Genomic DNA, 103710 nt, shown 5'->3' with positions numbered 1-103710 from the left:
TGGGTGATGGGGACGCATTATTGCTTCATTTAAGTCTCTTGGGTCAATGCATACCCGGATCTTGTCAGTGTCTTTTTTGTGTGTGGCGACCATTGAGGACACCCATTCTGTGGGCTCAGAGATGGGTGTGATGACTCCTTGTTTTACCATGGTTTGTAACTCCGCCTTTACCTTGTCCATCATGGCTACTGGGATGCGGCGAGGCGGCCGGACGACAGGTGTGACACTCGGGTCCAGCTTCACGTGGTAGGTGACTGGGAGTGACCCCAGTTCATCACTGAACAAGTCAGCATAGTCCTCAAACCAGTTGTGCAGTGGGCTTTGTCCCTCTTTCAGATCCACATGAAAGACCTCATCCTTCAGAGTCATCAGATTCATTCTTAAGCAGTCCGGCAGCCCTAGAAGTGGTTGGACGTTCCTTTTGACCACGTGGAATTGTAGGCTGTAGACTCTGTTATTGCTCAATTGACATTTTAGCAGCACAGTCCCTTCAGTGTTAATCACAGTACCTCCATATGCTACCAGCTTCACCCTCCTGCTGCTATTCGTTTTTTCGCCATTTCTCACCTGCTCTAGAACATCCAAAGGGATGACATTACACTTTGCACCCGTATCAACTTTAAGTTTGAGTGTCTTCCTGTTGACAGTAACACAGCAGTTCAGTTCTTCTTTGATATTCTTGTCATTCAATGCACATATTTCACTGCTATCTAGTGACAGCCCATCTATGTCAAATGACTCAGAATCCTCACTGTTGCTGTCAGAGTTGGTCTGGGCTATCTGATGTACAGACTTGTGCTGTTTACCCCTAGCACTGAGTGCAGCTCGACAGTGATTTCGGAAATGGTTTGGTTTGTTGCAGTAATGGCATTGCTTACCATATGCGAGGCACAGTTCTTTTTTCGCTGGATGCTCATTACCACAGTTCCTGCAGTTGATTATGTTTTCAGCGGCACCTGGATATTTCTGTTGCTTATGAGGAGGCTTGTATCTTCTCCTGTCCTGGTGTATAGCATCCACGCTCATTGAAGAGCTGCGCGGGGTAGCAGCTAACATTTTGGTGCGTTGCTCAGTTAGCTCGTTAATCTGGCATATTTGAATGGCTTTTGCTAACGTTAGCTCACAGTCTCTTAGGAGTATCTTTCGCACGCTATCGGAGCTGATGCCACATACTAGCCTATCTTTGATAAAGTCATCTAGCAGGGCTCCAAAATCACATGTCCTCGCTTTATTTCTTAGCGCACTTAAATATGACTCAATTGTCTCACCAGGTTTTTGGTTCCTTGTGTTGAACAAATGTCTCTCCATTGTAATGTTCGTCTGTGGGTTGCAAAGCTCTCTGAATTTGCGCATCAAACACTCGGGATCCTCCCGTAATTCCGCTGGACGAACCACATCGCCATTCTCGGCTAGTTGGGCTGGAGCATAGGTGAAAGTACGTTCTCTCTCGATAGCCTCACTTCCCGCTAGATTGAGGAGTATGTAGGCTTTTGTTCGGTCTGGTTTATCGCTGTGGGCTGCAGCTATGAAGATGTTGTACTCTTGCTCGAATACTCGCCAGTTTTCCGCAATTCTGTCGTCGAACACCAGCGGGTCTGGACGACGAAATCCGTCCGCCATGTTTTAACGGTCGTGCTCACCGAACACCGGTCGACAAACATGAAATGTTGACGCTCTAACTACGGAACACGTTTTGCTAACTATGTACAGTACGATATAATGTTTCACTTCTGACACCATGTAGCAAGTATCAAACAGAGGCTCTATTTATGTACTTTTATTAACCAGCATGTGCTACTCAGTTAAACCATCTACCATGCTATTCCGTAATCCCACAATCCACCGGGGGGCATCACGTTCACGTAGTACCAGCTCATTAACATAACATGTAACATTCTACACTCTTGCAATAAATATTTTAGACTTCAAAAGTAGTCAGATTGACATTTTAAATTGAGGTAAGGACTGAAATGTCATACTCACCTTGTTATTCCTGAAAAAGAAGAACAAAAGGGGGGGGGGGGGGGGGGACATCTCTGAAGTGTAAGGTGAGTGGGGGAAAAGAGAGTAAACCAAACATCAGAGACTTCTTTTCATGTCATGATTGGGATTCAGATCTGAGATTTCATTTCATTATTTGTTTTTTTCAGCTATCAACTAGGTCCAAAGGGAGTGTGTCCCTTGGCTGCTTTCCTGTATGACTGTGCAGCATCATGAAATACATTTGTTGTCATACTATCTATCTTATGACACTATTGAAGACCCCTTCAAATCATGTAGGGACAGGACAAAAATATTGTGAAATATGCCTGTTAAATACACCAAATGCCAATTTCAATCTTATCACAAAAACAATTGAACTTGTTCATGCTGATTAAACAAATAATATCTTTGGTTACAGTTTAAATACTCCACAGCACTCCTGACCTGCGCCACTGGTGTGAAATTGATAAAACCTCTCTCTCTCTCATGGGCTGTGTTGCATAATGCATTTGCAAGTTTCCTTTGAAAGAATATCATGTCATCCATGGGGGTGAATATGTTTGTGTTCACAGTAATTACTATGCTAATGGTTTAATTTCAGAAAGACAAAGCTAAGTATGCTACCGGGAAATGGCTTTGTTGTTTGTGTCTTTGGAGCACATTGAAACGGTTTATTCAGTCAATATCTTTAACAATCTTTCCAATTACATCCATTTCGCACTTTGCAAGACAAATGTAAGATTTCGAGCCACTATATGAAATCTAAGGTCCATCAGCGCACATAAGAAGCCTGTTGGATTTAATGTCTTCTGGCTTCTGTGTTGATTTAATGCCTGGGAGGCTCAACACATAGATAATGCAGTGTTGAGAGCTTTTCCATGTAATCATTACTCAAGTTATCAAACTCATGGCGTGCATGCTTGCAGGACTGCACTTCAGAGGAATAGAGGAATACCATTTTCCTAACATTAATCTCTGCCAGTAAGGCAATAACTGACATAAAATAGAAAAATATAATGTGTGGGTTCTGCAAGATGAAAGTCTCATTTGCATAGAGTTATGAATACCACAGATCATGAGCAATCACTTCTGCATGGAGCAGGGGTGCTCACTCTGCAGACATAGATCTGGGTGAACCCTGAGACTAGAGTATCTTACCAATTGGCTGTTTTTTACTATGTTAGGTACCTAGAATGGCTGGTTACATTGTGGGAACGTCTAGTTAAAAGCATCAAATATTAAGTACGATATTAGTAAGATGGTCTTTGATTGCGTTTTTGGTGAGTAACAGAGCTTACATTAATATCAACACTAACAACATGGCCAGAATTCTGCATGTTTGACTCCTGGTGGATGCATGGTGAAGTGTGCCCTTTTGGTGACGAACTTCAGCCACACTCATGCTGGTTTTCATTTTCGCTTGAAAGCGTGGGTTCATTTGTAGACACTCTGTGTAGGGTCGGGAGAGTCTTGTTATGAAAGACGCAAAGAAATTCAGAATGGAAAGAATGCCGGGCAAAATGCCAGACATGGATCTGCTCGTATGAAGGAACCAGTGCCAGCAGATGTTCCTTTAATTGTCTTTTTAAGTTGTCTTTAGTGTAGTCACCAGTGCTAGACCAGGCGATTCTTTTGACAGCTGGTATAGGGGGAACTGTGCTTCATCATCAAGATGTCAGGCTTAGTACATCCCATAAAGGATGAGAATGTGCAGCACTGGAAGCTAAGACAGCCAGAAGGTGTTCATAATCTTGCTTGAGTCTGTTGTTTCTTCTAATATGAACTCTTGCCCCATCTTTGCTTTTTTTTTTATCAATTAATGATTCAATTACTTAGACTTTTTGCAAATAAGAAAGAGATCATTTAAACACCCTCCCCCAAACCCCCCCTCTGTATGTGTGTGTGTGTGTGTGTGTGTGTGTGTGTGTGTGTGTGTGTGTGTGTTTGGTTTGAGAGTAATTCATGCCTAACAGCTGGATCCTGAAAAACTGTTAATAGATGTAATTTATCAGCTAATCATAATTCAACACATAGAGGTCCAAATGAAGCAATCACATTCTGCCTTTTCGATTATCTTGATATTTAAATGACATTCAAATACATAATTAACCCTGAATAATTTGGTTATATACCAAAAAGACCCAGTGGCTGTAAGACAATAAACCTTTACATGATCAGTGTGGTAAGCTATTCATTACATGTCACCATACGGCTGTTAATTGAGTTCTGCAGATTATGGGAGCAAAAATGAAAATGTCATAACCACATGGTTGACAGGGAGACGAGGGAAAATAAATGCGGCCCTGAAGAGAGAGCAGCATGTTGGTATCACTCGGCAGCAGATGAGCCATCTCAGGAGAGAGGGCAGCAGAACTGTGTGAAGAGACATACATCAGTTGTTTGTTTCCCTTGCTTCACTCAGCATCCACTTTAGCCTCAAGTGGTGGGCTCCTGCCATTAAGACACTGTGCAGGCTCACCTGCTATTCAGTGCCAGCAATTGTTTTGACCCTTTTCCTTTATTGAAGAAATGCAAATGCTGAGAGGTTGGGGAAGGAATAGGTACCGGAAGGGTTTTGTTATTTGCAAATACTCATGTAAAAGTGATTAACTGGCTGAGCACTGGCTGAGATACAGTATATATGTGTGTGTGTGTGTGCTTAGTGTGTGCTTAGTGTGTGTGTGTGCTTAGTGTGTGTGTGTGTCTGTGTGTGTGTGTGTGTGTGTGTGTGTGTGTGTGTGTGTGTGTGTGTGTGTGTGTGTGTGTGTCTGTGTCTGTGTGTGTGTGTGTGTGTGTGTGTGTGTGTGTGTTTGTGTGTGTGTGTGTGTGTGTGTGTGTGTGTGTGTCTGTGTGTGTGTGTGTGTGTGTGTGTGTGTGTGTGTGTGTGACACATTTTGCCTGATTTGATGTCTGTGAGATGTAGACATTTTAAATGCAGTGTCTTAATAAACCATGTAACACAGCCATCAACAGTATTAATGCTGAAACATTTCTTGGGGTAAGATTTAGGACTTAGATTAAAAACTTCTTCACTGAGTACGTACTCCATGGTTGTATCACAAATATCAGTCATAAGATTGAATTGGATTTAACATTTATATGACTGTCTACTGCATGACAACCATATTTAGATTTCCATCAGGATTTCCCTTGTGTGTGAGAGAGAGAGAGAGAGAGAGAGAGAGAGAGAGAGAGAGAGAGAGAGAGAGAAAGAATCGTATTTAAGATTCACCCAGGCAAGATTTGGATTTTTAAAAAATAAGAAAAAGATGATAATCTTATAAACGTATCTTGTGTTTCACAGACAAAACAAATCTACTATCACTCACGCAAGGCTAAATATGGAATTAGGGTGATTTTAGAGAAATGTCTTCTAAATATGGAATTAGGGTGATTTTAGGGTAATGTCTTCTATTCACTCTACTGTTTAATGTTTGACTGTCAGAAGTGTAGATAAGATCAGAAATTATGTTGAACTTTGATGTCAGAGCCAGGTCCATGATAAATGATAAACAGCAATTATCATCATGCAAAGTGTTTAATCCTATTCTCATCAAATCATCCCTACATGCGTTACATTTTGTCAAAGCATTTCAATCACTTCCATGCTGTTTCATCAAGCAGACCTAATGACCCTAGCCTTTTGCCATGCTAACATCCGCTCGCCTTAAACCACTCAGAGGCCACCCTTGGCTGATTTTAATTCCAGGGTCTCTGTCTTAAATGCTACCCTTCTCCTTCTTGAGTCGAGACGATGTGGTACACTTACTCTCAGAAACAAAATCTGCCCTTCATTAACAAAGCAGTTGTCAGTCTGAAATAAAATGTACATTCATAACTGCAGACTGCCATGGTAAGCAGATTGTCAGCGGTGTCTATAAGTCACATTTCAGCCGACACCTCTTAATCAAAGATGTAGTCCTGGTTGTGACAAGTGCATTTATATAGGGTTATGTGTCTTAACTGAGCTAACCCAAACTGAAAACAAATGTAAAATATCTTTGAATAAAATATTTTACTTTAAGATGTTGTTGGATCATGATCTCGCAGTCACTTTAGAGTCCCTAAATTAAGATAAGAGATTATTCTCTGAAGTTTTTTCTGGGCAACAGTAAGTCAGGAGTAGAGGTGTTGTTCAGTCTGCTACAAAGATCCTTCTTTTTCTCCCTCTTTTTATTTCTATTTTCAAGTGTCCCTGGATGTCCATAAAAATTATATCACAACAAAGGTGTAAATCAGACAGAGAAACAGATACACAAAGCAGCATAAATCCGGGAAACAACCATATTAGGACAGGAACCACACAACCTTATATATGGATAGTAAATGTTCTAGTCTCACAAAGCTGGCAACTAACCCAGACCAAACAAAGGCTCCAGTGCTTTCGACAGGATGGATTCCACATACCAAGAAGAACAAGCCCCTCAGCATGGCCTTGTGCCCTCCGTACCAATAACTCTCACATGTGTTCAACACATTTAGTCTTATAATAACATTGATGGTCACACTGGCCTAGCAGCACATTCATTATGATACATTATTTCCATGCCCCACACAGTAATTCCCTGAAGGAAAACACACTCACATAACAATTTATGATAGACTTCCTTGAAGTGAAATGCCAAAATAAAAATAAAACTGCAACATACATAGCAAAGAGAGGCCTTACAGGAAGGACATATACGGGACGGGGGAGGTCGGGCCATCACCTGATTGCAAGCTTAGGTGCAAATTGTTTGATTAGTTTGGCACAGAGCAGCAACCAGAGAAGACAAAAGGGTTTAAAAAGTCAGTGGGGAAGCAGGGCTGAGAGGGAGAGGTTCCTGTAACTCTATGTGCAAGCCTGTGGGCCTATGGCTTTTCTGTTAAGTTTGACTACCTGAGTTTGTCAGCTTAAGAGTTAATAAATGGACCTGGATTGCCGAAACACCCTCATCCTGTCTTTTGGAACGCTGGGAGTTCACAACAACTTCAGTACATCAGCGGAATCGTTGAATGCTAAGGGTGATGTACTGTAAGTGAGATGATTGCATCAGTCTAGCATGGACATTTTGCCACTAATGGCTGCAAACTCAGGAAAAGGTGTTGACGTTATGCATCATGCCAGTGAGTCAGGGATTAGAGGTGGTCTTGAGCTTGTCAGTAGGCTAGGCCAGGGCCTTATTCGGCGTAGCTCGCTAAGCGGTTTAGCGAGCTAGATTCCAGGCTAAAAAAAAAAAGCCCCTCTTTTTGGTTAGGCGAAGCAACTTCCGATAAATTACCATAGTAACATATCACTTAGCACTAACCTGCTCCAGGGCAGGCTAACCTAAGTTTAGCTGGATAAGCTTGCCACACCCCCAGCAAAAGAGGGATCCCATTGACCAAGGAGTCATATTAGATAGTTTGATTAGCGTAGGCAGAGAGTTCTTTGCAATGGTTTTGGTGATCGACCTTTCCTGCCTTTAGCTGATCAGTTTAGCCTGGTGGACATTTACACGATTAGGATGTCGATCAGCCGTCGACGAGCCGATATATCCTGTTCTCATTTAGCCCGATTAACCTAACGTGCTAAAATGACAATTGATTAACTTAGCTTCAGTTCTACGCCGAACAGACCCAGGGCGCTTGTTAGATTTAGGTGTTTTGTAAGTTAAGTTCATAACTTTACATAAAATCACATTCTTCCATCAACCCCCATAAGTCAGTTTGCATAGCACAGAGTGGTAGCCTACATTTTTGTACTGTCGGTGATGCGGAAAACAAAGCACTCATAATTATATGACAGTGTTATTAGTACACCATAGCATATCATTATTGTAGAAAATTATTAAGGTGGAATCATGAAAATAAGAGAGAAGAATCGAACTAGCAATTTCTAACCAGCAGCGTTATTCTCTTTTATCACTCTATCACACACCGCTTCTTGTCTTGCTCTCACAGCGGTTCCGGTGTTGAATTTTGCCATGGTTATGGTCTTGTATTCTTCATAAGCGTTCACATTCATCTCCTACTCGCCAGCGGAGAAAAAAATAGCCCTTTTCTTTGAGTCTAGTACCATTATACCGTTACAAAATCATGGTTTTGGTGATCGACCTTTCCTGCCTTTTGAAGTAGGACGTGCTCGTGCAATTGCCCTAAAAAGTTTAGCCTGGTTGACATTAACCACATGATTTGGATGCGGATCAGCCGTTGACGAGCCAATATAACCTGTTCTCAATCAGCTCGCTAATCTTAACGGGTTTAAAGACAATTGATTAACTTAGCTTCAGCCTTACGACGAACGGGGCCCTGGTTCCTGGCTTTTGTGCGTACAGCCACGACAAGATGGCTGATGCAAGGACATTAGCATCCATATGGCCCTACCTGGCCATTGGTTTGTTAGACATCCCCTTTTGACCTCCAGACACACCTATTCCCTCCCCTACACATATATTAATGCTACAGTATAAATGTATGTACATCTCTGTAATGTTTGAGAAGAAGAAGACCAACTTGTTAGCAGCAGTTGTGCCTAGCGCATGCTCGGGTTGTGTCGAGCTGACCGTGGCTGGCGGCTGAATAAACACATTCTTTCGCTAAGCTGTCTTCTTCAAGCTAACTTGAACCAAGCGTGGGCCTTCAATGAATTCACCGGAGAACAGCACATGTTTTCACGCTGTAAAGATGATGTGAGCATGGATGGCCTGGAGCTTTGTCAGCAACAAATGAGGAGAGTGAGCTATTTTTTTTTACTGAAAAGTCTTCTAATGTAAGGGCTGGAGTCTTCAGAATTCATCTCAAAAGAAAGCTTGAGTTTAATACAATAATGGTTTATTTGCCAGCAGCAATAACACCAACAGCAAAACCAGAGTGATATCCCAAAAGAATCAATGGATGACCCTGAGCCTGATCTCACTCTTCTCTGTCTGATGGGCCTGTCTGTGCACTGCTCCTGTCTACAGAGTGTATTTCCAAGCCTGTCTCAGAGTGCATTTAAAAAAAAAAAACATATTACATTTCACACAAATATTTAACAAAAGTACACACTCTCCAAGCTACTTCCGTGCTGGGTTATCATAGTGGTTGCATTTTTAGATACATAGATACTTCAGTGCTTTGTAAGACTACTATAATAGCATTAAAGATACATATATACTTCAATGCTTAGTTAAACTACCATAAAGCCACTTATTTTATATCCCTTCTTGCTTGTTATCATTCATTCAATCACTCTCCCACTACAAGCAAAGACCTGTTTAAAGACAACAATTAAGTAAAAAGCATTAGAAAGACTTGGGTGTGATGAATTGGACTCCAACCCGCAATTTCAGACGCAAATGATGGGCGTGCTAAAACCCATGGATAATAGCACGTCTGAGGGGGGGGGAGGTGTTCACTCTGTACCCGCTGTTCACGATTAAACCTAAATGAATGTTCAAAGTCAAACTTGTCAAAGCGCCGCCATCCTCAAGACAGTACCGCTGACCTATTGGACCATTTTATGACAGGCAGGTGGACTGTCACAGGAGTGATAACCATGATTGCATGGTATCTCAAAAGAGGTACAATTGTTGAGAAAAACAAGAGGGGTGGATTTCTATTACGTGGAAAACCTCCCCCTCCCTCCCTCCCTCCCCAGATCAGAGAAAAGTGTGGAAGAACATGATTTTGACTCAAAGACCAATTGGTGTGGTTGTGTTCTCTGGAATGACCCAGGCCTCAGTACTGTAAGTGCTGGTGTCTGAGTAGATGACTGAATAGTGCAATCTGGGCTAAGGTTAGCTCTCTTGTCCACAGATAAGTGGCACCAAAGCAAGAACAAAACAGGGGGACCGTGACTAGGAGCTAGGAGGGACTAGCAAAGAGAATGGTTGCAAAAGAAGGCACATACTTCTCTAAATGGAACAGTTGCTGCACTAGAATTGAACGGCAGAGTTGTGTTGGTACCACATAATAACCCAAAAAGAAGAAGAGTTAACAGTTAGAAGGCTGGTTAAAGAAAGATATTTTAAAGTGGAGACAGACTTTACACCATCTTCTGATCACAATTAGATTGGCTTACATGATATAAATGTTCCTCTGCACACATGTACAAAAGTAAGCAGCTGTTTACCCATGTGTCTGATATGTAATATGACGTTTGGCTTTTGAGTTATATTCTGAACATATGTTTATGTTTATCCTGCTGGTCCCAAAATGGTTTTAGGCTTTTTTACTTAAATGCATTTCTCACCAAATGCTGGAAAAGGGCATTTGAACATTGTGCTAAGTGAAAGTTGCTATGTGTTGTTTGGCGAAAAGTGAAGCTCTGGTATCTCTGTATTTATTTTTCATTTTCTCTTGGTGGTTTGTTTTGGTCTTTCTAATAACAGCTCAATGTTTCAGTTAAATTAATTATTTATATTTTAATGTCCACCACTGATAAGAACCCTGTGTTTTTTGTGGTGTTAGCTGTCTATCACACAATGAATAACAATTTTTGGTATTGCTGTAATGGTTCCGACTGATTGTCACAAATCACTGCTCATTACAGTCATAGAGCATTGAAATTCAAATGTCAAGATCCAGTGGTCTGCTATTTTTTAAACTCCTTTAAAGTCCTTTTTGAAAGTCCTTTTGCCTCCAGATTTATTGACAGCCAAAAACATCTATCATCATAGCCAGAATTACATAACAATGGAGATAATTCCAGAAAACTTTTCAATAAAGGTATCATTACACTTTAGAGGCACATTTAGAATATCCTGATTTTTTTTTTGTTAGTGTAGTTGCTGTGTCTGTTGAAAATAATTCTAAGAGCAACAAGTTAATCCATGTTAACTGTAAAAATTATTTGTGTATTCCCACAAGACATAATGTTGATGTTAATACACCGTACTGGTGTCATGTGGGAATGGCAGCCAGTGTTGTTACAGTAATTACCGCTGTTGTGCTTTTGCATGCCAATTCGTCATTCTACCACCTGGGGAAGGTTAACAGAAGCATCTTGAGACATCTTTGTATGTGAAAGTGTGCTATACAAATAAAATGCATTATTATTATTATTATTATTATTATTATTATGCCCACCCCCATTGATAAGGTGAGGGAGGTTTCTTGCCCCATTAGGGCTGAGAAGGGGAGGGTGTGGGATACCTTATACATGTGGCTCGGTGGGGGCAATAAATAATATATTTATTTTAACCAAACTGTCCTGTTTTCTGTGTGGAGTAGGGTGTGGAGCGGTTTTTATATCCACCTGTGTCGGGTGGAGTTAAGGGTCCCAGTTTAATCTGTGACAGATACATAAAGACACAAACACATCACTAACATATGCATGTATGATTTAAGATAGCAACCTTCAATTTTCTAATAAGCAGTACCAACTCAATTGTAAGTGTTTCCTCCTGGCTCTGCTTAGAATGCAGGCATCATTTAACTCCATCTGAGCAGTGCATTTTTTGCAAACATCACTGAGTACCATGTTGAACAGTTCTTAGATGCAATCTTGTTTTTTAAATAGCCTAATTGCTTGAATTTGGACACCACACAAACTGATTTGCAATTAATCTATAGCATAGCACACTCCTGTGTCAATGCTATTGATTTCCCTGTAATGTAAAAGCAGATGAAATGTTCATTACCTTGACATATGATGAAATGGGAGAGTGCTAATTAAGCACTGTGGCCCCATCATTCACTCTGCTCTGATAAAAGATGCCTATGCGCTGCATTCCTTGTCCCGTCTGCAGTGGCCTGTGGTAGCTCCCTTTAATCATGTCTTTCTATTGTAATGAAATATGTCTTCTTGAAAAATAGCCTAGAACCGCTCATACACAAGAGCACATTTTTGCACGTCAATCTATTTGCATCTGTGTTCATGCGTGTTTGGTAAAAAGTGTATTTTCCATTTTTTATATCTGCTAGACTACTACATTTACCAGAGGAAATGCATACTCCTGACAAAAACAAATTTGGTTGTAAAAGCCAAACCTATTTTGAAGCACTTTAAGTTACACTATGTAACAATTAACTTTTTGAGTTATGGTTTTATATGCAGCTAGTTTTGGTACCATCCTCAAATTAATTTTGATAGCACGGTCATGTGAACGACAGATATACACCTGTGTCTTCCCCACTAGCCATCCAGTATATGCCCTATGTTGTTCTGCGTAATGGGCTGGTAAACGCTCACCTTCAGCTCAATCTTTCCAAACTGAAATCATGGTATTCCAAGCCAATCTAAATATCCCACAAAATATTACCACATCCAACTTGGTTCATCTTCTGACCCCAACTAAAACTGCACGAATCTGCACTTGGGGGTTATGACTTTCTCTGAGCATGTCTTAAGATCGTGGCAGTTCACAGGCTATAATATTCGGAAGATTAGATCCTATTTCACACAATATGCTACATAATTTTTCTCTCACTCTTGCCTAGGACAGCCACTGGATCAGCATCAGCCTATTTAAATGCTGTGATTCAGCTCTATTCCCCCGCTTGACCACTGTCCTCTGATGAGCATCTGTTATCATTGGATTTTCTGGGCAGCAAGGGATCGCAGTCAAGGCACTTTTTGTTTGTGGTGCGTGTTACATGAGGGATGATGGAGTTTCAACACAATGACGCGCGCATGAACCTGGCCATCGCCCTCAGCGCAGCCCGACACGGAGCAACCGTCGCCAACTACACGAGGTGCTGGAGCTCCTCAAAAGCACAGACCCCCAGACCGGCACAGAGAAAGTGTGTGGAGCTCGCTGCAGAGACGTCGTCACAGGCATATGAATATGCACACTCAAAAAGTTTTTAAAAACTGCTAATTTGTTTGACCCATTCTTTAAAGATATAATCATAGTTTTGGTATTATTGTTATTATTATCATAAGAAGTATATTAATAATTGATGGTTATACTTTTAAATGATCAAACACTGTTTCTAATGTTTTGTAAGTCACATAGGAAAAAAGGGTCTGCTTAATACCTCAACTTTAATTTTAAGTGGAGTAAAACAAAAAGGTTCAAATCAAATCAGATCAAACTTTATTTGTACGGCGCATTTCATACACAAAGGTAACACAATGCGCCTCACAGTAGGAAAGAAGGGAAATAAAGGGGGGGGGTTACAAATACTAGTAAAGAGACATAGATAGATAAATAAGTAAACGTTCCATAAATGTAAAATAGATACATTTTACATGATAACAGGGCATCACATGACAACAGGGCATCACATAACGCATGTCAACAGGGCATCACATGTCAACAGGGCATCACATGACAACAGAGCATCACATGACAACAGGGCATCACATGACAACAGGGCATTTTGTTTTCTGTTGTGTTCTGTTAGCCGGGGCCGTACATGCATCCACTCGGCAAACAGGAAACACATTTTATGTAGCGTTCAACCTCTCATCTGTTCAATCTGCTTTATTGATTTGTATAAGTAACCAACCAACACCAAATCCATAGAAAAGGCTGAGCAGCAGCAACGGGTGGAATCAAACAGGTAGCCTATAGTTTAGTTTATTTTTATTTTTATTTATTGGTTTAATTGATAGGGAACAGGCATATTCATGAACATTGTATATAAAACACCATGTAAATATGCCAGAGTTAGTAAAAATAACTACTTTCCATCTGCAGTCCCTAGGCAGGTGACATAGGACAAACAAAGAGACAGACAGCAGTCAGAAAGCACTCATACACTAAACACTTAAACACATAATGGTGGCGTACATATAAACAACAGATAAACAGAACAAAAATACATGATGACAAGGACATGATCAACAAAAAACAGAACAGAAAAACATGATGACAAGGACATCATTCATCCGCCTCTATACTGTTTTGAATTTTGGGGATAGAATATGGGTGATGAATTGTGTCAGTTTAGAGGTGAGTGCATCTCTGATTGTCTAGGAGCCACTGTTTTAAGTGAGTTTTGAAGGTGTTAAATGAAGGGCACTCTCTTATTGGGAGGGGCAAGCTATTCCAAATTTTACCTCCTAGTTAAACCCCAGTATAGCCCAATTCATTCTGTAGACTGTGCTAAAGATCTTGTTGATCATTGTTGATATTTGAGCTCATTAGTAAGTCAAATTAAACCCATATCTTCTTCACTGTAGCAGAGAAATGTCAGCGCTTGCACCTCCCTTCTGTTCTCCTGAAGCAACATATTGATTATGATGGCTCAGTCTTAACCGCTACGATTCCCATTTACAGAGCCAAGACTGTATGAACATTGGATAACATTTTTTTTTTTTTTAAACATAGAATGAACACACAGCTAGGACCATGATTTTGACAAAAAGTGTTTAGATTAGTGGACTTTACCTTTACCACTAACAGTTATTTAAATGGAGCTTGTGTGAACATGACTATAATCAGACAAAAACATACTCTAAGCAATAATCCTTGTGCCAGAGAATTTTGGTGGGGTCTACGTTAATGGTGATATATATGGTTTAATATTTGTTGCTTTCACGTGATGAGCTGCTTTACTTCCGTTTATGAAAGTGAGAGAACTTTGCTTAGCTATCCAATAGAATCGTGAGAAATGCACAACGTGATGTTCCTCCCCTCGTGTATCATCTGACGTAGAAAGTGTCCGGGGTACTGAAAAGTCGATAAAGTGAGTAATCTCATATTCCCAACAATTGATTATGTTTTGGGGGAGACTTAATTGATTGTAGATACAGTTTTCATATTCTGAACAATTTATTTAGTTGCCTGTTTCACGTGTTTTTCTTGTGTTTTCTTTGGTAACGTGGTGTAGGCCTACAGTGGACTATTCGTGTGCCGGCGTAAAGTGAATAGGCTGCTATAGTCTGTGTGATATTTCAAGGAGTTGCATTGTTGCAGAGATTAGCCTAGATTTCGCAAAATTCCGATTAATCCTGGTAAAGTGAACTTTGTCGCAAACTAGTGTTGTTCATGGGGATACAATTTTTTTGACTGAACATTACATGCAGCATAATCACAGTAAACAAGATATTTTGGTGTCTTGATGTTTTAGTGTAGGTGCAAGGTTCAATAAATGGCATACATTTGTATTAAGCGATATTATCTTAAATGTGGTAAACATAGGCCTACATGAAAGGTGAAATAACCGTAATCTTTTTTCTCCCCTGAAAATGCTTAAAATGAAGAAAAGGGGATTAGTCATGGGACGCCTGGATGGAAAAGTGATCGTTCTGTCTGCTGCAGCGCAGGGGATTGGCAGGGCCTCAGCCATAGTAAGCTTCCTTTTACGACTAACACACTGCAGGTGTAAAAACATTTCCTAAGCAAAGGTCAGTCATGCAGCAGAAACTTCTGAACCGGTGTTCTCTATGTGAGCATGTTAATTGCAAACTGTAGGCTAGAAGTGTTTGTTTCCCTCATTGTCAGCATTGTAGGCTCTTGCTAAGGAGCTTGATCGTGTGGATGTGCTGTTCAATGTTGCTGGGTAACTTAACTTGGTTACCTTTAGTCCTGCCAAGAGGAACATTGTTATCCATACAAATGACTAACAAAAACAGATAAATGATATGACATCTTAGTCTGTCAAAATAAACTCTGCAGGGTTATACAATTATGAGTTGGTTTATATTGGAAATACCTGCCCAGTTTTTTGCAATCACAATTTTAACCTGTACCACTCTATTTCAGTGTCAGCTCTGTAGAATAACATATTTAAGACACATTTAAAGCCAGGGTATTATAACTAGTAATCATGCCCTCAGAATAACATAATTTTATGTTTAAATACAAACTATGTTTCCTCTCTGAATTCCGCTTTTGATCTACTTGTGTGGTTCATCCAAGTGTGGTTCCCCACAATACAAACAAACTACCTTTAACACCAACAGTTGTTTCTGTGGCATATGTGTGAACATGGCGGCTTGTCTGTTGCAAAGGACATTCCTTTTGAAGGCATACTGTGAATATGGGTCTTTCAACTGAAATTGGGCAGGGTACGGTCAGTTCTTTTCAACCATTATTTTATCTTAGAACAGGTTAGATCAGTGTGCAAAGGAGACCCAAAGAGACGAAAAAAGCAATGAATGGTATTGTTTCCATAACTGATCAATTCATTAAAAGGCTGACTATGGTGTATTACAGATTTTACAGCATTATTTGGCTGACCTTACTTGTATTTAGAAAAGAGAAAAAGAGTATCAGGAAAATACATTTCTATAGAAGTAATCAAAACTGACATGCGATTCCAGGCCTTTGCTAAGGAGGGAGCACAAGTAGTTGCTACTGATATCAACGAAGAAAAGCTGAAAGAACTAAATGGTGTTCCAGGTATGGTCCCTTTCATTGTGGTTTGCTGCTGCCATCTAATGGACAACAATCAAATATTTATGGACAAGCTCTATATATTGTTCAAATTGTTGTACTCTCTTCATGGTACATGGTACCTGTACAATAGAAGAATATCAGTAACAGTAATAGCAGTAATAGCTTTTTGATGGGACAGTAATGAAATACAGAATTAACACAGTGTTAAATATATTTTCTTGATACTTCATTTGTGAGTTAGATAGTTTGAATTCAAAAGACAGTATATGAAGTGACATAACCCTACTGACAATGACAGAGCTAGGCCTAATTTTGTTTCTCTTAATGTAAAGTGATTGTTATAGAATTCAGTATTGCTTAAGTATCTACATTTACAGTCCTTGACTTGTATTGTGTCATTGATATATTCCTTCTTATCAACAGTCTACCTTTTGTAAGTAAACACGTGTGTGTGTGTGTGTGTGTGTGTGTGTGTGTGTGTGTGTGTGTGTACACGCGTCTTTTACTACTCAGATGCTAATCTTATTAATGAAGATTCAAATCTTTGCACAACCCACCCTGTACACAAAAGTGATCAGCTTTTAAGGATTCTCTGCACTTTCCTCAATCTCATGTGATTTTAATTATTGTTCTTTAATTCATTCATACAATTTCTGTTTCATTAAGGAATTAAGACCAAGGTTGTTGATGTAACCAGGAGAGACCAAGTTGAGGCTCTTGCTAAGGAGCTTGATCGTGTGGATGTGCTGTTCAATGTTGCTGGGTAACTAAACTTGGTTACCTTTAGTCCTGCCAAGAGGAACATTGTTATCCATACAAATGACTTAACAAAGACAGATAAATGATATGACATCTTAGTCTGTCAAAATAAACTCTGCAGGGTTATACAATTATGAGTTGGTTTATATTGGAAATACCTGCCGAGTTTTTTGCAATCACAATTTTAACCTGTACCACTCTATTTCAGTGTATGTTATTTGTATGTCCAAACCTATTATTTATCATCTGTTGAACCCTACCATTGTTCTCTGTGGGCCTACAGGTCTCCATAACATTCAGTGTGTCTCTTAGATAAAGTTTATAATTACCACAGTTCCTTTCTCTTGTTTCAAACTAACCATTTACTTATCTGTCCATTCAGCTTTGTCCATCATGGCTCTATTCTGGACACCGAGGAGAAAGATTGGGACTTTACAATGAATGTGAACCTCCGCAGTATGTTCCTGATGATTAAGGCCTTCCTGCCCAAGGTGACCTTGACCTGCAAGTATCCCTCCTTCAGAGGATTATCAGAGAACACATGCTGCCCTATTTCTCTCCACTCTTATGTTCAGTGGTTTTAAAAATAAGAGCAACATTGGACTGGTAATGAACAGACATGCCCCCATCCGGATTCATGGATTAAGTACTGCGATGAGCCTTGACATATAGGGGTTAACACCTAATCCCTCTAGACCATAACACTGACCAAATTGCCTCAAGACTGTTGTTGTTCTAAGTACTCCTTAAATGTTTCTGTAAGAGTTGGTAAATGTTATGGTTAATGAAAATGGTAAACTAATAAACTGCTCACTGAAGGCTCACTTTTTAAATAGTTTAATTCAGATGTTCAAGTGAAAAATTCTTATTGGACATCAATTTTCTATTTGAATGCAGATGCTTGCCCAGAAATCAGGAAATATTATTAACATGTCATCGGTTGCCTCCAGTATCAAAGGTATTCAATTTGTGACAGTAAATGTTACATTCTGAAAAAAGATATATGATATTTTACAATATATGTTTGTACTTTCATACTATCACAAATTTAGATGCACTCAACCTAATCCTTCATTTGGTCACACGTATCATGATGTGTATGTAAAAATGTCTTCATTTTCTTGCTCAACACTTTAATGCCTAACATTCAGGTGTAGTGGACAGATGCGTCTACAGCACCTCTAAGGCGGCAGTCATTGGACTTACCAAATCTGTGGCTGCAGACTTTATTGACAAAGGCATTCGCTGCAACTGTGTCTGCCCTGGTACGTATCTTATCAATATTATTATTAGTAGTAGTAGTAGAAGTAGTAGCAGTGTTACTACATTTACCAATTCAGTTAGTTGTGTTGACTTATTGATTATAGTGTAATCTTTAAATTCTCTTCCTATAACGTGTTTTTGTAAACCTGCCAACCTTCGTGTTAACCTGAGATGGATGAAAACAAACTAATGACAAACATGACCTTATGCATATAGAGTTCAGTTTAGCCATTTTGTATCTTTTGTGGTCATAGGAACTGTGGACACACCATCGTTGAGGGACAGAATCCAAGCCAGACCCGATCCAGAACAGGTATTTCCCTCTGCCATGGGTCTATGTCATTACTAAGGTTAACGTTCCCTTTCAGAACTGTCACACAGAGGTACCCTGATAGTCAGACAGTCAGACAACAGAGTATAAACATCATGACATCTTTGTGATCAGATTCCTCCAGTAAGCATGCGTCTTACTTTGGTTTTTGCCCTTGCTGCTGTAAAAGATGCAGTCTGCGATTTGGTTTCGGTTGGTGAAAGGTTGTTGATATTTTTGCTCAACAGCCTGTCAAATTACTACCTTCCCAGCCATGCTCCTGAAGCATGTGTGTTGATTGGCTGGGATTGTTTATGGCTCCGTCCGAGACACTGTGTTGTGTTCCAATTTACAGAGCAAGGGCTGTGTACACTGAACGGACAGCTAGAGCACCATGCAATTAGCTGATTTTGACAAAAGGTATAGGGGATTAGAATCGCAGACTGCATCTTTAAATCGTGAGAGCAAAAAAACATGTTAGATCTTGGCAGATAGTTTTATGGCTTTTCTGGATTTTAGGCCATTCTAGGTCTTAATAGCCTACCTTAAAATTCTTCAGTTGTTGAAGAGCAGCATCTGAAAATGAAATATATTTACAATGAATTATTGTCCTACAGGCCCTGAAGGACTTCCTTGCCAGACAGAAGACTGGCAGAATGTGCACTGCTGAGGAAGTGGCCCATCTGTGTGTATACTTGGCCTCAGATGAGGTATGTTGTTCTCCTTTAGTATAACAATAATTTGAAACATTTTATTGCCTGTGCTTAAAGAGGTCAATTAAAATGTATACTCTCATTTCACAGTCAGCCTATGTGACAGGAACTGAACACATCATTGATGGCGGATGGAGACTTTGAAGAAGGCTGTTTTGCAATTCATTTTGTGTACCCTAACTCTTAAAGTGTAATCACTGTCATGTGATATGTGGTCTTGTTTGAAAATAAAATGTGATCAGACAAAGCTGGGTTTAATTATTTAAAATATTATTCTGCACAGCGAAATTACCTCTGAATGTAAAAGGGGATGTTTTCAAACTCCGTGCTATATTTCAGTCGGACACTTTTAATCCTCTCCTGCTTCTGTGGGACGTCCTCCTGTGATCTTGAACGATCCCCCATGCATCCACATTAGCGACATTTTGCCGGTGTGGCATGAGGTGGGTGATCGATTTAGTTTTTAATGGACGTGCCTAGAAATGTTTGTAGAACCGTATAGTGTAACTTTCTTGTATGAACTCTTCTTTATCGCCGAACTGCGTTAAGCGTGGGAAATCAGACGTTTTCAACATTAACTAGCACGTGAGGTAGTATCATAATAAAACGCGCGGCGAATTTTTTGGGGCTGTAACCAGGGCGGAGTGGAGGTGATTCCCTACTTAACATAAGTGACGTCAAGATATATGCAGTCCTAGGTGATGGTTAGCTAGCAAGTTGGCTAGTAAGCTAAGAGTCTTACCCCAGACCATATGCCACTGTTCTCTGTGCTAATGTGCCATATGTTCGCGCATCAAGACGAACGTTGATTAGTATGGAAATGGGATTAACTAACGGTTGCCTGCTTAACTATCTTCGTTAGCTAGCTTTGTGTTTATTATGCTCTCCGACTCATAAGAGATTGCCAGCGTTGGACTGTCATTTGACTTCAATTAAAGTCTGAAACGTCACAACTCATCACTAGGTAATGTAACCAAAATGAGTTTGCTTGTGCGATTTTGTTGGATGAACAGGTGAAGTTCTTCGCTATAAAATACCCACGTCGTACCCATGTTCTCTCCCATTCCTGTTATAATCTAGCTAACATATTCCACCTGTCAAAGGAACAACCAGTGGTACTTGTTCAATGTGTTCTTAGCTACGACCATTTTTATGATTTATTCTTGATTTATTCTTGATTTGTAAATGCCTCTACTCAGATTTTGTAGAAATCTGTCAAATGCAGGCTACAGTTTGCCAAATCATTCTAAATTATTTCCGCACGCTTTCGTATTATTTCATGGGGAGAGTATGAATTAAAAGCAGTTGGCAATAACCGTATTCAACTTTATGGAGCAGCAGTTGTTCATCTCCTTGTATCAATGTAAACACTTCCTCACGTTAGGTGACGCCTTGATGGAAGTAAGCCAGATTCTGGTGTACATCTGGAGTGGAGTTCACCCATGGTCAGTCACATTGAGAACACAGTAAAGCTGCTATGCGATGGAAGGTACCTTGTCAAGACCACACTCTTCAGTATCCCAGGGGACCGATGAAGAAGTTAGCCCCATATGCAACAATGCACAGGTACGAAATGCTATAGGTTCGAGGACATAGGGCGACTAGACGAACAGATTATGTTCGTAGATTTTAATTTGAGATAAGTCGTGTGCTGTTATATTGAATAGTGACTTGAGAGCCATGTCATAACTCATTTTGTGATGTAGTGACTATAATTGAATAATGTCACTAAATCCTTTCTTTCTCCTGCTAAAATACACACAGTTCTTTGAAACAATCTGCGCTATTTCCGGTACGGTTATAGTAATGTTGAAAGCTGTATGACTCATCAGAGAGTGTGACCTTAACACATGTACGCATAGACATCCTATTACGTAGACCAGGGGTGGGCAAACTTTTTGACTCGCGGGCCACAATGGGTTCTAAAATTTGACAGAGGGGCCGGGCCAGGAACAGATGGATAGAGTGTTTGTGTGAACTAATCAGTGGTGTAGTCCAGGCTATACGCAGGTATACGGAGGAGTATACCCACTTATTTTTCAGTCAGCATAGCGTATACCCACTTCTCAAAACAGAATATAGGAATTGCAAAATATTGCTTCTTTACCTAATAATAATTGACCATCACTGAGGCAAATGGAACAGAATCTGCAAATAGCCTGGCAAACGAATCAAACTACTGACAGAGAAGACAAATATAACAATTGCTTTCTATATTTTTATAGCAGTGAAATATTCTACATGTGAACAATTTGAAAATATGCATGACAAAGATCAAGCACCATTTTCTTTACCCTCCGTTCTCCTCCGTTCTCCTACCTTCATGTAGCCTGGATACCAGCCTGAACTCCGCCCACAAAATTTTTGGTCTGGAGATTCAGTCTGGAGTCGAGTTAGTTGGGAGGGTTTAAACGGCCCCGAAAAGTGATCTGACCATTCAAATTGTAAGGGCGGGCTTTATACGTTGATGGACAGATATAGATAGAATACCGGTATACATCGAACAAAGATGGCGCCGTCTCGGAAGCTTAGTGGGACATATTTTATATGATTTAAGCTATCTACACGACTTTTATATGTCTACATTGACTCGGTTAGTTGTGTATACGCAAAACGAGTGTTGCCCAGGATTATGGGTCTTAACTGAAGCACTCTAGAGCATTATTGATAGGTTATGCTAACGCGTAGAAAAAAAAAACATTCAAACGAATGGTAGCTTCTAGCCTTGAGTGCTAATTAAGTAACATCAACAGATATGACAGCGCATTCATTTTGAAAGAGGAACAGAGAAACGCGATCAAGGCATTTGTCGATTGAAAAGATGTTTTTGCCGTCCTTCCTACGGGATCAGGTAAAAGTTTAATCTATCAGATGGAAATACTACGTTGCTCTGATTGGTTCTAGGTATCCAATTCAGCGAAGAGGAATTTTCTTTCCTGGTTCGTTGAAACACGCCCCATAATCACAGCCCAATAGTCCGGTCTCAGACTCATATTCTGACTAGAATTATGAGTATGACATCGTCAGGCTAACCTTCATGTGCTGCATAACAGAAATTGCTGACAGAAAAGCAAATTATTCTGAGATGGCTCATGTTACCATGGAAACAATAAACAAAGCTAGCTTTGACCCACACATGCATTGCAAGATCATGCGCCATCTAGCGGGGAAATGGGGGCATTACAGGAGAAAGGTACAATTTAATTTAATAATATTTGGAGAAGTTCGGTGGGCCGGATTAAAAAGCTCAACGGGCCGTATACGGCCCGCGGGCCGTAGTTTGCCCATGCCTGACGTAACGCAGCATCGAACGTAACTGCCGACAGGCGAGACGAGACACAGGGCCGCCATCTTGGAATGGTGATACGTTATAGGATGTCTATGCATGTACCACTGATCTCAAAAAGAGATCAGTGGCATGTACGCGTTAGAATGCGTTGATGCGTAAGGGTTAACGGATCCCCATTCACTTTGAATGGGGTGACGTCATCCTTTGCCGAACTAAACCGAGCCGGATCCCCAAGTGAATGGTACTTGTGAACGGTGATTAAAGAATGAAGCAGTAGCCTACAGCCCATTTAATAGGGTTTACTTACACTATGATAAGCACACACCTCTTACAGTCTGTGTTGTGGCACTGTTTTTTTTCTTCCTTCCCCCCCCCCCCCCCCCCCTTTATCCACAAACATCCACTCCCTTCAATGCTGCTTACTGAACCGATGCCGATTGTCTGAATTACTGTTTAAACTGTTATGTTATTGTGTGCCATATCCAGTCACACCTCAACACAGACCAAGCGCTGCAGGTGGTGCCAAAGCGATCTGAGAGCCCTAGTATGACTGAGGAGACCGTCTTCATTCCACATTCTGTGACCTCGGTGGACGCCGGTACCAACACCGACCCACCAGACAAATGTTGCGAAAGACTGCAGATGATATGCCCCCCCAGGGGCATCATCGCTGCCCTCATAACCAAAGGTCGGTTGATAGGGTATGGTGATTAAGATAAAGGCAGTATTTATAATAGCAGCATTTTTTTTTGTTTGTTTTTTAGCAGAAGTTTACATTCAGCCTATGGATTGGTTATGCGTATGAATAAAAACATTTTAAGTGCTTTTTATTTTGGAATTTGTTTTCTCCTCAGTTAGGTCTTGTTAGCTGTTGTTGACTTGGAATGGAATCTGCTACTAACTGAAACTTCATGTGCTTGAAGCTAATACTACTTGTTTCACTGCCCACAGTGACCATGGCTGCTGTGCTTTTTGGGGTGGTTTGGTCCATCACCGTGGAGGAGTGTGAGCCAGGGGGCAACCTGTTTGGCATTGTTGTGCTCTTCATCTGCGCAGTCATAGCTGGCAGAGTTGTTGGGCTCATCCGCCTCCCAAAACTACCTCCCTTGCCACCTCTATTAGGTAGGTTCCATATCACTAAATAAACATTTCCTTTTCACCAGCTACAGTAAACAAAGGTCACAATGACCTTATCAGAGGAGCAATGGGCAGAAGGAATTAGTTTCTAGAACAGGACTCATTTTAGCCTTGTGTGTATGGTTGTTTACTGTACACTCCACTGTATCTGTTCGTACCAGCATGTACAAGTGTGTGTGTGTGTGTGTTCTGCCTTTATCTGAGTGAGGGTGAAACTTAACTTATCTTTTTGGTCTGTTTACTTTTCAAATAACATCTTTAATTTTCACTCTCACATGATGTGTTCCTTCTTTTAGACCAGATAGGCCCTGCTGTTTACTTGGCTTGATGGGTTGTGGTGCATTTACCACACAATATATACTTGTTGAATAGGTATTATCAGTATCGGTATAAGTCAGTCATTTCCTTAGTGCTTGGCCAAAGGAGCTGTGCTATGTTTCCCCTAGGCTCAACAATATGCATAGCAGTCAGTTAAGATCTTCAGTGATGTTAAAAAAAGCTGATGTGGGATAGTGAAGCTCTTCCAATAATCTGTCTGATGTGTTCTCATCTGATATTTAAGAAGTGTTCTCATTTAACATTCCAAAGGGCCACTTTTGATTTGATGTCTTTGGGGCTTAGTTGCCCAGGGTTACTGCAGTAAAGGAAGGCAAAGCTGGCAGGAATTTTTCATTGGCCATTTCATTCCTGACAGAGCTAAGTTTTGAGAAAGTTCAGAGTTCCCAGACATTCTGCATTATACGTATATTCTTTGTAGCTTTTTATGAGTCACTCTTATATTCCTGTGAACAGATATTGTTACACTTTATCCTTTCACAAAGTCATCAGTGCCATCAAACTGTGCTTTCACTACAAACACCTCCTGCAGATTTTATATGCTTTCTTTGGATTTTTGTGTCTGTGGGGTGATATCTGAGTAGGACTTCATAGTGTTGTGGGAATATTCTGAAATACTACGACTTGCTGTTTTCTCACCAGCCAGCTGCTCACTTTCTCTCTCCCTCTTTCTCTATGCTCTCTAGGCATGCTGCTAGCAGGCATCCTCCTCAGGAACATCCCTAAGGTCACTGATGCTGTCAAAATCGACAAAGAATGGTCATCCTCGCTGAGGACAATCGCCCTCGCTGTCATTCTGGCCAGAGCTGGGCTCGGCCTGGATGGATCAGTATGTCCATGTTGACCCTCCTCTCTCGCTTCTTACTTTTATAAGAAGTGTTCCTCCTTCGTTTAAGGGCTGCACTACTACATCAGACTTAGTTGTTTGTTGTTGTATCCATACAGTTTTGTCTGTATGGATTTTTTGTCTGACACAGATGCATGTATAGTCATGGGGAATTCAAGCTTCTGTGCTGCTGAAATAGTGGTATTTTGGTCTTAAATGGTGTTTGGTCCATGAAGGGTTCTGAACCTGCTGTTATGTTCTGTTCTGGTTTTCGTTTCATCAGGCTCTTAAGAAGTTGAAGGGTGTGTGTGTGCGGGTGGCCATGGGACCCTGCCTGATCGAGGCTGGCACTGTAGCTTTGGCCTCACACTTCATCATGGGACTTCCATGGGTCTGGGGCTTCATACTAGGGTACAGTAAATTACTTTAAAAAATTATAATAATAATAAAACTTCTTGAAATATTTTTTAGTCTTAACACATTTTGTTGACGTGAGATCTCTGATTGAGTGTGTGTTTTGTTAAAGTAACACTATTCAACAATTTGACACTTTTTGAGGTATGGGTTTATAGGCAACTAGTTTTGGTACCATCCTCAAATTCATTTTGATAGCATATGGCCATGTGAAGGACAGATAAACAACTGTGTCTTTACCATTAGCCATCCAGGATATGCACTATGTAGTTCTGTGTTTCCTGGCTGGAACACTTTGCAAAAATGGAAGAAAAGCTTTAACAGCATGTCATTGCAAGCTATACTGCCAAAAGACACCAGTTAGTGTTGGCAGGCTTCTGTCAGTGTCAACAGGGCTGTTGGTGGTGTTTGCAAGGTTTTTGTTTTTTTGTTTTTTTAGTTAGCATGCTAGTTTTGGAACAGATCTCCTTATTTCTGCTTTAGTATTCTGTGTATGTATGTGGGGGAAAAACCCTGCATGTACCGCAAGGGTTCTTAATGTGAAGCGAGTTGCTGATCCAGCACTATTGTCCTGTTGCGTGGCAGGTTTGTTTTGGGAGCCGTGTCTCCTGCGGTGGTGGTGCCTTCCATGCTGGTACTGGCAAAAGAAGGCTATGGCGTGGAGCAGGGGGTGCCCACCCTTCTCATGGCAGCAGGCAGTTTCGACGACATCCTGGCCATCACTGGCTTCACCACCTGCCTGGGCGTGGCCTCTGCCACAGGTACAATGATCGCCATGACTGGGACAAACCCTTCCCTATCAGTGAGGCCCACATGACTGGAACTGTACTAGCTACCAGCCTTTAATATGTCAGCTGAGGGTTGTGTATTCACTCAGTAAGTGTATCTTTACCAGGGTAGGTCAGCTGAAGTCCACATACTTAGTTTTTTTTGCAGTATTGCTGTGAATGCACACTAACAAATCACAATGGGAATCATAGAGCAGTCTGATCATAGTGCCATATTTAACTTAAACTATTTTTCTTAAACATTTTTCTCCAGGAATGATTCAAATTGTTATTTGGCATTACAGTAATTGTCATCCCACGTGTGTTTTGTTAAAGGGGCCGCCTGGTTTAACATACTGCGGGGCGTATTGGAGGTATTCGGGGGTATGGTGGCTGGAATTTTGCTGGGCTTCTTCCTGCAGTACTTTCCCAGCAAAGACCAGGTAAGGAATTTAGCGACGCTGATGATGACTGAGAACCTCTTCAATCTTGGCATTAAGACGCATGTAGTATAGTCATATGTTACATTAATGTGTGTGTTTTGTGTGACTGACGGAGATCCATTTGCAGTTTACCGTGCGAAAAGAGTCAGCATGCACATCACCATTTACCTCTTCATAGTTGGATTTCCGCCATCAAATATTTGCAAAAGCCCTTTGAATTGACAAATAGTGAGCCAATTTTCAGCAGTAGTGGTGAGGCTACTTTAGTTTTAATGGGGGTGAATGCAGGTGAATTGTCTTATCTTAAGCACAAGGTGGATGTGTGCCTTATTTCAAAGAGGAATGTCTGTTATCTGAATGTCATGTTTACTGGCATTAAACGTACATCTTAGTTGTATGCAGGTTTGCTGACCAAATACGGTTCAAGCGATCTCATCACAAAGCATCAAAGATGTGTTCACATGTTTTTGAATGCAGAGTTTGATGTGGATTGCAGCTTCTGGATAAAGTTATATAAAAAATGTATATAGATAAATATATTATTGAGTGTCATATACAGTCCTAGGTATCATTTTGTGTTGTATCCAATCCTCTTTTTCTTGCTTTCTCTGATGTAGAAACATGTGGTGATGAAGCGCTCCTTCTTTGTGCTGGGCCTCTCTGTGTTTGCTGTCTTTGGCAGTAACGTGGCCGGCTTCCCTGGGTCCGGAGGCCTCTGTACACTGGTGCTGGCCTTCGTGGCAGGAGTGGGCTGGGGGGATACAAAGGTCAGGTTTGCTCCACTCTTCCCCTACTGTGTGTGTGAGTGTAAGTTAGCGCCTCACTGACAGCACCCAGCTGGGGGGGAAAAAACATTAGACAGCTATACAGATGCACACTCAGTTAAGTCTTCTCTTTCTTTCCTGCTTTCTCTCTTTTTCTAAATATCTCTCTTTCTGTTCTAACTGTTCCACATTAACTTAAAAAAAACCTCACCACAACCAAATGGCTTTTTCAGTAAGTGTTGTCTGCCAGCAAGGTTCACTGCTAAGAGTTACCACCCATCTGCTTGCTGCTGTTTAATTTGTCTTCTAAATAGGTGTTCTGACCCCAAATTATATTTTTTTGCACTGTATTTCATTAACGGTCTTCTCTTCCATTTATATCCGAACAACCCAGTGTAACACGGACACTGTGACAATGCTTGTATGTTGTGTAGCAGTGAACTGAGCGAACTTCCAGTAATTGGATAAGAACATAGATTTTTTTAGTTACCGGTAGTCAGCAATACACAGTTACCCTGGTATCGGTGTTATTTATGAGGTCAATTCAGTTGTTAGTCTGCCAGGTTTATTTAGTGCTGTTGTATGTGCTTGTGTGATCTCACTAAGATTTACATTCTGTGCCACTCTTTTTCTAGGCTCCTGTTGAGGAGATAGTGGGCAGGGCTTGGGACATCTTCCAGCCTCTACTCTTTGGTCTCATAGGTACCGAGATCACCTTCTCAACTCTAGATGGCCACCGTGTGGGTAAGCACCCATAACTCGTACAGTGCCACTTTAAAGTATGTGAACCCCTTGAGCACTTAAGAGTTTTCTGTTGTTTTACCATTATTTTTCATTTTTTTCATCACCAATTTTCCATAGATGAAATGTCAGGTTTATGTTTATCATTTGCATGTAGTTGTTTGGAGGGAATTGTTTGAGTAGCCAAAAAACTACATGAAACATGGAATTAGTCTATTTCAAAAGTAAGTGAACCCCCAGCTGAATTGGTAAAGTCAAGCAGGTAACAGATTCGGTGAAACATATTTGGGTGCTTAATTAGTCAATTAAGCAAACCGATCAACTGAGACATCCTTAGGGAAAGGTTTGGGCAACACAGATTAAAAGAGAGAGGAAACCAACCAAACTACTGTAGTGCCAAGGTGTACCCACACAGATCAACAATGCCGAGAGGAAATGAGATATCCGAGAACATCAGGAAGAAGGTACTGACAGCCCATCAGTCTTGGGAAAGCTATAAGACCATCTCCAAAAGATTCCAGCTCCATCCATCCATCCAAGACAAATAATTTAGAAATGGAGGGCATTCAACCTGACCGCATCTCTGCCTAGAAGTGGACGCCCATCAAGACCATCACCAAGAAGCACCAGAAGAAGAATAAATCAGGTAAAAGTCAACCCACACATCACCTCTAAAGAGTTTCGGACCTCTCTGGCAGCATCTGGGGTAAATGTACATGGGTCTACAATCAGACGGAAATTGAATAGACATGACATTCATGATCGGGTTGCTAGAAGGAAGCCTCTGCTCTCAAGAAAGAACAAAACTGCCCGTTTCAACTTTGCCAGAGTGCTCTTGGATAAAACAAAGGCCTTCTGGAAGTCCCTTCTTTGGGCAGATGAGTCCGAGATAGAATTATTTGGTCACGATCAAAACCAACAATTTTCGTCCGATTGTAGACCCATGTACATTTACCCCAGATGCTGCCAGAGAGGCCCGAAACTCTTTAGAGGTGATGTGTGGGTTGACTTTTACCTGATTTATTCTTCTTCTGGTGCTTCTTGGTGATGGTCTTGATCGGCGTCCACCTCAAGGCAGAGATGAGGTCATTTTGGATGCCCTCCATTTCTAAATTATTTGTCTTGGATGGATGGATGGAGCTGGAATCTTTTGGAGATGGTCTTATAGCTTTCCCAAGACTGATGGGCTGTCAGTACCTTCTTCCTGATGTTCTTGGATATCTCGTTTCCTCTCGGCATTGTTGATCTGTGTGGGTACACCTTGGCACTACAGTAGTTTGGTTGGTTTCCTCTCTCTTTTAATCTGTGTTGCCCAAACCTTTCCCTAAGGATGTCTCAGTTGATCGGTTTGCTTAATTTACTTATTAAGCACCCAAATATGTTTCACCTAATCTGTTACCTGCTTGACTTTACCAATTCAGCTGGGGGTTCACTTACTTTTGAAATGGACTAATTCCATGTTTCATCTGCATTCATTTCATGGCTTCTCAAACAATTCTCTCCAAACAAGTACATGCAAATGATAAACATTAACCTAACATTTCATCTATGGAAAATTGGTGATGAAAAAAATGAAAAATCATGGTAAAACAACAGAAAACTCTTAGTGCTCAAGGGGTTCACATACTTTCGAGTGGCACTGTATGTTTAGGCTGTGAAGTTTGCTTGATGCTTCAAAGGTTAGGGTCTAAGCAAACTGATTGATCAACCACGACTGTAACAGAGGTTGTCCTGTCTGTCTGTCTGTCTGTCTGTCTCTCTCTCCCTCCCTCCACAGGTTTAGGTATTGCAGCTCTTATGATTGCACTGGCTGTTCGTCTTCTCTTCACGTTTATGATGGTGATGTGTGCAGGCTTCAATTTCAAAGAGAAGATATTTATAGCAATAGCCTGGATGCCAAAAGCCACAGTTCAGGTACAAATGGGATGTTTGGGACTATGCCAACTCCACCATACCCTTGATTGCATTTAAGTTAAAGAGCAAGACCGTCATAACATCATGCCATGAAGACAACATAGGGAGTCCAGTGGCACAGTATCACATAGATCAGACTCCCTAATCTGTGGAGACATGTACATGTTTTATATAATGCGAAGATGAACTTAATTCAGCAAGTGAGTGTGTGTGGTTAAGGCAGATTTGCTACTGTGCCTGCAGGCAGCAATTGGGTCCACGGCACTGGACATGGCTCGCAAAAAGCAGGATACCGAGCTAGAGAGCTACGGGATGGACGTGCTGACGGTGGCCGTGCTCTCAATCCTCCTCACAGCACCCATCGGAGCCCTCCTGATTGGCCTCTGCGGACCATTCCTCCTTCAGAAACCCAAGAACCCCTCTGCCTGGGGTAAACACCATTCCTCCCGCCCATCTATTTGTGTGGAGCTTATATAGGGCCTTTTTGCCTAACATGTGTCAATTGTGTTTGAAAGATTTGTTTTTACTATTATTAATAATAATTCATTAATTCAATAATTTTCTTTTGTAGTTAGGGCATTCCCATTTAACAGCTAACATTACATTACGTCTTAAATAATTAGGTAAATTCACATCACAAGAGAAAACTATTTGATATTATTTAACCTGCTTATTGCATTGTTCTAAAGAGGACACCAGGAGGCCCACTGTTACTACCATGCCACACATTAGGAGGGAATGTCGCAAAACTGATTCTGATTACACCTGCGTATTTTGCAGTCTTGACTGATCTGTTTTGTGCTCCAGGTCTGGGGGGCAGACAGTCGACAGACACCCCAGTCACTTATGAGAGTGCCATCTGATGTGCTCTCCACTGCCATGGAGTGGCTGGGGAAGGGGAGGTATGGCATTTGAATAAGTGACCTATAACACCAGAGGAAGAAGGAAGTGCAGGTTCCGGCAAACCAGTCCTTTGCCCAGGGGTTTGATTGGGCCTTTTGCTGACATGCTGCTGGTACGGGTGAATCATTGTGTATTTATAGTCCTGTAAATTCCAGCTTACAGGCTTCATAAAAGGCTTAGACACTGACCCTCATCTCATGGATCCACTATACACCATCCCTGCACCTGGCCAGTAACACAAGACTAATTAGTCGATATTCCCATACTGGGGGGAGATGGGGGGCATCTGATTTATTTTTCATTGACAAAGGGGGTAACAATTTTAAAATATCACCTTAAAAATCATTTTGGTGGTACACTGACTTGTAATACGGAGAATGGCGTCTGTGCCACTGCCACAGAATGCCTGGTATTGCACTATGTAACTCTAGGGTAGAGGGCGTGAAACCTCTCGCAATAACTACAAAATGTTTTAAGGCACCACATCTCTATGAAAAGTTTGGGAACCACTGCACTTACCTTATTTATGCAAGTGGATGCTTTGGAGATACACTGAGAGTGCAATATCAACAAAAAAACAATCAACCCAATACCAAACATTTTTTATTATTGTAAGTTTAGGTTTTAGTGTTGAATTGAAAGTGATTTCTAATGAAGTTTAGAATTATATTGCAAACTACTTCTGATATTGGTGAAAATTGGTTGTCGGAACAGTAGTGAATAAATTACATTTTAAAGGCTGATTATTTATCATAATATTATGGAGAATAGCCATTTTTGTCAAATTTAAGCTTTGTTTCCAACATTTTCTTTTGTTGAAAAGAAAGCAGAACTGGGTCATGACAGAGTTAAATTGCGGCCTTAATGTGTAACTGTTGTGGTTCAGGTGAGCCTTTATTTAAGATGCTTATCTTCCTTTACATTTCTCCATTGAGGTCAGGTTTTAAAAATATGATTCATTATTATTTGCTCTTTCATTGTCTTGACTAAATGTTTATGGTTTTGTTTGATTGGTGTGGTGATGATAGCTTTAATATGTTTTGTATAGTGAAAGTTGTAAAACCTCTATAGGGCTTACTGTGTTTACATGTGTATGCAAACTTAACATTTAAGACAATTATATTTTGTTCTATCGTGTGTTTTTTTTTTAAGTCGGAAAGATGGTAGTGAGAGGTACGTAGTCATTATTTTCCCAGATTGCATAACATCATCCAGATCATTAATTCATCCCATAAAATGGCATTCATGTACAGTTTGCAGTAATACAATAAAAAATAAAACAGACTAGAGAGAGAGAAATTGTCTGTCACTGTGTCCAATTCATTTTCAATGGCAACTGTGCTTGGATGGACACAATGGCAAGTAATGCACGTTGAATTTAGTTTGCCAACATATTTTGCATGGACAGAGAAGAGCGCCACGTCCACAGGATACTAAAGGTTATTTCCCTCCATTCCTCCTTCTTTGAAAGTGCATTTGCAAGGTCAGATTTGCAAATGATATGTAAACAAGATAACCTTGCTCAGAGGATGACATTGTTGGTAGTACTGTTGTATCATTTAAGATGCAGAGAACATATTTGCCTGCTCTTCTCAGAAAGAATAGGTCATTGCATCATAGATGTATTTGTGATCGGTGATGGAACTTGCACATGTTATACATTAATGAACATAGTCTGAAATCTGAATTAAAAAAGCAAATATTTATATAGCCTTTGATTTTTACAAAAGTATTAGAGCACATCTGATCTACATAGTAACCTGGCCATTGGAAATGCCTTAGCATAATTGATTCCCATAGATCATGTCAAAAATATTTAAGTTGGTGTCCTACAAACCAGTAGTTACTGAAGAAATAGATGCTTGCAATAGCAGTTGAATCCAGACTCTCAACACACTAAATGGCAAATGGAAAGTAGTAGAAAAGATGGCACAAAGTGTAATGTGATTTGAGGTTTGTCTGTGGTACACTCCTTGGTTATAGTTTAACAATTTCTTTGAATGCACAATATTGACAAATGATTTTCTGACCATTTAAGCAATACCTATAACAACATTAAGTAAGACTTGATTTCCAATGTAAAAAGTAATCATACACAGTTCACAATAACTTAAACATGCTGTGAGTTGAAAACAAAATAAAAATTAGATGCACAAATTTGAAAACTCAAACCTCATGCATGAACTGGGTTAATGTGTCAGTGACCTGTATCGTTTTAGATACCCAGTTATCAAAAACTGATTGAGTTGCAACTGATGGAGCTTGGTAAACCAGGAACTGAAGTCATCACACTCACAAACACACTCATTTGTAAATTCAAGTAGGACTGACTCTTACAGTATCCAGTCAGTAGGTGCTCCATTAAATGCTATTTTAAACTGTCTTGATTTAGTCATTGAATTTACTTCACGTTGATGGTGAATTTATGCTCATCATTTTTTCCCCCCGTCAAATAATATTGCACATTAAAACATTGAAACTTAAGGCATTAATAGAATGTCATACTTTCACAGAAATGGGTAAAAAATAAAAATAAAAAAAGCAGATGAAACTCAAACATCTAGGATCTTAAAAATCTATTTGTCCCAGATATCTATACTTTACCTAATTGAGAATAAGACAAAATGTCCCTTAACATTTAAACCCTTACAAAACATAATTGCCACAATATTATGAAAAACAGACCATATCTTTCACTAAATAAAGGCGATATAAACCTTTGAAGAAAGGCTCATCTCTCTCATGCGTACTGTAGGTCTATCCTCCCTTGCAGCAAAGCCAGGGATTATAGAATCTTCTTCTTCAGTACCAGGGGTCCAACATTGTCGCCAGTCAGCTCATTGTGCTTTATGTGGGATCTGTCGCAAACAGGAAACTAAAACAGGAACAAGGACAGCCTATTAAATGCTGATAAGACTGCCATACACAAAACAGGCTGCACTACCATAAGCCCTCGGGCCATGTCTCTCAGTCATCTTGCTCCCTAAATATCAAAGAACTTCGATAGATTGGATAGATGTCAAGGTCAGGTTCCCACACATTTTCACATTTAAAAACTTTGAAAAACCTATAGACCTATATGAGAAAATCAAATGTCATGACTTTTCCAAAACTTTCATTGAATTTGCTGAATTTCATTACTATTCCAGGCCTGGAAAATGGGATTTTAAAACTCCAGGATTTCCAAGACCATGAGAACCCTGTAAAAAAAGTATCTCTCTCACCGTCTTAGACCGCCAACACCTGCAGTAAGATTTTGTGCTACTCAAGTCCTCGATGTCGATCTCGTTGACCACTCGGGGGTTCTCCTTTTGGATTTTTGGGTTGATGATGCTGTCTTTCTGCTTCTTCTTCTTGGGAAGGAAGGGGCGGATGGTGAGGTAGCCCAGAAGGGCCAGAATGCCCAATAGAGGCAGCAGCCGCAACCACTCCGAGACTGGAGTAATGGAGAGAGTGTATTTAGGCAAGTCATATGTAAAAACATATGCTTTGATGTGGATTCAGACCAACACAATGCTACCCCAGAAGGTAGGCCCTGTGGTGATGGGAAAAACTAATATCTAGACTGCCAGTGTGAACCAGTTTTCCTCACAGCATCCTAGATCAAAGTTTGGCCTCAAAGCTATCTGACTTGTCTCTGTTTGAATATGTATAATCACTAAAGGTACATTTTTTTTAAATTACATGGTGGGCCAAAATGTTCCATGTTTATTGATGTGAAAAGGTTTATTGGTCAAGGCCTATTACAGATCCAGAGCTCAAACTCTGCATACAGTAGACAAAAGCTGAAATTACACATTCTAGTTCACTAAAAGCATTAAAAGCACCATATCTAAATCCAATAGAGAAGTGTTTTCTCCCTCAGTCAACACTTTCAAACTACAGAACCTCATCCATGCAAAACACTCCCAAAGCTCTTCCAGGCATTGCACTAATTGGTGCAGAAGCATGAAGCTTCTTGAGATTTCCTCCAGACATCCCAGCACGCTACAGTATAGCCTGCGTGTTTAATATCACCTCAGGGAGGGGTGTAAGGAGTTTTCTTTAAACCACATCATCATGTAGTATGTTAGTAAAGTAGGTCCTGCTCCAACTTGTGATTTGCTCTATTCGACCATATTAACTAGGTTTTTGTTTCTCATACTATAGGCCTACTTAACTAAATAGTGTTGAAAGCAGATGTGGTCAGTGAGTGCGAGCTTTTTTTTCAGACTCCACCAACAATGCAATACTGAAGACTAGAATACCTGCATTGACATGCAGCTATATTCCCAATCCAGGTCAGCAAACTCCATGGAGTGATGCCGTCAAACGTATGAGATGTAGGCTGTTAACCTTGCAAAAAGTCAAACGTACTGTCCTTGTCCCCGAGACAGCTGAAAGCATCAGACGTGGGTAGTTTATTTATTTTCTTACCTCGGAGACCTTTGTTTTAGATTTGCGTAAATCGAAATCAATTATTTTTACGCAGAATTTGATGATTTTCTTTACTTCCCTTAACTTTAACGTCACAGCATTTCAACCACATAGCCTACTATATGAACTCATTAGCTGCTAGCTACAATCTGTTAAAGCAGGCATGGGGGAATAGAAACAGCTGTGTGCAAGATATCGCAGGTTGAATGCATTAAGAAAGTATTCACATAACCTATATGATTCCAAAATGTAGGCATTATGAAGTATCAGAACAAGCAGACAAGTAGAGTATCTAGGAGTTGTGTTTGTCCGTGCCAAGCAAACTCTTTGCTTACCTGTTAATCTCGCAAAACCTCCTATTGTCTCTGGTAGGGGTAATTTTTTGAGGTAGGCTGGAAGCTGGATTTTGATTATCCTAGATATGGTTTCTAAAACCATCTTGAATGAAGAGGTTGTAGTAACACGAAGTTGGCTATTTCCTGGGGTACAACGTCAGTACGTCGTTTACCGAGAACGAACACTAGCCTATGAGCTTTGTAACTTCACTGGAGGTTTAGGTGGACGTACTTGTTACAGTGAATATGAAAGTCTTACGTACCGGTACGCAGGGAAATTGAACCAATAAGAGAATACAGAGTTGGGGCGATATGATTGGCTATTGTTAAGGAGAAGTTGTCTTCACGTGTAAGAAAGTTTTAAACCATTGTCATGGCACAAATAACATCGATGGCTCTCTACGGTAAAGAAAAAAAAAACTGTTGTGTATACCCAAGGTAAAATATATTTATTTAGCAGAGGCAGTTATCTAAAGTGACTTACACAAAATAGGAAATATGAATACTTCTCGCAAAACTACCAATGGTAACGACATTATGAAAAATGATAATAATACAAAATAATGATGAATATAATAATAATGGCATTGTTGCTTTGTTGGCAGCAGCCATTTATTATAGCAGACACATATTTACAACATATCAATGTCATATGTAATACTGCTGGGTCTCTTTATTCTTATGGGTTTATAGGCTGTTAGTCAGTCTCTGACTTCACAAGTTGTATTAAATACCCCCTACTGTGAAAATCTACTTTTTGTCTATATGGTGTTTATATCACACACAACATATCATGGGCGAATTAAGCAGTCAATGCCATGAGTATTACCACCTTGGAATTGCATACCAACGACAGTCACACAAACATGGAATCAGACCACCTGGGTTTCATATGTCATAAACCTATTGAACTAATCCTGTCAACTTGCCTGTCAGGAGGGAGGCTGGGAGGATGTAATGTCAGTATACATATATTACCATATTTCTTATGATGAATATATATATAGATATAATATATTTTATTCGTGGACAGCTGTCGCAAGATGGATATTTATTCACCTGTACAAGCACACCAACATAACATAGTTTGGTCTCCAGCTTCCTAGCTTTACTTAACATGCTCATTCCAGCATAGATCAAACAGGCAAGAGAAAACAGACATGTAATATATACATTAAAAATAATAAGTTAAAACCGTATCACACCTTTACAAAGCACACCAACAGAACATAGTTTGGTCTCCAGCTTCCTAGCTTCACTTAACATGCTAGCCCCCACATGTAAGGAAAATCATATAAACAATATGTCAGCAGGATATTTCTTATAAATAGTTCAGATATATTATACATATAATAATAATACATTTTAAGAGGATATATCATAACATAGATGCCTATTTTTAAAGGCAATATTTATTAGATTCATCTATCCCATTGAAACTCCACCATATACCTCATTCCAGCATACATCAAACAGGAAAGAGGAAGGGGGAGAGAGGAACCATACAAGGGGAGGCAGGGGGGGGCTAACAGAGACCCCCAATATCAGTGTGCTTGTGATATCAAAATAAAAGATAAAAAAGAAACTGAAATACAGGTTATTTGTGCAATTATTTAAACTCCCTTTCTAACCTGTCACATTTATTGAGTTCACCACCATTTCTTGAGTACTAAAACACCAATTACAATAAAACTCTTGAAACACTTTTAAGTAGGTTAGCACATATACTTATTTAGTTGATTAATTAATATACACAATGGCGCCATTGTATGAACTATGGCGTACACTAAACAATCTAGACAGATAACATGTAGGTGTTAATATTTATTTCACGCCATCTAGAAGGGGGGGATCACACTGTTGTTCAAACAGATGGGTAGAGAGAGGCACAGATGCAACAAGGGGACAGTTTAACATGCTTAATTTCTTAACTTGTGTCTTACCTCAAGAGGTACTGCACACAAATGTGTTTTGAGCTGTAAACTAAATTAGATGCCTGTACTGTGATGAAACAAATCAATGCTTTCTTTAATATTGAAAAAAATACAATTTGGATCAAATCTGCATTTGATGGGATTGGAATGATTCAACACGCCATCTACTGTTTAAAATCATCCAATGCCAATGCTGATGTTGAGATACCTTTTGGTACAACTCTAATATTAGACTCTCAGCCCCATGCCCAGTCTTTTTTTAAACAAAGTGGCTATTGGTATCCATTCCTTTGTGATAAGTGTTGTCGCCTAGTTCTGTGAATTTTGAAACTATTCTCACTTCATAGTCCACATGCTGCAAATGTATCATATGCAACACATTGCGGCTATCAGATCCTTAGGAGATCAATGTGTTTACTTAAGTTAACTTTTTATAACTAGGTTCCTAAGGCATCAAGAAATAGCCTACTGTCGATTCTCTCCTCATGATATATCAATGACTACAAAAATGTGTACAAGGTAAGCCTACAAGTACCAGAATGCCGTGGGTCATATGTGGCCAGTGCTTAAATCAGTTTTGTGTCGCGTTTAATTATTTTATAATGGTGAATGTACACATTAATTGTACATATGAATAATGAGGTGAAATATTTCAAGACAAGCATCCAAATGTATGCTGTATAAAATCAGGCATCTTGGAAGGCAGCCATTCTGTAGACGGTTAGGTCCATCTCCGTCCTGTGTCATTGGCGAATGACCGAAGATGTCTCACAGCAGGTTGTTTGCCAGGCTGCTCTGTAAGTTTATCAAATTCAGTCGTAAATAATTCAGTCGGGTTATACCGCTTGAATCAGTTATTGGTGTTAACAACAATTTGTAAGGCGTTTTATTGGCTTGTTTCGTTGAAAGACATAGCGTACAGCTGCTGCAGCTAGCTGGATAGCTAGCTTGTCAGCAAGTAGCCTGCATTGCTTTTAGCCTGGTTAGCAAGCTACTTCGAGCTGACCTGTCTTTTTAGAGGCCACCAATAATTGAACTTTGACCCACTCGCTTCAAAATCGCTGTCATGTTGGATATGTTTTAACCACTAATTCCGATATTGAATGTTGTTTTGTGGTTGGTTAGTGCATTGAACATTTAGCTGGGTCGTTAACTACGAATGGCGAGCTAGTAGAAACACTAGCAACATTGACAAATTATGCAGTCAGCTAGCGATATAACATTATACATTGTGTCATGTCAGATTGTCAGATGTTGGCAAGTTATGTGGCTGACGTAATGAGTAATTCACATATACTTTCATAGGTAGGGAACGTTAACTAACTCTGCGACGTCAACGTTATTCAGTCCATGCTTTTCTTCACACTGGACTGTTGTAGTGTACCTGCTTATTTTTCTTGTTCTGTTCTCCATATCTATGGTTTCATATACCTGCTTATTTTTCTCATCCATTCTCTTTGTACTACTATTATTCCTTTGCTCTTAATTCTTACTGCTTTTACTTTATATGTTCGTTTGAGCTTTTGCTCATTTACCCTGTCTTTTGTTATTTGGTCTTTCAGAGTAGGGAATAGTTCTAAAAACTATATTTATTATTATAGTTTATTTTTGCCCAATGTATTTGAAGATCATTAGGAAACAACAATGTTGTCAGTAACTTCATTTCACATTTCTTCTCTGTTTTATTTCCCCCACTGAAAAAACTCTGTCATGAGACGTTCACAACCTCATTCTATCTTACTGCACTATTGAAAACTCACTGTTATTTGTTGTCATTCTTTTGTGCCCTCTCTCCAAGAGAATAATATTACACCAGAAGTGCTCAAGCCAAGTTTGGAAAATAAATTGTGTGATTTTGCTTTAGTAGTTTTTAAAGTTGACATGTAAATAGTGGTTTTGTTTAGAAATGTGAAAAATAGAGCTCTACATGTTTACTCCAGTGCAGAACATCAACAGACACTGATAGTGTAATTCCATGTAGTTCCAGAAGTAGACTAGTATGTATAAAGAGTAACTAAGCCCTTCATGGCAAGAAATCTTTTTGGTGGCCAGAGTCCGTGCACATGCAACACTGACCTGTATTTTGAACTGCTAGATCTGTGATCTCCATTTTGGGAGAAGTGCTTTATCAGACCTGGGTGCAGGATAAACTAATGATTGTCACTCTACTCTGACTGCCACACTAGAATACACTCTAGTCTTAAGGCATTTATAATAACCACAACACAAAACGACACATTTCATTTGTTGAGGTATGTTTTATATGCAACTAGTTTTGGTATCCTCTTTAAATTAATTTTGATGATGTATGGCCATGTGAAGGACGGATACGGCGATAGTAGTTTTATTTTCCAGGCTGTAACACCCCAAGAAAAGCCTTCACAGCATGACCTTGCCAGCAATATTATATCACCAAAAGACACCAGTTACCATGCTTTTATGAGTGTCAGTTGGGCTTTTGGTTTCTCGTTCAAGGATTTTGCATGCCTTGTAGTTAGTTGGCTTTTTCATTTTAGACCAAAACTCCTTACTTCTGCTTTAAACATATGTGTAGCAGAACAAATGCTCCTAACATGCTGAGATGTGGCTCATCCCTGGAGCTTGATAGCAAAGGAGTCGCACACTGTTTGGCTCAACAAACGTTTAGTACACAAAGGTAATCTCAGTGGGTGGTTCATCCCCGAAGCCTAACAGAGGCACACAATATGAATCCCTTATGGATGCACAGTTGGCTAAGATTAAACATCTCTCTAATGACCTTGGGGCAGTCTCGTTTCTCTGCACTCAAGGGCAGTAAATCTTCTGGTCTTTAATTCCATTTCTAACATTTTCTTCTGCTTCTGTTCACAGGGCAGCAAACAGGAGTCAGGCACTGTTATACTGCTTCCAGGAAGCATCTGTACATTGACCAAAACACCAAGGTCATTTGCCAAGGCTTCACTGGGAAGCAGGTATGTATTTGTTCATTTATGTTTAGTCCTGGCCTTGTAGCTAAATGTTGAAGCTGTTTGAGCATGCTCATCATTGGCTACATCTGTTAATGCACCAATTGTCATGTTTCATAGTCATATCATTTGGCAAATAGCCTGTGCAGTGCTTAGCACTGACCCTATTGACCTTGAGCTAATCGTAATCTAAGAGACATTTATTACGAGTGTCATCTCAAAAAGGAGTACTTGGATCACTAAATAAAAAACATTGTAAGGAATAAGCAACAGTGAAAGTGTCACTGACACCAATTTACTTTTCTCACTGGCTTGTGAAGGAACATATCCTTAAACTTGAGTGTCCTAATATAATATGTTTGTGGTGTGAGGAGAAAAGCTTAATTAGCAGAGTGCTTTGCAGATGTGTTTTGACTGAGGAGAAGTTTAAAGTGTTCATGGGAAAGTTGACTAAAGAAAATTGAGTAGAAATGTGCTGGATGATTGGCGTCTCTCTTGCCCTGGCTTTTAATTGTTGTTGTGACATGTTGTTCATTGACCCCTCCTGGTTATCAGTGGTGTTTCAAAACTCTAACGTAGTCAATTAAGAACAAAGGACGAAGTGGGTTAAACATTGACTTTCAGGCTTTATCAGGTCTAATTGAATAGATTGTGTCTTTTGCCTGGTAGGAAAGTTCACTATGTGAAAGTGTGATGTTTTGTAATTTCTATTCCCACACCTATTAATGCTCAAGTCCTGGTTAAAGTACAGTAAACTGGCACATTGCCAACGTCACACAAACATATACACAACAGTTGTATGTAAGTGGTTGGCCATAGGCAAGTTTGTAAACATTCTTTTCATAATTTACATGCAATGTAACGTCTATGATGAAAAGTACACACTACAAGAACATGGCTGTTTAACAAGACATGATACAGAACATCTCAAAAACCAATTAGAATGTAGTTGTGATGGTTGTTTTTATAATCAGAGGATTGACACTAAAGTTATACAGAAATAATTTACCACCATTATATTGTGCACCTGCAGTGTGTGTTTTTCAAAGCTCCAGGCAAAATGAGGAAATTGTCATGTTTTAGTATGTGTTTTTGTGAGTCTTCTTTATGACATCACTCCCACTTTTCCTTTTCTCTCTTGCTACTGTATGCTCAATTATCCCTTTCATAGTCACACTCACCAGAATATTGTTCTCTTTCTTTCTTTCTTTCTTTCTTTCTTTCTTTCTGTCACTATCTCTCTTTCCGTCACTATCTCTCACTGCCTTTTATCTTCTCTCTCTTTCTGGCTGTCTCTTTCTGTCCTCTGTTTGTCTAGGGCACCTTCCACAGCCAGCAGGCCATAGACTATGGATCACAGTTAGTAGGAGGAGTATCCCCAGGCAAGGGGGGCAAGACCCACCTGGGCCAGCCTGTCTTCAACTCAGTGAAGGAGGTAAGGGCTAGCTTGGCCTCCTTGAAGTTCTTGAAGTAGCCTCCTTTTATGTAGGCTACTTTTAAAAGTCTATTATCAGGCAGCTGTCCTGCCTGTCTCACGTTAAAGGTCACACAAGGAAAGTCTCTGACAGCCCGCTATTTAGGGATTTGGGGTAAGGGGTCTTTTGCTGGACAGCTGAGCTGGGATATTGTGTTTACTGAAAGCTTATTGAAATATGTTGCAGTCACAAATTACTATTCATTTATAAATGAAGTCATGCATGTGATATTTGCACGCCTGGGTTTCAAACTTCATTGAACTTGATTTTTAAACAAATCAAAGGGATTCAGTACCTTTTTTGATAGATTTAAATGAAAATGGAAGTTTCAGATGTCATTTGTTTGAAATGTGTTCATAGAAAGTCTGTATATATGCATATATATACACTGCTCAAACATTTTTTTAACAGGGTATGTCATGAATTCAATTGCACTTTTTTGATAATTAGCCTATCTGGTCAGTTAAGTAGCAGAGGGGGTTGTTAATCAGTTTCAACTGCATTGGTGTTGATGGAATTAACAACAGGTGCACTAGAGGGGCAACAATGAGACGACCCCCAAAATAGGGGTGGTTTTGCATGTGGAGGCCATTTCAAGTTTCTCTCTCTTGATCATTTCGACTGGTTTTCCATTAGTGTTGGCTTTAGCTAGAGTCATTATCTCTACTGGGAGCCTGAGGCGATTTCTTAACCCTACAGAAGTTGCACAGATTGTCCAACTCCTCCAGGATGGCACATCCACGCGTGCTGTTGCAAGGAGATTTGATGTGTCTCCCAGCATAATCTCCACAACATGGAGGAGATTCCAGGAGACAGGCAATTACTCTAGGAGAGCTGGACATGGCCGTAGAAGGTCCTAAACCCATCAGCAGGACCGATATCTGCTGCTTTGTGCAAGGAGGAACAGGTGAAGCACTGCCCGAGCCCTACAGAATGACCTCCAGCAGGCCACTGGTGTGAATGTCTCTGCCCAAACAGTCAGAAACAGACTCCATGAGGGTGGCCTCAGGGAGCGACGTCCTGTAGTATGCCCTGTGCTCACTGCACAGCACCCTGGAGCTCGATTGGCATTTGCTATAGAACACCAGAATTGGCATGTCCGCCACTGGCGCCCTGTGCTTTTCACAGATGAGAGCAGGTTCATCCTGAGCACCTGTGATAGACGTGAAAGGGTCTGGAGAAGCCAAGGAGAACACTATGCTGCCTACAACATCGTTCAGCATGACTGGTTTGGTGGTGGGTCAGTGATGGTCTGGGGTGGCATATCCATGGAGGGACGCACAGACCTCTACAGGCTAGAGAACCGCAGGCTTACTGACATTAGGTATCGGGATGAAATCCTTGAACCCATGGTCAGACCCTACGCTGGTGCAGTGGGTACTGGTTCCTCCTGATGCACGACAATGACTGGCTTTGTGTGGCAAGAGTATGCAGGCAGTACCTGGAGGATGAAGGAATTGATGCAATTGAATGGCCCTCACGATCACCTGACCTAAACCTGATAGAACACCTCTGGGACATAATGTTTCGGTCCATCAGACGCCGTCAGGTTGCTCCTCAGACTTTGCAGGAGCTCACTGATGCCCTTAGACAGATCCGGGAGGACATCCCACAAGACACCATCCGTTGCCTCATTAGGAGCATGCTGCGACGTTGTCAAGCATGCATACAAGCACGTGGGGGCCACACAAGATATTGAGAAGCATTTTGAGTTGCAGAAATTGAATTTTGGCAAAATGGACTAGCCTGCCACATAACCTTTTCACTATGATTTTTGAGATGTCTTTAAAATTGAGTCCTCTGTAGGCTGAAAACTTTTATTTCCATCAAAGATGTGGCATCCTTTTGTTCCTAAGACATTAAACTGTCCATATCAGTATAGATATCCAACTTAATTTTTTTTCACAATGAGATATGATGTGTTTTCAAAGTGTTCCTTTAATTTTTTTGAGCAGTGTATATATACCTTATATTTGTGCATGCAAAAGTTACACATTATATTATTTCTGATGTGATCAATTGTTTGACCACTGATATACAAGTTAATTGACCCCTTTATTTGTCTCCATCTTTTCCCTTCTTTCTCATATCTGTCAGGCAAGGGAGGCTACTGGAGCCCATGCAACAGTGATCTACGTCCCTCCGCCCTTTGCGGGGGCAGCCATCATCGAGGCAATCGATGCTGGGATGCCTCTGGTCGTGTGCATCACAGAGGGGATCCCACAGCAGGACATGGTGAAGGTGAAACACAGGCTGCTGCGCCAGAGCACCACCCGCCTCATCGGCCCCAACTGCCCCGGGGTCATCAACGTAAGCACTGCACCCCTGCACTCCACCATTCAGGACGTCTGTGAGCGTCTCGGCCCTTCGTGTTTGCTGTGTGTCCCGCACCATTGGCACTAGTCGGGCCCCTGTTGGCAGCTTTTCGGGCGATTGAGCATGTTGATGAGAGAGAGATCACACTGATTGGCAATTCAACGAGTGCAGTGAAGAAATGTTGTGTCGTATTATATCCCTCAGACAAGAAGTACACTGTACAAGAACATGACTGGTTAACAAGACATGATACAGAACAAAAACATATCTCAAAAACAAATACGTGCTGTGTCAGTTTAGTGTTCATGATCCTGTGAATGCAAATGCTTAAAGTCTGTTGAACCCCAGTGTATCCAAGGAGTGAAATAACTCTCCTTTACACTTAAATACAGCTGTGAATTACTATAGCAGAATATACATGCTAGTTGGCCATTTGCTGTCGTCTTTACTGTATGTTGTGACTGTGTGACTGAATGAAATGTGACTGTTTGGCGACGCAACACTAAGCCTTGATCGCCGTTCGTTCTTTCATGTTTGTCATCCTTTTGACACTGGAAACATGAGGCGACGCAGTCAGCCTGTGTTGCGCTAGTTCTATGATATCGGTTTGATGTGTCTAGCTTTAGGCTCACATAGTGCTACTCTGGTTACTGGGGCAAAATCGTCGTTGACCCACGGTAACAGAGGGGTTTAAATGTGTGTTGCGTTCACAATACGTTTCTTCAAAAGTAATTTCCATGTCCTTTCTGTATTTGTCCCTTCACCTTGACAGCCTGGAGAATGCAAGATTGGAATCATGCCAGGCCACATTCACAAGAAAGGAAGGATTGGTAAGCAAGGTTATTTGTTTGTTCTGGCAGTTTTTGAATAAAGGGTCCGAGCTCTGACATGTTTGAAACAGTTTCTGAAATCTATCTATACTTGAACTGTTGACTCATTTAACTTTGAGGAACAGGGGCGCGTGTTTGACAGTGACTGATCTTTAGGAGATGAATGTAGGTAATAGGCTTGTAGTGGCATGAATATGTGAAAATTCTTTGGCTTTATTCATTCCAACCCTTCAAAGAACCAACAAACAAAATGATTGCTGCCATGAATGTATGTTACCATTTTTACACCAGCTTGAATGTGTGACTCAGCATCAGGGAGAGAGTGGCACTTTTCTACTTGAGTGCTCTAGCTACTGTTTGATAAGCTAGGCCTATGCCCTGTGGGGAAGGGCGAGCCATGGACAAAGCACTCAGATAGGAATACAAATGCTTTGATGTCCTTTGAGGAAAGGCAAGGCAACTGGGCGTTTAGAGCAGCACTGATTTTATGCATGAAAAGCGACAGCAACTGATGAAAAACAGCAGGGCATGGTTTGCAGAAATCTCCTTATGTGTCAGCTTTTTGTGTCTCATCGTAGGGAAATATTGTACTGCCTAATGTATCCTTGTTGCATGAGTGTATGTTTCTGTCAATGTGCAAATGTTGATGTTTTTTGTCCTCTGCAGGCATTGTCTCCAGGTCTGGCACCCTCACATATGAAGCCGTGCATCAGACTACGCAAGTCGGCCTGGGGCAGTCTCTCTGTATTGGTATGGAAGCATGTTGTCAAAGTTAGTCTGGTGTAGCGTGATGTGTTTATGCATCACACAAGGAAGGTGGATAGTATGAAAGTAGTATACAGTCTCTTGTCTGACTGACCAATCTTTCTCTCTGTCTCTCTCTCTCTCTCTCTCTCTCTCTCTCTCTCTCTGATGTCAGGTATCGGAGGCGATCCTTTCAACGGCACAGACTTCATTGACTGCTTGGAGGTGTTCTTGAACGACCCAAAGACTGAGGGGATCATCCTGATTGGAGAGATTGGTGGGAATGCAGAGGAGAAGGCCTCTGAGTACCTGAAACAGCATAACTCTGTAAGTCCCTCCCAGCCTAGTATTAGAGCATACCTCTGTAAGAGTCTCTCCTTGCCCAGTCTTAGAGCATAACTCTGTAAGAGTCTCTCCCAGCCCAGTCTTAGAGCATAACCCTGTAAGAGTCCCTCCCAGCCTAGTATTAGAGCATACCTCTGTAAGAGTCTCTCCTTGCCCAGTCTTAGAGCATAACTCTGTAAGAGTCTCTCCCAGCCCAGTCTTAGAGCATAACCCTGTAAGAGTCTCTCCCAGCCCAGTGTTAGAGCATAACTCTGTAAGAGTCTCTCCCAGCCCAGTGTTAGAGCATAACTCTGTAAGAGTCTCTCCTTGCCCAGTGTTAGAGCATAACTCTGTAAGAGTCTCTCCTTGCCCAGTGTTAGAGCATAACTCTGTAAGAGTCTTCCCTTGCCCAGTCTTAGAGCATAACCCTGTAAGAGTATCTCCCAGCCCAGTGTTAGAGCATAACTCTGTAAGTCTTACTGGCTGGACGTGGATTCAGATAATCCAGGTTAAGTGTGGACGTGGTTTTAGAGCATAACTCTGTAAGAGTCTCTCCCAGCCCAGTCTAAGAGCATAACTGCTGAAAATGCCTGCTTTCTTTTCTGATCAAAATGAGATGGCAATGCTAATTAACACCTCTCCAGATCTATGTGCTGATGGTTTACAGTCTCACCAGATTGCTTGCATTCAGTCTCCTCAGAAGGCGCTAGTCTCAGCTATAATCAAACTAATATGGTAATTTGGTTTCACTGGCCCTTCTGTGTGTTTTTGTTTTGTTTCCCCATCATTTTTACCCAGTCTGTAAGACTCCCTCAGGTCTCACTTTTTTGATCCCTGGCCTTTTCTGACCTCTGAACAGAAGCAGGCTATCATAACTCATCAGCCTTTGCTAGCGCAGGGCCTTCGCAGCGGCAGGGTCAAGTTGTGCTCCGCGGGGTTAGCAGGCTACATGGAGGTAGAGCCATATTTGGCTGGGGGGGGGGGTTCTGTAGTGCTCCATGGGAACGGCAGGAAATATTTAAAGATTAAGATGATAAAGAGAAGTAACATCTCTTATTATTTTGTGCTGACTGCCTGTTCTCATGGGGTGTACTGAAGTATCAGAAGCCCTTTGTTCTGTTGTCTTTGAATATCCAGCACTGCTCCTTTAATTGTATGATACATGGACTTAGTGCAAAACAAGCAGGATTGACCACAGTGTAACTACCCTTGTATGTTCATAAACAGGGTCTCTGTGATTTCATTTGTGCTGTGCTAGTGGCGTGGGATGATTCAGATCTAACAGGTGGGAGTAGGGCTGGGCGGTATGACTGTTGTATTTACCGTGCAACGGTAGAAATGTGTCTACTGGGAGAGATTTGGCTATACCGTTTCAACCGCGGTATACTCTTATTTTGAAATCCAATTGTTTTATTTTTAGATAATGACCTCAAAGCTATACCATATATATCATCTGGCTTATTATACAGTTACTCGCCAACATGATAGAAGATATTCCTCCAAAGTACCTCTTAAACGATTTTGTTGCCGTTTTGTGATTTCCGCTTAGAAATAAATTGTTTCTTCAGACAAATAGAACTATAAAGTTTCAGATGTTGCGTAGCAACCCATTACTTGCTAACGTTAAATGACCGGACTACTTACGGAATAAAGCACCAATCCCCTCCAACCCCACACCAACCCAGACACACACACACACACACACACACACACACACACACACACTTAAAGCAACAGTATGCAACAATTATACTTCAGGATTAGGGTTAGGATAAGCAGTTTTACTTCAAATTAACAGCTTGAAAAAAATTGGGGCGCTACAATGACTTTAAATATGGAGAATCGCCTCCGTGCCATTGCCATACCAGGGTCCATTGGCATATTTTAATAATAATTTGTCACGCCATAATAGTGGGTCGTCACTGATCACTGTATCACAACCATTGTTGTTACTTGTCTTGTTTCGTACTGTATGTACAAAATCAGGAGCACACCGACGTGCTATAAACGGTATTTTATTAATACAGATGCGGGAGTAACATAATGTGTGACCTAGCTGTGTCACGTCTCACTCTGAACATACACTGAGGATGCGCAGTAGGAATGAAACGTATAAATCATGAAGCACCCTGATTGGCCAACAGGAACATATCAAATAATATTCTGTGTGAATATTACATTATTCACATTGTTGACATCACTGTTCTCGTTATCATCCAGCTGTGCTTGAGCAGTGATGATGACCATGGCAGGATCATGTGCCTCAGTGCAAGTGTCGCTGTCCCGGATATGGGCAGCTGTGGTAGATTATGGCTCACTGTTTGTATTGTATTACAGCTAATTGTGCTGTATTAGCTGTTGTCTTCTGCTGCTAGCGTTAGCTAAACTTGGCTCAACAGCACTTGAAACATTATTAGAAATTTCTTTCACTGCCATGGACAAATTTCTGATTGGAAATATTGTTTTACCTTGGGTCATTTCTCCCTGAATTTCTCATCCTCCCTTTTCCTCTTTTTTTTCTCACTGCCACTTAGAAATCGTTTCATGCTTAACTTTGCAACCACACACGTCACCACACAAAAATTGTCTGTGACATAAATGTCACGTGACCTGGACTAATTTGTTCCATGATGGATTTAAGATACATTTTAGGCTGATAATTAAAATAAAATAATCGTGTTCTCATGCTTATTATGAATTGTCATTCGTTTGCCAGGACAAGTGATTTATTTTAATTATATAAAAAAAAAGAACGTAAAAACTACTAGGCCCCCTGGTGGCCGAGGCCCTGGGCAACTGCCCGACTTGCCCAATGGGATGCACTGCCCCTGTATATACCGTAACCGCGATATAAAATGTCCAATACCTTGAAGATTTTGGCCAAATCACACACCCCTAGGTGGAAGCGAACCTTTAAAGCACTGACGGCAGCAGAAGGAAGAGAAATAGTGAGCTAATTTTCTCAACAGCAGACAGGGAAAAAAAAATATTATATCTGGAAGTAAAGAATAGTCAGTGTTACACTGGCCTGTTCACTTGACAAAAACATTGGCTTACCGTCTGTTTAGATGGGGTTAACTACACTAGGCCATACAGGTCAGAGACCAGCATCAAGAACTGTGCATGTCACTTTCCCTTTTATAATGAATCTGTGCACCACTTTGTTAGCGACAAAACATGGATCTGATTAGGATGTACTTTGGTTTGGGGAAGACCTACAAAACCAAATATTGGCAATGCTAGCAACTCATGATATTGCTATATGTTTAAGAACTATGGGAAGAATGTTGCACAAAACGTCAATGCTTACAGATTCCCCATGAACCTAGTAGCCCACACCATAGATATACAGCCGCGGAAAAAATTAAGAGACCACTTCAAAATTATCAGTTTCTCTGGTTCTACTATTTATTGGTATGTGTTAAAGTAAAATATACATTTTTGTTTTTTTCTATAACCTACTGGCAACATTCCTACCAAATTTCAAATAAAAATATTGTCATTTAGATCTTTTATTTGCAGAAAAATGACAATTGGTCAAAATAGCAAAAAAGATGCAGTGTCTTCAGATCTCGAATAATGCAAAGAAAACAAGCTCATATTCATTTTTAAACTACACAATACTAATGCTTTAACTTAGGAAGAGTTCAGAAATCAATATTTGGTGGAATAACCTTGATTTAAAATCACAACTTTCATGTGTCTTGGCATGCTCTCCACCAGTCTTTCACATTGCCGTTGGGTGACTTTATGCTACTCCTGGCGCAAGAATTCAAGCAGCTCGGCTTCTTTTCATGGCTTGTGACCATCCATCTTCCTCTTGATCACATTTCAGAGTTTTTTTTTATGGGATTCAGGTCTCGAAATTGGGCTGGCCATGACAGGGTCCTAAGGAAGCAAGTTTTTCTTCCGGGACAACGTTGTACTTTGCCTGGCTGAGGTTTGTAAAAGACCATAAGGATTGAACCAAAGCGGACTGGAGGGTCTCCTAGTTCGTCTTCTCTGATGAGTCCAATTTTCAGCTTTGCCCAACACATGGTCGTCTGATGGTTAGACGGAGACCTGGAGAGGCCTACAAGCCACAGAGTCTTGCACCTACTGTGAAATTGGTCTTTTACAAACCTCAGCCAGGCAAAGTACAACGTTGTCCCGGAAGAAAAACTTGCTTCCTTTTGCTCTGACAATGTTCCCCAACTCTGAGAAGTGTTTTTTGCCACACAGCCAGGCCAGTAAAGGTGTGGATGGAGTATCACCAGATCAGGACCCTGTCATGGCCAGCCCAATTTCGAGACCTGAATCCCATAAAAAAAAACTCTGAAATGTGATCAAGAGGAAGATGGATGGTCACAAGCCATGAAAAGAAGCCGAGCTGCTTGAATTCTTGCGCCAGGAGTAGCATAAAGTCACCCAACGGCAATGTGAAAGACTGGTGGAGAGCATGCCAAGACACATGAAAGTTGTGATTTTAAATCAAGGTTATTCCACCAAATATTGATTTCTGAACTCTTCCTAAGTTAAAGCATTAGTATTGTGTAGTTTAAAAATGAATATGAGCTTGTTTTCTTTGCATTATTCGAGATCTGAAGACACTGCATCTTTTTTGCTATTTTGACCAATTGTCATTTTTCTGCAAATAAATGATCTAAATGACAATATTTTTATTTGAAATTTGGTAGGAATGTTGCCAGTAGGTTATAGAATAAAACAAAAATGTACATTTTACTTTAACACATACCAATAAATAGTAAAACCAGAGAAACTGATCATTTTGAAGTGGTCTCTTAATTTTTTCCGCGGCTGTATATATATATAAAGGCTTGTATATGGCCCACACTACCACCAACCCACATGCTAAACACCCACATGCTAAACACCCACACCCAGGCTAAACCAACCTAGCCTACTCCTCTGTGGCTGCTTTATGGGAAGGGAAGGGACTGGCTATCAACCCCAACCAGGGGCTATCTCAACCTAATCTACTCCTCTGTGGCTGCTTTATGGGAAGGGAAGGGACTGGCTGTTAACCTAATCTAACCAGTCTGGCTGATGCTTGAAATGTCCAGGCCAAAATGGTGTACTCAGTGTGGCTAGTCCTGTAAATATCCAGGCAAAAGTAGCAAACCACACACTGACTCGCTCAAAAATTGGGATCAGGTTCTCAGTTTTCCACAGAACAGAAACTGACCGTGAATTATCGACAGTTCCAAGGCGCTTGTTCCTCTCCCGCTCTCTGCCCTTGTGATCCTGTCCTTCTCACCCCACCAGCAAGTAAACATAGAGCCCATTTGAATTCAATAAGCCACAGGTGTGCCCCCAGCCTGCGTCATGCAGCAATTTAACAGCGGTCACTACACAATCATGATTAAGGGTGTGTAATTAACTTCATTTTGAATAGAAATGTAGAAAAATGACAACACAGGAGCACACAAAACACACTTTGAGGGCTCAATTTAACACTCTCGGCGGCACAATCAAGGAAAATGTGCACAAATTTTAGCAGCTAGAAAAAATGTAGCTTACAGTGGCTTCTCATAGGTTCTGTAATTCTGGATGGTCACTGGATGCTTAAATTCTGATTGGCTTTCAGGCTCGTCTCTGAAGCTAATGTGTGCTGTCAGCTGATGAGACCATGTTAAAGTGTGTAGTGAGACACTTTGTGGTTTGAGAGAGGGAGTTGGAGAGGTTTGTGAGTTTTCTGGTCTGGGATGCTCCACACTGTTTGCATTATCAGTTGTGACAAGCCAGCCAGAAACAGTGCCTTTCTTAAAGTGAAATGTCAGCGGTTATACAGACTTGCACTATTTTTTGCTTTTTCTGAAATATACAGCTGCATCGAGACTTTGTTACTGTTGCCGAACACCGGAAGTAACATTGAGCAGTGTGTGTAGTTCTGTTAATGCAGGTCTGCATTTAGAGGCTTTTACATATTTAAAACTAGAAGCTTATACCCCCACAATTTCTTAGGTCTTAACTCCAGACTGCTTTCCTTAGAATGCTACAGATTAGTGAAAAACTCTTAACTGCATTACAAAAACAAATGTATGGCACAATGAGTAGTGGTCTCCCTAAAGGATACAGTTTGTGCCTGTGTAGCTGACGTTTACTTGTTGGTCTTTTCAGTGTAAACATCTCAAGGTGTCTGAAGTGCATTAGCGACAGGGTCTTTTAGCTTTGAGACTAGAGCACCTGGCTCCAATGCTCAAGCTGGTAAAGACAACCACTGCATGATTTTAAGTGTTTCCACTGAACCTTATCTTTATTTGCACGGGTGACCTTAAGTCTTTGCGCCTCCAGCAGCATGGGCAGCATTACCGAGCTGTGCCTTCTCCTCACTGTTCGTGGGGCTCCACTGCTGTTGAGTGTGTGGGGCTCAGGGGTGTCAAGAGTCTAATCTTTGGACCATTTGCTTAATGGGTGATGTCACCTCAATTACTTGTCATTACATGCACACCCTCATTAACATGGAGGAGGTGAAGAGAAATTGATGATGGTTTCAGAGTTTTGGGCACAGTGTGTGAAAGTCATCAGAGAACCTATTTTTCAGGATGACTTATTAGCCCCAGTCTGGCAAAATGAGATTGACTTGTTGGGGTCTGATTGGCGACATTTTTAAATCCCAGACTGTTCCGTCAGCACATTATGGCAGACACCTCTCGTTAAGATAATGAAAACGTTCCCCACGGAGGGTTTTTAGAGTGATTTTTCGTAGCAATATGAGGCGAGACTGGATCAATGAACGGTCATGCCACATTACATGTATTGAATTTTGCTTAGAAAGATTTATCTCTTGCCAGTTACATTTTCTTGTCCACAGCAGTATTGACGTGCAGAGGCGGACAGGGGTTGGACAGAGGCAATCTAGTGACGGGCAGGGTTAAGTGCTCTTTGCAGGAGGAGTAAGAGGCAGGTCATAAGGCACTTTGGAGCTAACCATGCTAATGAGCGAAGTAAACATGCTAATTGCTGACAAGGTCTACAAACACCCTGGCTGGTGAGGACTTGAGCGAATATCACAGGCGGCGTTAAGTGAGTTCAGAGGTCAGATTTGTCTGTAATGTGTGATCTTTCGCAATGGTCAGCATTCTTCCCTTTCTTCCCTGCCCCACCTCATCCCTTCGTCTCTCTCTATCTTTTTCTCCCTGACAGTGAGTCAGCCACCATGTGAACCATTTGCCGTGACCTGCTTACCACCCCACTCTAATCCCCTCAGCTCTTAGCGTTCACAGGTTCACTTGTTCTTTCTCAGACGCAGTCGATCGCGATCCACACTTAACGTTGCGATGCACACTCAGACCTAAGACCTTCCACTGCGTGTTTGCAGCATAATCAGCAAGGTGAAGGGCTTGCTGCCTAAACCGGCATGAAAACACTGGGTCCCCACTTAATCCTCCAGGTTTACCGTGTCTGCCCCCTTCTCTCGACACTCTCTCTCAGGTGCTCCACAGTCGTTGCATTAAACCCTTTTAATTCATTTAGCTTAAGTCCCATGCCATGCTGTCGAGCGCAGTGATTTTTTTTTTTTCATTTTTCTTATTTCGGGGGTTGCGTAATTCAGGAGGGGAAAAAAAACAAGAAAGAACAAACTAAGAAGAAAAGGAGTGAAGCTCTGATGCTGCACAGATCTGCAGCCAGGGGCTTGTAATTGTCTCACCGGTTGGTCTCTTAATCGTACAAGATTAACGCTCCGCCCGCCCGCCCGCCCGCCCGCCCGCCAACCGCAGCCCCCTCCCACCCCCTCCAGTCCTGTACTCCACTGGGTAAAGGTGTGGGCACAGCCGCCTGCTCCGTGTTCGTAATTAAAGTCACACAGCCCCGCCACTGACAATAAGAACAAAGAAAGGAATTATAAAGCTAATTTAACTCCTTTTATGTACGAGGGGTGAACCTCTGTGGGGAATGAAAATTAATTGCCTAATTATGCTCCAACCTGTTTAGGTAGATTTAAGCGTTGGCTTCGCAGTGGGGCGGTTCATTCATCAAAGCACCAGTAAGCTGGAATACGGCGCTGGCTCCCACCACGTTGTGTCCCCTCAGAGAAAAGGGTTTAAGTGGTAGAATGATCCAGGTGCAGGTGTATTTACAGATTCGTTTTTTGCAAAGCTGGTTTAAAAAGATGTCTTCGGAAAGTTGTTGGTCATTCTGTCTCTCTTGTGTGTTGTTTTTTTTACTATAGGCTACATACTCTCTCTCCCTCTACATAAAACATTAAAAAGTTTTGCGGTGAGCATTAAGGCCCCTCCTGTTTCAGCCTCTTGTGTGAAAGCCTGGACCAAACTGCACCTCACGCTGAGTCTGATTATGTTGATGATATTCCTAGGGATGAAATATTGGCTTTCACACAACAGGATCCACACTTCCATCCATCAATGTGCTGTAGAAACATCCAGGCACCTAATCACCTCAGACATGACTAATTACCGCCACAGTGAGATTGTATTAAAACACTGTCCTGAGCTACCCTCAGTTCTCTCCCACTCCATTCAGAGGTGTGTGTGTGTGTGTGTGTGAGTGTGTAAGGGATAATGCATTGTCCGGAGGTCATTATCCAAAAATAAATCCCGACGGGGCGAACAACACCCCGACACGCAGACGGATTATTATCCCGCTTATTATATGGTTACTTGCCAAAAACGATAGAAGACATTCCTCCAACATACCTCTTTTTAATGATTAAGTTTCATGAGTCCCGTTTAGAAATACATAGTTCTTCAAGCAAATTAATAGAACTTTGAAGTTTCAGGTGTTGCCTAGCAACCCATTACTTGCTGACTTCAAATTACCATGAGTCTGTTACGTTAAAATGACCGAACTTCTTGCGGAATGATATGAAAGAGGTCAATTAGAAGCACAAAACCCGTTGCCAAGGACAGCGGTCATTATCTTTTTGCAGCGGCCTGTTGGCAGGAAATAATGTAGGGTAGAACGTTGGGATGGCCCATTCAAATCAACGGTACTTTTTGGAACATTCTGAAGAGCCGTATAATAAATATATATATACATAATCAATGAATTACAAGCACACTAGACGGTGTTATCTTTCTGGTGTCTATGCACCCCTTTGTAATTGGCTTCAGTTGTTTCTTCTGAGTGTCAATCTTTTTACATGGAGGTGTGAAGAGCTGCTGCTGGCTATTAGGTGACCTCGTTTGACCCAGTGCCTTTTATGTCTTTTAACTTTTTCTCTCGTATTCATGCACCTTTTCCTGTCTCGTGCCACAGGGTCCTAATGCCAAGCCGGTGGTGTCTTTTATTGCTGGGCTCACCGCCCCGCCTGGCAGGAGGATGGGTCATGCCGGCGCCATCATCGCAGGGGGTAAGGGTGGAGCCAAAGAGAAGATCGCAGCGCTGCAGGCAGCCGGAGTGGTGGTGAGCATGTCACCCGCTCAGCTGGGAAGCACTATTTTTAAGGTACAAAAACGCTGTCTTCTCTTAATTTCATCCTGTACTCCCACCTGCCCCACACACACTCACACACACTAATTTCCGCCATATCTCTCTCTCCCTCTCCTCCTGTTCCCCTGGTGTCTAGCCAGACACCCATTCCCACAGGGTTAGCACTGGCTCTCACTTCTCTGCCCATTCCCACAGGGTTAGCACTGGCTCTCACTTATCTGCCCATGTAGCTAACATGGCAGAGAAGTGAGAGATCTAGATCTTTGTCAAACCCAGAACCCTCATCCCATTCCCAGGAACACCTGTTTTTTTCTCGCTAACCCTTCCTTCCTTCCTTGAGTTGAAATATGGAAGATCATGTCTGAAATAACAATAGAAGTAAAAGTAGTAGTTATTATAGTAACAATACTATTATAAGACAGGAGCCCTAGTAATGAACAGAGTTTTTCAGTAAGCAGTAATGCCAGCAGGTAAAAATGAAGACACCAGAGATGCTCTCTGTGTCGTCATAGCCCAAGGTTTTTTTAACAAGATAAAAGAAGATAAAAATTGAAAGGGCGCATTACGCCCATTCATCACTGCGTTCATTATAGGCAGGAGCAAGCGCGCCCCTCTTTCCGTCAACCACGCAGCTTTTTTTTCCTCCAGCCCCCCACCCCCCCTCGTAATCATTGCCAGTAATGATGAAAAATGCTCTTCCTCCTGGTTAATTTTGCAGCCCATTGTGTTCATACATCTCTGTTAAACACACTGGCCGATTGAATCAGCCCGCCGTAATGTGTGAGCGTGGAAACAGTGGTTCATTGGCTCTTATTGGTTTTTGCTGGTTCTCACAGTGTCATTTCTTCTCATGGCTCATCCTCACTCTTGGTTGCCAGTGGACAGTAGTGGTGTACACACGGTTAGGTCCTGACAATACATGTGTTCATTCTGCCTACCATTGATCTCCGATGCTACTTCCAAAGAGGTTTAAGAATTTATAGTTCCAGACTTGGGCACAAAGAAGCATACAGCCTTATCCTAACACGCAGTCTTGCATAAGCCCACACACACGCAGGGAACAGAAAACTGAAAATGGGCACACTGTAGGCCTCATTTACTTTGTGGTACTGAGGGGCATCTCAAGTGCTTTCGGAACACCGATTCAGACATATCAAACATCTTTAGAATTGCGGTTGAGTTCTGCCTGCGTCAGTGAAATAGTTCTGCCTCTGCGTCAGTGAAATAGTTCTAATCATGCCCACTAGGTGGCACCCCAGAATCAGCAATAGAGCTGCAGAAATGGCTGCTCCTCAGTTTGAGCCTCTTCCCTGTGCCTTGATGCATGGCATTTGCTGTGATTGTGTATTTTCAGGGAAAGAATTAATTATGCTGTATTCAAATGTGGGGATTTTTTTTTTCACTCCTTACCACACATTTGATTGCAGCGCTTAGATTTTGTGAATTGATTGTTCAGATGGCTGGCTGCCATTACCACTCTATTTCAACCTCACGCTGTTCTGAAGAACTGTTGGCTATATGTTTAAATGTCACATCAGTTCCAAGCAATTTTATGCTCACTTGCATAGAAGTTGTAGTACGTTTCCTTGTTTTCCTTGTATGTCTTGGGTTCTTGTGGTAGTGCAAGACAAGACAGAGAGATTTGGTTTGCACCTGTTTGATTGGAACCATTTGAAAGGTTGTGTTAGGAAACTCTCCAACACACTAATAGCAGTACTGTCTCCGCTGAGCCCATTATCCACTCACAGTGTGAATAGTTGTGGCAGTTGCTATTGTGTGAGATGATGAATATAGCAACCCTGTACGACCAAATTATGGCAGAATATCATGACTACTTTGGTTAGTGGTGGTGAACTAGCACATGTGCTTTCTGAGCAGCATGTGACCTGATGGAGTTGAGTTACTGCCCAAACAGCTACTGATAACTGAAAGTAGTTTAACGATTAGAGTATTTCAACAACAACAACAACGAGGGAGCAGGGGGTTGAAATAGTTTAGAACAGTAGCATTTTCAACTCGGCAGACTTGTATGTAACCTGTCTGTGGTGGCTGTTCTGAATGTTACTGATGCCTTTCTCTGCTCCGTCTCCATGCAGGAGTTTGAGAAGAGGAAGATGCTTTAAGACGTCTAATGACATCTGAGTAAAAGGCTCTCTGAAGAAGACGACATGACTACCCTCTGCCATTCTGAAGACGTGCCCTTACAAAATATACTACACCAAGCCTCCGATACAATCCACATTTTCAGTATATAAAATATGTTCTTGAGTTCATTTGTAAGTCTCGTATTAACCCAGAGGAAATAAATATAAAACCACAATAGTTTGATTGTTTTCATTAAACTATGACCAGCACCTGTACAGCACAGTAAATATATATGTAGACCATTTTATCCACAACATTAATGTGAACTATGCAGTGCTTTCTAAAATATGGAGTCAGACTGCTGACCAGCTGCACTGTATTGTTTCCATCTACTGTCACTGGTCCACCGTCATGAACTGTGATTGTCCTGAAATACAGATTCTTTTGTTCCAAGCTCTTGTTGTAGCATTTTTCATCTCGGTACACGCTCGCCCTGTCCACCTTGGCAGAGCTCTGCTCACCAGAGCCCTGAGGCAGCCCACACATTCAAGATCAGGCTTAGATAAACCAGCTACACGCACACACACTCCTTTAGAGGCCAGAGAAATACATCAAACTACATGGAAGTCAAAGGATTGGTATAATTTCCCTGCCTTCAGAATGGTCAAGTCTGTGTTCAAGTTCTAGCACTAGTATTTTAAAGCAGCACTAAAAGGCCTTGCTGGTACTCTCAAAAGCTTGTCAATTGGAGACATTTGGTTACCATAGTTGTGCACTGGAACATTTTATTTTTATATTCACAAAGAGTTCTGTCCCGGAACACATAACTACTGTTCACAGCGCATATCTTGGCTGGCTTGTGGGAACGACTCTGTCCTTCACATGTCTGTGTAAATGGAAAATAGTGGCATAGTGTTGCTACAGGGCTGCATTTAGGCTGTAAGGTGATTGTGTCGGTCTTTACTTAGGTCTGAACTGAAGTACACTTTGCACTTGATTTTTTGTCTTGTAAGAAACCCTGGTGGGCTGTCCTTTTTATTTTTATTTCTTGAGATGACACGAGGACCTTAATGCCTCAGTGGGCTTCCTGGGATGTCAAGTGTGTTTATGCCAGTTAACCTGAGGCACCTACAGACTGAGATTTCAGCAATCTTAGAAGTATATAGCAAGCCACACTGCGAAATGGATCTAATGAACTGGGTTTAATGAATCAAGTTTCGATGTAAGTAGACTACGATAATAACATCTACTGAATTGTGGGTTCGTCGTTAAATGTGGCGTTTATCAGTGTGTGTGTGTGCTGCATACTGGTTGATTATGCACTGTCAAGTTTTGTCCCAGGCTATGACTACAGCTATCTTTGAACCTCTCAGAGAACGTCATTGGACCACCGTTTTTGAGCAATGACGAAGAGATCACAACGTTTCTTTCTCATTGGTCATTTTGTTGCCTAGGCTGACAAAATCGTATCGTATGCCGAGCTTTTAGAGTGGTTGCAAAGAAAACAACCTCACTGCATGCCTCCTGATTCCTCCCCATGGGTACTTTCAGCACCAGCTCGGTTCTTCAGCAGAAGTAGAATGTCAGCTACTGTGGCTCACGTGACTGCAGTTGGAAGCTGGGAGAGTGAGCCAGGGCCAGTGTGCGCAGCGTGCAACTGCTGTTGTTTAAAGCTGCACGCTTCAAGTAATTGCTCATGCTATAATATATCCGCGGGGAAAAAGCCTTAACGGTATACACCTCAGTTTTTTCAGAAATAATAGCCTACTATAAGAGAAGTTACCACGACTGAGAATAATGTAGAGTGAAAAAAAAAGAACAGCAGATTCTGCATAATGAAATACAGAGAAGCGAAAAAAAGATATAATCCCAAAGGTGTGGTGTGAAGCATAAAAATGTAAGGTCCCTGAAAATAATAATGTTCCAGATAAATGTTGTACTATTCTATGCAGAAATGTAAAAGGTCAAAGGTTATTTAACGTCATCTTGTGTGGAGTTTGCATGTCACCCACTGTGGGCTTTTAGGGTGATGCATTTTCAGTTGTACTTTTTATTAATAATTGCACTTATTTAAAAACGAGATGTGAGAGAATAATTTCCTCCACAGTGTAATTTTTGAACACCACCATCTCGACCTACCCTCTAATAGTGTTTGAACAATGAATATAAATGCTAATGTCTTCTTATTACAACCTTAGTGCCACAGCTAATAATGTGCAGTTTCTGATTCCATGTTCTAGTGATATGACCGTCATTCCTAGTGTACAAAAAGCCTTTCAACTGACTTGTCTGAAGCACTGTTGTAGAGTTGGACAAAATCCATCCACCCAACAATTTACAGTTTTATGCAAAAGTTTGGGCACCCCTCTGAGGTTGCATGATAATTTGCTCTGTCTTTATAAGAAAACATCATAGCAATATGTCATTCATTTTCTAAAGAAAGCTGGATAATGGGAGGTTTTTCAGACAAATATTCTTAATGTAGCAGTATTGAGTTGTATGAAATAAAATGTAATGTGAATAATAGGCTGTGCAAAAAGGTGGGCACCCTTTTAAGTGTGTTGATTTGAATACCTTTAGTCACTTAATGCTGATTGATTGAAACACAAAATTCTTTTGATTAGTTGATTTAACCTTAAACTTCAAACAAAGTTTCAAACAAAGTTGCAACCAATCACGAAAAAGCTAATTTAGCATAGTATAGCTAATTGCCAGGTGTACTTCTCCTTCAATTTTATGTTATAAAGTAGGTAACATGGGATTTATGTTATAAAGTAGTAACATGGGAACCTCAAAATAACTCTAATGGGATATAAAAAGTTATCAAAAAGGTTTGAGGTGTCTGTCTCCACGTTCAGAAATTTAGCAAGAAAATGGAAAGGCACAGGAACAGTCCTTGTGGAGTAAAGAAAGTGAAAAATATCGGAAAGCTTGAGACGAAAAATGGTAGTCACAGAAAAACCACAGACCACCTTTAAAGAGCTCCAAGAACATCTTGATGCTGATGGTGTCATTGTACATCCTTCCACAGTCCAGCACACTTTGCACAAGGACAGCTCCATGGTAAATGCATAGAAATACTTTTCTACAAAATCACCACAAACAGAGTCGCTTGAGGTATGCAAAGGCTTATCTAGACAAGCCAGAATAATTTTGGAATGAAGTGCTGTGGTCAGATGAAACTAAAATAGTTATTTGGTCACAACCATAAGCGGGCTGTCCATGCACGGCAGCCATCAAACCTGACTCAACTGGAGACTGCAGCCAGATTTCCTGGAGTTATCAGTGGCTATAAGAAGTGTCTATTTCAGCAAAGGAGGAGGCTCTACCAAATATTGATGTGATTATTCCAATGGGGTGCCCACATTTTTGCACATATCTGTTATTGCTATGAAGCACACATTGTTTCTGTCGATTCAATAATATTACAGTTCTGAAATGTTACTTATCCCATGAGGTTTACATTATGTCTAAATTAAGTTGCTGCTTTGAAAGCAGATTATTATCTGAAATAATGATAAATTAGCCGGGATACCAGACCGAATTTAGCCCCGCCCACAACATTTCAGGTATGGAAGTTCGGTCTGGCATTACTCCGTTGGGGAGAAATTAAACCCGACCAAAGACTGTAAAGCCAATCAAATTGTCAAGGCAGGCTTTAGATGATGGACAGATGATCAACAGTAACGTAATCAACCACGTCACCAAGGAGCCCTTGGGTTGAACATGGCTGCCGCTGGAGACCTGAAATGTGAAAATATTGCCATCGAGTCTGTTATCGACAGCGTATTAATTTTTGAAAGAGCAACAGAGAAACGCGGAGAAAGGCATTTCTCGATCAAAAAGATGTAATTCCTACGGGATTCGGTAAAAGTTTAATTAATCAGCCATGTTATATTCAGACTACGTTGCTCTGATTGGTGGTAGGTCAATCAAATTGAGCGAAGAGGCTTGTTTTTTTCCTGGTTCGGTTAAAACACGCCCCATAATCACAGCCCAATGGAGCAGTATCAGACTCATATTCTGACTAGAATTATGAGTATGACAACGTCAGGCTAATGATAAATATCAGGGATGCCCAAACTTTTGCACAAAACTGTATTTACCCATTCCTTGTCACACACACACACACACACACATACACACACACAAATACTATACTAAAACAAATTAGTAATACAAATTAGCCTGTAAATAAGAATACTATCTAATGAGATATGGCCTTATATATATATCATATATTAGTTACTTCATAAATGCTGGCTTCTCAGTGAATATTTCTGATTTCTTTGTTTGCTTGTTTATTTGTGGCACATTTGGCATTATGAGGTTGGCTTTTTAATCCTTCCATGCTCTGGATAGCCGTGTTCAGAGTACAAAGTCAAGCCCAGTATTACATATGGATACAGTCTTTGAAAATATGCTATACTTTATAAACCCAAGGATTAAAGGGGGGTAATGAAGTGTAAAAATGCTCTCCTCTGCCGGACATCTCTGTAGCCTACTCTTATCACTTAACAGCAGTCAGCCCAGACAGATTGTTCTATGTACAAACTGTTAGCAATTACTTTCTAATCTGCGTTAGAGCATTACCATAATAAAGATTGCCAGTGGAATTTGAGGCTTTATTTGTTTGGGGGCTCTGGGTTCCCACTCTCCCGTTGTGTTACAGTGGCCAGGCACAGGCGAGAGCCTCTCGTTATCTCTGCACATAGCTAATGAGGTGGTGTTGTGGGACGTGCTGTGTGCTCACTCATCCTCGACTGAGTTTCGATCCAGCAGTTAGAAGGTGAGAGAATGTCGCTGCTCGAGTAACGACAGATGACACAGTTTTTAAAGGTATATTTCTCTGCTTATTTCTTTGCCCTGAATTATCAGCCTAGAGCTATTGCCATCACTGACACAGAAGAACTCAAAGTCAAAGTCAGTCAAAGCACTGGTCTTAACCTCTGGGAGTGGCCTAATTTAGAGTTTAGAGACCTACATCCAATACCAACTTTCATAATTCAAAATCTGTATCCTTTTGAGTTATAACAGAAATTAAAGCACAAGGAAATAAAGGAATTGCTTTTTCAAAGACTTTTAGATTTTGCCTCATGTTGGGAATACAAACAACATACAACATATGTACAAACAGACATAATACAAAAAAAATATCAACCTGACAAATCCATCGGCAAGTGGTAGCAATGGGTATACATTTATTTGTGACGTATGCAAACTTACAATCCAATTTATAATTCACATTTATGAGAATTTAAAAGAGCTCAATGTAATAGTCAGTCTCAGTTCAATTTGAATTTGTGCACCATGGGCTGTATACTATGTTGGTGAAAAGGCCAGCTGGTATATCATTTCATTCTGTCTGTCTCAAACTGAAGGGATATGATGAGAGCAAATGTGTTAAAAAAAAAAAAAACAATTGTTCAGTAATGACAATGTGCAATATAACTGCATTTGGGACGATTTATTCTGTCTACCATTTGTATTACTTTCCTTGAAAGAAAGAAAGAAAATGTTCAGAAATTATCAAGGGCATATTCAATAAGGTCTACATTTTAATAACCCCCTGGCCAACAATTTGGACTTAGTTTTACTTGTTTGCAAATACCAATTTGTTTTGAAATAATGTTTACAAACCTTGATTTTTCACTGACTTTCAATCAGAATAAAACAACCATACATTAGCATGTCATAATGGAAATTAAAAAGAAACAGATTATTTAAAGATTATTACATATAGTTTTGGAACTAGTTAACAGCAAACAGACTATCCTTGCTAAAACAAACAACAATGGAGTTGGCACTGACAAAAGCTGATGTAGTTTGGCGACATATTGAGCTGCCGTGCTTTCACTGCTCTTTTTTTAACAAAAATATAATACAAAGGGTGAAAAGTACTAGCTTAAAGGTTGTTATTGTGTATATTTTGATATACTTTTTTATATACTGTTCAACCGTCGGCATCCTGTTGAGCACACATGCTCCAAGAGAGATAAAGCCGTAGGTGACCGTGTCACCTTGGCATCTAGGGTTTGGATACTTGCCAATGAATGAGCCTTATCAAGACGTGGAGCCAGCGTTATGAATACAGCCATGAGCACCTTTATGGCTGCAGCCCATTCACAACCCATCGGTAAAGTCCTCATTTCCTGGTGGGTGCACTTTGAAGGAGGCATGACAGTATTTAGCCAAGCCAAGAATCCCTCAAGCAGACAGAATTATGTCAGTGTCTTCACAAGTGCTCTGCATGTGAAGTGTAGCAGCTAACGGGCCGTTCTCGGGCCGTAGTTATTATAAAGTACTACGTAGCATTGAAAAACACAAAGCTCTAATTTTATGGGGGCAAAGAGGACCGCGAACAGGCTTCGTTAAGCATGAGTAGACTGGCTATTGACTGGGTGACTCAGTTACAGTAGGCTACTTGCTAAATGTAATCACGCCATTCTTTGCAGGTTCATCAGCTCATTACCCCGAACAAGCCCTCAATGTAGTCTAGCCTACTGTAATGTGTCAAGTTATATAACATAATATATCACATAATATTTCTTATTTCAGCTGCTACAAGCACTCAGTCCATTGGGCCTCATTCTCGAACGCAGTTGAGAAGAATTTAAGAAGGACTTTCTTCTGAACTCCACTTCGGTGACAATATTTGCCATTCTCCAACATTTTCTCATCTGGGATTTCTTCTGAACTTCAGAAGACTTTCAGAACGCGAAACAGCAGTCCTAAGTTTGCTGGAGTCTTCTCAAATGCGATTCCTCAATGCGATCATCTTGTGGTTATTTGAGGAATCGCATTTGAAAAAACTGTCTGTGTTTAAAGGGTTAACAGCTGAATTTGTGAGAAATCGTTGGTGATATAGACATCCTCGGATTTAAATAATTATAATAGTAATACATACGAAAATATTTGTATCATTAACAATTACGTTTCACATTTATAATCATGATTCTACGAGGCAATGTGCTGTCATAAAATAAATAAAAGGACTACACCAGGATGCTAAACCAGACTATTCTCATTTGTAGATCCACATTGGTGGAATGTTCTTCAGAGAGCACCTCCCTTCCTAACTGACTAACTAGTGCTTGACTTGCATTCCTGCACTTTTTTTTTCTTTTCTACCTTGTTTTTTAATTTCTTATGTAAAGTTGTATTTATTGTTACACTAATTCTCTATTGCTCGTATCTTGACTGTTCTCGCCCTTGTACGGCGCTTTGGACAAAGGCGTCTGCTAAATGACTAAATGTGAATGTACACGAACACTGCAAATGTAAGTAAATGAATAAATAAGCACTAAACTCAATCGCGTTAAAATAGCCATAGTGGAATAGAAGTAGAACACATCTACATCCTGCAGTACCTCCACGTCTGCACCGGTTAAGTTAGATCTGCGTTTTGTGCTTGCTTTCTGCTTAGACATGACTCGCCTTACGAGGTGCTTTTGTGTGGATTCGGGAGATTCCAACAGCACACGTCTCTACGGTTGTGTGCCCTAATAAGGAGCTGGCGGGGCGTGTATGTATGCAAATCTACTTTCAGGAGATTGCGCATCATTTTAAGAAACTATTTCGGGAGAGCTAAGCTGAGAAGACTTCGGCTGCTTATGAACGCATTTTCAAGTGTGCAGGAATGGGCGGAGGTGTTTCCCTTACGTTGTTTTTACGAAGTCCGTAAGAAACATTTCAGAAGAATTTCAGAAAATTATCGAGAATGAGGCCCTATGTTATTACACACCATCATCCCCAAAGCAATATAAAACAAGTAAAATAGTCTGTTTGCAAAAAAACAATAGCTTTCTTTGTATTCCTTTCTTGTGAAACAAGCCAGCATTCACAGCATCTGGTATAGTGAAGGGCATGCTGCTCTTAAGCACAGTGTGAAGGCAATGATTCACCCCTTATTGTGTGAAGAGTATAGAACGGAACGGTTGTTGTGACAGATCCGTTTTACCACCTAATTCTGCTGAGGTCGCTTCTTCAAGAACCTTTCCCAGGGTGCATCTGTGCCAAACATGCAATAACAAAAGAAACCCCTTTGTGTCTGTCAGACTTTAGTGTTGTTTTTTTGGCGTGCATGTAGCAGTGATTCTTTAGGAATCTTCTCAGCTGAATGCACATGCATAAAACATTCCTCATTAAACACGTTTAAAAATAATAATATGGCTTTCTAAAATGTTTTCTCTTTTGCAGTTGTCCTTTAATAACTGTCAAATTAGCCTAATAAATATTCTGTCTGCCACCCATGGCTCAAAGCTTTTGTGGATAATCTAACCTCTGACTGGGGAGTGTTGGGTATGATGTGAGCCATTAACCATGGAACTTTTCCTTCTCTGCCCCTCTCTCCTTTGCGTGGGTTGGCAGGACCTGTCAAATATTTCAATGGAAGGTGATCCACACTGTTTTTGTATCACTTAATACCTTACAATTACTTCCACAGTTGAAGGCCCCTGGGTGCTCTCCCCAACTGACCTGGCTGTGGAGAGCTTTACAGCGCTACTCCAGCAGAGAAGACCAGAGCCATGCAATCCAATAAGGGCACTGTAGGCACTTCTGGGCCAAATTGATCCAACCTGCTCTTGCTGTTCCTCTGAGCTGTGTTCACCTTCACTCAGCTGGAGAGAAGAGAGAGAGAGAGAGAAAGAAAGAAAGAAAAAAAGAGAGAACTGAAGAAATGCGATTTTGTTCCCTTGGCTAAACAATAGTTTCACAGCTCTTTCAGGCAGCTGCCACACCAGGCAGTGGCAGTGAAAATAGCCTTCTGGCAACATTTCTCAAACTGCCAATAGAACATTTACCCCACCAGTGTTATTGCACCATAAAATAGTTTGGTGAATGGTAAGGCTACTTAAGATATGTTTTCTGTCCATGGTGTGTGTTTGAACATGTGATTAGGTGATAACGGGTGTAATGGTGAGGAGCTCTGCTTTCCACCAAAATCTCCTGAGTCCTTTAGGGTTTGTGTGTGGATTTCAAAAAAAGCCATTCTGTCCTATACAATGACATGCAAATGCAATCTACCCCCACTGCACATTCGGTTGATTTCATCCAGCAGCAAACTGCCTGGGTAGTAACTTAATACAGCGTACAGGGAAATCATGCTGATATTTCATAAGTGGTACCGCTCAGGAGAGCACAGCACCAACCCTCAACGTGCCTCAAGGATACAATTCATCTTTATTCCTCAGCTCCCCACGCCCACCCCCTTGTCTGATGCGCTAATAAAATCCAGAGTTTGGAGCACAGTTGTTGATTAAGGCAACTCCATTCATCATCACAACAGAGGAGGCTGGTGAGTGCTTTTCTGTGCGGGTGAGGCAAGAGGAAGGGGGATGGAAGAGGACTGTCTTGCCACCTCCCAGCTTTTTCATTATAAACTGTTTACTCATCATCTGTGATCCATCCACATCATGAGCCCATCAGTCACACTCTGCTCAGGAATCTCTACATTGTGGCAGACATGAAATTGGGATGAAGCCTGATTGCGACCCCCCGATTCTTTTTTTTAAATGGATGAGGAAACAATCAAGTGTTGCTGTTGAAGGAAATCCTATTTTCACTGCTATTAGCCAGTCCAAGTAAGGACAGACCTCAGGTGCATCTTCCTTTTGTAAGACTGGCCTTATAGGAAACTGATCAAAACACGTATGACATCATACACTGGGTCCTGTATTGCAAAAGACAAGACTTTTATGGTCATCATTTGGGAAGTTGGAAGAGAGACTTTTTTATTAATTTATCTGAGATTAAAGTCTTTAAAGGGAGATAGTCTGCAACATTACATTTTTTTTTTCATGTTCTCAATCCCGACAGCTATATCACTGTGGTGCCCTTACTTTCACCCTTAAACTTTTACTTCTCTGTGTATCAGCAGCTGCTATATCATTTTTTATGTAAATGTAAAAGCTGTTTAAATAATTATGTATCCCTCAGTAATGTAATAAACCGCTTGGTTATATCACTGTACCCTCATAAGACTGCTGTCACTATTTCGGTACATCTTTAAAAGTGGAATTCTGTATTCAAGATGCAGACATGAGATGAGATTTAAATGTATTCCCCTTCCTTGACTTGGCTTGACTTTTTTGGGGGGTCCTGGTGGGATTTAAATTCATTATTCTGACTTTTAGAGCTGTGGTTTTAAAAAAAGTGGTATGTGCTGTTCTGAATGCCCAAAACCAGCCTTAGGCCCAATATCAATACTTCCCCTTACCCCTTATCTTTCCCCTTACCCTAGAAGTTGCACGTTCATGTGAGAGCTAGTGGTGTCTCAATACCCAATTTGATCAAGATTAAGGGGTAAGATTAAGTGGTGTATGGCCCTCGTTTTTAAGCTGATCGGAGAGCTACCTTGCTCCTCCAAGGGCTATCCCAGAGCACACAGCGAAACCAGCTCGGGATTTTTTTTTAAAAAATGGCTGCTTGAAGCGAGGAATATTTTACATGAATAAAGCTATCTACACAACTTTTTATATGTTTATAATGACTCGGTTTGATCTGAAATGTGCTACACAAACTATGCATAGTATTATCGGTCTTAACTGAAGCTTTCAAACTGTAGTTTTAGGATACAATTAGCGCATATACCACCACTCCATTGGCTATATGGTAGCTTGCCAGCTATCATGCTACATACACTACATGTAAGTATTTTTGGCTTATAATTAATTTAAAAATGACAACAGTCTTGTTTCGTGCTCTACACAGTTGTATACATATATATTTGCAACCATGTTCTTCATTAGACTTTTTTTTAAATCGCTAGTTTCATAGCTCATACAGTCACGCATGACGTACCCGAAACCGAGTGGCGTCTCATTTCATAGGGGAAAGTTTTCAGCCCTTGGCCCTTACACTTGCAAGTGCTAGGGTTAAGACAAGACAAAGACAAAGCAAAAGGGGCAAGGGGAAGAATCGAGATTCGGCCTTAGTGTTCTCAAATGAATGAGACATGGATATTCACAGAGCACAGAGGACAGCCTCTACAAAAAACATCAGGTATTGGTATTAAAGCTCTTTTCGCCAGTGAGGCTTTGAGTCGGCATGATGGGCCTTATATAAATCAAGTGAAAAGCGACAGCAGCTATACTTAGGCCGAATCTCGATTCTTCCCCTTGCCCCTTTTGCTTTGTCTTGTCTTTGTCTTTACCCTAGCACTTGCAAGTGTAAGGGCTGAAAACTTTCCCCTATGAAATGAGACGCCACTCGGTTTCGGGTACGTCACTTGGCGTCGCTGGATAATACAGGATGGTACATGTAAAGCACAGGTCGATGTCTTCAAACAAGTGCTGTCATTCACAGATATCAAACGGAGTTCGCGGATAAGTTATCTGTAGACATGCGTGACTGTATGAGCTATGAAACTAGCGATTTAAAAAAAGTTTCAATTATGGTTGCAAATATATATACGACTGTATAGAGCACAAAACTAGACTGTCGTAATTGTTTTGTGGACGGTACATGTAAAGCACGGATCGATGTCTCCAAAGCAAGTGCTGTAATTCACAGATATCAAACGTAATTCGTGGATAATAAAGTTATCTGTACACATGCATGGAGTCAGGCTAGTCCTAGCAAGCTACCATATAATCCAATGAAGTGGTGGCATACGCTCTAATTGTAACCTAAAACTACTGTTTGAAAGCTTCAGTTAAGACCTACAATACTATGCATAGTTCGTGTAGCACATTTCAGATCAAACCGAGTCATTATAAACATATAAAAAGTTGTGTAGATAGCTTTATTCATGTAAAATATTCCTCGCTTCAAGCAGCCATTTTTTTTTTTTAATTCCCGAGCTGGTTTCGCTGTGTGCTCTGGGATAGCCCTTGGAGGAGCAAGGTAGCTCTCCGATCAGCTTAAAAACGAGGGCCATACACCACTTAATCTTACCCCTTAATCTTGATCAAATTGGGTATTGAGACACCACTAGCTCTCACATGAACGCGCAACTTCAAGGGTAAGGGGAAAGATAAGGGGTAAGGGGAAGTATTGAGATTGGGCCTTAATCCTCCACGGTGTGGACTGACTCCTGCAAACGGTGTGTTCAAAGGTCAGAGGAAGTAGGCAGAGTTGACCCTCTGCTTTGTCGGGCTGGCTGGCACAGCCACGGTAACAACACTTGCTCTGAATTTCAATCCTGCTGCCTCTTTCTTCCCCAAAGAACTTGTTTTCTGCTTCAATTGCTTTTTTGCATATTATCTCCACAATGCATTATTATGCATGAGAAAATATCCCTCTCATTGGTTTATTTGTTGAGTAATTAATTACTTTTTATGTTGCATTAATCCCCATCTTTTGGGTTTCAAATTAATTTCTCCCCTCTGTGTGCTTTCTAAATGCATATAAACTGGTAAACCTTTTTATTTTTTGACAAATCTTTCTGACACTTTTCTAATTATGCCAGTCTCATGAGATGTGCAATTTGCAGCCTGCAGATTTTAAAAACATGTGGCCACTGTGACTTTTTCGTTTACCCTGAACTGTACTTCCGAGACCCGCTCATTACAGCCTTACTCAGCAGGCCATCCTGTCAGCCCAGCAGTCAATGCTGTGCAACTTAGTATTTACCACTCTAAGATGCTTGTTTTGTCCCTGAAGTCAAATTTAAAAGCTGTTTTTATCCAAGCATTGTCCGTGTGGGAGGCTTACATTTAAAAATATAACTTCATAGGAAAGAGGACTGAACAATTTACCCTCGGTTTGACTGTTTGATTTGTTTTGCAGGGGAGAGTATGACCTTTCCTCAAGGCCAGTTGGTATATCCATGAGGAAGGCCTCCAGCAACGTGAAGTATGATGATAAATACAAATATATTTTTATTTATAATAACTCAAACTTAAATTACAAAAAAAACCATAGGAACATTCAAAAACCTTACCTTCTTTCTTTTGAACGAGTAATCCTATCTTATCTAAATCCTAACTAAATCTAAACTGTAAATTGGCTGACTCAACAGAAACATATTGAATACTTATACAGCCTTTTCTGATTTTTTTATGTCACAGTGAAATAGATGTTCTCTGGTGATGAAGACGAAGTAGGGATTCTGGAGAGACCAGATTGGCATATGGCAACTTATCTCCAGTTTCCCCCAAATTGTTGGGCTGCGCCGGGGAAATAAAACACTTTAAAATGAGCCTATTCAATTGTTGCATGTTTTTAACAGTCGCTATCAGGGTTCTTTATGTACTTATGTTCAAGATACTCCTTTGATCTCTGTAGAAATACACTGGCCGTGTAAACCAGTGCACTGGGCCATCATTCCATTAATACTGTACATGATTATGGCTGGCCTTCCCAGAGTATGTATATGCTATCCTGATTTTCCTAATGAGTGTATTATGGCTGACACTTGGAGCAGGATTCTGGACCATATTGAGTTGCAGTATGAGGCTTTGAGTGGGTGCATAAATATTTTGACAAATGCCTTTGCTGACACTTTTAAACTGAGAATGCTGAATTTATATCAGTTAATGGGCCGTGTACCTACTCTTGAGCAATCAGAGAAGCAAATGCAGTTCAAGGCACAGAGTTAGTGGATGTCTCTGGAAAACAGCACTCTTCCCACAAGTCCTGCCCCTGGAGTTGCTAAGTGTTGCTGGAGAAGTGCCTAGACTTAAATCATTACACTGTGTTTTGCAGATCAATGCTTCACAACTTCAGGCCTGTGAATGTTCCCTGCCAGACAAATGGTTCCCTGGGTGAGACTCTTAGTACATACAAGCACATAGATCTCCTGTTTAAATGTGTCCCCATGGCAGTGCAGCCCCAGCAGATTTGTGAGCCAGACGGGTCGTATGGATATATTTTGTAAATAGATGTCGAAACAGAGCCACGCATGCCTTCATCACACTGCTGAAGTGAGGAGGGTGCGCTCAACTTCAGCATTAATGAGGGATTAATGGGATTGCCCTTCCTGTTTGTTTTTTCTTCTTCTCTCTTTTTTGTAAACACGGACTGTTCATGCTTGATTTTCTGATTTAGAGCTCTAGCACTAGATTTCTGGTCAGGGTAGGACAGAGGGACCTCTTAAAAAGTAGCACTAACTTGGAGGTTTGGGAGAGGTATATATATATATATGTATATAGATAAATATAAAGTATTATTTTTTCTGTCTGTAATATCAATGTTAATTTCATGTGGGTACAAGTCTATGTAGGTCTACACAGAGACATTTAGATTTCCTGTTCCATTCATTCCTTATTCTTGTATGACCGATTTGGCATTACAAATGCATTATTTATCATGCAAATAAAGCACTTTGAATCGAATTGAACTGAATTGCATTGAGAGGGAGCGAGAGAGAGAGAGAGAGAGAGAGAGAGAGAGAGAGAGAGCAAGAATAATGATTCTAGTGAAATGGGCATTTTTGGGGCTCTTTCAAGGCAGATGGTATCATGTCCTCGGTAGTCTCTTTGGGCTGGCAGTTTTTCACTGCCATCCAGATTGTCCCTGCTTTGTTGTCATTTGGAAGACAATTAATCAGCGTGACTCAGAAAAAATATAAACAGACTTTATGGATAAATGAGCAATAAGACGTTCATATTCTCACTTGTTTTATAGCTCCCCTGGCTGTGTCTGGGTCACCTCCTGCCAAAAAAGGTTATGCAGTCTGCCTTAAATGACACTGGCACCGGTTTCAGAGGAATATTAAAAAGCGTCTTTTAATCAATTGGACGGAAAAATGTGGGGTTGGTGGTGTGTGTGTGTGTGTGTGTGTGTGTGTGTGTGTGTGTGTGTGTGTGTGTGTGTGTGTGTGTGTGTGTGTGTGCCTATAAATCATTTGAGATGTTGCAGGAAGGGTGGTGTGGAGTTCAGTGTTTTTGGCTCGGATCCGTCCCTGTCAAACTAATGGTCATCCGTTAGTCTGCACGATCCCTTTGACAAGGACGCATCACCCTGATTTTCCCAGACTATAATCACTCAGGCTATGACAGGCATTAAAGCGTTTTCTTTCTTTGTATTTGTCTGGGTCTGTGCAACATGATTTTAATTGTGTGCAGCTCACAGTGTATCAACCATCCGAGCAGCATTATCACAGTTATTTACAAAATGACACTGTGTGTGTCCTTTCAATACCATTTAATAATCTAAATGACCTTGCAGTTTTTATTCCTTAGTTTGCCCAAAAACCTTAGTTTATACCTCAAAAGTCAGTCGAAGACAGTCAAAGACTTGCCTATGTTGTCAATGTAACAGTGAAGTTTCCTTTGTCTGTCTTTCACTTACTACGATTGATCATTACAACTTGTATCCACCTCACTGAATACTACGTTGTGTAGGTTGAATGTTATCTATTTGATTGTATAGTGTAGGAATGTAGTAGAAGGATGTAGAATATTACCAGAAAGAACAAAATAATGACCACAAAACCATTTCCAGATAGTATTTGTTTGGCAAAAGTTTTAATTGAGCCAAATGACTACATAAAGTTATTAGGCATGCTGGTCCTTACAAAATCTTTAACAGTCCAAGGGATGAGATGACTCCCAGGAGGGTAAGATGAGGTTTTGTGTGCTAATAAGCCCAATTGTGAAAAAATGACTGGACATCTTGTTTTCTGACAGTGGCACATACTGTTACTGAGTATTTCCAGTCATACCAAGGTTCCAAAGTTAAGTCAGTAGTCAAAGTAGAAAACAGTAAAGCTAAAGTTTCACTGAGACAGATGAATTGTATGGTTGACAAAATAAAATAAATTGTTTACTGTAACACACGCAAATTCAGATTTTAGAGGATTTCAGAGCAGCGAGTTAAAGCTTTAGTCATATGTTGAAAAAAATCACTTAAAGGTGCCTTTTGGTATCGCTGCAAGTTGTTTTGGCATTACATTTCATGGTTTGTTATATGGTCTGGGGATTTCTGACAGCCACTTATCTGTACAAAAATAACCTTATTTTTGTTACAATCCCACACCAATCCCCCCCCCCCCCCCCCTTTTCCTTTTTGATCCACTCCGTAGTATGCCTTGTATTGATCTCCAGCAAACTAATGAGAACCCTCCCGGACTCCTAAATGAGCGTGCCAGGCACTGCATTATGCTGGCCCCAGTCTCATTTGTATTAAAACTCAAGCAGATGTTTGTGTATAAAATGCACGCTTCGGGGCTCTCCAGCGCAGAGGGCCCTCACTCAAACCCCTTTTGTAAATGGCTGCCAAATTAGGAAGCTCATCATTTATGCCTGTGAAGCTGCAGATCTGTGGCCCATAGGAAGAGGGTGGGCTGGGCAACTGGCTAGCCACAGCAGATATATACTGAGGGAAGACAATGTTCTAGTGTTCCTCTGCTCTTTACAAACTTAATGTTTCACTTTGATAATGTTCCACAAATATCCAGCACGTGCAGGTAGCTTTTTTGTGTGTGTTCAAGGCCCACCCGGAGCACATTTCTAAGATAATGAAGAATCTAAAGGGTCAGAGAGTTACTGAAGGCTCGCTAATGCATCTTTATTTCTCTCTCTCTCTCTTCCTATGTGTCTTACCATGCAACCTTCAGGGTGCCCTTGTCTGCTGGGAACATTGAAAATAGCAGCTCTCTCCGGAGAAGATTGCAGTGAGTTTTATTTAGTCGAGAGATTGATCCACGTGAACTTTTGGCTGACATTAATGATGGCTGCTCTCCCTCTCGGTGGCCTGCTCCATCTTAGACCCTATCTGAAATCGATAGGGGCCTCCTCCACTGCCTTAATATTGGGTTTTGTATGCCTTCTATGGAGGCTGGCTGCTCTGCTGGGGGCGATCTCTCTCTCTCTTCCTCTCCCTCTCTACATCTCTGAGGCAGCCCTGCAGTGATGCTACAAGCCTTCAGATCACCCTCACTCAATAGCCACCAGCTAGACAAAAGCCTCACAGTTGTTTTTTTTTCACTTATCCCTTGTACCTTTCCTTTTCTCTCGCTTTCATTTTTCTCTCTCTCTCTTTCTTTCTTACTTTTCCCTTCTGTGACTTTCTCAGTCTCTAAGTTTTTGTTTCACTTTTCTCCACCGCCCACCTCTGTCTCTATGTATAATTTTTCCATCACCATAGCCTGGCATTATCATCTTACACTTTTCCGATGCCTTCCTTGTGGAACAGAAACAAAAAGATTCATTGGGGATGGGGCAATGCTTTTGGGCACAGACAAAAATGACTTTGAAATGCCTTGGTTTAGCTTGTGGGGATGTTCCAGGTTCTTGAATAGAGTTTTAATGGTAGGGTTTGCTATACTGGAGAAGACATGTTGAAAGTTGAACTTAACAGCCAAACTAAACACCCCTCCCTCCAGTGCTCCTTCAAAAACTCCACTCCACAAGTTAATGGAAGCGCATTGCCAAGTCAGCGGCACTAACAACTGGGCTAGCTGACCAAATTAGCGAAAGCCAGAAAGTCTGAGGGAGGATGTGGTCTAGTCTCCGACCAGCCTTATACGCCGAGATTGTGGATGTCTATTTTTCATAGTAAAAGCAAAAAAAACCATCAACAACAGAATCAATTCTAGCAAGAAAAGTTGTTGAGATTGTTTTGACAAAACTTCTGTGACCAAAGAGAGAGCACAGTAGTTTGGATCAGCTAAGACAGTGTTTCCCCAACTTTTTATAGTTCCGTACCTCTTCAGACATTCAATCTCCAGCTACGTTGTGTGCATTGTAAGTTATTGTTATATAACCTAAACTTTTTTATAACTTCTACCATTTTTTCATTCACTGGACTTGAACTGCTTTTATATTTCAATATAATTCTAAATAAAGGGGTGTTCTTAAACCCTGGACTGGTAGTGTACTGACACCTCAACTATGCTTTTGCTGAGGTGTATGCTGAAATATGTTGTGAAATGATTTCACTGAATTGCAAGTCTAATATAAAATGTTTGCTCCCCAATACATGGATGTTTGCTTCAGTAGATCAATATGTATGTATATGTCCTACTAGAGTATGTTCAACAGCATGCATGTTCTTACCTATTACAAAGCACTTTTGCAAATAAATGTATAAAGAGCTTTAATTTAAAAAAGAAAATTTCTCTTTTTAGTAATCCTCTCCTTCATGCAAGTACACTGTCAATACACTTAACCTCTTGAGTTGAATGGAGACAGAGGACAGACAGCATGATCAATGAAAAAAGGCTTACAAACTGGATTGTGAATTTAAAAAAAGATTTTGATTCGATACACTACAGTTAACTAGCCTGACGATGTCATACTCATAATTCTAGTCAGAATATGAGTCTGATACTGCTCGATTGAGCTGTGAATATGGGGCGTGTTTCAACGAACCAGGAAAGAAAATGCCTCTTCGCCAATTGGATACCTAGAACCAATCAGAGCAACGTAGTATGACCTTCTGATACATAAAACTTTTACCGGATCCCGTAGGAAGGCTGCAAAATCATCTTTTCGATCAACAAATTATCACATAATCGCGTTTCTCTGTTCCTCTTTCAAAATAAATGCGCTGTCAATATCTGTGAGATATGCATGCTCATGTTATACTTATTAGCAGCGAGGCTAGCTAGCTACTATGAGTTTCAATGGATTTTTGGTCTAAGCGTTAGCAATAACCTAACAATAATTGTCTAGAGAGCTTCAGTTAAGACCTACAATACTCTGCAACATTCGTGTTGCACATACACAACTAACCGAGTCAATGTAGACATAAAAAAGTTGTGTAGATAGCTTAATTCACATAAAATATTTCCCACTAACAGGCTCCCGAGACGCCACCATCTTGGTACGATTTTGAATCTACCGTTAATTCAACTCAAGCCATCTGTCCATCATCGTATAAAGCCCTCCCTGACAATTTGATTGGCTAGATCCGTTTTGGATCAACCATTATTTTTCCCCAACGGAGCGATGCCAGACCGAACTTCCAGACCTCAAATTTTGTGGGCGGGTCTAAATTCGGGCTGGCATCCAGGCTAACAGTTTACCATTGCTTTGGTGTACCGTTGTGTTACAATCACTCTTCTGATGCAGTGATGGGGAAATGCATTAAGGCACATTAAATGAGTTCTTATTTTACCTGTAGCCAAATCCTATAAAGATCTACTGCTGGATGTGCCAGTATCTCTCAGTATGAATGAAAGCACTGCTTTTTTTCCTGTTGCCTGCAATTTATTCTTGCTCTTTCATCCCCAATGAAGATTTAAAGTCTGCTTGCCGAGCTGCTGCGTGTCCCTCTCAGGGAAATGCCTTGGCAATTCATTAGGATAAAATAAAAAAACAGGGCAACATCTTCAGCTGCTTTCTCTCTCTTTCTCTCTCTTTCTCTCTCTGTCTGTGCATGTGAGTGTGTTCAGATGTGAGTGGGATGCGGAAAAGAGGGCATGTTTGGATGTTTGTGTGTGTTAGATGGTGGGGGTTTTCTGTTGCCAATTACCCAGAAATATGCTGGTGAGGTATAGGGAAGCAGAACACAACTACAGTCTGGGCTTAGATCTGCTCAGCGCTCTTTTAATTACACACAGGCCTACATGCACACACACACACACACACACACATGCACACACACACACACAGACAGACACACACACTCTCACACACACACACACACACACACATGCAAACACACACATGCACACCAGACTTGCACAGGCATGCACATGCATAAACACACAGTATACAGTTGCTATGATACACACTTCAGTTAAAAGTTCTTGAGGGAATGAAAATGGCATATTATCTGCACTCCCTGACATAAAATACTTAATAATAATTCAAGTGCATTTGAGGTAACTTTAATGACTCAATGTTAATAAGTATGTGATGACTGTTGTAAAGGAGAGAACGTTGATGTGTTTTTTCACGTGCTGTGCACATTTTATTTTGATAGTGCTGTTATTCATTGAAGTCTTTAAGTTAGTTCACTCATGTATAACATGTAATGAATTAAACCTGGTAAATAAATAAACACATCCAAATCCAGATGAATAAATAACCATGTTCCTTGGATCCTTGGATGCATTGTGGGCTCCGCAGGACCACATATAGCCTCTGCAGGGGAAACGCAGGCTGACTGCTCCTCACATGCAGCTTGTAAACAAAACATAAATCATCAGGTTGTAAACGCTCATATATACAGCACACAGATCCTACACCTCGCCTGGGAATGCAGAGTTTACAGAAACAGCCGACACTATGCATGTGAGCTGCACGGCAATACCACCAGTGGGTCCAGAAATAAGGATGTGTGTGTGTGTGTGTGATGTAAGTGCTACGAAGCGTGTGTGTGTGTGTGTGTGTGTGTGTGTGTGTGTGTGTGTGTGTGTGTGTGTGTGTGTGTGTGTGTGTGCAGTGTGTGTGCAGTGTGCAATGACATGCAGTCATTTCATCCTCAAGGTCATGCTATGAAGGCCAAGGTCTAATACACATTTTCTTGCACATCTTTTATGTAGTCTAGGTTTAAATGGGCAAAGACTTGTCATTGCATAGTGGGGATGCTGCTGCTGCTACATGTTTCTGTTGGAGCAACAACACAACACAAACACAGTTTGATCATTTTGTGCCAGCTGCGTCTGGAGATGGGGTATGAGGTTGGAATTGCATTTCAATGGGATAGCACAAGGCAGGACACCAAATAATCCACAACAGGCTCAACATGGATAGACACAGTCCTTTTTTAACCTGGCCCACAGTGGTGTTAGACTGATGCATGTATTTTGTTAAAATATGGAACATGTTGATTCATGTTTTTATTGTGGCATTTGAGTCACACCTACGCTATCCCATTTTTTTTTTAAACTGACTTTTGACTTTGCTAATAAAATAATTCAGAGGCTTTAATGTGTTCCTCATGTATTACATCTATTGCATTTGTATATTCCAGTTTTACAACTCGAACAGAATGTGTAGATCATTGCACACAGTGTGATGAAATCTGAACTCTAATACTGTTACCGTACTTAAGTCGTTTTATTGGAACACTTGCTATGGTTCATACCCGCACCTTCAAAGGGACATATATAGCTTTTATTTAATCAAACAAGGAGAAATAATGATTTCATTTCCACATTACATTAAAACAAACACACTCAGAAACACAAGCATGTACACAAATGCGATGCAGAGGCAGAGGCTGTGCCTTCATGCATTCACTCATGGAAAAGTCAGTTACTGCCCTTCGCTCTAGGGAAATTACATTTCCAAAGGCAAATTGCATTAAATAACCTGACAAATTTATGTCTATTAGAAAACCCTGCCACTGTGAGTAAAAGAAGGGGGGAAAAATGAATATTAATGATAGCTATTTCCTGCTTACCCCCATCTCCTTAGCTTTTCATTTGATTGTATTTGTTTAGAGTGAACGCTAGAGCGAGGGACTGGAGCCGTGGCACTTTTGAAGAGACAACTTCCTCTGACGTGAAGACCTTTGATGCTGTGCACGCCTTTAAAATAATTATGAATTGAGGAAGAGAGAAATAATGCAGTTACATATCAAAGACAACGCAAGCAGGCAGAATCACTCAGATCCATCAGTAGATGCTGAGGAATGGGGCACTGAAACTGGCTGGGGGTGTGAAGAGAACCAAAACACAGACCCTACCAGTACCAGCTCTGGATTAATATATGCGTGTTAGACCAAATTTACAGTATAACATGTATGACAAAAGAGATTCAATTGAAACATATTGTATTGTTTCCGTTATTCATTGATAATATAAAATGATTGTATTTAAAGCAAACCCGTATATGTGTATGGAAACTCACAGTTTGTCCTTCAGAAAGGTGCTTCAAACTATTTTCAACAATGCATACAGAGAAGGTTTTAGAATGTATTTGTCTGCCTGCAAGGCCCAATGTTGAGTCACTGGAGGTTATGCTGGTCATAGCTCTGACCTAAAACTTTTAAACAGTGCTGGGAAAGAGAGCCTCTCCATTAGTGTAGAAAATATGCATCTATTCCATATTTAACAGTTCTGAAATTAATTTAGTATCTCCTCTACAGTCCAGAGGTCAAATGACCTCAAGCTGAAGAAACACTACAATTATGCAGAAGTTATCCTTTTGGATATCCCCTGGTTCACAGGAGTGAGTTTAACTTCTATAATTAATTCATTTTTAGTTCCTATATGTATGTGTAGAAAGCTCCAGGTTTTATAACTCAATGAAGGCCAGAGGTTATGAACTCGGTGGACCTCTGCACAGTTCATTTGCAAGTCAAACAAGCTTGCAAAACAGAATGTGTTGCCATCGCCAATCATGCAGACTTTGACCCAGTCATGTTATGATTTCTTTCTGCATGGGAAACATGTTTGACTATAACAATAATTGTTGAGGTTACACTAACAAAATATTTCTTAAGACAGTAGGTGACTTAATTGGTTCTCTTTTTTATCGATAGGTTATTGATAGTTCAGTCTAGTTTAAGTCGTACTAAGCAATCTTATAACCAGACCATTGAAATACCTTGCCTAGCTGGTAGTTGTTAAAATGGATGGAGGAGCAGCATTACCTTTAAAAAAAAAGAGTAGACTACCGTGACCTTCATAAGTATGTAGCATAAATGCATTTTTATTCCCCATTTATTACACTGCCTTTGATCAAATGTATGTTTCCTGTGTGGAGGCAAGGACATGTATCTACACAGATTCATTTTTTACCAGGCAGCCCTGAAGTTCCAAAGACACCCCTTTCAATGCCTGTGGTGCCCAAACGAAAGACACACGAAGAAGGAGTAACATAATTGAGAAAAGCAATTTATTTAGCTGATTCAAAGTTTCACGGCACATTTAATTGTACTTCTATGAATAACACCCCAAGCTCAAGCCCATATTTTCCACAATTTAGTTTTTAACTCCAGCAAAGCACACATTTCCAGGAGGTCTCTCACCTCCTCCTCCACTTTTCTTTGCTCACTTTAGAGCTTATTTTGCTCGGAGAGGCCAATTTGAGCAAAGCTGAGTCCAGTAGTGGATACTGGTTCCCTTCCCATCTGTGCTGCTGATTGACGTTTGAGGAGATGTAATTGAATGCGGCGTGTTAGCATGACTGACACCTCTCAGGTGCGCGCTGATGCTGACAAGGCCGACTTAGCTGCCTGTTGCATGTGGAGATTAGGCAGGGTGTCCGATATGAATGTTTAGAGAATTGTTTTCATGATCACTCTTTAAAATTTATTTGGAAATCATGAAGTCTTCTCTTCCTTTTTGGTTGTTGTCAGATCTCTTCTTTGTCTGACTCTTTCTCTCTTTTGCCCCACTTTCTCTTCACCTCGCCAACCTCATCAAAACCATGTGTCAAAATTTGGGGAGTCAGGTCAGATGGGAGAGGGGTAAAGGGCAACAAGAGTGAGGCAGTCAGGAGAAAACAGGCAGCTCCCCCCGGCAGTCAATAAAGCTAACGTGTGTTTACCCCATCCCAGCATCTGATGCTCTGTGCCGTACAGTTGTCCAACACAGGCACAGATGGGCTCAACACAGCATGGATGGCAGAAATACCTCTCGCTTCACTGACATTGTCCAAGGTTTACATTGCCAAGTACTTTGTTATTGATGAAGTGCAGGTCTGAACATAATCTGCTGCCATTCTGCTTGCTAAAAATGGTTGCCGTCTTTTGATTAAGGGAACTTTCCATGCTTTATCAACTGTGGCGATATTCTTAATAATTGATGCTGACAGGTCATTTCCATCCTCGTAGTTCACCTTGTGGTTTTTTATAAGGAAGACGCCATTGGAGTATCATCGTCATGTCATTTGGCTTTAATGACACAGTCTATTACAATGAGCTATTGTAAATAAAGGAATCACTTGACCTTTTCGTGTCATAAGCGAAGGCATTCATTACAAATAGCACAAAGGTATCAGAGACATCAAGGCTTTCCACAACTTTCCATGTCGTTGTCCTTACTGCTTTGAGCCCATAAGGAGCAATCTATCCCTTAGTTATTTATGCATGCAGTAGAGCTCTCATCACTGTCAGGAGGAATGAAGCCATTTATTCCCCTAAGAATGATCCTGTGGACGCAGGCATCATATATCAGATCCAAGCATTCGGCCATGAATGGGATGAGATGGCATTTCATGATTGTCTTCTCTGAGGAGGGGTGGCAAATGGCCACTCCGCTCCCCCCCAGCCAGTATCAGAGGCATGATTCCACTGTGGCACAATTGAGCATAAGCATTCACTGAAAGCCTGTCTGAACTACATGTCAGTCGTCTCCTCCATGAGGGGAACACAGCTCTTATGTTGCCTTTCCAAGGACAAAGAGATGCAGACAACCTTATAGTTCAAACCTCAGCCATTGGCACCATCAGCACTGTATCACAGTAAATCTCACTAATTGAGGATTTTGCAGATGGGGTACGTCTAATTGAAGCAGATTTGTCTTCCTTTGGCAGGCAATTACATATGCTACACCCCCCTGTTGGCCTTGAGACTTGTGCAAAATGTGTCTGGGTTGCTTGGTAACCTTGCACTGAGCATTCGTGACTCAAAGGTGGTTGGTTGCTGTATCCTGTCAAGTTTTGATTCAGTATTTGATCGATAATGTCTGGGTGTTTCTTTCCAGCCCTGTAGAACCTCTTGCCCATGGCAAGAGAGTCTGCCGAGTCCTTCTGTGCCCAACTATAGGTCAGGAAAGCTTTATACTATGATGAAAAGTCTGACAGACTCGAAGAGTACTGACTGAAGAAATGGATGGCAGCAGCATCAAATAGACAGTGTTTAATTATACAAGGTCAGTTTAACTGTTAATTGGGTGTTTTGACACAGTTGGCCTGATACATTGGCTCTCTGCGCTGTGCTAGGGCTGAGATAAGTGTTTGAGTTTGATAGCATTCCATAAGCTATTTACACCCGCTGAGAAATATACAAGGAAGGCTGCCGGTGGAGAACATTCTACATCACTCTTGTCATACGAGGTTGTTGTTCCATTACATGCATAGCAAATCCTGTGAACCAACGTTTAACCAACGTTTTGTAATATAGGGCCAGATCTATCCTGTATCTCTAAACACCCCATTCCCTGTGAACATGTTCTACTTATGTGGATTGTTTTTTTATTGTGATTGATTTATGAATATGTAAGTGTAAGTGTATAAACTACTGGATTACCTAAATTTCCCTTGGGATTACTGAAGTATTCATCTATCTATCTAACGTTACGCTGTCAGGACAATCTATGAACATGTTTGACTAGAGGCTTGCATGCATTTACCACGTAATTATGACAGTTATCTTACTATTCAGGACACAGCTAGGGTGGAATGATCACAACTACAAAGATTAATACATATGAGTAAATGTTACAAAATAAAGCCATGATAATATGGCCAAGTGTTATGCATAAGCATTACCAAATCATCCTGGTACATTCACTTTTATACATTAGCTGTTTGGGTCTGGGTAATGCAAATAGAACAGTGCAAAGTTATCTTGTCTTCATGCAGGTGGAATGGCATTGTTATTCCCTCTGTGAGATACATGATACGTGTGAGTCAGATAGGTCTACTGCAAATCAGTCCTGGCAGAGCGGAATCCCCTTTAGCTGGCTTGCATTTCCTTCCACAACAACCCCCCCCCCCCCCCCATCTCTTTCCTTCGCTGATTTGCATGCAGGAAAGAAAACAAAAGTTAAGAAGAAAGGGAGAAGGAGAGGCGCTCACCTGAAATGCTTACTGTTTTATTTATGGAGACTCTGCCAGGCCTGATGGAGACAAATTACCTTTTAACAATGTGAAATAGAATTTTGTTTGCAATGCAACGCTTCCCCTTTCTTTTTTTAAATTAGATTTTTCACAGCAGCCATTTATATCCCGGCACATTATCATCTCAATCTCTCAAAGCCAATCGGCTTAAAGGGGGAAAATGCAAGAAAAGTGGGGAGGATGAATTGGTGTTCATAAAACAAGCTGTTTTGTGTATTTATAAAGCTGTGGGATAGACTGCCAATGTAAACAAAACCCTCACGCTAATGTATTCACATTATGGTGCACGCTAGCCAAAATCTTTGCTGTATCATCAGATGGAGGGTGTAGGGTGACCTTTGAGAGAGGTCAAACTTCCAGATGTTTGCAAGCTTGAGCAGCCACCTGGCCCCCAACAGAAGGTTAAGTGCAGGCAGGAGTGGATGCAGTAAACACAGATAATGGTTTAAAAAAGGTGGAAGGGAAACAGGAGGAAATGCATTATGCATTGAAATGGGGCCTGGACAAATCTGGGACAAAGGCATACAAATCATATTAGTACACAAAAGGCGCAAACATTTTTACATCATGATTGCAGCGATGTTCAGAATAAAAGCATATACTATCTCAGGAAGCCCATTTCGGGTGGATGGGGGACTCGCTGTGCCTTTTTCCACAGCTCTGTAAATCCTCTAGCCTATTATTTGGTGCTCTCAACCATATTTTGGTGCATTAAAATGATGGATGCCAACTTATAAAACCCAAGGTTCCTCTAGCCTCCTCTCTATTTCTCTTTTTAATACCTTGTCATGTACAACTTCTCTTTGCCTTCTTAACCATGTGTTCTCAATAACAATTCTGTCAGAATGATGTGCTCCGGTTTGTTGCCAGTTTCGCCTCAACGTACAAAGAAGTTTCGCCAGGACGAAGTTGCATGCAGACCAGCATCTCTTTCTGGCTCAACCTTGTGCGTCTCTCTGCAGCAATTATAGAGCTTCTATAATTATCTTCCTCTCCTGAGGGTGGAGAGGGGGGGCTTGGGAAATGGGCTCAAATGGGAGCCTCTGAAAGCTTGGCCTCACATCCCGAAGCACACCTCTAAACAGTACCAGCAGGGAATTTCAGGCCTAACATGATAGACCACACCACACCACACCACACCACACCACACCGCACCACACCACACCACACCACACCACACCACAAACACTCACAACCAAATGATAATGGCTCACCGCCAGAAAGCTGTCCGCTCTCCATTTTCTAGGAAAGACATTTGTTGAGATTACATGCGAGTACAACCACCTGATCACAACTTTGTTTTAGTTGAAAGTAAATTCAAGTTTGATTTTTCATCGCACAAGATTGGAGATATAAGCAGGTCAGATAATTCTTATTTCCCCCACGGCTCCTCGTCCTGAGGACAAATTGTTAACACCGCCCTGACAATTTTATGGTCATCTATAACGAATGATTTATGCATAGATGACTTAATTTAGCCAGAATCACTGTTTTTAGCTCAGTCACATCACTGAGGAAAAGATCTTACACCACCCCATTTGACTCTGCCTATATTTCTCAATCCCACTTTATTTTGACTGCCAGGATTTGTTTTAGGTGAGACGGTCATATTATGGTCAGGTTACTTGACAGGTAGCTAAGGGCTAGGTCTCTGTGCAGAGATATTTACTGTGCAATGTGCCAGTAACAGGCTTTGCAAATCAAATGAAACCTCTGACATGTGGTCATGTGCTTCTCTAATTACCGTCTGCTGTGTCTCCCTAAAGCAAAATAGATAACACTACTGTTAACAATCACTCCTGCTCGATGACATTATTTAATGCAGTTTCACCTTTCCATAGAAGACCTCATTTTCATATTCAATAGATCGACAATCGTTTAACTCCACAAACATTAAATATCCTTTCTGAAGAGGAGAGCGGAATTGTGTTTGGCAATTTGGTGTCAAAGACTTGATACCATAAGGGGACATTACATTGAGGTCTTCTTTCAGAAAACTTTTCATTCCACTGACCTATTGTAACAGTAGCCAGCGGTTACAGCACAGTGCAGTGAGAAAACCTAGGTACTATTGGCCTATGCATGAATCAGAAAAGAGGGGCCATGATTCTATATGATGACATAGAATACTAATGTCAGCATCAAATGTCGAATTACCAAGCTCATTTATGCAAAACTGAATAACAAATAAGTTTTGATTGTGAATTTAAAAAGGTGCTTACTGGGAACATGTTTTAACCAAATCATTAAGTTTTAGAACAAGCCGTTTGAATATCCTTTTCATTTTACAATTAGTGATAATGGATCCACAGTTGTTTATTTTGACAGAAAACACAGCATATTTGTTTTTGAATTTGTTTTGTCATTGCTCCACGATAGTTACTTGTGAATGGAGTTTGTGACGGTAAACCATGTTAAAAAACCTCCCACAAAAGTGGGCCAACTAGCTAAAATGGTTTACACAAAATGGTCAAAACATGGTTTGCTGTCACAAACTACATTCACTTCACCCCTACGAAACAGTTTGATTGACACAAAAGGTCACCAACATATACTTCCTGTGTATTGTAACAATCCTTTCAATTCATTCACCGCTTTTAACTGGTAACTGGTTTTTAGGACTGGTCAAAGTGTTTGATTTACATTCAGCAGACGCTTTTATCCAAAGCGAATTACAAGGATGTATACACATTTTACATATACACTGATGGCACACTTCACATCAGGAGCAATTAGGGGTTTAGTGTCTTGCTCAAGGACGCTTCTACAGGCAATCGAACTAGCAGCCTTCTGATGACTAAACGACTTCACTTCCTCCTGTACCACTGTCACCCCCTCACATCTTGTAAATTAGTTTTTTTTACTTTTGTAATCTCGTAATCTTGTTTTCTAAAACGTTGAGTTGTTTCCCCTGCTTGGCCATCGTAGTCATGTGGTATAGTTCACTGTGCTCTCAGTGGAACATAATGAGGTTTTCCACCGCAACCCTCTGCATTTTTGGTGGTTGTTATGAGAAACGACAGGTCTCACTACTCTGCTCGTGATTGGTCAGGTGTAAAAAAAATGTTGTAAAAAAAATGTCTTGAATGTTTTTTGAAAAGAATGTTTTCTGAAAAACATGGTCTATTTCATAGGATTATAATGTAAAACAGATGCTGACAGCTTCACAAAAGACGTTTTGATATGAGCACAGCACTATTGTCAAAGAAGAACCTTCTCCACCCACCCCTTCCTTTTTTCCCCTTTAAGTTCCAGCTGGTGCACAGGATGACTGAGATCTATTGGGGTCATCAAACACAAGTGAGAAAGTACAGCCCATGTGGCGTGTTGCTCTCCACTTGAAAATTGATAGGTTGTTGACCGAGCATGATCTCACTCTCGTTTTCTTTCCCCCAGTTTCACTGTTGGTGTCTGTAGCAGCCCTTTTGTCTATCCTTTTCATTATTCTTCTCTTTCTAGAAGTTTAGACTGACACAAGCTGCGATCATTTGTACTTATCAGTAATGAATATGGTAATGACATCCCCCAGTTGTGCGAGGCTGAACTTGTGAACAGCAGAAGTGTTCCGGTAATTGCATTTTTGCTGTGCGGCCATTAAATGGGCTCCAATTGATAGCTGCGGCAACCACCTGGTTGACCAGAGAGAAAACAGAAAAGCTTTGCTCTTATTTTTTAAGTGAAATGAAAACACTGAGTTTGTAATAAGTGTACCATACTTAATATCTGCATTGTATTTGTTTCCAAGCAACTGTCTTATGTACAAACAAGGTAAATGCAGATACAATTGTGACAGCACATATTGTTGGGGTAATTTGACTATCATCTACAATGCAGCTCAAATGTAATTTAGATTCCCCTGTCCGAGATTACATTTTGCTGTAATAGCTTTCTGTGTTTCCTTTCAACATGGGTACCAGTAGCTTGTTGCCATGGAAATGTTCTCTTTTTTTCTGAAAAGAGACCTGGCAGATTTTGTAAGATCCACACAGTATGTGATTATACATATATATGTGTGTGTGTTTGTGTGTGTGTGTGTGTGTGTGTGTGTGTGTGTGTGTGTGTGTGTGTGTGTGTGTGTGTTGGAAAGAGTGTGTGTGTCTAGGGTGGGGGTTATGTGTCTTCTTTGGCCTCCAAGTAGCAGAGAGTAAACAATAAACAATTGTGTGCACCTGGGCTGTCAGCAGCACACTGTTCTTTAAAGCCCACAGAGATATATTACTGGATGGATTCTTGACTAGTTATTAATTCAATATTGCAAAGCGTAACTCCAAAGGCTGATGCCATATTGCTGTGTTTGTCGTGACCCTTCCTGGTGTAGTGTGCACACAACGCCTTATTCATTCCAACCTTATTGCCTTCCACCCCATTACTCCAGCCCCACCTGCTTGCCAGTGCGGGCTCACAGAGATGAGAGACATCATTAAGGTCGAGTTTAGTCATTTTTCCAAGCTGGTCTACTGGCAGGCAGGCAGTCTCATGCATCCCTCCCTCCCCCCCCCCATTCTCTCACTCTTCTCCTCCCCTCCACTTCAGTTCTTGGGAGGAGGAGATAAATTATGTCAAGGTCATCCTTACATTATGCAATGTACGTGGAGCATATTTAGTGTCATGTCCTCCTGGTGCTCTGAGCCCAAATGATACATGTTCCCTGACAGACAGAAAGGGAGGTAGATAAAAAGACTAATTGATCCAAAAATATGCCTGATGAGAGACATGGTACACAATGCTCTTATCAGGTGTACTGTAATCCTAATGTTCCTTATAACCAGTTATAACCAGTTTAAAAAGATATCGGCGCATTCTTGCAAGATACTTGAGAGCACTCTCTTTTATGGTTTTGTAACAGTAAGTATTTAGTAAGTACATATGTACTAATTATTAGTAGCTTCCCATCAATAACTTACCTTTGTACTATATGTATATAGTAACTTGCTATGTGCTTACAATGACTGGAGTATGGTTATTGTTAAGGAGTTAATGGGTAAATATGTGGTAATTATTAGTATTTCCTCATACATTACTTTCATTTTACATACAGTTCCATACAGTTCAAATACTTGCTAGGTGTGTACAATAACAATAGGATGGTAATTAAAGTATGTTGTGATTATTGGTCATTTCATAGAGGAGGAACTAATAAAAACCACATATTTACTCATTAACTACTTATACTTAATAATTAAGGGTTTTATGTAAGTTATGATGTATTTAGCTGCTTGAATTCTTGCGCCAGGAGTAGCATAAAGTCACCCAACGGCAATGTGAAAGACTGGTGGAGAGCATGCCAAGACACATGAAAGTTGTGCATTGCATTTTGACCAATTGTCATTTTTCTGCAAATAAATGATCTAAATGACAATATTTTTATTTGAAATTTGGTAGGAATGTTGCCAGTAGGTTATAGAATACAACTAAAATGTACATTTTACTTTAACACATACCAATAAATAGTAAAACCAGAGAAACTGATAATTTTGAAGTGGTCTCTTAATTTTTTCCGCGGCTGTATATGTATGTCTAAGGTTCAACTTGTTTGAACCGAATTTATGCGCGTTAGTTGGTGTGACAGTATAATCGGTCCGTCTGAAACTCCTCCAGTGAGAAACGTTCCGCGGTGCAAAAATAGATTTTTTTAACGCGTTAATTTTTGTGAAATTAATGAATCTTAATTAATGCGTTAAAGTCCCGGCCCTAATTTATATGTACAATGAAAGGTATTCACATACAAGTACTGATAATTACTGTATTATGTATTTACCCCTAAGTACTAGATAACTACTGTACCATAAAATAAAGCCCTACCTGTATCTCATCTGTAGCATCAGTATGACCGCTGATGCCTCTGTTATGTGTTCTGCACTGGACTTGAGCTTGCAACCCGGGACATGAGAGGCACCCAATGGGTGCTAGCATCTCTTGCTAGTATGTCTCTTAAAGTATCGGCGAGTGAGGTTTCCTCACTGCATCGTGCTGTACCTGCTGGCTACTGTTACAAAAGGTCAGTGGAATGAAAAGTTTTCTGAAAGAAGACCTCAATGTAATGTCCCCTTATGGCATCAAGTCTTTGACACCAAATTGCCAGACACAATGCTGCTCTCCTCTTCAGAAAGGATATTGAATGTTGGAGAAGTTAAAGGATTGTCGATCTATTGAATATGAAAATGAAGTCTTTGGTTGACTCCGGGAAGAAGGCAACCTGCTGTGCTGTCTCTTTCCCTCTCTCCTCCTCCAGCACGTCTTCATTCTCACCCTCAATCTGTTCTGCTTAAAGAAAGCGAGAGACAGAAAAAAAATCCCCAATTACTCGAGCTTGCACTCCCCCTCTCATATTGCATTGTACACACTATCTAACTTCAAAGGATCAAAGACGGATCATACTCTTAATTACCCCCACAGGTGCAGAGATGAAAGGGCTGGATGCTAAGGGATTAACAATCTGCCCCTCTTGTTCCCACCCCCATATTCTACCCCAAGCACACTTGCCCTGTAATTCTCACCCTTGTTCTGGGATCTTGCACAGTAAGAAGGTTAAGGCTATCTTCTCTATTCTTTGAGTAATGCCCTCATTGCCAAATTATTTTCTGTGGGCATGCTGCATAATTGAAGGGTCAATATGCCAGTGAGTTTACCCCCACCCCAACCATAATTTATCCAAGAGGGGGGAATGTGGATTGATGGGCTGATTCTCAGTCATGCCCCATCCATAGTTTGATGTCTGTGAGTAATGCTAATCTGTCTCGTGAGTACAGGATGTTTGGGAAAAGTCGGAAATTCAAAAGATGACTGCATGATTAAAAGGCAAGTTGTTCTGCTGTAACTTGGACTAGCCTTGATAGATGAATGTTGATAACCACTGTCAAAAAACGGTTGCACTGAATTAGGAAAACAACACGAATGTTTAGGACAGTGACCCCCCCCCCCAGTTTACCCCCACCCCAACCATAATTTATCCAAGAGGGGGGAATGTGGATTGATGGGCTGATTCTCAGTCATGCCCCATCCATAGTTTGATGTCTGTGAGTAATGCTAATCTGTCTCGTGAGTACAGGATGTTTGGGAAAAGTCGGAAATTCAAAAGATGACTGCATGATTAAAAGGCAAGTTGTTCTGCTGTAACTTGGACTAGCCTTGATAGATGAATGTTGATAACCACTGTCAAAAAACGGTTGCACTGAATTAGGAAAACAACACGAATGTTTAGGACAGTGACCATGGCATCACAATACATCAACAGTGCCTTTATAATGTATATTATTTGTTTACCATTCTAGACTACAACCCCTTATTTTCTCTGTTGTTTCTAAGCCGATGGTAATTTAACCTCAAACATTAAGAACAGTGAACAGACTACAAACAGAAGGCAGCATTTTCAGATGCTAAACATATTCATATCAGCACCTTAAATTAAAAAAGTTATGCTGATCAGGCTAATAGCAAAGTGCAAATGAATGCAACACTGTGGCTGACACCATATCAAGCAGTGATATGATTCTTTTAAAATATGAATTGCAAAATGCTTTGCTTAAAAATGTTTATGCTCACTCATAAATTAGATCATGAAGCATACATGTACATACATACAGAATCTACGGTATACCGATTCTCTGATTACTACTCAGTTTTGTTTGAAAGTGTGTGTGTTGAGAATCCGTTAAGTGGGATGCATGGTTATGCAGCCCGCATACAAACACCCTCAACAACTCATTAAATCTGTGGTCAAAACAAGGCACTCATCTGCCTTGACATGTGAGCTTGCTTTCAGGCCATGTTGTGGTGGCAACTCATCTGTCTACTGATCAAAACAGTGGCTGAATCAGTATTCTCTACCATACAGGGTGACAGGTGACCGTGGAGGGAGGGGAGAGAGAGCCAGGGCGGCGCATGAGAACAGAGATGCAATCCTTTTTCTTCACAAGGTCATCGGCATCAGGTGGGCCCTCGATGGGGCCTACAGATAAAGACAGATCACCACGGTGGAGCTAATGGTCACATTAACAGGCGAGCAGCTCCAACGCCTCACCAGACTCCTAGCAGTATAAATTAAACTTTGTGCCACATATGAGCGGAAAAGGATCACCCTGTGTCTCTAGAGTTGCATATAGTGTGTCAAGACTCATGCATATCGCCTTGAAATATCCCATTAATGTTAATGCGCCAGGAGATAAAGTGCATCTGAGATTTAAATCATTGTTTCTAAAGCCACTTTTCTTAAGACGAAGAGGCACGAGTGCTAAGCCCTGCGCTTCATTTGCGACTCATTTGACAGATTTGGCATCTCAGTGTGATGTTTCAAATCCCCCCATTTACTGCTGGAAAGCATTTAACATGAAGATTGGGCATGAATGTGACAGGATCACCTTGACACCCAGATCAAGATAAAGCAGTGGCAGAAGTATATGAACCATTTTACACATCACTGAAGCATAAGTATGTGGGAGGCAGTTGAATGTCTCTGGCAGGGGGTGGTGTTGGCACAAAATGAAGCCAAATGTCTTAAATTCTGCATTTTTGAGAGTGCTATCGATTTCACAGCCGTTTTTTTCTGGCACTTAACAACTGTTAGTCATAATTTCTACAGAAAATGATTAAGCTCCACTTCCCAAACATGTCTATGTTTATTAATCAGCTCCCTGGATCATTAGTTCCATCTCAACCAACGCCAGCCAGTCGATAGGTCCATGGATATTTTTTCTGTGGGTCACTGGTTGTTGTATTTTGTGAATTTTACATTAAACACAAGTGACTGGAACAAGACGCTCGTACAATAACAGTTAATAGCAAAGCGGAGTTCTAATCGACCATGTTGTAATGGGTTACATTTTGTTATTACAGGATAGACCCCTCCTGAATATATTCACCATTGAATGTTTTTATGGGATTTTGTGTTTAGTATGAAGAGTTCAGATCAGATTTCTTTGCCTTGAGCTCTACAAGCTCAGCAGTTGGGAGAAAAGGGTCAATCCTCCTTTGGATTTTGAGTTCACTTAACTTTTCCAGGCACGCTCAGCTGCCTCCTCTGAGGTAAATGTAAAATTAAGGAGGCTGGTTTATGAGAACACCTGCCGAGAAAGCAAAGATTTGGGAAAGCAGACATGGGAAATGAGCAAGCCCTCGACTTCATTAGAGATCAAGGGACCTTCATTGGCTGTGATGAGCTCAGACCAGTATTTAATATGTGGGACTTCGATTCATATGCAGCTCTGGTCTCAGGAAGCCTTCAGGGAATGGCCGGCCGGCTTCAAAGTCCACCTGAGAGGCTGCTGTTAATTATATATGCTATAAGTTGTCATTAAGAATTATGTGCAGGCTGTTTTAGGCACACATTCTGTGGATACTTGTGAGAGTAGAAGGTTCAGTCATGTAAACGACAAAGATACAACAAAGGCAATGGAGGTATAAAGTATGCAAATATGAGTGCTGCAACAACAACCATAATGAGATTCTTCTTAGTTTATAAAACAAGCCTTGTCCAGTATCTCTGTTTCTGTTTTGCTACTACAGCAGATAGATTTCCACAGCTCAAAGTCTTCAACATAACATTTACAATTAAATGCTAAGCACATTCACTAACCATAAATCATCATAGCCACATACATGGACATGGACATGGAGTCTATATGTGGGACCTTCCCCCCTGGGGCTCTTGCTGGTATTTTGGGTTTTATTTCTCTTTGACACGAGCTTCTGGAATTGGCAGCTTCCAGTAGCCATCAGAATCTGGCACTAGATGGAGACATTAATCTAGAGACTGGAGCCGAGGAAGAGCCAATGACGCATAAACAGTATGACGCGGCGTAAATCTGTTGATTTGGCTGTTTGGAGAAGGCTGACTGTTCATGCAGCAGCAAGGCGGTGTTCGTGCTAAAGTCTCTGAGACGCGCAGTAACATACACACACACGATTGGCTGCCTGCTCCCACCAAGAGTTGGTATCGCATTGTGTGTGTGTGGGTGTATGTGTGTGTGTGTGTGTGTGTGTGTGTGTGTGTGTGTGTGTGTGTGTGTGTGTGTGTCTGTCTTTCTCTTTCTGTGCGTGCGTGCGTGTGTGTGTTTATCTTAAAGAAGGAGCAAACCCACCTATGTGTTCTGATGGGAAGAAGCTCTGTAGAGCCCCAGCGATCTGAACTTCAGGGTTTTTTGAATCCTCATTAACGGCACTGGCGTGTTGTCACTGTCTGGTTAGTCAGGGTGCTGCTGTTGCTTGGCAACAGTGAAATATTCTCCGGCGCTTGGCAACTTTTCGGATAATCAAAGCCATAGGAACAAAGGATAAACATTTTCTGAGCATTTGCTGTTGGTGCAGTAGCGTACAGCTTTTACTTGTGAGAAGGAATCAAGGAAAAAAAACAATGTATTTTCTCCATCAATATTTCACAGAATGTGTTTTTTTTTTGTTTTACCTCTCTCTAACATTAAGACATTTCTACCCATGACATCTTTTGCATACCTTGTGTTTATATTAATGCAGATGAAGTTGCTTAGTCACCGTTTTATGATTTCCTCATGATCAGGTCATCTGCTGGTATCCTGGTTTAACCGCACCCGAGATGCCTCACCGACTGTTAACAAAGACAGATTTACAGTTGTTGTCTCTCTGACTACTGGCCCATGCTGCTGCATGTGTGTTGTCAGATGCAAGACCAGCTCTCCCTCAGGCCTCCTCCTGTACCCCCCCCCCCCCCCCCCCCCCCCCCGCCCCACCCACCCACACACACACACACACACAAACGCACACACTCACACCTCCCTCCTGCTCTTCCTTCTCCACCTCATCCTCCCATCTTGGCTGGTCTGGCACCTGCTGGCAGTGCCCCACTGATGTCACTTAATAAAGTCTGACAGGGCCCCAGTGCTCTGCATACTGATGCCAGCTGCCTGCCTGCCTGCCTGCCTGGCGGACACTGGACTCCAATAAAAGCAGCGTCCTCCTTCAAAGGCCACAGGATTCAATTCCCTTGGGCCTTCCTGCCCCTATCCCCTTGATCCGGCTGCACAGGGACTGACCTCCACAGCATACTCACACACACACACACACACACACACACACACACACACACACATACACACACACACACACACACACACACACACACACACATTGGGTCATCAGTGTGCCTGTTAGTCAATCCGATCCAAACACAGTGGCATAGCTTTGGAGGGGTGTTTTGTCTGCTGGGGCTGGTGTCAAGCCCTCCTAAGATGTTTCCGTTTACGGTTTAAATAAAAGTCTGCTTCCACAAGTTCCATAAGAGGAGGGGGGAGGGGGGGATGCAGTTTCACATTCTAGTTACTTGAGACCCCTGCCAATGAAAAAATGAGAAGAAAATGAACATGAGAAAATCCACCACTGCGATCCAATTGCCTGCCCCTTCTCCACTCTCCATCCCCCAATTTCCTCTGTGTGTCTTTCCTTTCTTTTCCTTTCTTTTTGTTCCCCTAATCTCTGAGGGAATCGTATTTTTAAAGTTAGCTGATGAGCTGATGAAGCTGAAGGGAAAAAAAGAAGAGGATGAAGAAGGAAGCATAAATTATTAAGAGCTGGGCTTGCTCAAGTAATCATTATGTGTGTTAAAGTTAGCCATCCCTTTGTGCAGAGTCCTTCTTCCTCAGGCAGCTCTGGTCGTCTGTGCTCCAAATGATGTAGCAGTGTTCCTCAACTCTGTGCAGCAACTTATGGCTTATTTATGACTCAGAAGTGCTCAGTCTCAATGGAGCATTAAACAAATGCAAACTTCAGATAGTGCATGCCTCTCCGGGGGGTTCAACTCTAGCCGCAGAGAAATTCAACCTGCATCTCTACTGAGACAGAGAAACTTCATAGAATGAATATTACTTTTGTAACCAAGTAACTCTGTCATTCGTTAAGGCACAAGGATGCTGATCAGACTGAGACTATTTAGTCTGCTCTTTTAGTTTGGTTATTTACTGTGGCAGGTGTAAGTAAAAGAACAAAATACATTTTCCATATACTGAGGGATACAACATTTACACGTGACTACTGGTAAATTACCTATTTTTCAGAGGTTTGTCTTCTCTTTCACAGATCCTTTCTGGGAATCTTTAAGAAAGGGTGGCAAGACTTCATCCTAGTAATATCTTTAAACAAATCTTGACAAACCGTTACAAACATACAGGATATGGTAAACTAATTCACTGGAAGCAAACTCTGCACATGGAAGAAGAAATCTCTCTGCAGTTTGGAATCAACTAAATGCTAATGCTGGCGAATGTAAGTGAATGCTTCGAGCAGCTCCCTAACATAACACAAGTGCACAGGACGGACTAAACTGCCCGCCATGCATCTAACTGCCAATCCCTGGATTCCAGAGGTAAGGTTCTGGACAGGTGCCATGGCTGGATGGAGCTCATCTTTGTCAGCGCTATTCGACTTTGCCCCCTGCCACTTTAGCTGGACGAAGCTCAGCGAAGGTGGGAGTGCTTGAGCAAATTGCACTGTAGTCAGAGATACAGGCACCATAAAACAGTCACTCTAATCACTTACACATCAAAGGGGAACAGTACGATAATAGGTTGGTGATGTGGGATTGCTGCACCATCCATATTAATTATTAATTACTTTCACACTTGTCATTACAAATATCACACTACACCCTACGTGTCGTGCATGCATTTAAACATGTTGCTGTGATACAAATGGAATTGCCCGGGTCATCATCAAATATGTATAGCTGTATTAACTCAACAGTCTCACTTGGGGTTGCTGTCCACTGTGTAAACATGAACAAATACATATTTTTTTTGCCATTTCCTATTTCTTGTGTTAGCATGAACTCATACAGTAGCCAGCTGTTGATTCTGCTGCTGTTTATAAAGTGTTTGATAATGAGCAAATGCAGAGGCCAACATGAGTAGCAAACTTATACTGAGCTAAAATAGTCCACTATGTAAGCAGCTTAAATAAATTAAGGTATGAGTAGCAAACACATGTAAACTCATACTGAGCTGAAATGGTCGACCATGTCAGCAGCTTAAATAAAGTCATGGAGGGTATGTGGCTGACACCTCATTAATGGCTTTTGGTCGTGCAAGACATCCGACTCCTGGTCACTTCACCTGCTGAGTTCAGATCACAACATAAATATTCTGAGCTGTCGAAGAGATTGCTGTGTGGATGGTAGGGAGAGGTGAGGAGAGATGGAGGAGGAGGAGGAGGAGGAGAAGAAGAGAGGGAGAGAGCTTTCGCCCTGAGACTCTCTACAGTGACAACATGAGCAGGGCAGAAATGAGAGAGGGATATCGGGGGGTTGCATAAATTTCACTCCGATATTTCACTGCCTCTGCTGAGACCCTCATAGCAATTACTATCGGAGGGCCTTTTTATGTAGAGCCCGCCCGGTCCTGGGGAGCAGTGTCTCCTGGCGTGCCTCTTCTCATCAACACTGCAATAAATCAATTTTCATCTTTCTCCCAGTCTCCCCCAGCCCCCCAGCCCCAGCCCCACTCTCACATACACACACACTCTCTTTACCTGCTCCCATGTCTCTGGGGCCAGAAGCTCTTTCCTACAGCCTCTAGCATTAGCAATGGTAACTGATTCGCCATCTCAATCTCTGCTGACACATAGACGAGATCTACACAGCGTCCTAGATTTATTCTCAGAGATACACACAAACCCCAACAAATCCAAGAGACTCAGAGGATTATCCAATACCCACGATACTCATTAACTGCAACAGAAAACACACATATACACACACAAACACACACACAGGCACCAAAAATAACAAAAACCCACAATCAACATGATACTGTTCTTGGCTCTTGGCTTTTAAACAAGTAACACAATCTCCTAGCTGTCACAGTCTGCTACGTTAATTTTGCTAACCAGCCCCACTCTAAAGATAATGGGGAACAACAGTAAAGTTGTCAGCTGTAAGCATTGCGTACGGCAGCATCATTCGTTTCCCTGGCCCCATTCCATAATGAACTGACTCACCTAAAGGCCTTGATGTAGTGAACCTCCTTTGTATGCAGGGAATCAAGCTGAAAGCCACAGCTGTCTGCTTCAGACACTCCAGCACAGGTTGTGTGGAGTGGACTGCCTGCAGCCGATGGGGGATTCAACAAGATGCCACAGTTTTACAGTGTAAGGCCTTCGGCTCTGTGGTGGAGTACTGGCAGGATTAGGTGCAACCTGTTTGTGGTCGGGTTCAATATATATCCACTCACCCCCCTCTAGAGCCTTCTTGTGTTTAGAGGAATTTGGGGATAAAGCTAAAAAAGAAAAAAAAAGAAAGAAAGAAGAGGCAGGCTTTCTTGACTCGTCTTGACAGTGCTTGTAGCTCTGCGTTTCCTTGAGGACACTGCGTCATAGCCAGCTCGCATGAACACTCTTGATTAGCTGGTGGGTTACAGCAGGTGACCTGCTGAACAACTGAAGGCTTAGGGCTTGGGATGATTTGTAGATGTGTTACCCTTGAAACTGAGGCTTTCAAGCTTGTGTTAAAAACTTGAGTACCAATGATGTCACCCATAACATTTAAAGCCTTTTTTAACCACTGCTTCAAGAAAAGGCTGAATGCGTCGACTATTTATTTTGAAAGCCTGTCACAGAGCACTGACAGTGTTTGGTAGATGAAGATTACACTACCCAGATAAACACACACTGATGAAACGATTTATGCTTTATTATAGAGGCTATATGCGGGCATAGACCTAGATCAATACGTGAACAGCTTCAATTCCATTACAAAATAAGACTTACTATAAATACTTTAAATAAACACAATTTTACATAACTGTCATGTGTATGCATATTGATGCATCAGGCCTTTGCTTATCCTAGGCTAGCGCACATCTTACCGCTGTCACCATACCTAGAATCTTTCTTGTATTGTATTTCTATTGACCAGCAGGTGTCCCTAGAGTGCATTCAAAGCCTTGAGAAATGAACCACTTTTCAACACATCTTGCTGAAAAGCTTCAAGGCTTCATTAAGCTTCAACTCGCCATCACTTGAGATTCACACTAAATGATGCAGCATAATTGTGTGAAGGTGTTTTTATCCATATGTGTGTCTTTCACCATTGCCAGGAAATAGCCTCTCTCCTTCCCTCTCTTCCTCCCTCCCTCCCTCTCTTCCTCTTCTTCTCTCAGCAGGCTGAGCAGGGTCCTTAAACAATTCCTCCTAATGCCGTCCTAACACCCCCTGTGTGTTCTGGGAAGAAATGAAACACTCGGCTTCACACTGCCACTTCTCTCAGTCCGCCACCCTGTACCCCAGCCTCTCCAGCAGGGCTCACCTGCTCCCACATACTCTGCCAGGTTTCAAGTGCCACTGCGATAGGCAAGAAAAAAAATAAATAAAAACAAACAAGCAAACAAACAGCCACTGCGGAAAAGCAAACACTTTACTGCTTTCTCCTTCTCACTCTCAGTCCCACAGTTCTGTGTGACAGCAAAGAAAAACGCCATTGCTCTTTTCTGACACACTTTTGTCCAAATAAGAGAGAGGCAAGGGTGCAAGGTTTCTGTGTAGATTTACAAGTCAGCCACTACAAAGCTCCCTTCATAAATCTCCACGGATGACAACACAAAGTGGCTAAAAACGAACAAATGTGTTTGTTCTGTCCCCCACTCCACCACCAAGGACTTAGAAGGAGAACAAGCACTCCCATTGGATGCCATGCCTTTTAGCTTTGATATAAAGGCAGCCTGCCGGCCCAATCATCAGACTGATCTTCAGTGGAATAGAGTGGTCGTGTAAATTCTTCTCCCACGCACACGTCTAAATTCTACAGCCATACGGCTGGAAGCAGCCTACCCTTTTTATTTGTGATCGTAATTGTGTGGTAAAATATAAGGGAGCATTAGGTCACCATGTACCCACACATGCACTAATAGCCCTTATCCCTCCTCTCCCATCCCCTTCTCCTGGTAGACTCTCTCTAGTCATTTTGAGAGCCCCTTCTGTTCCCTTCGGGAGGAGCTGTGAGCACGAAACACTTTCACTCTTCTCCTCTCCCCCGAGGTGCTGTAAAATGGGGGCGCTTTAAAATTGAAAAATAGCTCTCACACTTCATCAAGAACAATAACACACTTAATACACTGTTAACCACTAGGGTCTGGGAAACAAATCAGCACAATATCAGATAGCTAAATGAATGCCACAGCAAGAGTTCATACATTCACCTTCCAGTCAGTCCTCTCATTTCAATGAATAGATTGCTAATTTGGAGTTTCAATTTCAAAAGAATTCATTGCATACAGAAATGTAGTTCAGTCCTTACACTAACACCAAGCCGTTACATCCTCATTATGTATTTGGACCGATAAAATTTGAATATTTAACATCATATAATTAGACTCATGTCATATTGATAAGAAATAAAAGACTTAACTTTGTGATTGTGGTGTCCATCCAGATGGGCTTGAAGCCTGTTGATTATAAGCAATATGTTTACCTCGTAAAAAAGATTGATTTTGTTTTTACTGCATTGGTTGGCCAGCCACACTAAGACATAGTATAACCTGCATGTTTGTGTGACACTTACATAGTATATCTGCCAGTGGCAGCAGTAATGGTGTGACAGGTGCTGTTTGTCAGTCCAAAATCTGATAAAAAAAAAAAAAAAAAAAAAAAACATTGGATGAGACTATCTGGAGACCTCTTTGGCAACCTTTCCATCAGCCACTACGATGTCACAAGACCATAAAACGCCAGACTCCTCTGACGGAGGATGTGATGGGGAGCACAGTTTTGAAGAGCAGGTCAGTGTGCCTTGCATCAGTCGATCCGTCGTGGTATTGCAGGGTTGTGTTAAATTATAGCCCATTGTAAAATGTGTTATATGTCTTGAGCTATAAAGCATCTCAATATGTTTGCAATGACGCTGTGATTTTTCTCCATCTAATAGTGAAGTCAGTACATTATTTAGGACACAAACATACAGGGCCCTTGATTCATGGTGGAAACGGCAGTGCATGCATATTTGTGCATAACAATCTGGAATTTGTGGGATTCCTGGATTTGGTTCATTGTGTGATTTAATCAAGACCCCATTTCACCTAGAGCTCCTCTTTATTCCCATTCCTGAAGGGGAGCTGCTACTTTTTCTCCCTGTTGTCATAGGTGAGCAGCAACGCCCTGTTTTCTCTTGCTGCTCACAGGGGAGCAGATCCTCAATTTCATCTACTGCTTGAAAGCTCTGGGACCTAGGATCCCCCTTCACTGTGTAGTCTGCTCGGGGCATACGCACCAAACTCTCTTTCTTACGGCAGCAACTGCTTAAGATTTCTCCTTAACCAAGAACGTACCGCTAACTGGTAGTAAACAAGTTTAACGCGAAAAGCAGCTGCAACAGAAAGTCTGTAAGCTTACTTCGACAACGAGAGCAAGCAAAGCGGAGACGACTTCTGCAAGTTGAACAAAAGGCGTGACTGGTTTCTCCAAGCTGTACTGCATAGCACATTGCACTGCATCAGAGCCTATAACCTTTCCAAGTGCCTCATCCAAGAGAACTTTCCAGCCTTTCTCAACGAACATCGATCAAACAAATCACCAGCACACCTCTCTTCCCCCTAGGACTGGGAAATAATTAGACTCAAAGATTTAATGGTGTTTAATCTAAAATGCACTTGTTCCCATTCACATCTAATAAAAAATGGGCCTTTTAGTGACAGTGGCTAATTAGCTACAGACATTTGGTTTACTTTATTAGACCTCTTTCCAGTAACATTGACATTGACATTGCATGTAGGCTATTGTATGACATTGAAGTTTATGAAGTTTTTCCGGTCAAACCTGTATATGTATATAACGTCAAGGAAACCTATATTTTGTATCAATGAAGTAAACTTTCATTATTAATAAAAGTATTTTTTATTAATTATTTTTAATTTATTTAAACAGTTTGAGGTGATCAGAGAAGTGCAAAGGCCCTAAGCCCCCTGCCGTAACATCAAATTTTAGTTGCTGCCTTCACTCCATGTGGCAGACTCCCGGCTCAGCCTACTTCAACCCGCTCAGATCTCACCTGGAAAAGGAAAGGAAGGAAAAAAAACATTCAGCAAAGCAGCGAGGCACCATCTCTCTTGTGTGAAAAAGTGAGCTGCGCTTCCCAGCTGTAGCCCCATCACACCCAACATTTCGATAAGGCAGAATATCTGATGCCATTTTATTTAGTTCCCCACTAGGGTCTCCCTCTCTGTCACTGTCTAGTCTCAATAATGCGACCTCAACAATATGATGGTGTTACTAAAAGCACTGCAGTGAAAAGTCTATTAGTTTTGTTTTCATATCGTTGTCATAATCTTTTGAACTAATCCGGCAATCTTTTGACAACAGTAGGCCTATTATGGATTATAACACAAACTGTGTTTAGAAACCAATGGAGGGATGAATGTTGAAAAATTTAAAAGATAGGCAAGTTGGATAGGGTGTTCTTTATGGCTTTGGAAGATGGGCTCAGACTTAGATACAATTTCCAGACGGGTCAGTAGATAATGTACTATCTGCCATTTGGACCTTTCAAGTTAACGTGAGGATCCACACTAAGAAAAGATTAGATTTGGTGTTCTTCTCTTTTCTGAAACACGCTGCTTGTAGCCTACAGCTCACAAGGCTACGTTTTAAGCATCTTATACCACTAAAATATCGATTATATCAAGGTAACCAATCATGTTCTGTCGTCATCAACACTTCAAGTTATGTGCACAAGATGTAAAGTCTTTTGAATGGAAATGTAATTTGTATCATTTGTGGTAATAAGTCATTTCGGTACCACTTTACAATAAGACTCCATTATAAATGGTTTATAAATGGTTTATAGAGTTCCGGTTTGACGTATGGCGGAGTAGGTCGCAAGCCGGGTATACTCTGTTAACATTCGGTCAAATTATTCCATAAAAAATTGGTGCTCACGCTGACTTTAGCTGAGAATATGAAAAAGATGAGTAGAAAAACGGCAGACCAACAAGTTAAAGACGCAAAACAAACCGACACAGATAAGCTAGTGGAACAACCGGACTCTGAGGCTAACAATTTGCTAACCCTGCCAGATATGGAGAGATTGCTAACGTCCATGGAGGAGCGTAAAACTAGCGAAACTTTCTGCTCAACAGTCGGCTGAGAGAGCCATTATCGATCAACACCACGAAACCATTCAACAGTTGGAAACCTCTCATAACGACATGCAGTGACGTGCCGTGAGGTTCGCAGCTGGTGCGGCACAGAAACCGGAAGTGATTACGTCATTCTGATCGCTAGTTGTTTAAAAAAAATAGAAATGTATACATCATACATGTATATATGCTTATGGTTTAAAAATTGTCATCTCACCAGAACTGAAAAAAATGTATGTTTTATTGTCTAATACTATTACTTTTAAACAATCGTTTTTTTTATTATAAGTAGTTATGCAGCTCAATAGTCAACTGACTTTTACGAGGCTATAGGCCTACAGCTAAACATACAATCAGTGTGGTAATTGAACTTTTACACCGTGTCAAATAAGATATTAATAGTTACAAGGTAGCGTATGTAGCCCTCCCACCAATGATATGGCTCATTTAATTTTGTCTAGGGAAAATATAACTACGGTGATGGGATGCTAATTTAAATTACCTTTTACACAACTCGGACACTTGAATTCGCAGTTTAGAAAAAAAACAATTACACATTTATTTACACAACGTATTAACAAGCAAACAGTTAAACACTGCAGACATAGCACACAATACCAAAATGTTCTACTGACCGGTATAATTTAGAGATGGTGCACTTTCGTTGGAGCTCTTAACCGTCAATTTGAGGTGAAACCAAAGTATTCCACTCACGGCTCCCCGTATAGTTCAGTAGAAATCCGTTGTCCTTTCCTCCCTCGATCTACCTGCTCTTCTTGAGCGAATGCAGTCAATGGCTAGTTTAGCTTAGGCACCTAGTCTGCTCACAACTTCAGGGCAACTTTCCTGCACCTAGCAGCCTTTAGCGACATTTGTGTTGCGCATGAATATGTCCCGTTGGGAAACGTGAAAAACTTCAATGCAAATGTCAATACCTTCTGTCCCGTCGTTTTAAGCAAACAGTTTAGCTCCGCCATTGGTCTCCCTTTATTAATCATTTCACGTTTGGACTGTAAGTCCAGTTTTGAGAACTGCTTCAGCTTAGCAATATAACCTTCCATTTTCGCCGTCAAGTAGAAGTGTAGAAGAAGTCCTACTTTTAGAACCAACATATACCCGACAAGTGCCCTCTCGCTCGCCCCCTTCACTGAAGCAGTGGTACTGCCTGCCTCCCTAACAATATTTTTCAATGCGTTTTGAGCTCAACTCAAAAGGTTCTACACTTGCGCACACATGCGTAAAACCCAGTTTGGAGTGATTGCGCAATCCTAGGGGAGGCACTGCCTCCCCTGCCCATAGACACCAATGCATCTGCCTCCCTTGACGGCTTGTCCATGTTCATTGGCTGATCATTGTCACTGGGAACCGGAAATGCGCAAATTCAGCGATTTTGATAATAAAAAT

At 41.1% G+C, this 103710-nt stretch overlaps 4 protein-coding genes across 4 annotated transcripts; 3 read left to right on the top strand and 1 right to left on the bottom strand.

Annotated features, from left to right (window-relative positions):
* Positions 1-14472: 14472 nt before the first annotated feature.
* bdh2 (3-hydroxybutyrate dehydrogenase, type 2) lies at positions 14473-19509 on the top strand. The gene is made up of 10 exons (XM_080837889.1): positions 14473-14562; positions 15080-15166; positions 16142-16220; positions 16884-16980; positions 17359-17467; positions 17874-17934; positions 18128-18241; positions 18494-18552; positions 19167-19259; positions 19353-19509. The coding sequence occupies exons 2-10, from the start codon at positions 15095-15097 to the stop codon at positions 19404-19406; spliced, it is 738 nt and encodes a 245-aa protein (XP_080694015.1). The 5' UTR covers positions 14473-14562; positions 15080-15094; the 3' UTR covers positions 19407-19509.
* Positions 19510-20093: 584 nt separating this feature from the next.
* On the top strand, positions 20094-32012 carry LOC308363661 (sodium/hydrogen exchanger 9B2). Its single transcript, XM_080836486.1, has 13 exons — positions 20094-20226; positions 20647-20828; positions 23038-23239; positions 23503-23673; positions 24711-24853; positions 25134-25261; positions 25850-26025; positions 26368-26474; positions 27092-27241; positions 27874-27982; positions 29757-29893; positions 30137-30323; positions 30701-32012. Exons 2-13 carry the CDS (start codon positions 20745-20747, stop codon positions 30754-30756), a joined length of 1650 nt encoding a protein of 549 aa, XP_080692612.1. The 5' UTR covers positions 20094-20226; positions 20647-20744; the 3' UTR covers positions 30757-32012.
* Positions 32013-32898: 886 nt separating this feature from the next.
* On the bottom strand, positions 32899-35686 carry cisd2 (CDGSH iron sulfur domain 2). Its single transcript, XM_080836763.1, has 3 exons — positions 35548-35686; positions 34021-34232; positions 32899-33671 (listed from the first exon to the last, which is right to left on the bottom strand). The coding sequence occupies exons 1-3, from the start codon at positions 35648-35650 to the stop codon at positions 33582-33584; spliced, it is 405 nt and encodes a 134-aa protein (XP_080692889.1). The 5' UTR covers positions 35651-35686; the 3' UTR covers positions 32899-33581.
* A 2508-nt stretch (positions 35687-38194) lies between these two features.
* suclg1 (succinate-CoA ligase GDP/ADP-forming subunit alph) lies at positions 38195-58046 on the top strand. Its single transcript, XM_080837135.1, has 9 exons — positions 38195-38278; positions 40332-40432; positions 41745-41861; positions 43999-44211; positions 44990-45047; positions 45714-45797; positions 45967-46118; positions 55335-55523; positions 57605-58046. Exons 1-9 carry the CDS (start codon positions 38245-38247, stop codon positions 57629-57631), a joined length of 975 nt encoding a protein of 324 aa, XP_080693261.1. The 5' UTR covers positions 38195-38244; the 3' UTR covers positions 57632-58046.
* The last annotated feature ends 45664 nt before the right edge of the window (positions 58047-103710 follow it).

The sequence above is a fragment of the Sprattus sprattus genome (genome assembly GCF_963457725.1).
Source record: "Sprattus sprattus genome assembly, chromosome: 4".
In the NCBI taxonomy this organism is placed as follows: domain Eukaryota; kingdom Metazoa; phylum Chordata; class Actinopteri; order Clupeiformes; family Clupeidae; genus Sprattus; species Sprattus sprattus.
The sequence above is the reverse complement of the archived record's forward strand: the minus strand, read 5'-3'. Positions and strand labels throughout refer to the sequence as shown.

What these genes read in the sequence shown, in the direction of transcription:
- LOC308363661 (XM_080836486.1), top strand. Translation starts at nt 20,745, where the DNA reads ATGGAAGGTACCTTGTCAAGACCACACTCTTCAGTATCCCAGGGGACC. An exon ending in TGCCAAAAGCCACAGTTCAG is followed by an intron (nt 29,894 to 30,136) that starts GTACAAATGGGA and finishes CTGTGCCTGCAG; the next exon opens with GCAGCAATTGGGTCCACGGC. An exon ending in CAAGAACCCCTCTGCCTGGG is followed by an intron (nt 30,324 to 30,700) that starts GTAAACACCATT and finishes TTTGTGCTCCAG; the next exon opens with GTCTGGGGGGCAGACAGTCG.
- cisd2 (XM_080836763.1), bottom strand. Translation starts at nt 35,650, where the DNA reads ATGGTTTTAGAAACCATATCTAGGATAATCAAAATCCAGCTTCCAGCC. An exon ending in AGGTTTTGCGAGATTAACAG is followed by an intron (nt 34,233 to 35,547) that starts GTAAGCAAAGAG and finishes CCATTACTCCAG; the next exon opens with TCTCGGAGTGGTTGCGGCTG. An exon ending in GGTGTTGGCGGTCTAAGACG is followed by an intron (nt 33,672 to 34,020) that starts GTGAGAGAGATA and finishes TTCCTGTTTTAG; the next exon opens with TTTCCTGTTTGCGACAGATC.
- suclg1 (XM_080837135.1), top strand. Translation starts at nt 38,245, where the DNA reads ATGTCTCACAGCAGGTTGTTTGCCAGGCTGCTCT. An exon ending in AAGGCTTCACTGGGAAGCAG is followed by an intron (nt 40,433 to 41,744) that starts GTATGTATTTGT and finishes CTGTTTGTCTAG; the next exon opens with GGCACCTTCCACAGCCAGCA. An exon ending in TCACAAGAAAGGAAGGATTG is followed by an intron (nt 45,048 to 45,713) that starts GTAAGCAAGGTT and finishes TGTCCTCTGCAG; the next exon opens with GCATTGTCTCCAGGTCTGGC.
- bdh2 (XM_080837889.1), top strand. Translation starts at nt 15,095, where the DNA reads ATGGGACGCCTGGATGGAAAAGTGATCGTTCTGTCTGCTGCAGCGCAG. An exon ending in AGAACTAAATGGTGTTCCAG is followed by an intron (nt 16,221 to 16,883) that starts GTATGGTCCCTT and finishes TGTTTCATTAAG; the next exon opens with GAATTAAGACCAAGGTTGTT. An exon ending in TTAAGGCCTTCCTGCCCAAG is followed by an intron (nt 17,468 to 17,873) that starts GTGACCTTGACC and finishes ATTTGAATGCAG; the next exon opens with ATGCTTGCCCAGAAATCAGG.